General features: G+C 44.8%; 1 protein-coding gene across 2 annotated transcripts; it reads right to left on the bottom strand.

Annotated features, from left to right (window-relative positions):
* Nucleotides 1-26,430: 26,430 nt before the first annotated feature.
* LOC110502095 (zinc finger protein GLI2) lies at nt 26,431-143,058 on the bottom strand. Of its 2 annotated transcripts, XM_036959176.1 has the most exons (15): nt 142,832-143,058; nt 142,563-142,623; nt 121,561-121,702; nt 87,337-87,442; nt 73,376-73,581; nt 64,864-65,058; nt 49,413-49,614; nt 48,824-49,025; nt 45,937-46,047; nt 45,491-45,622; nt 34,559-34,708; nt 33,545-33,709; nt 33,063-33,341; nt 30,868-31,213; nt 26,431-30,653 (listed from the first exon to the last, which is right to left on the bottom strand). In XM_036959176.1, the coding sequence occupies exons 3-15, from the start codon at nt 121,673-121,675 to the stop codon at nt 28,330-28,332; spliced, it is 4,533 nt and encodes a 1,510-aa protein (XP_036815071.1). In that variant the 5' UTR covers nt 121,676-121,702; nt 142,563-142,623; nt 142,832-143,058; the 3' UTR covers nt 26,431-28,329. The 2 variants fall into 2 exon arrangements, with proteins under 2 accessions (XP_036815071.1, XP_036815070.1); XM_036959175.1 differs by having other exon boundaries at nt 142,563-143,058.
* Between the last annotated feature and the right edge of the window lie 1,121 nt (nt 143,059-144,179).

The following is a 144,179-nucleotide window of genomic DNA, read 5'->3' as shown; positions in this document are numbered from 1 at the left end:
GTGAGGTTGGATGGAGAGCATTTGTGAACAGCAGTTTTCAGTTCTTTCCACAGATTCTCGATTGGATTCAGGTCTGGACTTTGACTTGGCCATTCTAACACCTGGATATGTTTATTTTTGAACCATTCCATTGTAGATTTTGCTTTATGTTTTGGATCATTGTCTTGTTGGAAGACAAATCTCCATCCCAGTCTCAGGTCTTTTGCAGACTCCATCAGGTTTTCTTCCAGAATGGTCCTGTATTTGGCTCCATCCATCTTCCCATCAATTTTAACCATCTTCCCTGTCCCTGCTGAAGAAAAGCAGGCCCAAACCATGATGCTGCCACCACCATGTTTGACAGTGGGGATGGTGTGTTCAGCTGTGTTGCTTTTACGCCAAACATAACGTTTTGCATTGTTGCCAAAAAGTTCAATTTTGGTTTCATCTGACCAGAGCACCTTCTTCCACATGTTTGGTGTGTCTCCCAGGTGGCTTGTGGCAAACTTTAAACAACACTTTTTATGGATATCTTTAAGAAATGGCTTTCTTCTTGCCACTCTTCCATAAAGGCCAGATTTGTGCAATATACGACTGATTGTTGTCCTATGGACAGAGTCTCCCACCTCAGCTGTAGATCTCTGCAGTTCATCCAGAGTGATCATGGGCCTCTTGGCTGCATCTCTGATCAGTCTTCTCCTTGTATGAGCTGAAAGTTTAGAGGGACGGCAGGTCTTACTAGATTTGCAGTGGTCTGATACTCCTTCCATTTCAATATTATAGCTTGCACAGTGCTCCTTGGGATGTTTAAAGCTTGGGGAATCTTTTTGTATCCAAATCCGGCTTTACACTTCTTCACAACAGTATCTCGGACCTGCCTGGTGTGTTCCTTGTTCTTCATGATGCTCTCTGCGCTTTTAACGGACCTCTGAGACTATCACAGTGCAGGTGCATTTATACGGAGACTTGATTACACACAGGTGGATTGTATTTATCATCATTAGTCATTTAGGTCAACATTGGATCATTCAGAGATCCTCACTGAACTTCTGGAGAGAGTTTGCTGCACTGAAAGAAAAGGGGCTGAATAATTTTGCACGCCCAATTTTTCAGTTTTTGATTTGTTAAAAAAGTTTGAAATATCCAATAAATGTCGTTCCACTTCATGATTGTGTCCCACTTGTTGTTGATTCTTCACAAAAAAATACAGTTTTATATCTTTATGTTTGAAGCCTGAAATATGGCAAAAGGTTGCAAAGTTCAAGGGGGCCGAATACTTTCGCAAGGCACTGTATATCTCACTGGTCATCCCCAAAGCCAACACCCACCTGTAGCACGTGCTCCAGCAGTTATATCTCACTGGTCACGATGACAACACCCACCCGTAGCACGCGCTCCAGCAGGTATATCTCACTGGTCACGATAACAACACCCACCCGTAGCACGCGCTCCAGCAGGTATATCTCACTGGTCACGATGACAACACCCACCCGTAGCACGCGCTCCAGCAGGTATATCTCACTGGTCACGATGACAACACCCACCCGTAGCACGCGTTCCAGCAGGTATATCTCACTGGTCACGATGACAACACCCACCCGTAGCACGCGCTCCAGCAGGTATATCTCACTGGTCACGATGACAACACCCACCCGTAGCACGCGCTCCAGCAGGTATATCTCACTGGTCACGATGACAACACCCACCCGTAGCACGCGCTCCAGCAGGTATATCTCACTGGTCACGATGACAACACCCACCCGTAGCACGCGCTCCAGCAGGTATATCTCACTGGTCACGATGACAACACCCACCCGTAGCACGCGCTCCAGCAGGTTTATCTCACTGGTCACGATGACAATACCCACCCGTAGCACGCGCTCCAGCAGGTATATCTCACTGGTCACGATGACAACACCCACCCGTAGCACGCGCTCCAGCAGGTATATCTCACTGGTCACGATGACAACACCCACCCGTAGCACGCGCTCCAGCAGGTATATCTCACTGGTCACGATGACAACACCCACCCGTAGCACGCGCTCCAGCAGGTGTATCTCACTGGTCACGATGACAACACCCACCCGTAGCACGCGTTCCAGCAGGTATATCTCACTGGCCACGATGACAACACCCACCCGTAGCACGCGCTCCAGCAGGTATATCTCACTGGCCACGATGACAACACCCACCCGTAGCACGCGCTCCAGCAGGTATATCTCACTGGCCACGATGACAACACCCACCCGTAGCACGCGCTCCAGCAGGTGTATCTCACTGGTCACGATGACAACACCCACCCGTAGCACGCGTTCCAGCAGGTATATCTCACTGGTCACGATGACAACACCCACCCGTAGCACGCGCTCCAGCAGGTATATCTCACTGGTCACGATGACAACACCCACCCGTAGCACGCGCTCCAGCAGGTATATCTCACTGGTCACGATGACAACACCCACCCGTAGCACGCGCTCCAGCAGGTATATCTCACTGGTCACGATGACAACACCCACCCGTAGCACGCGCTCCAGCAGGTATATCTCACTGGTCACGATGACAATACCCACCCGTAGCACGCGCTCCAGCAGGTATATCTCACTGGCCACGATGACAACACCCACCCGTAGCACGCGCTCCAGCAGGTATATCTCACTGGCCACGATGACAACACCCACCCGTAGCACGCGCTCCAGCAGGTGTATCTCACTGGTCACGATGACAACACCCACCCGTAGCACGCGTTCCAGCAGGTATATCTCACTGGTCACGATGACAACACCCACCCGTAGCACGCGCTCCATCAGGTATATCTCACTGGTCACGATGACAACACCCACCCGTAGCACGCGCTCCAGCAGGTATATCTCACTGGTCACGATGACAACACCCACCCGTAGCACGCGCTCCAGCAGGTATATCTCACTGGTCATCCCCAAAGCCAACACCCCTTTTGGCCGCCTTTCCTTCCAGTTCCCTGCTGCCAATGACTGGAACGAATTGCAAAAATCGCTGAAGCTGGAGACTTATATTTTCCTCACTAACTTTAAACATCAGCTATCCGAGCAGCTAACCGATTGCTGCAGCTGTACATAGACCATCCAATCTACCCACTTTTCTGCTATTTTGCACAACAGTATTTCTACTTGCACATCATCATCTGCACATCTATCACTCCAGTGTTCATTTGCTAAATTGTAATTACTTGCTACTATGGCCTATTTATTGCCTTACCTCCTCACGCCATTTGCACACACTGTATATAGACTTTATTTTTTCTATTGTGTTATTGACGCTTGTACGCTTGTTTATTCCATGTGTAACTCTGTGTTGTTTGTGTCGCACTGCTTTGCTTTATCTTGGCCAGGTCACAGTTGTAAATGAGAATTTGTTCTCAACTAGCCTACCTGGTTAAATAAAGGTCATAAATGTGCAATGGCCTTTCTGCATTTTATAGTACATATTTAGTATTTATACAAAACATACAAAATATGACGCAGTGACTATAATCGAAGATCCAGTTTATCATGGTGATATGAGCATTTATTTTATATTTCACAGTATCCAACATTGTACAACAAGTAACATATGACAAGTAACCAACTACTTATCTACACAAATAAAAGATACCTGTCAGTGCCCTCTGTCATTACTGAACCTCGATATGTCGAGAACAGAATTCTACTAAGAGCACATCTCCCAAATATGGACAAGATATAGTTGGAGACTGAGAGGGTGGTAAGACTTTTGATGGGAGCCTGTGACTCAAAGGTGAGTTGACCTGATGATTAGCAGTGATTTATAGTCCATCCATTACAGTGGCAGATGGTGGCAAATGAAGGAGAGGCTCATGGGAGGTGGCATGTCAGTTGAGGACCACAGGGTCACTGCACAGATTTACTAACCGTAAAACAAGGCTATCGTTCACACCTACATTTTAATGTCTTATTCTTTCTCTTAATCTTTAGTTTAGTTTTTTATTCTGTCCTTAATGTTTAATTCCGTTTTGAAAAACAGGTGTACATTTTGCACGTGGTGCACACGCCCTCCTTTCAGTCCCTGACTGGATGGATGACAGACAGGCGTGTGGTTGGTCCTCCTGGAAACCCTCTCACATGAAGGTCTCCCTGGTCATGGAGGTCTGCAGACACCTGCTCAATATGGATGTGATCATGACCAATGATGTGAATATGTATGTCTATGGTCATCCTGACTGAGGTATCCATCATACTCAGGAGATTGAGAGCTGTCAGAATAATATTAGAATGATGAAAGGTATGTCTGTGAATGACATGTACTTTCTAATAGGCTTTGTGAGTCTTAATCTGAGGTAGAGCATTGATTTGAGAGTTCCTCCAGATTTAATGACAGTCTAAATAGTTTGGGATTTGTAAATCTTTATTTAATTGACTAAAAACTAAATTGTAATCTGATTTTCAAGCAGCACGATTCCTGAGATTGTGACAGATTGTTGGGTCCTGAGATTCGTTTTAGGGTCTAAAACAAATATGTCCGGCAGCTGCATCTTACAATATCTGCCACTGATAAAGTACCTATCACAGCAACTCCAAAGCATTCCAAAGATTCTCCAGCTCCTCTTGCACCAACATAACTCACAGAACATCTTCATCTGACACGGTTTAGGCTGAGCTATGCATCTTGCACCAACATAACTCACAGAACATCTTCATCTGACACGGTTTAGGCTGAGCTATGCATCTTGCACCAACATAACTCACAGAACATCTTCATCTGACACGGTTTAGGCTGAGCTATGCATCTTGCACCAACATAACTCACAGAACATCTTCATCTGACACGGTTTAGGCTGAGCTATGCATCTGGTGAGGCCTGGTAAATCTCAGTACTTAGCATGAATGGCCTAGCACTTTAGTTACCCAGAGTTCATGTTCTAGGTTTCAGAGGACCAGGGTGAGACGCCAAGCTGAATGGAATCCGCATCAGGTCATGGGCAGGGGGTCATGAGGTCAGAGGTGGGGGGGGGGGGTCAGAGGTTAAAGGTAAATCTACTGGAGTTGGGTGGAGAATGGGATGTGAGGGATAGATGGCATGGTGCCGCTCAATGTTTGGGATGGATCCATTGTTGGGTGCCAAGGTTGAAAAGAGACCCCGCAGTCCAATCAATGCATTCTATGCTCCCATGTGATTAATTTAACAACATTTCGACCACTCAGGTCTTCATCAGGTCCAACGGTCACATAACTCCATGTAGGGCCATAGAGTGGGACATTATGTCCCCTGTCCAGTACATCTTTCTGTCAGCCACTGTGGGCTTGGAGATGGGGGCCGGAGGAATGGGAGAATAGTATGTGCAGAGAGTAATTTCATATCTTATAGCTTCACATGCTTATCCTTTGTTTGATTGGATGTTCCGTATGGTATGTTTAGAGATACTTGTTGTCTATATCTGTTTTCTTTGGAACTCATGGGTTGTATCTGTAAGCTGCTTGAACAAAAACCCATTCTGCTTTGTCCTCCAGTTCCACTTAGAAAGGCACCATTCTACTCCTTCACCACTAGAGGGCATGCCAGAGCTTCTCTATGGTGAAGTACCCTGGCTGTCTAGTTGGCACACAAACGAGCACTCAAATTGGCCTAAGTTGTTGTTGAGTGAAAGAAAACCATTTTCCCCTCTTCATTCTCTTTCTCAGCCTTTGTTTGTTTTTCTGCTAAAAGTTTTTACCTGCACAATTAAAAGGTGTGTGTGTTCCCTCAAGGGCCAAGCCATGAAAATGACCTAGAATGTTGTGCACCATTTCCACCATAAACTGCAGTTGTCCGCTCAGTGTTAAGACATCTCTGTATGGCTGCCTGGCTGAAGGACTTAATATTTATGTTGTAAAGTTTGTTTGTGATATGTAGGGGAGAGTGGAGAGTATTTTAAGGCATTTTTTAAATTCAGAATCACTACGTCAAAGGAAATATAATATTCTTTCTAACAAAGACCAATATATATTTTGGGATGTTGTTTATCCCTGGAAATAATCAGAATTCATGTGAGCATTACAGTTTTGAAAACAATGCTTGTACAAGAAAAGTGGTCACTTGGCAAAACTTACCCTTGGCAGTGGAATTTTTGGCATCAAATCTTAGTAGGGACAAAACATTTAAAAGGGGAATGCATGCCAGTAAAGCAACTGCACAACACTAAACAATACATTAATTGCATAATATAACGGTGACAAATGGTGCCCACAAACTATTAGGGCCTCCATAAAGCTGTCCCAACAGCAGTCCCAACATCTTACCACTGCTACATCTGGCTATCAGCGGAGCCCTGTCTGGCAGCGAAACAGTTAATTCAGCCTCATTTACTGCCTTTTAAAAAAACATAGCTGATATTGGCACTGGACAAGCTGGCTGGGGGCGTAGAAGCCCGATGATCCCGCTGAGACGTGGGAGCCTGATGAACCGGCTGAAGCATGACGTGGGGTAGGCTCCTGCCGAGCCCACCTGGGCAAGAAAAACCTCTCGAGCCAGCTAGGACGTGGAAGCCCGTCGAGCAAGGTTAGGCACCCCTGGGTTCCATCAACAATGGCACCCGGACCCGACGTCACCAACAAAAACCCAGGCCTCCCTGATGCTTCCAATTTTGGGGTTAGCATTCTGTAAGGATCAACGCTGGAGACAGGAATCAGGTACAGGGAGAACATTTCATGAATAACGGACATAAAACAAGACAGGACAGGGGACAAATAAATGGCATCAATGCTGACACGGGGATGAAACAGAGGAAACAGACAGATAAAGGGGAGGCAATCAAATAATAATGGAGTTCAGGTGGGTCCAATGAGGCACATCGATGACGTCATCCCCACAGTGACCATACGTACGTATCCCAAACAGAAGCCATGGATTACAAGCAACATCCTCAATGAGCTAAAGGTGCCCACAAACTATTAGGGCCTCCATAAAGCTGTCCCAAAAGCTGCCGCTTTGAAGGTGCGGGACACTAATCCGGACGCTTATATGAAATTTAGCTATGCCCTCAGACGAACCATCAAACAGGCAAAGCGTCAATACAGGAATAAGATTGAATCCTACTACTACGCTCGTCGGATGTGGCAGCACTTAAAAACTATTACGGACTACAAAGGGAAACCCAGCCATGAACTGCCCAGTGACGCAAGTTTTCCAGACGAGCTAAATGTCTTTTATGCTCGCTTCGAAGCAAGCAACACTGAAGCATGCATGAGAGCACAAGCTGTTCCGGACAACTGTGTGATCACGCTCTCCGTAGCCGATGTGAGCAAGACCTTTAAACAGGTCAACAGTCACAAAGCCGCAGGGCCAGATGGATTACCAGGACGTTTACTCAAAGCATGCGCGGACCAACTGGCAAGTGGCTTCACTGACATTTTCAACCTCTCCCTGACTGTGTCTGTAATACCTACACATTTCAAACAGACCGCCAAAGTCCCTGTGCCCAAGAAAGCAAAGGTAACCTGCCTAAATGATTACCGCACTGTATCACTCACATTGGTAGCCATGAAGTGCTTTGAAAGGCTGGTCATGGCTCACATCAACACCATCATGCCAGAAACCCTAGACCCACTCCAATTCACATACCGCCCCAACAGATCCACAGATGATACAATCTCAATCACACTCCACACTTCCCTTTCCCACCTGTACAAAAGGAACACTTATGTGAGAATGCTGTTCATTGACTACAGCTCAGCGTTCAACACCATAGTACCCACAAAGCTCATCACTAAGCTATGGACCCTGGGACTAAACATCTTCCTTACAGGTGGTAAGGGTAGGCAACAACACATTTTCCACGCTGATACTCAACACGGGGCCCCTCAGGGGTACATGCTTAGTCCCCTCCTGTACTCCCTGTTCACCCACGACTGCATGGCCAAGCACGACTCTAACACCATCAATACGTTTGCTGACGACATAACAGTGGTAGACCTGATCACCGACAACGATGAGACAGCCTACAGGGAGGAGGTCAGAGACCTGGCAGTGTGGTGCCAGGATAACAACCTCTCCCTCAATGTAAGCAAGACAAAGGAGCTGATCGTGGACTATAGGAAAAGGAAGGCCAACAGGCCCCCGTTAACATCGACGGGGCTGAAGTGGAGCGGGTCAAGAGTTTCAAGTTCCTTGTTGTCCACATCACCAATGAACTATCATGGTCCAAACACACCAAGACATTTGTGAAGAGGGCACGACAACACCTTTCCCCCTCAGGAGACTGAAAAGATTTGGCATGGTTCCCCAGATCCTCAAAACGTCCTACAGCTGCACCATTGAGAGCATCCTAACTGGATGCATCACTGCCTGGTATGGCAACTGCTCGGCATCTGACCTTAAATCGCTACAGAGGGTAGTGCGTACAACTCAGGATATCACTGGGGCCAAGCTTCCTACATCCAACCTATACACCAGTCGGTTTCAGAGCCCAACATTTTTTCAAAGACTCCCGTCACCCAAGTCATAGACTGTTCTCTCTGCTACCGCACAGCAAGCAGTACCTGAGCGCCAAGGCTAGGACCAAAAGGCTCCTTAACAGCTTCTACCCCCAAGTCACAAGACTTCTGAAAAATTCATCAAATGGCCACCTGGACTATTTACATTGACACCCCCCCCCTTCCTTCACAGACTCCATAAAATGATGACCTCTTCCTAAATATTTGGTAACTTTGTGTATGGTTACCTAGAAACAAGGGGTGGCTCAACTAACCATTTGGCACGACTCCCCCGACTCCCCCATAGCATTTGTATAGTAATTACTCACATTGCATTTTCCAAATCATGCTGTTTCCACCATTACCATTACATTAAGTCCAATATTCTCTCAGTTGTAAATCCCAATAAAGTCCAAGCCAGTTTCCCACAACCCTTCAGTCAGTCAGCACCACAACGCTCCTAAAATACATTACCTCATTGACCCTTCCCCCTCACCCTCCAATCCACTGTCCCCTCTTTGAATTATAACCTCTGGGTTACACATGGTGCTAGGTTTCCTGACCCTGGCCCTGGCTGTAGCACAATGTGAGGCTGGTGATATAATTCTAATGGTAAACTAAAAGATGGCTTCTTCTGAGAGAGAGGGGAGCTGAGCTGGGTGGATTTATGGGCCTTGTCCTGGCCGCCGGCCTCACTCTGATCTGCTTTTACTCCAACAACCCCTGACCCCCAGGGTCATTAGAATGCTCTCTGAATGGTCCCATTGGCCCACAGCCCATCCCACACTCACTACTTGTTTGTCAAATTAAATTACTATATTTAACAGGGACACGAGCCGCCTGGCCGGGCCAAGTCCAACCAAACGCACATCTGTTTGAAATTGTGACTTGCAATTAATTCATGTCATGAGCAAGTTTTTTTGGTCCCCCGCTCTCTTTTGTTTGTTGTTGTTTATTTTTCAGTAAATGTCTCGCTGTCTCTGGATCGCTAATGGCTTAAACAAGTGGGGACTCTGGCTCCTGGAACTGTGCTTTCAAAAAGGCTTGTGGTGTGGCTAGACGGAGAAAAATGGAATACCACAGTGGGGTGTTTAATTCTGATACGCAAAGCAGGCTTTTTTTATATTCTATTCAGACTGAGAGAGCAGGTTTTTCAGACAGTCAGTACGTCAACAAAGCCTCTAAGAGCAGGAGTGCTGATCTAGGATCAGTTTGGCCTTTTATATCATAACGGATAAGTGTCTCGGCTGTCGTCGGAAGGAGACCAAGGTGCAGCGTGGTGAATGTACATTTGACCTTTATTAGAATGTCGCCAACAAAACAAAGAAACGACTGTGAAGCTTAACAGAGCATTAGTGCCACTAACAAAGATAACTATCCACACTGAAACGAGGGAAAAACGGCTACCTAAGTATGATTCCCAATCAGAGACAACGATAGACAGCTGTCCCTGATTGAGAACCATACCCGGCCAAAACATAAAGAAACATAGAAAACAAAACATAGAATGCCCACCCCACATCACACCCTGACCTAACCAAATAGAGAAATAAAACGGCTCTCTAAGGTCAGGGCGTGACAATAAGTTTATATGGAAAGATTCTAGATCAGCATTCTTACTCTGAGACTGTGGATACGGGCTCTTGTATGTATCGCTGCCAGATCACATAATCACTTCATCTTGTATCTCATATTTGTTGGCTGATTCAAACTATAGCATTAAGCCATAAGTGTGCATGTTTGTGCTGTGTACAGTACATGCTCTCTCTCTCTAACAGAACATTCCTCGCATTCTTTCTGCCACACAGTTGGATCACGTCTGTAGGACAATCCTCCCAGTTAAGAAGCTTGGCTTGATTCTGGGGAAGATTCAATAAATGTTTCCAAATCTATGGGTGTCAAGAATATAATATAGACTCCCAGCAAGCTGAACCACATTTCTACATTAGTGCTTGTGTCTAACATACTTGGACGCTTCATCTACCAGTCATGTGCACATATCATATGTCTTAGTCTTATTACATGTCTCCACCCACCACACTCCTCTGCCCTATCCACCATTGGCTAAAGAGATCTGCGGAAGACATCTTTATCACTGGATATCCAGAGGATCTTGGGAGAGAGTTGGGCTGGCTTGATCTGTTCCCTAAGTACACTGTTTGAACAAGGTCTCAGAGGACGCAACGGTTTCTGTTCTAGAGTCAGCTGTCAGCAGAATAAATGGGGGTAGGACTTAACCCTTTAAACAGGGACTGGCCTACTCTCCGGCCCTTGGAATCACGTTCCCTCTGCAACAACTGGCCTGACCATCAAACTGGCCTGACCATCAAACTGGCCTGACCATCAAACTGGCCTGACCATCAAACTGGCCTATGATTAGCGGCTGAAATGCGTAGTATTAACGGGGGATTTATAAAAAATAAAAAAAGATTGGTTGGTTGAAAATGTTCAGTTCATGTGTTTGATAACAAACTTATTCATATGCACAACATGATAAAAAAGAAACGTCCCTTTTTCAGGACCCTGTCTTTCAAATATAATTCGTAAAAATCCAAATAACTTCACAGATCTTCATTGTAAAGGGTTTAAACACTGTTTCCCATGCTTGTTCAATGAACCATAAACAATTAATGAAAATGCACCTGTGGAACGGCCGTTAAGTCACTAACAGCTTACAGACGGTAGGAAATTAAGGTCACAGTTATGAAAACTTAGGACACTAAAGAGGCCTTTCTACTGACTCTGAAAAACACACAAAAAAAGATGCCACGGGTCCCTGCTCATCTGCGTGAACGTGCCTTAGGCATGCTGCAAGGAGGCATGAGGACTGCAGTTGTGGCCAGGGCAATAAATTGCAATGTCCGTACTGTGAGACACCTACGACAGCGCTACAGGGAGACAGGACGGACAGCTGATCACCCTCGCAGTGGCAGACCACGTGTACGAACACCTGCACAGGATTGGCACATCAGAAACATCACACCTGCGGGACAGGTACATGATGGAAACAACAACTGCCCGAGTTACACCAGGAATGCACAATCCCTCCATCAGTGCTCACACTGTCCGCAATAGGCTGAGAGAGGCTGGACTGGGGGCTTGTAGGCCTCTTGTAGGCAGGTCCTCACCAGACATCACCGGCAACAACGTCGTCTATGGGCACAAACCCACCGTCACTGGACCAGACAGGACTGGCAAAAAGTGCTCTTCACTGCCGAGTCGTGGTTTTGTCTCACCAGGGGTGATGGTCGGATTCGCGTTTATCGTCGAAGGAATGAGCATTACACCGAGGCCTGTACTCTGGTGTGGGATCGATTTGGAGGTGGAGGGTCCGACATGGTCTGGTGCTGGTGTGTCACAGCATCATCGGACTGAGCTTGATGTCATTGCAGGCAGTCTCAACGCTGTGTGTTACAGGGAAGACATCCTCCTCCCTCATGTGGTACCCTTCCTGCAGGCTTATCCTGACAGGACCCTCCAGCATGACAATGCCACCAGCCATACAGCTCGTTCTCTGCATGATTTCCTGCAAGACAGGAATATCAGTGTTCTGCCATGGCCAGCGAAGAGTCCGTATCTCAATCCCATTGAGCACGGCTGGGACATGTTGGATCGGACGGGTCAAGGCCAGGGCCATTCCCCCAGAAATGTCCAGGAAAGTGCAGGTGCCTTGGTGGAAGAGTGCGGTAACATCTCACAGCAAGAACTGACAAATCTGGTGCAGTCCATGAGGAGGAGATGCACTGCAGTACTTAATGCAGCTCGTAGCCACACCAGATATTGACTGTTACTTTATATTTTGACCCCCCTTTGTTCAGGGACACATTATTAAATTTCTGTTAGTCACATGTCTGTGGAACTTGTTCAGTTCATGTCTCAGTTGTTGAATATTGTTATGTTCATACAAATACAGTGCCTTGCGAAAGTATTCGGCCCCCTTGAATTTTGCGACCTTTTGCCACATTTCAGGCTTCAAACATAAAGATATAAAACTGTATTTTTTTGTGAAGAATCAACAACAAGTGGGACACAATCATGAAGTGGAACGACATTTATTGGATATTTCAAACTTTTTTAACAAATCAAAAACTGAAAAATTGGGCGTGCAAAATTATTCAGCCCCCTTAAGTTAATACTTTGTAGCGCCACCTTTTGCTGCGATTACAGCTGTAAGTCGCTTGGGGTATGTCTCTATCAGTTTTGCACATCGAGAGACTGACATTTTTTCCCATTCCTCCTTGCAAAACAGCTCGAGCTCAGTGAGGTTGGATGGAGAGCATTTGTGAACAGCAGTTTTCAGTTCTTTCCACAGATTCTCGATTGGATTCAGGTCTGGACTTTGACTTGGCCATTCTAACACCTGGATATGTTTATTTTTGAACCATTCCATTGTAGATTTTGCTTTATGTTTTGGATCATTGTCTTGTTGGAAGACAAATCTCCGTCCCAGTCTCAGGTCTTTTGCAGACTCCATCAGGTTTTCTTCCAGAATGGTCCTGTATTTGGCTCCATCCATCTTCCCATCAATTTTAACCATCTTCCCTGTCCCTGCTGAAGAAAAGCAGGCCCAAACCATGATGCTGCCACCACCATGTTTGACAGTGGGGATGGTGTGTTCAGTGTGATGAGCTGTGTTGCTTTTACGCCAAACATAACGTTTTGCATTGTTGCCAAAAAGTTCAATTTTGGTTTCATCTGACCAGAGCACCTTCTTCCACATGTTTGGTGTGTCTCCCAGGTGGCTTGTGGCAAACTTTAAACAACACTTTTTATAAATATCTTTAAGAAATGGCTTTATTTATGCCACTCTTCCATAAAGGCCAGATTTGCGCAATATACGACTGATTGTTGTCCTATGGACAGAGTCTCCCACCTCAGCTGTAGATCTCTGCAGTTCATCCAGAGTGATCATGGGACTCTTGGCTGCATCTCTGATCAGTCTTCTCCTTGTGTGAGCTGAAAGTTTAGAGGGACGGCCAGGTCTTGGTAGATTTGCAGTGGTCTGATACTCCTTCCATTTCAATATTATCCTTGCTCCTTGGGATGTTTAAAGCTTGGGAAATCTTTTTGTATCCAAATCCGGCTTTAAACTTCTTCACAACAGTATCTCGGACCTGCCTGGTGTGTTCCTTGTTCTTCATGATGCTCTCTGCGCTTTTAACGGACCACTGAGACTATCACAGTGCAGGTGCATTTATACGGAGACTTGATTACACACAGGTGGATTGTATTTATCATCATTAGTCATTTAGGTCAACATTGGATCATTCAGAGATCCTCACTGAACTTCTGGAGAGAGTTTGCTGCACTGAAAGTAAAGGGGCTGAATAATTTTGCACGCCCAATTTTTCTGTTTTTGATTTGTTAAAAAAGTTAAATGTTAAATGTTGTTCCACTTCATGATTGTATCCCACTTGTTGTTGATTCTTCACAAAGAAATACAGTTTTATATCTTTATGTTTGAAGCCTGAAATGTGGCAAAAGGTCGCAAAGTTCAAGGGGGCCGAATACTTTCGCAAGGCACTGTATTTACACATGTTAAGTTTGCTGAAAATGAACACAGTTGACAGTGAGAGGACATTTCTTTTTTTGCTGAGTTTAAGTTTTTTAAGAAGAGAATCAGTGCGAATAGCTAAACTGTTAGCCGCTTTGTAATTGTATTAGTAACTTACTGTATTAATTAACAGTATAATACTGTATACAGTTGATTACCGTAGAATTCACAGTAAAATTCTGTACATTTGTTATACATAACACTGTAGAATGCAAAGTAAAACACCGTGACTGTGCATTGTGGGAAAATGGTGTGGGCAGTGAAAGAGTCTCTGGTTCATTTACATATTTTAAGGTGTGCCTTGTAAGAGGCTATATTTGTTGCACCCCTGAGTGAGAATGATGTACGCACACAAAATAAGGTAACATACTGTAATTTAAGGATTTTGTCAGTTGCTGCCAGTAATTTATTGTAATTCAGAATGCAGGACCATACTGAGTTTTTGGAGCGCCAAAAACAATTTGAGGACTACTGTAGTGTGTGGTGTTCTCACTCATTAACATATTTAGAGGCATGTTTTGCAAGAGGCTTAATTTGTAAGAACCTCTATTTGTTGCACAAGTTATATGTGGTAGTAATTCCCTAACCATTAAATGTATATAGGGAACAGATCACGGTGGTAGGGGGTCTTAAACCTTTTAATGGTTGAATATTTACCCATGTCCAATTGATCTGTTTTGCCCTGTAATCACGGCCGGTTGGGAAGCCTTTGTTTAGGCCTCTAGTAATGCAGATGACATAACATACCTAGTACTCATTATAATGCTGTAATATGGAAATGCCTACAGCCAACCAGCTTGCTCGAATCACTTGGAATTGCAGTAAAATACTGTAGAAATGATTTTCTTACAATTTAACTATTATTTTTTTAGGCCAGGATTCAATCAAATCAAGTGTTACCCAGTGATATTCGACACTGTTGGTGTTTTGGTGGTGTCAGAGGTTAATAACTGTCAAATCGGTGAGCGGCTGCTCATGTGGTTGTCACGAAGCTACACCCCTCCCACTCGTGTTAGAAGTTCAGAATGAGAAAGTGTGAGTAGGCTGAATAGTCTATTGAAATAATGACACTCAAGTTTAAAATCATTAAACTAAATCATTAGGATTTATGTCAGCCTAATTGAGGTGTAGAAACTGTATGGGATTATGACTAATGTGACTCGGTCCTTCCAATGGCAGTGTAGCCTACCGTACAGGGCTGCTTGTGCATTTGACAGTTCTAATGCAGTTCCACCTCCGATAGACATGGCCAAAACAACCGCTTTGCAGATGTGGGCTAAAGCTGATCTGATTGAATTGGGCCCATACTCTATGGTACTGTGTTTCATTGTTCTGCCATCAATTTACATTATCTCAGTATTGTATTGGCACTAGTCAGAGAGTCAGAGATACACTACACCCCAAGTTAGTGGATTCGGCTACTTAAGCCACAGTGTACCGCACTTTCAGTAACAGTTACAGAAACTTTTGACTTGCTTATGCAGTTTTTTTTAACAACCTTGGTTGAAGGTGCTGAATGCTAAGGACAAGCTAAAATTCTAAATGACCAAAAATGTCAAAATGAAAACTTGCAAAGAACACTGGGTAATTTGTCGCTGCATGGGCAATTCCAGTAATGCACTGTAAATTTGATTTCAGTAACATTTATGTTACCTTAAAATGGATAACTGTAAAATGTATTACCTTAGCTGTACTGTAAAATAAATTACAGTAACTTACTGGCCAACTTCTACCAATAAATGACTGTACATTTTACAGGAAATATTTTACATTGTACTGTATAACAGCTCACCTATCCAGGGGAATGAGCAACCCCAACCACAGGGACGGACAGAACTTCTACTAGTGATAATGCCAGTGTCAGTCCAGCTGTTTCTGCCTTGCACCCCCACCCAGGTTGATGTGATGTGTGAGAATGCTTTCCCACCTAAAATGGAGGGTTTTGACACACTGCTGGTGCTAAAAGCACAGATATTGGTAGGGGTTTAGCACTGTTCTTAAATTACTCTAAAAGGGTCTAGTAAGTGTCTCCTCTTTCCATCCCTATGGGGAGAATGACTGAGGGGATTGTACATGTTTGTAATTTTGGGTTGTGGGGGGTCATTGGTCAGACACAGTCTTTTCTAACCTTCTCTACAGCTCACTGTGCTCAAACTGATGGGTCCTCTCTGCTTTCACATGGAGCCTGCATGAACAGCAATAGACATAACCCATTAAGCAGCACAAGTCTCCATTTAGATGCAACACTTATACTGTAGAAGGAAAATACCTTTCTAATGCAGATTTAATTAATTAATGAATTAGTTATTACAGTGTTATTTCAGTGTATTGGACATATTCTATATAATGTATTAAATAGTGATCCGTTTCAGTAATGTGTATTCATCAAAGCTTGCTTTATGGCATGTCTTAATAAACTCCAAGTGGAGTAGAGTCACTTAGACAGAGGGAGGGTTATTGAACAACAGATGCTGATTTGCATAGGAGCATATTGTGAATAATTACAGGTGGATTATACTGTGACACCTATGGTCCGGGTGCCACGGGGGCAGACCTCTTTAGCTTCAGTGAAAATGTGGGTGAGTAAAGAAATGGACTAATTAAAAAATATTTATTCTTTGCATCATACAGCTGTTGAATATGTTCCTCCTTGCTCCCGAGTGGCGCAGCGGTCTAAGGCACTGCATCTCAGTGCAAGAGGCATCACTACAGTCCCTGGTTCAAATCTAGGCTGTATCACATCCGGCCGTGATTGGGAGTCCCATAGGGCGGTGCACAATCGGCCCAGTGTTGTCCGGGTTTGGCCGGTGTAGGCTGTCATTGTAAATAAAAATGTGTTCTTACTGACTTGTCTAGTTAAATAAAGGTTAAATAAAAATAATACATCTCCAGTCACATCACTTAATAACCCTCTAGAGTCAATTGATGCACCAGATTTAGTACAGACACTTCAAAACCTTTCTTATTATTTATTTTTTGACTGCACTTTTTCCCATTTATTAATGTGTTTTGCAATGCGTTTCTATGGGCTTTAGTAGTAAAGGCCAAAATCAATATTTTACCAAACCATTTTTGAAATATATTTTTGCGATACCTAAATTCTAAATAAAATAGCCCCCCCCCCCCCCCAATGTTTTAGACTAAAGAAATAAGGTACAGTATAATGAAAAGAAAAACATGAAACAGCAGTGGAATATTTTGCCTAAGCTACAGAAGGTACTAGGCATCTCATCAGACAAATAATGAAAAAGTGCCTTCCTTGAGTTCCCTGTAAAATGATTGGTTGTGAGATGTTAGCATGGCTTACTCAGGAGGTGCTAAATGGTCCTGCTGGGGCTGGTTGTTGTTGGTACAGAGGCAGGTTTCCTGTGTGAGAAGGGGCAAGCAAAGCGAGCGGGCAGGTGCTTTGTTGGGCGGTTAAGCCTGTCAGCACTGCCAGGGTGCATCACACCAGTTCTGGGTTCACGTACTATTTAAAATCATTTCAAAGACATTAGCAATGCTTGATTGAGCTTGCCTGGTGCAATGGAACCCATAGAATAGTGACAACGTCACAAAACTCTATGTAGGCTCAAGCAAATGCTCAAAGTACTATGAAAGATTTCAAATGGTATTTGAACCCAGGTCTGCACTGTACTACAGTTGGGAAACTATGATGCTCTACTCTGCTCTACAGTTTGAGTCCAATTCAGGTAAATCTGAACCCCTGGCCACAGCACAGGCTTTGATTTAGCATTCCTTGTAAAGTCACGCCGGTGGAGAAGGGCACACGGATGCGGAGACGCACGCACACACAGTCACATGCACACAGTACACACAAGATTTAAAGGCACATTGTTTTATAACTTCACAATTACGTGTGTGTGTGTGTGTGTGTGTGTGTGTGTGTGTGTGTGTGTGTGTGTGTGTGTGTGTGTGTGTGTGTGTGTGTGTGTGTGTGTGTGTGCGTGTGCGTGTGGTTTGGTTTTAAAAAACAAGGTGGGGGCCATTTCGCTGGACCCCACAAGGAACAAGGCTATTTCAGGCTTAGGGGTTAGGGTTACGGTTGCAATCAGGGTTAGGGTTAGAATTAGGCTTAGGGGTTAGGTTTAGGGTTACAATTTTGGGTTACGGTTACAATTAGGGTTTGGTTTAGAATTAAGGTTAGGAATTACGGTTAAATATAGTCTTAGGCTTTGGGGTTAGGGTTAGGTTTGGGTTTAGGGGTTAAGGAAAATAGGATTTTAATGGGACATTTTTTGGGGGTCCCCACAAGGATAGTACAACAAACTTGTGGGTGTGTGTGTGTGTTAGAGCGAGTGCATGTGGTTTGAAAGAAGGACCCTTCAAGTGGTTTGAAAGATGGACCCTCCTAACTTTCACAAAAATAATACTCATCTATAAATCTGAAGAAAAAAAACACAAGGCCATGTAAAAATGGGGTTATGTTTGAGCTGTTTTGGCTAGCAGTTCGCAAGATCCTCAGCTTTTCTTTTCTGTGGTGTCTTAGTTGTCAGCACATTTAGCTTGTTAAAGGGAATATCAATAGAAACATCTTCAAGGCACCTCCGGCTATCGCAATCTAAAATGCCCTCTGAACAAACCCCCAGGCATCAAAGCCTCAGCTAGCTCAGCTATCTCTCTGACACGAAGTACAATTTTAATTACATATAAGATTTCCACTCTGTACTACTAGGGCCTCTCCTAGAGGGGGGGTGTTCAGTTTACAGATGTAGGATCTTACTGTGATCACCCTATATTACAGCAGAACTTTAAAAATATTATTTCCACTTATCCCTTAAGAAACATTTATTAACCCCTACATAAATGTCCATGGATCATAATCATCATAATAATTCACATTTCTTGTTGTCTTGTTGTCTGTCATACTGTATATAACAAGTAACCACCTTAATTTCTCCAAGTACTTAAATGATATGATATACACTATGTGCAGACTTTTTAAAATTGTCTGAATAGTTAGACACCACAAAAGCAAACTGGTCACACCAGATCTTGAGGTAGAAATCTAAAAAGAAAAGGATTTACAATGAAAGACAAGAATATCTCCAAATATTCCCTACAGCCTTCAAGTAATGGAGCTGTTTCCAGGATATATACATTGGTTCAACAATGTCACTGTGGTTCCAGACCACTTCCCCCAGTCAGTCTCTGTGTTAAAGGAGACACGTTAATGATTTGCCAGGTGGACTATTGTGCCATTGTATAGACTATAGAGGGCTGTGTTTTGTTTAGGCTGGTTTATGCTGCATCATGACCTCTTCCTGTTTCCTGTACCATGTGACAGACAGGGAAATTCTGTGGCAATATATGATAGCTGTGAGATGCTGGGGTCCCTTACTCAAATCAAATCAAATTTTATTTATCACATGTGCCAAATACAACCTTACAGTGAAATGCTTACTTACAAGCCCTTAACCAATATTGCAGTTTTAAGAAAAAATAAGTGTTAAGAAAGTATTTACTAAATAAACTGAAGTAAACAATAAATACATTTTAAAAAATTTATAAAAAAACAACATTGAAAAATAAAAAAATAATTAAAGAGCAAAAATAAAATGACAAATGAGGCTATATACAGGGGTACCGGTATAGAGTCAATGTGTGGGGGCACAGGTTAGTTGAGGTAATATGTACATGTAGGTAGAGGTAAAGTGACTATGCATTGATAATAAACAGAGAGTAGCAGCAGTGTAAAAATGGGGGGGGGGGGGGGGGGTGGCGTGAGGATCAGCGTGGCAGATGTGTTGTAACCTACCCTTACCACCTGGGGGCGGCCCGTCAGAAAGTCCAGGATCCAGTTGCAGAGGGAGGTGTTTAGTCCCAGGGTCCTTAGCTTAGTGATGAGCTTTGAGGGCATTATGGTGTTGAACGCTGAGCTGTAGTCAATGAACAGCATTCTCACGTAAGTGTTCCTTTTGTCCAGGTGGGAAAGGGCAGTGTGGAGTGCATCCTCTGTGGATCTGTTGGGGCGGTATGCAAATTGGAGTGTGTCTAGGGTTTCTGTGATATTGGGTTTGTGTTGAACCATGACATACCTTTCAAAGCACTCCATGGCTACAGACGTGAGTGCTACGGGTAGGTAGTCATTTAGGCAGGTTACCTTAGTGTTCTTAGGCACAGGGACTATGGTGGTCTGCTTGAAACATGTTGGTATTACAGACTCGGTCAGGGGCAGGATTTTTGCCATTCGTTCCAGTCATTGGCAGCAGAGAACTGTAAGGAAAGGCGACCAAAGGAAGTATAGTAGGTTCACAATAAATGTGGCACAATTCAGTTGTTTCAGAGTTCTGCAATAAGAGCTACAATGCTAATGTTCTCTGGGTGTCACTGAGTAGTCTGATACCCCATGTCATTGATCCACAATCCATAGGTAAGGCTGTACAGTGAAAGAAGTATGCCCCCAATGCAATTCAAAAGTCTAATACAGTGTGATTTCAACAGATTTTTGTCAAAATAATAAATTATTGTCTTTTGTTGATTTTAAATAACAACATTCCAACCTCGTTCATTATGACCTATTCAATTATGGGATAATTATACTATTTGTATTCATTTGCATCACTGTCAATTACATACTTTTATTTTGAAGGCTAACCACAAAGTCCCTAATCTTCTACATCTGCACACACAGTACATAGATTGTTCTATATATCCACTGCGTGGATATTGAAAAAACAATACTGCGTGGATGTTTTGGAGTCTGATAACCCTGAGGAGGGCATTGGGAAAAGATATATTGGGTATTGAGTAGACTGATGCCCCATTTCATTGATCCCCAATCCTGAAGGCAAACCGCAAATTCCTTCAATTGTGCCTAATCCTTATTGTGGCTAGCTTCACAACACATAATCCGATCGAGCCTCATTAGCCAGATGAAGCTAGCTGCCTGCTTATAACGTTAGCTTTGGGCAACAGGGTTAAGTAGTTGGCTAGCTATTTATTTTAATGAACTGAAGTTCAATTTCAATAGGTGAACAACATGTGGCTACCTAGCTAATATTCACTCACAAGGATTCCTAAATCCTTGCTAAGAATAATGAAAATGACTGCAGTTTCTACTGGTCATTGTTTTCAGGCTGGTTGTATTGGTACTAGCTAGGTACCAAGCTAAAGCTAGGTAGCTACCCCAGAAGTAGTGGTTGAACAAATATCTTACTACCAACGCGGTATTGTTTGTGGCTGGTGTGTGCTTGTTTGCAGACTTTTTTTGTACAGCTTTGACTGTGCTACTGATAGTGGTGGAGCTTGGCAAGCACGTGCAAATTCAACACACACAACATTCTATCATTGAATTGTGTTCCTTGGCGTGTAAAATTAAAAGCTTATTTAACATGTCAAATTGTGTTCTTTGATGTGTCAAATTGTGTTCTTTGACGTGTATCTTTTTTGACACACAAAGACTCAAACGGCCTTCCTTAGGATTCAATCTTAGTCCTGTATTGACGCTTTGCCTGTTTGATGGTTTGTCGGAGGGCATAGCGGGATTTCCTATAAGCGTCCGGGTTAGAGTCCCACTCATTGAAATCGGCAGCTCTACCCTTTAGCTCAGTGCGGATGTTGCCTGTAATCCATGGCTTCTGGTTGGGGTATGTACGTACGGTCACTATGGAGTCAGCATCGATGCATTTCTTGATAAAGCCAGTGACTGATGTGGTGTACTCCTCAATGCCATCGGAAGAATCCCGGAACATATTCCAGTCTGTGATTGCAAAACAGTCCTATACCTTAGCATCTGTGTCATCTGACCACTTTCGTATTGAGCGAGTCAATGGTACTTCCTGCTTTCGTTTTTGCTTGTAAGCAGGAATCAGGAGGATAGAGTTATGGTCAGATTTAGTAAATGGAGGACGAGGGAGAGCATTGTACGCGTCTCTGTGTGTGGAGTAAAGGTGGTCTCGAGTTGTTTTTCCTCTGGATGCACATGTAACATGCTGGTAGAAATTAGGTCAAACGGATTTAAGCTCCCCTGCATTAAAGTCCCCGGGCCGCTACGAGCACCGCCTCTGGATGAGCATTTTCTGGTTTGCTTATGGCCTTATACAGCTCGTTGAGTACAGTCTTAGTGCCAGCATCGGTTTGTGGTTAATAGACAGCTTCGAAAAATAAAGATATACAGTGTGGTCTATAGATTATCATGAGATACTTACTCTACCTCAGGCGAGAAAAATCTCGAGAATTCATTAATATCAGATTTTGTGCACCAGCTGTTATCGGCAAATAGACACAGACCGTCACCACTAGTCTTACCGGAGGCAGCTGCATCACACACAACATTGCACGGAAAACCCAGCCAGCTGTATGTTATCCATGTCATCTTTCAGCCACATAAGATATTACAGTTTCTAATGTCCCGTTGGTAGGATAGTCTTGATCGGAGTTTATCCAGTTTATTATTTAATGATTGCACATCGGCTAATAGGACTGGTATTGTCACGACTTCCGCCGAGGTCGGTCCCTCTCCTTGTTCGGGCGGCGTTCGGTAGTCGACGTCACTGGTCTTCTAGCCATCACCTATCCACCTTTCATTTTCCATTTGTTTTGTCTTGTCTTCCCACACATACATACATGTTGTGTATTTAACCCTCTGTTCCCACCATGTCCTTGTCCGGTATTGTTTATTTGTAGTGCTTGTGCACGTTATGCTGGTGTGTACCGGGTTTTGTTTACCCATTGATTTATTGTTCTGTTTACGGTGGTTTTGTTTATTAAACTGCGCCATTGTAAATCCGTTTTTGCTCTCCTGCGCCTGACTTCTCTGCCGCCAGTACGCACCCCCTACAGGTATTACCCACTTGACATCTGATTCTTACAAGGCACCCCAACCTACAACCTCTATATCTCCGTTTCCTATCACGCGAATGACGGGGATTTGGGCCTTGTCCGTTGTCTGAAGTAAATCCTTTGCGTCAGACTTGTTAAAGAAATAATTTTTGTCCAGTACGAGGTGAGTAATCGCTGTTCTGATATCCAGAAGCTTTTTTAGGTCATAAGAGATGGTGGCAGAAACAATATGTACAAAATAAGTTACAAATAATGTGAGAAAATACACACAACAGCACAATTGGTTTGGAGCCCATAAAACGGCAGCCATCTCCTCCGACCCCATTCGTAAGCCTGTGTTCAGCTGTTCAAACTGTAGTTTCAGTCTGTATTTGTAGGGCATAATTACAATGATGAAGTTGTGAAAATAGGCGCACAGCACAGCAGGAGTTTCCATCCCCAAGAGAGGCCCAGTCCATAAATTGCTTTATTACGATGATCTGCCCACTTGGGTCAAATGTCAAGATGTGACACTCTGTTGTTTATTAAAATAGCATAATATTATTTCACCCATTCACTCTCTCTCACAATGATTGAACAGTATCTTTGATCTCCTGTCTTTTTCTGCGTACCATATAATTGTAATGTTAATGGGTGTGTGAAATTGCATGATTAGTGGTCTTGTGAAGATAGACAGATATATAGTCAACAGATCAGTAATTGATCATCTTTCTCTTTCAACAACATGCAGTTTTTCTTCTGGTGGATTTATTTCTATTATGTGGAGGTTATTTTCTGATGCCTTCACACAAACAATGATTCATTGTTTACAGCCGACTGGGTTTAGTTTAGCTGCTTGATTCCCCAATACCATTAGAAAGTGGAAGGATTTCGAGCGGATAAAAATGACTTACTACTAAATCAGTGGATGTTGTCATTGGATGAGGATAGGAAGAGGTGCTCATTTAGTGGCCTTTTGTCAGCAACATAAGTCACCATAAGGACACTTGGAAAGAAGAATCCTTTTGGATCAAATTTGTAAGACCTCTGAGCCTAGTGTGAGTTGTGTCTGGTGGCATTGTTTTATCATGCTACCTTCCCTTCTCTAAGCAGCTGCCCTGCCCTGCCCTGCCCACCCTCCTCTCTCTTGCTCCATCTCTCTCTCTCCAGCGGCCCAGTGTCAGCCATCTAGGCAACAGCTAAGTGGAGAGGGGGATGGATAGAGAGAGAGAGCAGGAGGGAGGACGAGTGAAACAGAGAGAGAGAGGGACAGAGAGAGTGAATGCCCTGCTCTCTCCCCTGAGACCTATTCTTATAAAACTGCATCTCAGTCTGGAACGACTGGAACCATGGGACCAAGCAGCATGGAGAACACACTGTGTAGATTCTAGAACGTGATGTCTTGAACCTCGCTCTTTCTCCTTTCATTCTCTCTTTCTCTGAGCTTTGAGATGGGGCATGCAAAGCTAAGCCCAGCCCAGACTATCTCTGTGGACTCTCTCTTTCTCTCTCTATGGTAGTGTTTTGAGTCTTACATCTCACCTCGTTTGTGTTCTTGTCTAATTAGCTAGTGCCTTGTCCGTTAGTGTTCATCTTGCCTCCCGTCCTAACCTCTTGTTCTCTTAGCTCCCTTATTACCCCAGGCTATTTTTCTTCCATCCTCTCTCTGAGAGAATAAGGAATTCAAGTGGCAAATGAAATCAGTGGCAAACACATCAAAAGGATCCTCAGCAGAGTTCCGTTGCCTGTCAGAGTAAAATCATTTGTTCCCCCTCTTTTTACACTTTCTCCACGCCGTCATCCTTTTTACAACCCCCGTTCTTCCGCTCTCCTTATCTCTGTCTTCCTCTCTGCCCCTATCGCTCTCTTCCTTTCTTTCTGTTTCTCTTCCTCTTTCTCTCTCTCCACTGGTGTGTTTAATGTCTTTCCTGAAAACCATTTCCTCAGAGCCTGCCTGCCACTGTTAATTTTGGACAAAATGCCTAACTTTAGAAACTGCTATGTATGCATTTTGTTTTTCTGGAAGAATCCTTTTTAGCCTGGGTTTTCAGGTTGAATTTTATGCCTTTACCGACACTGTTTAAAAAAACTGAAAGAGCAACCCAACTAAGAAGATTCACATTTAAAGATGTCTTCATTTGTTGAAGTAAATATGTATTGTGAAGTAATGGATGAAAGAGAAAAAGAAGGGATAAAAGAGAAAACAAAGTTTTCCCCATAGAGATCCTATAACACGTTCTAATTCCTAATTCTATACTTTTCCCTAGATTATTTACTACAGATATAGGATCTTAATTTGAGCCAGTTTGCTGCAGCAGGAAAATAATCCTGCAGCAACAGGAAATGTGAATTATTATGTAGGTTATAATTAATGGACATCTTTGTAAGGGTTGATACATTTTTCATAAGGGAAAATCAAGTATGAAATTTCAAAGTGGAAATTACAAACTTCAGAAGCCTTTTTGAACTTTAAGAAGTGGAAAGTTGTCCTGCAACAGGGTGATCAAATTAAGATCCTACATCTGTAGTAACCTGTTATGTTCTTTTCTTCTATTCCTATTTTTCTAACCACCTCAACTTAATCTATGATAAAATCACCCCCCAAAACAAAAGGCATCCTTTGCAGCTAAACATCAAATATACTGTAGGTAGATGTTATTTTGCTAGCTGCAATTATGTATTTACAGTACCAGTCAAATGTTTGGACACATCTACTCATTCAAGGGTTTTCTTTATTTGTACTATTTTCGACGTTGTAGAATAATAGTGAGGACATCAAAACGATGAAATAACACATATGGAATCATGTAGTAACCAATGAAAGTGTTAAACAAATCAAGATATATTTTAGAGCCTTCAAGGTAGCCAGCCTTTGCCTTGATGACAACTTTGCACTCTTGGCATTCTCTCAACCAGATTCACCTGGAATGTTTTTCCAACAGTTTTGAAGGAGTTCCCACATATGCTGAGCACTTGTTGGCTGCTTTTCCTTCACTCTGCGGTTGAACTCATCCCAAACCATCTCAATTGGGTTGAGGTCGGGTGATTGTGGAGGCCAGGTCATCTGATGCAGCACTCCATCATTCTCCTTGGTAAAATATCCCTTACACAGCCTGGAGGTGTGTTGGGTCATTGTCCTGTTGAAAAACAAATGATAATCCCACTAACCGCAAACCAGATGGGATGGCGTATCGCTGCAGAATGCTGTGGTAGCCATGCAGATTAAGTGTGCCTTGAATTCTGAATAAATCAGACAGTGTCACCAGCAAAGCACCCCCAAAACATCGTACCTCCTCCTCCATGGTTCACCACACATGCGGAGATCATCCTTTCACTTACAAAGTGTCGCACAAAGACACGCTAGTGTCATCAGACCAAAGAATGTATTTCCACAGGTCTAATGTCCATTGCTCGTGTTTCTTGGCTCAAGCAAGTCTCTTCTTCTTATTGGTGTTCTTTAGTAGTGGTTTCTTTGCAGCAAGTCGACCATGAAGGGGTGAGTCACGCAGTCTCCTCTGAACAGTTGATGTTGGGATGTGTCTGTTACTTGAACTATGTGAAGCATTTATTTGGGCTGCATTTTCTGAGGCTGGTAACTCTAATGAACTTATCCTCTGCAGCAGAGGTAACTATGGGTCTTCCTTTCCTGTGGCGGTCCTCATGAGAGCCAGTTTCATCATAGCCCTTGATGGTTTTTGCAACAGCACTTGAAGAAACCTTCAAAGTTCTTGAAAAAATAAAGAAAAAACATTGAATGAGTAGGTGTATCCAAACTTTTGACTGGTACAGTATATCAATCTGTATCGCTGAAGTATCACGTAAGATCTGCAATAAAATGTCACGTTAATTTCCAGTTGAGCCGACGTCTCCGCAACAGCGGGAACATTGCCTCGCTCTATAGTTATTTGACATGAGGATGGTTTTCATGGTGTGTAGAATTCATTAGGGTGGGTGCTGAAGAGTTTAGATAACGACACTTTGCTTTCATGTGTCCCAGAGGGACGAGACCATGTGATTTCAAAGGAGACACAAAACAAGACTTTGGTTAAAAAAGAAAAAACGTGGATACTGTATTTGAAATGTACAAAAGCTATATACAACACACACACACACACACTCACACTGAGCATAGCCAAATGAATGAGCAGTATACCTATACATACTATAAGGCTACTTTAAGTCCAGGAAACAAACTAAATAAAAACTTAGGAGTTGCGGTATCTCATTGTCTTTGATATGATTCGTAATCAAAGTAATACATTCCTTATTTGAATCTCCATATAGTCCATGTCTAGCTCAGAACTCAGGGAAGAGGGAGGGGTAATGAATCCACTAATTAGTGTGTGATCATGTCCACAGAGAACACATGGAGTACTTGCATATTCCTTTAGAGATCGGATTCCTCCAAGACGTTGCGAGGCATGGGGCTCCGTGTGTATCTTCACAGACTGACTGACACTGAGGCAGATCTCTGTCCTTTTCAATCATACAGTCAGACTGACAAGGAGGAGGGTCCATAGAGGGTTCGACATTTTTTAGAGGGCACTTGGAGGATATTTTATACAGTATGACTGAAAGGGGCCATCTCCTGTTGTACGCCAGGGTCTGGTTTCCCAGATACAGATTAAGCCTAGTCCTGGACTAAAAATCATTTTCAATGGATAATCTCCACTAAGCATGGGTTGTAGTCCAGCACTAGGCTTAATCTTTGTCCGGGAAACCGGCCCTAAGAGCTTGGCAAGGGAACCTGTTCCACTGCAAGTTCCTCTATACACGGATAGATGAAAACAATGTAGCATCGCAATGTTAAATAGTGGCATCATACTGTAATCGGCTTGCAATAATTACGTCCCTTCAACATAATTTAAACCACGTACCTTACAGTATATTTATAAACATGATGGAAGGTTGTAATGAGAAATGATATTCTAATATTTTCATACGCATTTTTTCTTGGCAACATTGTTACATGTATGTACGTTTTATGAGTTCACATATTACTCAAACTTGATCTTTTTATCAAGGCACTTGGTGAACTGCTTTCAGTGCACTGCTTTTTAAAAGGTAACAAACATCAACAAATACTGAGCAATGGACACATTTGCCAATGTATTTTTATACCCTTGTCTATTTTTATTCGTAGATACAAAGTATGGCTTTTTAAAACAGTGATACAAATACCCCTTATGTCTTTACTACACTTACTTTATCAACATAAACACTACTTAAAATGTACTTGAGCAAATATTACATATAACTGGATGAGCAAAGTCTCTTTACAGGCCGGTAGAGATCGACATTCTCCTGATAAGTAACTATTTCCATAAGGTGTTGTTACATATAATCAGAGCTTTTATAGTACAATTTTCCTGATGCTTTCTTGAAATGGTCTGAATATACAAGAGGGGCATCCCAATAATCTCTCCTTCCTCCTGAAGTGTGCACTACTCCCCACAAATGTAAAAGCATTGGATAGGTGTAGGCATGGGCCAGGGGGAGTTTCCATTCACCAATCATTTCCTTTGAAATTCATGAAAGGAAGTGAACACGTGAACACTTTGGGAGAAAAACTATTGCGATGCAGCCAAGGCATTAGCTCATCATGTTGAGGAACTTACTCTCCTCAGCCAGGGCGGTCAACATGGAGTTCATATCGCCGATGGCCATGTTACCGATCCCTGCTGGCACAGAGGCCAGGGTCACAGAGCTACGGGGGGTGGTGAGCCTGGAGGAGTTCTGGGACAGACTTGTGAGGAGCCCGGGGCTGAGGGTCCCCGACATCAGGCTGGAGTGGTCACCATCATCCAACATGGCATCAAAGTCAATCTGGGCGTGCTCCACACCAGAGGAGTCCACGGTGCTGGTGACCTGGTTGACCCCTGGGGATACCATGGTAACGGCAGTGCCTACCAGTGCCTGGGGTGTGCAGGGGGACATGGGGGAGTCGAAACTCAGGTTGTTGTTGGACTCGAACATGTGTATCTGGCCAGTGTATAACATTGGAGCGTTAGAGTTGGAGTTTCCCTTTTGTCCCACGTTATGTGCTGCGGTGCGGCCTGGCTTCTTTGGACTGGCCTCAGAGGTGTTGTGATTGAAGTCAGACTGAAGGAAACGGTTCTGCATCGTACTGCTGGATCTTACATGTTGTCTGGACATAGACTTGGTCTCCATGGGAAGCCTGGGCTGCATCCCATCTCTGGTTCCAGTATGGACGGCTTGCTGCTGAGGCGTACTACTGTAGTTCAGCTGCTCAACCTGATTCATGTGAAGGGGATAGCTTTCAACCTGAGTCCTTGATCTGTAGTTTTGAATATCTGGATTATGTGTTGCCATTACTCTGCCATTGGGCAGTGCCATGCCGTTGTAGTTGGGTCGTAGGCTGCCATTCCCAGATCCAGAGTTAGGGATGGGGACAATGTCTTGGCCGTATCCCTGCTGGGGACTCATCTGCTCAGTATAATTCATGCTGCATGGCTGCCTCTGTTGCTGTTGGACAGAGTTGATCCTTTGGGCGTTGCTTCTTTGAGTGTAGCCTTGTAGCTCCATGTTCTGGCTCATAGGCATCACCTGCTGGTTACTGTTACTACCCATACTACCCTGGAAAGGCCCACAGTTCTGTCTCTGCTGAACCACTGCCAGGTTGTTGTTTCTGAGGAGGTTCTGCTTGGTGAGTCTTGAGGTGCCTGTGGCGTCCACAGTCCCTGAGCTGACCTCATTCCACTGCACTGGCATGTTGTTTTTGTTGTTCATACGGGGTGAGGTTGGGTACTGCTGTTGCTGTGATCCAGAACCAGGGCTCATCTTGTAGAGCGTTAGGGGAGCCTGGCCTGACTCAGACAGGGGCATGTTGGTATCCACCATGGCCATCCTCCTTTGCCCATAGAACTGCTGCTGGGGCTGCTGGGAGGAGGTCATATTCCCTTGGACCTGGAAGCCGTGTGATTGGCTGTTGGTGTAGTCGACGGGGCCTGCTGATTGGCCGGCGCCAGTGTTCTGAGACCTGAGATACTGTACGACATCATCAGGCAGCACCATGTCCTCGTCCCCTGCATGGTCCAGCCCGTCCACAGCCATGGTCTCCATCACCACATTCTCTGAGATGCTGGGGGGCCGCGGGGTGAAAGGGTGGCGGTGCAGACTTCCGTCGGATCGTGTGTAGCCCTGCATGGCCAGGCCCCGGCGATCAGTAGAGGGAGGAGGCATCATGGAGTTGGGGTTCATACTGTTCATGCTGTTGTAGCGCTGTACCCTGGGCAGGGACAGTGGGTCCAAGGTAGGTCTGCGGACGGGATCGCTGGCTCGCCGTGGCAGGTTACCAGGGACCTCGTGGGGCATCATACTATGGTTACTGTAGCCAATGTCGCTGCAGCGTCTGGGCACTGCTCCAGCAGGGGGCTGGAACAGGTTGGAATTGGAGGAGCTCTCCCTCTCCTGGGAGTGGTCCCCGTACAGAGCCATCCTGGTCCTGAGGCTCATGCGCTCCATGTTGGGCAGAGGTGTGGGTGGAGCTCCTCCGGTTGCGGCAGCATACTTGGCCTTAAGATGGTAGTGCTGAGCCGGGGTGAGGCTGAGCAAACTAGGGCCGTTTCCACCAACCCCTCCACACTGGCTGGCCTCGCTGGATCTCCGGGACAGGTCTGTGGAGATGGGGTCGTAGGAGTCGGCTGAACTGATGTTGTTGTGGCGGTTGCTGAACTGCGAAGCTTCAGAAGAGCGGCGGCTGGAGTAGCAGGGGGAGATGCCCGAGGAGCGGCGGCTGGTGTAGGCTGAACTGGCAGTGCTGGTGTTGCTGTACCGGCGGCCCTGCTCATTCAACTGGTTTAGCATGGTCACCTCGCATGATGACAGGTCACCAAGACGCTGACCAGGGTAGGGCCCGGGTGAAGCGATCATATTGGAGTTCTCCAGAAGGGAACCTGAGGAACCAACAAGAGGAACCACATTAGAACGTATAGGGCAAAACACCTTTCCTGGTATCTAAGGCTGCTTCAACAAATTCCTCCCAACTCCATCTCTCCGATTGTGGATGAACGCAAATAATATTTTTCTGCCTTGTCATTGTTTATTAAACTTTCAGCATTATAACAGTTCTTAACAACAGTTATCAAAAACTCTATATAAAACTCTTACCAACAGCAGGAATAGGAGGCAGCTTGGTGTTGGTGTTCCGGATCTGTGGACCAGAGTTGGCCCAGGGACACGAATCCCTCACATTCTTCAGCCTCTCCTTCTTGATGTTCTCCAGCTTGATGGTGATTCCTCCCCCTTTACGGAGCCCAAGCCCCACCCCTGCTGAGTTGCCGTGGGAGAGGGTGGAGGAGTCCACCATGGGAGCGTCATCCAGTGCACTCAGCTCCCCAAAGCTTCCCCCGCTGTGCAAGGCCATCTCTACTCCACTGTCATTGTTGTGGGCACTGCCAAGTGGCGATGGCTCACTGCTACATGACGAGTGACCGCCAGGGCTGGATTGATACGTCTGGAGAGGAGGACAGGATATATGGTTTATGTTAGACACCAGATCAAGCCTATCAAGGGCTTCTCATATTACTAAGTTGAACTGAGCTGAGCCAAACCAAGCTCTACTGAGTGGTTTCGTTCAGGTTGGCTTGTTAGTGTGAAAAGGGTACCACGGTCAGACCAATTCAGGGCATGGTCATTGTAAAAATATGCTTAAAGTATGTACAAGCTGGATGTAGAAGCCTAAGTGTTGTTGTTTCTTAGTTTACTCCAATTAGGGGAGGGGTGGTAGGGTTTTCGGGAAATAATAAAGGAAAATATAATTTTAAAAGATATATATATATATATATATACACATTTATGTATATATATTTATATATATGTGGGTGTGTATGTATATATATATATTTACAAAAAAAATATGGGGGATTGGAAATGATGTAGACAATTACACTGATGGAAGCTACAATCTATCTGCAATATCTAAATATAATATAAAAATAATAATAATAATAAAAATGCTAATGAATTGTTCTGTGTTTTCTATATATTTTCACACTATGAGGTTAGAATAGTACTGTGAAATTGTGAAAAATATGTTAATGCACTTTTAGTGTAAGGCCTGACATTTCAGCCTGTTTTGGTGGGATGGAGTTTTGGCTTGCCTTGTGACATCACCAGGCAGTACATTTGTTATTAGACCAATAAGAAAGAGTTCCAAACCTCTCTGCCAATAACAGCTAGTGTTCAGTTTCCCCAGACCACACACAGACCACTCCCAGACAGTCCTAGCAAAATTCTTGCTTGAGAAATTGCTATTTGCTAAGAACCTATTTTTGTTCCTTTTTGACCATTTTAATTGAAAAGGATCACAGTAAGGTACTTAATTGTTACCCAGAAATGATTTGATATTGAGAAAAAAACATCTGTATTGGTTAAAATATAAAATACTGGAATACAGTTGCACAATTCTGATTAATCAGGTATTTAAACTCTTTGCCAAACCACAAATTAAATAAATGATGTAGCATAGCTATAGTTTCATAATCCTATTTATCATAGATGTGTTGGATTCATTTACAAAGGAAACAAGTATATTGTGGAGCGATGGAGGGATACTGTGAGTCTAATCACAGTCAAGTGTTGATAGTGATGAATTCTGACACAGACTGAACTAGAAAGAGTCTTGATCACAGCTTGATTGCTGACACTATTTGTTCCACACACATGCTGAACAGTCCCGTTCTTTGAATATTAATTTGATAATGACTTTTATCATGGCCCGACAGACATTACCGTCAGATCACGTAGGCCACAGAGGAATATAACTGAATAAACTCATGCAAAAACATCAAACTGTAGACAGTACAGTATAGACTTTTAAAACCAGAAGCGCTTGGAAAGTGCTCGGTGTAATCCTCTATTCTTTCATACATAAAGGAACAGAGTAGTGCAATTTCAAATGTACAGATGCAAAATTGACATGCAGAGTTAGAAAGCATTGAAATGAAAGAGAAAAAGTGGTGGTGCTTACCTCAGAGATGCCTGTCCGTTAGGGAAAGTGTTAAAGAAAGAGAAGCACATTCAAGTAGTGACCAGAGAGGTGAGTTGGATTAGGAGAAAGGTAGACCATCAGCAGGTCAATTGTCCATCACAGTTAGCGTGAAAGGTGATGGGATAGATGGTGAAATGCCTGCATTTGAGTCACAAGACTCAAATAACATAGAATATGTATGAATGGTACTGATAGGATTTGCATTGATAGTTTAAGTAGTTAGTAGTTGAGAGGATTTGGACAATAGTCAAAGTCAATGCTTTGTTAAATAATTAGTGGTGATGACACATTGGAATGTCACACCCAGTCTTACCATTGAGTTCTCGGTCTTGATTGACTTGACCTGCAGGCAGTCCTCCACTCCTCTAGTAATGCTGTTGGCCTCCATCTTTCCATCTATCCCTCTATCACTCTGTTTGGCATTTGCCTCGTTCTCTCCATTTCCCTTGGGAGGACCCCTGGGAGGCACATCGCCACGTTGTTTCTTGGTGACGTGGGCCTCTGGTCCGTGAACCGTCTTCACATGCTTCCTGAGAGAGCTGGGGTCTGTGTAGCGTTTAGTGCACCCAGGGATCTTACAGATGTAGGGTTTCTGGGAAAAATAATTTAAAAGTATGTCTTATTACCTTATCATGCTTATGTTGATTACTGATTTCTTTCATTGTCTTCTGAAAATGCAATATATAAAAACAAAATTAATTTAAATGCACATTAGTTGATTTAAATAATGGCAGTGGGTATATACTGATGTCGCTCAAAGTATGTCTTTGAGGTGATTGTCTATAAGAGCCTTACCTCATTGGAGTGTGTGCGGTTCTGGTGCTTGGCTCTGTCTGAGGCGTTGGAGAAGGCTTTGTTGCAGCCCTCATGTTCACAGACGTACGGCTTCTCCCCTGTGTGGGACCTCAGGTGGGTCTTCAGGTTCTCCAGGCGAGAGTAGGCCTTACAGCAACCTTCAAACTAAAGAGAGGGAGGGAGGGAGACAAAGGTAAGTTAGACTCGGAGACTCTTACACGTATCACACAAAAGTATTTGCTCTTAGAGAAAAATTACTACTACACGTATTCAAGCTAAGTAAGAGACCATGGACAGCTTTGTTGAAACAAAGCATCAAAGCTGGTCTGTGTTTAACTTTGGTATGCTACAATAGGCTATGCATTGATTTGGTATTCCTTCAGAGCGACATACTGTACTGGGCACTGTGGGTAATTGACAGTTTGTGTGAGATGGGATCAAACTATATTCGCTCAAAAGTGGACATAAAAGACCTAAGATCCTCCCTTCAAAAACACAAGACTTGCTAGAGAGGGAGATAGCCGGGGGTGAATGAGATGCATGTGGGATTTAAAACTAAACTCTTTACACTTTAATAACTAATATCCTTCCCTCCTGTCAATCAGCCTTGTGAAGTCTCTAGTCAGAAGTATTTTAATGGACTGGACTCACAAGGCCTCATCAATGAGCTTTGAAGCTGAGGAAACTACACTCTGAATGTGATCATCATAAGTGGACTGCATGCTACAGATGAAGCCCTTAGGAATTCCCGGAAAACTCATCTAGATGGAGAGGAAGGATCACTACTGGTGAGAAATAGGCTTGGAGTGAAGAAATACAGTAAAGTTACGGTCAATAGTTATTATAGGGTGCAAAGCATAACCCTATCTAAAGGTAGGACTTGTGAAGAAATGTGTTTAATACAAGGAGAGATAGTTATGTGAGTGGCTTATCCATGACCTATAATAGAAGGCTCTGGGCTTATTGAAATAATGTGTACATGCCCAGGTGCTAGTTGGGAGTTGGAGTTCTTACTGTGCATTTGTGTGGCTTCTCCCCAGTGTGTCTCCTCATGTGGACCACCAGCATGTACTGAGCTTTGAAGGGCTTCTGTTCTCTCGAGCACTCATCCCAACGGCACACAAACTCTTTCTTCTCCCCATGGATGTGGTCGTTGTTGATGTGCTGAAGAGAGAACAGGGGAACATGGGGTTACATGGGAGTAAAACACAGCCGACACATCCATGTATCTCAACTTGTTTCAGGATATGATCTTCTCAATCAACTGTCAGACTGTCTTTAAAGCGGTCTCTTTCCTGCTCATTCGAGGTGTGTGTGTGTGTGTGTGTGTGTGTGTGTGTGTGTGTGTGTGTGTGTGTGTGTGTGTGTGTGTGTGTGTGTGTGTGTGTGTGTGGAGAAGTGAGACATTTAGTCAGCAAAGAGCTTGTGAGAGCAGGCCTCCCAAACATCCCTCTCTGAGATCCCTTCCCTTCCCCAAGCCAGACCACGAGTGACAACGCCATCCATCATGGCTAACAGTTTGTCTACAACTCACATTGTAGACAAAGGGTTGTGACTGTTTTGTCAGGTCCTGTGTCTCACACACACACAATGTTTTCTCAGGCCCTATATGTGTCAGAGGGAGGGGACTTCCTTAACTAACCGGAAGAGGAATTAGTTATGGGACAGTCACACCTGACATTTACACACATCTCCTCCTCTCTCTTCCTCAGATGCACATGCTTCAACAGCTGATTATATTCTTCGAGGAACACGGTGCACCCTCCCAAAGAACACGTTGCACACCCCCACCCTCATTTTGCCCTCAGAATAACCTCAATACGTTGGGTCTTGGACTCTACAAAGTGTCGAAAGTGTTCTACAGGGACACTGGCTCATGTTGACTCCAATGCCTCCCACAGAGGTCAAGTTCGCTGGATGTCTTTTAGGTGGTGGACCATTCTTGATACACACGGAAACTGCTAAGTGTGAAAAACCCAGCAGTGTTGCAGTTCTCGACACAAACCGCTGCGTCTGGCACCTGGTACCCCCCGTTCAAAGGTACTTCAATCTTTTGTTTTGCCCATTTACTCTCTGAATGGCACACATACACAATCCATGTCTCAATTATCTCAAGGCTTAAAAATCCTTGTTTAACCTGTCTCCTCCCCTTCATCTACACCAGGCCTGGGCAAAGGCCGACCCGGGGGACCTGATTCAATATGGTCCGCGAACCTGATTCAATATGGCCCGCGAACCTGATTCAATATGGCCCGCGAACCTGATTCAATATGGCCCGCGAACCTGATTCAACATGGCCCGCAAACCTGATTCAACATGGCCCGCGAACCTGATTCAATATGGCCCGCGAACCTGATTCAACATGGCCCGCGAACCTGATTCAACATGGCCCGCGAACCTGATTCGACATGGCCCTCGAACCTGATTCGACGAGGTAAAGGATTTCACCTATTTCTCCTTGTACCTGGATGAGAGCAGTGATGCACGTGACACGGAGCAGTTGTTGATGTTCTGACGAGGCAAAATCCCAGACTTTGAAATGACAGAGGAGCTTGCTTCAGTGCAGTCAATGAAGAGCACAACCACAGGGAAATATTTATTGGAGGTGGTTACTAAGTGTGTGGCAAAGCTGGGACTGAGTTTTGAAAAGTTATCCAGTATGACTGTGCCCAAACTTGACAGGAAAAAACGTTGACCTTTTGAAAAGGACACAAGATCAAGTAGCAGAGCTTAACCCAGATCAGAAATTATTTTCCTGCATTGCATTATTCATCAGGAGGTCCTCTGTAAATGTGTTCTGAAAATGAGCCATGTTGTGGATACAGTCACTAAAGTGGTAAACTTCATAAGAGCAAAATCTAAACCACAGGCAGTTTGTCTCACTGTTGGAAGAGACAGGGTTGGGTCATGCAGATCTCCCCTACCACACAAACGTGATGGCTGAGTTTGGAGAAGGTGCTTAAAAGGATCTGGGACCTGAAGTCGGAGATTGATGAGTTTTTGCAAATGAAAGGAAAATGATGATTTCTCTCAACTGCAAGATAAAGAATGGTTGGCTGATTTTGCCTTCACCGTGGACATCATGGCCCTCATGAATGAACTGAATTACAAACTACAAGGAAGGGCCTTTTAGCACATCAGATGTACAGCCTTGTCAAAGCCTTCAAGGGAAAATTACTCCTCCTGACCCGCCAAGTAGAAGCCAACAATCTCACCCACCTTCTGACACTACTAGTCTGTTCCCTATCAGATGACCTTCTGACACTACTAGTCTGTTCCCTATCAGATGACCTTCTGACATTACTAGTCTGTTCCCTATCAGATTACCTTCTGACACTACTAGTCTGTTCCCTATCAGATGACCTTCTGACACTACTAGTCTGTTCCCTATCAGATGACCTTCTGACACTACTAGTCTGTTCCCTATCAGATGACCTTCTGACACTACTAGTCTGTTCCCTATCAGATGACCTTCTGACACTACTAGTCTGTCCCCTATCAGATGACCTTCTGACACTACTAGTCTGTTCCCTATCAGATGACCTTCTGACACTACTAGTCTGTTCCCTATCAGATTACCTTCTGACACTACAAGTCTGTTCCCTATCAGATGACCTTCTGACACTACTAGTCTGCCCCCTATCAGATGACCTTCTGACACTACTAGTCTGTTCCCTATCAGATGACCTTCCGGCACAACTAGTCTGTTCCCTATCAGATGACCTTCTGACACTACTAGTCTGTTCCCTATCAGATGACCTTCTGACACTACTAGTCTGTTCCCTATCAGATGACCTTCTGACACACCTAGTCTGTTTCCTATCAGATGACCTTCTGACACTACTAGTCAGTTTCCTATCAGATGACCTTCTGACACTACTAGTCTGTCCCCTATCAGATGACCTTCTGACACTACTAGTCTGTTCCCTGTCAGATGACCTTCTGACACTACTAGTCTGTTCCCTATCAGATGACCTTCTGACACCACCAGTCTGTTCCCTATCAGATGACCTTCTGACACTACTAGTCTGTTTCCTGTCAGATGACCTTCTGACACTACTAGTCTGTTCCCTATCAGATGACCTTCTGACACTACTAGTCTGTTCCCTATCAGATGACCTTCTGACACTACTAGTCTGTCCCCTATCAGATGACCTTCTGACACTACTAGTCTGTCCCCTATCAGATGACCTTCTGACACTACTAGTCTGTCCCCTATCAGATGACCTTCTGACACTACTAGTCTGTTCCCTATCAGATGACCTTCTGACACTACTAGTCTGCACAACTAGTCTGTTCCCTATCAGATGACCTTCTGACACTACTAGTCTGTTCCCTATCAGATGACCTTCTGACACTACTAGTCTGTTCCCTATCAGATGACCTTCTGACATTACTAGTCTGTTCCCTATCAGATTACCTTCTGACACTACTAGTCTGTTCCCTATCAGATGACCTTCTGACACTACTAGTCTGTTCCCTATCAGATGACCTTCTGACACTACTAGTCTGTTCCCTATCAGATGACCTTCTGACACTACTAGTCTGTTCCCTATCAGATGACCTTCTGACACTACTAGTCTGTCCCCTATCAGATGACCTTCTGACACTACTAGTCTGTTCCCTATCAGATGACCTTCTGACACTACTAGTCTGTTCCCTATCAGATTACCTTCTGACACTACAAGTCTGTTCCCTATCAGATGACCTTCTGACACTACTAGTCTGCCCCCTATCAGATGACCTTCTGACACTACTAGTCTGTTCCCTATCAGATGACCTTCCGGCACAACTAGTCTGTTCCCTATCAGATGACCTTCTGACACTACTAGTCTGTTCCCTATCAGATGACCTTCTGACACTACTAGTCTGTTCCCTATCAGATGACCTTCTGACACACCTAGTCTGTTTCCTATCAGATGACCTTCTGACACTACTAGTCAGTTTCCTATCAGATGACCTTCTGACACTACTAGTCTGTCCCCTATCAGATGACCTTCTGACACTACTAGTCTGTTCCCTGTCAGATGACCTTCTGACACTACTAGTCTGTTCCCTATCAGATGACCTTCTGACACCACCAGTCTGTTCCCTATCAGATGACCTTCTGACACTACTAGTCTGTTTCCTGTCAGATGACCTTCTGACACTACTAGTCTGTTCCCTATCAGATGACCTTCTGACACTACTAGTCTGTTCCCTATCAGATGACCTTCTGACACTACTAGTCTGTCCCCTATCAGATGACCTTCTGACACTACTAGTCTGTCCCCTATCAGATGACCTTCTGACACTACTAGTCTGTCCCCTATCAGATGACCTTCTGACACTACTAGTCTGTTCCCTATCAGATGACCTTCTGACACTACTAGTCTGCACAACTAGTCTGTTCCCTATCAGATGACCTTCTGACACTACTAGTCTGTTCCCTATCAGATGACCTTCTGACACTACTAGTCTGTTCCCTATCAGATGACCTTCTGACACACCTAGTCTGTTTCCTATCAGATGACCTTCTGACACTACTAGTCAGTTTCCTATCAGATGACCTTCTGACACTACTAGTCTGTCCCCTATCAGATGACCTTCTGACACTACTAGTCTGTTCCCTGTCAGATGACCTTCTGACACTACTAGTCTGTTCCCTATCAGATGACCTTCTGACACCACCAGTCTGTTCCCTATCAGATGACACTACTAGTCTGTTTCCTGTCAGATGACCTTCTGACACTACTAGTCTGTTCCCTATCAGATGACCTTCCGACACTACTAGCCTGTTCCCTATCAGATGACCTTCTGACACTACTAGTCTGTTCCCTATCAGATAACCTTCTGACACTACTAGTCTGTCCCCTATCAGATGACCTTCTGACACTACTAGTCTGTTCCCTATCAGATGACCTTCTGACACCACCAGTCTGTTCCCTATCAGATGACACTACTAGTCTGTTTCCTGTCAGATGACCTTCTGACACTACTAGTCTGTTCCCTATCAGATGACCTTCCGACACTACTAGCCTGTTCCCTATCAGATGACCTTCTGACACTACTAGTCTGTTCCCTATCAGATAACCTTCTGACACTACTAGTCTGTTCCCTATCAGATGACCTTCTGACACTACTAGTCTGTTCCCTATCAGATGACCTTCTGACACTACTAGCCTGTTCCCTATCAGATGACCTTCTGACACTACTAGTCTGTTCCCTATCAGACGACCTTCTGACACCTACTAGTCTGTTCCCTATCAGATGACCTTCTGACACTACTAGTCTGTTCTCTATCAGATGACCTTCTGACACTACTAGTCTGTTCCCTATCAGATGACCAGCGGGAGAAGTATACATCGCTGCTGCGTGCTTTGAACTGTGAGTTTTCTTGTCGTTTTGAGGATTTCAAAGTGTTGGAAAATGACATGCTGTTGGTTTCCTCTCCTTTCACCTTCAATGTGGATAACACTCCCACTGACCTGCAACTTGAGCTTATCGATCTTCAGTCTGATGCAGTGATTGGATAACTATTCAAAACAATGTCACTGACAAGGTTCTATGCATCTCTCGACGACAAAACTTTCCAAAGATAAAGAGTCATGCTCAGAAGATGTTTGCACTGTTTGGGTCAACCTATGTATGTGAACAGACATTTTCAGTGATGAAATATAACAAGTCAAGGCACAGATTATCTCTTACTGACTCTCACCTCTCAGCAATCCTGCGCATAGCGACATCAGACACTATACCTGACTTCACTGCTCTAGTCAATGCCTATCAGAGACTTCACTCCTCACACTGATTGAATAGTTAAAATGTAATATTGAGCTCTCTCTCTTTCTTGTGTTTTTTGTGCATACCCGTTAACAAGAGTTCTGTCCATGGTGCTGAATGCAGTGTACTTTTCCCTCTGTGTAGTTCATTGCATGTTTAATAATGAAAATACCTATCCTGTGGTGCCTGTTATCCCTAGCCTGACACTGCTCTTATCTCCGCTACAGTTCCGTCCGCTCTGACTCTGGTCCCTCGTCTCGTAAGTCCTGCTTCCCAGCCTTGGACCCCTGCTCTACTGCTTCCTTGGATTCCGCTCCGGACCTGCTTACCCTGCCCCTACTTCCCTTGCCTAAGCCGTAGCCTCAGTTCCTGGTTCCCTGCTACCCGCCAGAGCTCCCCCTGGCCTGCACCCCATTTCCCCCCGGTTTTCAATAAATACCTTGGTTACCTTATCCCTGTCTCCTCGTTTGAGTCTGCACTTGGGTTCACCTGCTCCACCCCACGTAACACTACCATAGTGAAACCATAATATGGGGCTACTCAGGAAGGATTCGTTTGGGTAAATAGAACCTAGAAGCGCTATGTCATAATTGAGTATTTTTTCAAGGTGTGTGATTTCACTGGTGAGAACATTGTATGAAACCTTGGATCTACAGTACAGGGGCATGTGTACAGAAATGTAGATGAAGGTATAAAGTCCTATCAAACTCTTAGCAGCAGACTCTCAGCTATTACATCTACATCTACCGAGATATATAATTAGAATTTACTGTAACAAGAGACTCATTCATAAATACATTATTTTATAACACTGTATTTATACTGTATTGACATATACTGTTAGTATTTTCCTTCCTGGCTGCCTAACCCTTGTTCCAGAGAGTTGTGGTATGTTCTTTGCTTCACATTGTCGATCCACACCCCACGCCCTACAATCTACACCCTACAATCCACACCCCATGCCCTACAATCTACACCCTACAATCCACACCCCACGCCCTACAATCTACACCCTACAATCCACACCCAACGCCCTACAATCTACACCCTACAATCCACACCCCATGCCCTACAATCTACACCCTACAATCCACACCCCACGCCCTACAATCTACACCCTACAATCCACACCCCACGCCCTACAATCTACACCCTACAATCTACGCCCTACAATCCACACCCCACGCCCTACAATCCACACCCTACAATCCACACCCCACGCCCTACAATCTACACCCTAGAATCCACACCCCACGCCCTACAATCTACACCCTATAATCCACACCCCACGTCCTACAATCAACACCCTACAATCCACACCCCACGCCCTACAATCTACACCCTACAATCCACACCCCACGCCCTACAATCTACACCCTATAATCCACACCCCACGCCCTACAATCTACACCCTACAATCCACATCCAACGCCCTACAATCTACACCCTACAATCCACACTCTACAATCTACACCCTACAATCCACACCCCACGCCCTACAATCCACACCCCACGCCCTACAATCTACACCCTACAATCCACACCCCACGCCCTACAATCTACACCCTACAATCCACACCCAACGCCCTACAATCTACACCCTACAATCCACACCCCATGCCCTACAATCTACACCCTACAATCCACACCCCACGCCCTACAATCTACACCCTACAATCCACACCCCACGCCCTACAATCTACACCCTACAATCTACACCCTACAATCCACACCCCACGCCCTACAATCTACACCCTACAATCCACACCCCACACCCTACAATCTACACCCTACAATCCACGCCCTACAATCTACACCCTACAATCCACACCCCACGCCCTACAATCTACACCCTACAATCCACACCCCATGCCCTACAATCTACACCCTACAATCCACACCCCACGCCCTACAATCTACACCCTACAATCTACACCCTACAATCCACACCCTACAATCTACACCCTACAATCCACACCCTACAATCTACACCCTACAATCTACACCCTACAATCCACACCCCATGCCCTACAATCCACACCCCACGCCCTACAATCTACACCCTACAATCCACACCCCATGCCCTACAATCTACACCCTACAATCCACACCCAACGCCCTACAATCTACACCCTACAATCCACACCCCATGCCCTACAATCTACACCCTACAATCCACACCCCACGCCCTACAATCTACACCCTACAATCCACACCCCACGCCCTACAATCTACACCCTACAATCTACGCCCTACAATCTACACCCTATAATCCACACCCCACGCCCTACAATCCACACCCCACGCCCTACAATCTACACCCTACAAACCACACCCCACGCCCTACAATCTACACCCTACAATCCACACCCCACGCCCTACAATCGACACCCTACAATCCACACCCCACGCCCTACAATCTACACCCTACAATCCACACCACACGCCCTACAATCTACACCCTACAATCTACACCCTACAATCTACACCCTACAATCCACACCCCACGCCCTACAATCCACACCCCACGCCCTACAGTCTACACCCTACAATCCACACCCTACAATCTACACCCTACAATCCACACCCAACGCCCTACAATCTACACCCTACAATCCACACCCCATGCCCTACAATCTACACCCTACAATCCACACCCCACGCCCTACAATCTACACCCTACAATCCACACCCCACGCCCTACAATCTACACCCTACAATCTACACCCTACAATCCACACCCCACGCCCTACAATCTACACCCTACAATCCACACCCTACAATCTACACCCTACAATCCACACCCCACGCCCTACAATCTACACCCTACAATCCACACCCCACACCCTACAATCTACACCCTACAATCCACACCCCACACCCTACAATCTACACCCTACAATCCACACCCCATGCCCTACAATCTACACCCTACAATCCACACCCCACACCCTACAATCTACACCCTACAATCCACACCCAACGCCCTACAATCTACACCCTACAATCCACACCCTACAATCCACACCCTACAATCTACACCCTACAATCCACACCCCATGCCCTACAATCCACACCCTACAATCCACACCCCACGCCCTACAATCTACACCCTACAATCCACACCCCACGCCCTACAATCTACACCCTACAATCCACACCCTACAATCCACACCAGCAGGTCCTATTTCTGTTTTCTGATCCCCTCAGCCCCTGACAGAGCAGCATAGTAGGGGGATGGATGCTGGAACTAACTTGGGTTGGTCTGGACTAGCCCTCTGTCAGGACAGAATGGGGCTGAGGGAGGGTTGTTGGGGAGGAGAGGTGAGTGAAAGGGGGGAAGATGGGGTAAAAGGGGTTCTTAGTTTGCTCTCCTCCTTGACTTGCCTTGTCAGGACAGTCTGGGACCGGGGTGCTGAGAGTGGAGGGAGAGGGTGGAAAGGGGGGGAGAAAGGGGCTCCAAGGTGAATCCACTCCTGATCCGTAACACTGGGAGACTCCAGACCATTGCAGGCTCAGCTCAGAGACTCCCAGTCTGGGTACTGGGCTGACACATGCCCCCTGCCACCTGTCTGTCAGGTTGGGGAAACCCAATTGTTAATCACAGCCTATGGGAGTGGAGCCGCAGAGAAGGCTGCGTCGGGAGTTTAGTGGACAAGAAAGGAATAGAACAAAGTTCAAAGGTCAGAGGTTAGAGCCAGGGGTTCGGGGTTACAGCTGCAGGGCCATTAGTGTACCTATGTCTCCTCAGTCACAATCAACAGGCTTCATTAACCCTGCGCGTGTCCACTACAGGAAAGGATCAACAGCTGTGACCCCCAACCCCTGGCTCTGACCCGGCACTGACTGGTTAAATCTTAAACTTGACGCACTGACTCTAACCCTGCACACTTCAAGGATGAGCAGAGGAGGCTGTTTTGAACTTTTTTTTTTTTTTTTAAATGTGAGGTCTTTTGGACTTTTTCCTGTATCTGTATGCCTCTCTCTGTGTGCCTCTCTCTGTGTGACTCTCTGTGTGACTCTCTCTGTGTGACTCTCTCTGTGTGACTCTCTCTGTGTGACTCTCTCTGTGCCTCTCTATGTGTGACTCTCTGTGTGACTCTCTCTGTGTGACTCTCTCTCTCTCTCTCTCTCTCTCTCTCTCTCTCTCAAAAACATGGTTTCCATGTTTGATACCATTCCCTTCACTCCATTCCAGCCATTATCCTCCTCTCACCAGCCTCATCTGACTGGCACCCCATGTCATTGTAATAGAGGAGAATAGTTAATTTGGTGAAGAGTGTTGTCATACTGTCCCTTAGGCTAGATGAAACAGTACTGAGAGTCAGGGCATTATCACTTTTATATTATCATTAAAAACATTATTTTGATGAATTTATTCATACTATTTCATCCTTGCACAAGATATGGTCCTTTCTTGCTAGCTAGCCGACTACGGCTAACTTACAGTCACTTTAAACAGTGCTGCCAGAATAATAGCAAAGTAGCTGCATTTGCGTTTGTTTCTAGTGACATTTATTTGGATATATCCATAACGATGAGCTAATGATGTGCGATTTCACTTGGCATAGAAAATGTGCTCTCCCGTTAGGACACTGTTGTTCGGCGGAGCTAGCCAACAACACAGCTAACACAATCACTTCAAACTGAGGCTGGAAAGACTGCAAACTTGCTGCACTTTGTTTCGTTTTGCCTGTTTTCTACTGACATTTATTTGTATACACTGTATATCCATAAAAATGATGTTGATTCATGATTTCGACTGACTGAGAAAAGCTGCCTGCTCGCCTGTCTGTCTCATCCCGACTCCTGACCCCTACATGTTCATTACTATGGTACAGCTGGAGATCGAATACTGAAACATTGTTTCAATACTGAAACAATGTTGCCAATGATAGAGAGACAGACAGCAAGGTTTATACAAATCTCCACTGTTGAAAACTAAATGTTAGTCTAAAAGAAATGGGAGATAATGTCTAGATGCTTTTTACATTGGAGATCAAGTTCATAAATTGTCTGGCTGGGCTGATGGATTGCCAGGGAGATGGAACAAAGTAAATAGGCATTTCAACGTCATAGCTTTAGCTGGTGGTAACTTGTGGAATAGACACCAGCTGCAATGTGGTTTTAACGAATCAGCATCCAGGATTAGACCCACCTGTTGTATAATTTATAATAACTCACGTGAACGAGCTGGTCCTGAGTGTCGTACTCCTTGGTGCAGCCGTCCCAGTGACAGTTGGTCTCGTAGACAGCCTCTGGCTCCTGCTTCCACTCATCTTTATCCCGCTCCTCACTCAGGTCCAAAACATGCTCCTGTGGACCAGAGGACTCAGTTAGAGAGGGGTTCATGACTGTGTCTGACGTGCATGCACGCACACAGTATGTGTGTGTGTGTTAATTGTGTGTAAATGACAATAGCATATCGCTACCAACTATACTGTACTATTCTGCAATTGCTTATCTGCTTCCTGATGATCTAAGATTGCTTTTGCACAACTCGCTGTAAAGATAAGAAAAAGCAACAACACAGTTCGTCTTATTGATCTAGTGTAAAAGGCCCCGGTATTTTATATTTCTGCATGCCATTTATAAAGATCAATTAAGTCAGGGGTCGTGGGGTCCCATACCTGAGAGCACGGTGATATGGACCGGGGTCCCTCTGCTTCTGTCTTGACCTTGTGCCTCTTGGTGATCATGGGATTGACTGTGCTGCTCACCGCCGGGTCACCACCAGCATTCTGCAGGAGAGAGAAGGAGTTAGGAGTTAGACAGACACAGGCTATACCAGCCTTCTGAAGGACATACTGTAGAGCGAGAGGTAGAGTTCAGATAGAGTGGTCCTTTGTGGCTCAGTTGGTAAGAGTGTCGAGTTCAATTCACACAGGGATTACATACAAAAATGTCTGCCAAGTGGCCAAATAGAAGGAGTCAGAGAGTTACGGTGCTCTGGTGCGAAGAGATGGAGGCAGCGTGAAGAGAACCCAGGGTGGCTCTGGCTGACTGGCTCTGTTCTATGGCAACATGATGATGTGAGGGTTGGTTGGTTCCAGAGACAACCTGAGCCAGCCAAGCACCAGGCTCAGGGCACATAACTCGTATAGCGACCCACCACAGAGAAACAGTTCAGACTGCTTTATGAGAGTCAGCCAGTGGAAATATGAAAAGAAAGAAATTATTACCCACACTGCAACGCTCAGAGCTTTGATCCTCCGGCCAACTCTTAACACGACAGGCAGAAACAGCCTTTTAAAGCCTCAGTCACAGGCTCTGAGAAGGAGACACTCAGTGTGTGTGTGTGTGTGTGTGTGTGTTTAAGCATCGTAAGAAAATATATGAAGGGAGGGTTCGGAGTCAGTGAGGAGGGGTCTCTCTAATCTCCAAATCTCACCCAGCCACTGCACTACACTACAGTACAGTACCGCGCTGACTGTGCTTCTGGGATCTCACTAACACTGACTTCTTTGGCTGGAAACCAGGGGAAATGTGGTTCTGTTCACTGTCAAGCTGAGGGGGAATTCAGCTCTCTCTGCCTGTGTGTGAGTGTGTCTCTGTGTGTGTGTGTGTGTGTGCGTGTGTGTGCGCACATTGGTGTACTAAAATAGACATAGTGATGGAATGTATGGGTGTCTGTGTGTGTCTGAGGGGGAGATGGTAAATGAGGGGGAAGTTTACATTCATAGAGACCATATTGTATACAATATGTTGATAAAGGAGACAGAGACAGATAAAAACAGCTGCTAGTGGGAGGGAGTCATCCTCCAGCTGAAACATCTCTCACCAAAAACACTTGACAGTTTATGAGAATCTTGGGCTGGATTAATTTAGCATGACATAATTTTACCAATAACATAACTTGTACACAATATACATATCATTCATGTTAGAGAGTTCTGGGTGTTCGTTAGGGCATCTTCACTTCATTTCAGTACATCTTGTGTTTTGTGTCATCTGAACATGACCCCAGATTCTGTGAGATGACAGATGTAGACTATTATTATATTACCCCTGTCTGTCTGTTTAGCAGGGATGCAAACATGTCTCCTTTCAGCGAAATTCGCCGTTTTGAGTGGTTGGGGTTGGATCACTATTGGCTGTAAGCGAACGAGCGATGCGCGTTTGGAGCAATACTGGCTGTATCCAAGGCTCAGCCAATCATTTACATAACAACAGAAATCAGCACAACAAGCGACTGAGAGAGAAGAGACAACCATCAGCGCTCTGGGAAGACAGCGACCCGTGTGTTTTGTTAGGCTATTAGTTGGTTGTGTTGTATTTGCCAGTACCCAGTGTTCGCGGGGTCTGACATGCCAATCAACCTGCTATCTGCCAATCACAGGAATGCCTGGAGTGTTCTGAAGCCGGGCATCCTGGTGCTTGGTGGAGTAGGAGGGCGGTTGGGCAGGGAGCGTTGGAAGTTAAGACCAGGTTCAGACATTGTTCTCTCTCTTAGTTCTGGCCTTCACAAGAGAAGGTCACGGTTGGTTCATAGGGTATCCTTTGTTTATTTGGCGTGGGCTACGGCCAAACAGTAGCCTGTGTGAAGTTGGGTTAATAAACCGTACATTCGTAAACTCAATCCTCTGTCTGGACAATTGTTCCTTTATGATCCAGTCATTATTAACTGGTAACGGATACGACTCCTTGTCATTCCTCAAGTTATAACGCGTTAGTTGCTTACTGGACCCTGACATTCTGTGTGAAATGTTAACTAGCTAACGAACTATGAGACATTGCTTGTTAAACAAGTGGATTCAGGGATCAAGTGTAGCTGGAGCTGGGCCTGGTTTAAGCTGGATGCCACTATAGAGGTGAAAGGACCACCACACACTTTCCTGCTTTCTCACTTTTGCTGGGACATTGTAGAACAGATGTCCACAGGCAGAAAGTGTACAATGTAATAATGTGCAGTGTAGCCCAAAGATATTGTTTTTGTTGTGTTGAATTTGACAGTAACATGTATGAGTGAGGGGCAGATTAAAATTTGTTTTACTCAGTGAACGTTATTTTTGCACACATGTAGCCTTGTGCACTTGGTCGATGTCTATAGTGGCCACTATAATAGAGCAAAAATATAATGCCTTTTTGTTTCATTATTTTTCTTATTTTAAGATGTGTTTTCCCCCATGGCAATATATAGATGTGTGTGGTCACAAGCGTTCTATTATAAAGGCCGTCATGGCTAACTGCAATATTACTGTATTGTTCTTTCTCAGGAGTGTCATTTGCAGTGAAGTCTAGGCAACAAAAAACATTGGATTGCTTTTTTTTCCCAGCTGTGAGTTAGGTTCACATTAACCACTTTATTTTACACACAGAGACTGATCATGTAGATCATATTCTTGGTGGTTTAGTTAGTTAAAACCTGCATTCCCCCTAGCAGGGATTTTTCTCTATTATTGCTCTATTATAGTGGCCACTATAGACATCGACCAAGTGGCGTATTTCAGTGCAACAACAAAAAAAGTCACCTTTTTGGGCCCTCAGCAGTTTGCATCCCTGGTTTAGGAGACTCACCTGGTTGGACTCAGAGCTGGAGGTGTTGTGGGTGGTGTTGAGGGCGGAGGCTGCAATGGCGTGGGCATGCTGGCGGGCAGCGAAGGAGGGCGAGGGCTGGATGAGGGGAGGGGTATGGCCGAACGCACTCAGGCCTCTCTGTTGGTTGAACAGATGTTGGTATGCCATGGGGTTGATGGAGTGGGGGAAGGTGAACGAAGGACTGGGAGAGGAAAGGGAAGGACAGTTATTAGCAGATCCACTCCATTTACAACAGCAAGAGACAGACATAACTCCGCTATAGGCCTGGACATAAGGTTGAATGCTGTGGCGATTGAGTGAGCGAGTGAATAGTGTATGTGGATAGATGTATAGATATGTGAAAGTAATAAGTACTTTAACACATAGAGATGAGGAGAGTTAGAATACCGTGTAAGTCTTTGAGTGAGTGTCTGGTGTAATGCCTTGTATTGAGCCCTGTGTGTGTGTGTGTGTGTGTGTGTGTGTGTGTGTGTGTGTGTGTGTGTGTGTGTGTGTGTGTGTGTGTGTGTGTGTGTGTGTGTGTGTGTGTGTGTGTGTGTGTGTGAATGCGTGTGTGTATGTCCTGCACCTGATGCCGCTGACTGACAGGTGTCCGTAGGAGCTGCTGGCTGCAGAGCTGGAGCGTGAGTTGTTGATGTAAGCCACGAGGGAGTTGGGCGAGGTACGGATCATGGTCTGCAGGTCGATGCTGGCGTCTGAGAGAGGGGAGATGGACAGGGCTCGCTTCCTGTTCAGCCTGGGGGTCAGTCTGGGGCTGGAGAACCTGGACACTGCAGAGAATGAACACAATCAATCAAATGTATTTGATAACTGTTTAACTGTTGTCACTAGTCATCGTCTGTTTTTAGATGAAAGCAGCGCAAATATTTTCTCCAGAGGCGTTCTAGTAGAGGTCATTGTGCTGCTAGTCTGGTCTAGACTACAGTACAGTCCCCCCTCAGTCTGTTAATGGTTGTGCTCCAAATGGCACCCTATTCCCTATATAGTGCACTACTTTTTTCCCTTCTTTTTTTATTTTTTGTTGTTGAATTGTACCCCCTTTTCTCCCCAATTTCGTGGTATCCAATTGTTAGTAGCTGTGCCACCCAGAGTCTCTGGTGGCACAGCTAGCACTGCGAAGCAGTGCCCTAGACCACTGCGCCACCCTATAGTGCACTACCTTTGACTGGGCTCTGGCATAGGGCTCTGGTCAAAAGTGGTGCACTGTATAGGGAATAAGGTGCCATTTGGGACACAACCTATCTCTCTCCAGCATCTCTCTCATACAACCCTCCTTCTCCCCTTAAAGTTCACATCCTCTTATGCATAATTAATCACTTGCAATCATTTCTGTAATTACCGTGATAAGAATCTCACCCAGTCAGTTGCATTTCAGCAAGTTAAATGGAGGCAATTTAAACAGATTTATTTGAGAATAGCATTAAAAGAATGAGGCATAGCTACAAAGGGCAGAAGTCAACCTAGAGAGTTGTGGAGGGCTTTTCCTAAGCTGTTTTTAGAGCATGAACATTACAGTAAAATAAAAAAGGTTTTTGACTTTGAACTGCCCATGAACTGTTGTTTTGGTACTTTGTGTTAACTTCAACCCTTTTAGCACTAATTCCCTCAGGTTGTGTTTGATACTAACCCTTATTATATAAGAATGCATGTAGACATACTAAAACCACCTAGTTCTGTGTACGTCAATCTGACCTGAATTGAGCACGTAGTTCACGTTCACTCTTTGGGACATGCAATGGAAAGCCCCTTCTACCCTGCTACATTAAACAGTTCCAGGTAGTCATATACATTTGGAAAGATGTCTTTCAGGGGTATCCAAAAAGTTCCTTTCATTTTTCTTTGTCGGCTTTGGTTTTGACTCCTGTGTTCCAGTGGCAATGGGTGACAGCTACTGTAGGGAGAGATGGAAAGAGACAGAGGAGGTGATAGGGGAATACAGGGTAAGGGTAGAGGGGAGTGGCTAAAGGAATACAGGGTAAGGGTAGAGGGGAGTGGCTAACGGAATACAGGGTAAGGGTAGAGGGGAGTGGCTAACGGAATACAGGGTAAGGGTAGAGGGGAGTGGCTAACGGAATACAGGGTAAGGGTAGAGGGGAGTGGCTAACGGAATACAGGCTAAGGGTAGAGGGGAGTGGCTAATGGAATACAGGGTAAGGGTAGAGGGGAGTGGCTAACGGAATACAGGGTAAGGGTGGAGGGGAGTGGCTAACGGAATACAGGGTAAGGGTAGAGGGGAGTGGCTAACGGAATACAGGGTAAGGGTAGAGGGGAGTGGCTAACGGAATACAGGGTAAGGGTAGAGGGGAGTGGCTAACGGAATACAGGGTAAGGGAGGAGGGGAGTGGCTAACGGAATACAGGGTAAGGATAGAGGGGAGTGGCTAACGGAATACAGGGTAAGGGTAGAGGGGAGTGGCTAACGGAATACAGGGTAAGGGTAGAGGGGAGTGGCTAACGAAATACAGGGTAAGGGTAGAGGGGAGTGGCTAAGGAATACAGGTTAAGGGTAGAGGGGAGTGGCTAACGGAATACAGGGTAAGGGTACGGGGGAGTGGCTAAGGAATACAGGGTAAGGGTAGAGGGGAGTGGCTAACGGAATACAGGGTAAGGGTAGAGCGGAGTGGCTAACGGAATACAGGGTAAGGGTAGAGGGGAGTGGCTAACGGAATACAGGGTAAGGGTAGAGGGGAGTGGCTAACGGAATACAGGGTAAGGGTAGAGGGGAGGGAGTGGCTAACGGAATACAGGGTAAGGGTACGGGAGAGTGGCTAAGGAATACAGGGTAAGGGTAGAGGGGAGTGGCTAACGGAATACAGGGTAAGGGTAGAGGGGAGTGTTGGCCAGCTGCTGTGGGTCAACAGGTGCTGAGCATTAGCTCTGGTGTGAGGGGACAGGACACAGACCAGGGCAGAGGACTGAGGGTAGTACTCGTCTGTAGGGTTATTAGGCCTAACAGGGAGCATCATCAGAGGTTCTGGCAACAGGAAGTTCTTAATAGCTCTCATCCCACCTCGCCAAAACACATGCCCCGTCACACACAGACACGCACACACACCAGCCGCCAACATGTCAAACACACCACTGTCAACCTGCTTTATTGGGTAAATTAGTGATCCTTCCTTCCAGGCCGTATGGCTCCAGAGACCACTATACTATTCCAAACCTACGGCCATAAAAACTGTAGTCTTATACATGGTGTGTGTGTGTGTGTGTGTGTGTGTGTGTGTGTGTGTAAAAACTTAAGTCTTACGTTTTCAAACTATTACGTTGTAAAAGGCATATGTGAATAAAGAGCTGCAGGACTCAGGACTCTGGCTGCTCTATGAAAACTGCTGTAGAGATGTAAGAGATATTTATGAAAGAGTTGGCAAAAACAACAAACGGTCCTTAGGAATGTTCCTCTATGAAGCTAATAAATAAATGTGTCATGTATCATTAGGCGTGTTGAGAAAGAGGGGGGTTTGTCTCAGGGGAGAGGGGGAAGAGAGGGAGTAGAGGGGGGGGAGTGGGGAGAGGGGGAAGAGAGGGAGTATAGGGGGAGGAGTGGGGAGAGGGTTGATACCCGAATACAGTGGTGGGTTTACAGTTCTCTAGAAAAGTTTGAGGTGGATTTACATTGAGCCTAATGGCTCTTTCTCTCTGCCTGGGACTGGGCTGGCCCATTGTGGAGCTGCTTGTGTGTGTGTGTGTGTGTGTGTGTGTGTGTGTGTGTGTGTGTGTGTGTGTGTGTGTGTGTGTGTGTGTGTGTGTGTGTGTGTGTGTGCGTATGTATGTACAGTGGGGCAAAAAACTATTTAGTCAGCCACCAATTGTGCAAGTTCTCCCACTTAAAAAGATGAGAGAGGCCTGTAATTTTCATCATAGGTACACTTCAACTATGACAGACAAAATTAGATTTTTATTTTTTTAAATCACATTGTAGGATTTTTTATGAATTTATTTGCAAATTATGGTGGAAAATAAGTATTTGGTCACCTACAAACAAGCAAGATTTCTGGCTCTCACAGACCTGTAACAACTTCTTTAAGAGGCTCCTCTGTCCTCCACTCATTACCTGTATTAATGGCACCTGTTTGAACTTGTTATCAGTATAAAAGACACCTGTCCACAACCTCAAACAGTCACACTCCAAACTCCACTATGGCCAAGACCAAAGAGCTGTCAAAGGACACCAGAAACAAAATTGTAGACCTGCACCAGGCTGGGAAGACTGAATCTGCAATAGGTAAGCAGCTTGGTTTGAAGAAATCAACTGTGGGAGCAATTATTAGGAAATGGAAGACATACAAGACCACTGATAATCTCCCTCGATCTGGGGCTCCACGCAAGATCTCACCCCGTGGGGTCAAAATGATCACAAGAACGGTGAGCAAAAATCCCAGAACCACACGGGGGGACCTAGTGAATGACCTGCAGAGAGCTGGGACCAAAGTAACAAAGCCTACCATCAGTAACACATTACGCCGCCAGGGACTCAAATCCTGCAGTGCCAGACGTGTCCCCCTGCTTAAGCCAGTACATGTCCAGGCCCGTCTGAAGTTTTCTAGAGAGCATTTGGATGATCCAGAAGAAGATTGGGAGAATGTCATATGGTCAGATGAAACCAAAATATAACTTTTTGGTAAAAACTCAACTCGTCGTGTTTGGAGGACAAAGAATGCTGAGTTGCATCCAAAGAACACCATACATACTGTGAAGCATGGGGGTGGAAACATCATGCTTTGGGGCTGTTTTTCTGCAAAGGGACCAGGACGACTGATCCGTGTAAAGGAAAGAATGAATGGGGCCATGTATCGTGAGATTTTGAGTGAAAACCTCCTTCCATCAGCAAGGGCATTGAAGATGAAACGTGGCTGGGTCTTTCAGCATGACAATGATCCCAAACACACTGCCCGGGCAATGAAGGAGTGGCTTCGCAAGAAGCATTTCAAGGTCCTGCAGTGGCCTAGCCAGTCTCCAGATCTCAACCCCATAGAAAATCTTTTGAGGGAGTTGAAAGTCCGTGTTGCCCAGCAACAGCCCCAAAACATCACTGCTCTAGAGGAGATCTGCATGGAGGAATGGGCCAATAATACCAGCAACAGTGTGTGAAAACCTTGTGAAGACTTACAGAAAACGTTTGACCTCTGTCATTGCCAACAAAGGGTATATAACAAAGTATTGAGATATACTTTTATTTTTGACCAAATACTTATTTTCCACCATAATTTGCAAATAAATTCATAAAAAATCCTACAATGTGATTTTCTGGATTTTTCCCCCTCATTTTGCCTGTCATAGTTGAAGTGTAACTATGATGAAAATGACAGGGCTCTCTTATCTTTTTAAGTGGGAGAACTTGCACAATTGGTGGCTGACTAAATACTTTTTTGCCCCACTGTATGTACAGTATGTGTGTGAATGCGTGTGTGTATGTCCTGCACCTGATGCCGCTGACACATAGAGATGAGGAAAGTTAGAATACCGTGTAAGTCTTTGAGTGAGTGTCTGGTGTAATGCCCTGTGTTGAGCCCTGTGTGTGTGTGTGTGTGTGTGTGTGTGTGTGTGTGCGTGTGTGTGTGTGTGTGTGTGTGTGCGTGCGTGCGTGTGTGTGTGCGTGTGTGTGCGGTGCAGTGGTCCTATTAATCTCTGCTTGCTTCAGAACTGAACCTCAGGGGAGATGCTTATTAATGTGCCACTTAATAAATCAGGAAACAAAACAGGGTACCACTCGCAGCCTGGCAAGGCTGGCGCCTGCCTCACCCCCTTGGCACCTATCCCAAAAGACTGCCTCATACCTCCTACCCTCCAACCCCCATTACCCAGACATGGTCTCAGCCCCTTTCCAAAAGACTGCTTCATACCTACAACCTCCCCTAAACTCCACCCCTATACCCTTGAACAAACTGTAGTCATAACCCCCCAAACCCACCACCACACACTCCTACCCTCAGACAGGATCTCAAACCCTCTCATACCTTATACCTCCAACCCCCAAATCCCCCTCCGTATCCACCCCTAGACAAACTGTAGTCTCTCCCTATGCAATTCAATACAACTTCATTTTCCCATTAAGAGTCCCTAGCTAATGTGTTAGTCAACAGTGTGTGCATGGGAACAGTGTTCACTCCTCTAGCCTGGATCTGGCACACCAAGGATACACTCCTCCCAGGCCCCCGTGTTAGAGACACAGCGTACAAGGTCATTGCTGCGTCTGCTCTGCTAGAGGTCACTCAGGCAACACTCACACGGCGATGGAGTGTTTTATAGGTGGCGGGGCTCTAATTTAGGGATACGCCAGGTTCCGGCAGGGGAGAGTGAGAAACCAGATGTTCTATGAGGTGGGATACGCCGCGCTGGCGGAGAGATATGTCCTGTTCTTTAGGTATAGGACTCTCTCTGTGGGAGCAGAGGAGAGCAGAGCACGGGGAGGGTTGGCTATAATTGGGGGATCTGGGCTCATAATTACAGGCACTTCAGTGCACATTCACCAAAAAACGAAAAGGAGGCAGAGTGATTATTTTAAGCATCTGCCTTGCTGTTTTAATTGAAATGGCTTTGTGGAAAATCGGAAAACTCTAATTGGTAGTTATCCTTTACCCCCCGTCCCTCCCCAACAACCCTAGTACAGCCCTAAACCAAAGCCCCCCAAATAAGAGTTGGCACAGGTTCCACACACAGCACAGCACACAAAGGTAGTCTCCCTTTGTTCAGTGTAACAGTTTGCATGGGACCAGGAGAGCCAGTGGAAACCTGTGGAGGGCCTGGCTTTGTTGGGTCATTAGTTAGGAGTGTTGATTCACTACATCCGCTGCTTTCTGGCTCTGACTCTCTCTCTCTGGTCTCTCTCTCTGGTCTCTCTCTGGTCTCTCTCTCTCTCTTTCTCTGGTCTCTCTCTCTGGTCTCTCTCTCTCTCTTTCTATGGTCTCTCTCTGGTCTCTCTCTCTCTCTTTCTCTGGTCTCTCTCTCTGGTCTCTCTCTGGTCTCTCTCTCTCTCTTTCTCTGGTCTCTCTCTCTGGTCTCTCACTGGTCTCTCTCTCTGATCTCTCATGGTATCTCTCTCTGGTCTCTCTCTCTCTCTTTCTCTGGTCTCTTTCTATGGTCTCTCTCTGGTCTCTCTCTCTCTTTCTCTGGTCTCTCTCTCTGGTCTCTCTCTGGTCTCTCTCTCTCTCTTTCTCTGGTCTCTCTCTCTGGTCTCTCACTGGTCTCTCTCTCTGATCTCTCATGGTCTCTCTCTCTGGTCTCTTTCTATGGTCTCTCACTGGTCTCTCTCTCTCTGGTCTCTCACTGGTCTCTCTCTATCTTGTCTCTCTCTCTCTGGTCTTTCTCTCTCTTTCTCTGGTCTATCTCTCTCTCTCTGGTCTCTCTCTTTCTCTGGTCTCTCTCTCTCTGGTCTCTCTCTCTGGTCTCTCTTTCTTTGGTCTCTCTCTCTCTGGTCTCTCTCTTTCTCTGGTCTCTCTTTCTCTGGTCTATCTGGTCTCTCTCACTGATTATATATTTTTTTGCATGATTTTGGTTTTGATGATTTTTTAAAACATTAAATGCACTATGCATTATGTGGGTTGAATGCTGTTACAACACAGAATAAAACATTTAAGTCCCATGATGGTGTGACGGACCATGTGTGAATAACCATCAGTTATTCACAGTACTTTACTTTAATCAAATATTTCAGTTGTTGTGTATATTACATTTGTGTTACTTGATTACTTGATTATTTCATTCCAAGTCATCATCTCATCGCTATAGAGCTGCTTCCTAAGCTGTTGGACAAAAATCCCAATTTTAGTAGTTCTTCAAAGTAAATAAGGCATACTTTTATGTCTGCTGAATACCAATACCTTGCGAAGCAACTGTTCTGTATCCCCTCTTGATCGCGCATTCTTCGTTCTCTTACATAGTAGGCGTGAAATAAACACAGACTGGACAAGTAGCTGCTGCGCTATGGATTGTGGTCATTGCAGTTAAAAATCATGTTTTCTGCGCTAAACTATGTATAACATTGGCCTGTTGGAAACTACAACTCCCTACTACATTGCACAGTTCGGGCATGATCTGATTTATCTCTAGAGAAACAACAACTCAAAAAACGGAACAAAATGGAATCCAATAAAATGTAACAGACATCAGTCAATTAGTTTTCTAAAAAACTAAAAATAACCAACATTTTGGTTAATCGCTCAGAACTACTCTCTGGACTCTCTTTCTCTAGTATAGTTGCTATACAGTGGTTCCACTACATCCACTGCTCTCTCTCTCTCAGGTGACCCTAGACTGAGGTGAAGCATGCAGGCCCAGGCATTGATCCTGCGATGCGAGTGAGAGGCCCAGCGCGATGCCCAATCGCCTCCCTGAACTACACCCCAGCCTGGGTACCAGCCAGCCAAGAGCCCCAGCCCAGCCACCCCAGCCTGGGTACCAGCCAGCCAAGAGCCCCAGCCCAGCCACCCCAGCTCCGCTCTGCTCTCCTCCGAGTGGTGAGGAATGTTTATTTTCCCTGGTAAATCTCTCTAATACCACCACTGCACATTTTATTAGAAGAGGCTCGCTGCGATGATTCCCCTGTGAGCCCCTAGTGTCGTGCTAAAGCCACATGTCTGCTGGGTGTTCATACAGTAAGTGTTTGTGTATGTAGTCAAACCAGGGGGACAAGACCCCCCCTCCTTCTCTGTCCCTCCCTCACATCCCCTCCCTCATCCCCAGATGTATTTTTCCTCTGACTAGATGGAAGATATTTACATTGGCAGCAGCTGTTGTCATAGGATCTTCAGTTTATTTTCCCGCCAGCAGGTTCCTCTACAGTTAGTTCTCTATGACACCCCCCCCATTATCAAGACTGTGCATCATGTACTGTAATCTGTAGGACTTTTTAAACATGTTTAAAGAACCTAGTCAGTTCTTTCAGATCAGTGCAATAAAGGAGAAGTGAGGAGACAGATTGTTTAGACAACTGAAAAAGCTTATCCTCGTCCCCTCAGTTTGGTGATGTACATGTATGTGTTCTGCTGAGTGCCGCAAGTTTGGCCCACCATCCGGCTGTGTAACAGCATAATATCCCCCCCTGGTTTGGCCCACCATCCGGCTGTGTAACAGCATAATATCCCCCCCTGGTTTGGCCCAATATCATGCTGTGTAACAGCATAATATTCCCCCTTGGTTTGGCCCACCATCAGGCTGTGTAACAGCATAATATTCCCCCTTGGTTTGGCCCACCATCCGGCTGTGTAACAGCATAATATCCCACCCTGGTTTGGCCCACCATCCGGCTGTGTAACAGCATAATATCCCCCCTGGTTTGGCCCACCATCCGGCTGTGTAACAGCATAATATTCCCCCTTGGTTTGGCCCACCATCAGGCTGTGTAACAGCATAATATTCCCCCTTGGTTTGGCCCACTATCACGCTGTGTAACAGCACATTATCCCCCCTTGGTTTGGCCCACCATCCGGCTGTGTAACAGCACATTATCCCCCCTTGGTTTGGCCCACTATGACGCTGTGTAACAGCATAATATCCCCCCTTGGTTTGGCCCACTATGACGCTGTGTAACAGCATAATATTCCCCCTTGGTTTGGCCCACTATGACGCTGTGTAACAGCATAATATTCCCCCTTGGTTTGGCCCACTATGACGCTGTGTAACAGCATAATATTCCCCCTTGGTTTGGCCCACTATGACGCTGTGTAACAGCATAATATTCCCCCTTGGTTTGGCCCACCATCCGGCTGTGTAACAGCATAATATCCCCCCCTGGTTTGGCCCACTATCATGCTGTGTAACAGCATAATATTCCCCCTTGGTTTGGCCCACCATCCGGCTGTGTAACAGCATAATATCCCTCCCCTGGTTTGGCCCACTATCATGCTGTGTAACAGCATAATATTCCCCCTTGGTTTGGCCCACTTTCACGCTGTGTAACAGAATATTATTCCCCCTTGGTTTGGCCCACTATCACGCTGTGTAACAGAATATTGATACGTGATACGCTGTGTGCTGTGTTTGCATTAGGCTGTGTCGTCGAAGCCTGCGGTTAGTTACTGACAGATGTACTGACAGATGTATTTATTTGCATGTTCATCCACCCAGGGGCCCATCTCTTCCCCTTTATCTATCAGAGATCACTCATAACATAACATGTCACGTGCAATATATTTACTTTAGGTTTACAAGGGGCTTTAGGGAACAAGGCCCAACTGGCCTCTGCCTGGTCTGCTGGAAGTGTCTGCTACTAGAGGGGGTAATTGGTCTTTGTTGGTTTAGCGGAGACTGTTCTTTCAGCCTGTGTGTCGGCCTGCCCGTCACATGAACGTGTCAGAGCACACATTGGCATGGACACGCATTTGGCACGGCAGTGAAGAAGAGAGTTTCGGCACGGCCCACACTATCCGGCCGAGCGACGGCAGGCTGGATCTGCCTGTGTTTGTTTTGTAGGCCTGTCAAAGCAGACTGCATGTAGACTACATGGCACCCATGTCTCAGTCAGTCACACAGTAGGTGGAGGAGAGGAGCAGAAAGCTACTGTCTGCGTCCCAAATGGCTCCCCAATACTGTATAGTGCACTACTTTTGACCAGGGCTCATAATGTGTTCTCAGAGAAAGCATTTCTACTTACTTAGCTACTCCCCTTCAACCTTAACAAAGGGACCCAAAAATGTTAAAGGATGCTCACACAAATTATTGTTCAGATTATTGACTGTTCTCATCAATTGTTTTACACAGTATACAATTGTCAACGTACAGAATACAGTACCATGCATGGAGACAGGGTTGCATGGTCTTTCCTGAGCAGTTAGCTCTGGTAGACTGAACTGGACAGCATCAGGGTGACATGTTTAGTGTAATTTAACCATGTTCCTGAGAAAAAGAGAGTGTCTGGTTTATAGATCTGCTTAATGGCAAGCTGTACAATTGACAGTAAATCCATACATTTAGCCCTATGGAGATACGAGGATACCAGACTGTCTTAAACCTTTACTCTCCTCACTGACACGGCCGAATTTTACATAAACACATTTCTCTCTTTTGTTAACGAATCAAAATCAAATCAAATCAAATGTATTCATATAGCCCTTCGTACATCAGCTGATATCTCAAAGTGCTGTACAGAACCCAGCCTAAAACCCCAAAGAGCAAGTAACGCAGGTGTAGAAGCAACGATCACTATTTTATAGTTCAACCTTTAACCTCTAAGCCCACTCTCTCATGTCTGCAGTACTAATAGGAATAACTGGGAGGGAAAATAACCAGCCATAATTTAACTTTGGGTTCACTGAGGACTCTGCCCTTGTGGTAGGTCCAATGAGTTTATTAGAGCATAAACTGATTTTGAAATATGCATATACATTTTATTTTATCAGAGCAAAGCTTCCAAAACAAACGTTGGGGTCTAGATGCATATGTATCGCCCTCTCTGCTGTTAAATGAGTCTCTTTATTCGCCAGGCTGTCTGCTGAGCCCCTGAGCCATTAGATGGCTGGCTGGGTCAATACAGAGGCTGTGTGTGTGGGGCAGCTAGCCTCGCTAACCGCACTAACAGAGAGCCACAGGTCCGAGAGTGCCCGGACGTTGACCACATCAAACCCAGCGTGGAGAAGGAGAAGGCCCAGTGCTGTGTTGTGTGAGTCGGTGTCTGTGGGTGTCTGAGCAAACAGCCTCCCCAAACAACTGTGGGCAGCCAGCAGCAGTGGCGGTCACAACGGGAGAGAGAAGTGGATGGAGGAATGGAGGGGGAAGGCAACAACATCTATGCCCCAAACTAGCCGCCCGTTCTCCACCCTCCCTCCCTCTTCATGTTTGATTATGTGATTTAGGGGTAATTTAAGGTTCATTTCAACGGCGGTCCTGTTTTCCTAGCGCGTGCGTGTGAGGATTGATGCGTAAGCGTCACGCAGGGTGGACCGGGAGTGTGACAGATGAGGTGGAAACACTGTTAGATGGCTCGCTCTCGCTCATTTTCCTTGGGTGGGTTGAGACAGGATGAAAGTGATATGGATACTACACCGGGAGTCTGTGCCTGGCAGGCAGCGACTGCATTTCTTTGATTGTCGAAAGGCATCGAAAGGCTTACTTTCATGGACAGTTTAGTTTAGTTTTCCACTCAGGACTATATTGCCCTTTCATACAGCTTACTGGAAGGTTCCTGGGTTCATTTAACTTAAGTTGAATCCAAAAGTCTTGGTCCAGGGACTTGCAGCAATGTTAGGCCGTACTTACTATCACTCTGCTCATACAGATATAGGATATTAATTTGAGTCAGTTTGCTACAGCAGGAAAATAAACAGGAAATGTGAATTATTATGTGAATTAATAGACATTTTTGTAGGGGTTGATACATTTTTGTGTAGGGGAAAATCAAGTCTGAAATGTCAAAGTGAAAATTACAAACTTCAGAAGCCTTTTTAAACCTCAAATACACTATACGTTTTAAATTGAAGGAAAGTTCTCCTGCAACAGGGTGATCAAATTAAGATCCTACATCTGTAGTTCTGGGTCCTATAACAATGCAATAACAGGCGAGTGAAACAGACTGGCAGCAAGGCTTTGGTCCCTCACCATATGTCTGACTTCTGTGAAAAGCAGGGTTGTTCTCTTCTGTCACACTGTCACTGAATGACCCCTGCCTGTATCTAGTCTCTGTCTTTGCCATTAGCTGTAGAGAGCAGAGCAGGAACCACAGATTTACAGTATACCTGCCATAACACTGACTGAGAAAGAGAAGAGACAGATATAGAAGCTCTGGCATCTGCTGCTGCCTGCAATATAGTACATCCACTGCCCCCCCCCCCCCCCCTCTCTCTCTCTCCATGGTTGCCCTTTTAAGGTTACTGCTATGAATTTACAGGATGTTACTGATAACAGTGTAACACACCTAAAACACCATATGACTGGCTGTGTGAATAAGAAGCCTGTGCTGGGAGAACAGTAGGGGTTTTTACGAGTCCCCAGCCTCAGGCCTTTCTGTGTTTATATAAGACCCCACGACTCTCACTTTGATGTGGGGAAGTCTTACACACAGAAAACCACAAGAAGAAAAGGCATCTATGAAAAGCACAGCACCACATCCACATACCTGGAGATCAGCACAAAGGGCGACAAGGCTGTTAGTATTTAGTAGTGTGGTATATGGATAACTAAGCTGTTAGTATTTAGTAGTGTGGTATATGGATAACTAAGCTGTTAGTATTTAGTAGTGTGGTATATGGATAACTAAGCTGTTAGTATTTAGTAGTGTGGTATATGGATAACTAAGCTGTTAGTATTTAGTAGTGTGGTATATGGATAACTAAGCTGTTAGTATTTAGTAGTGTGGTATATGGATAACTAAGCTGTTAGTATTTAGTAGTGTGGTATATGGATAACTAAGCTGTTAGTATTTAGTAGTGTGGTATATGGATAACTAAGCTGTTAGTATTTAGTAGTGTGGTATATGGATAACTAAGCTGTTAGTATTTAGTAGTGTGGTATATGGATAACTAAGCTGTTAGTATTTAGTAGTGTGGTATATGGATAACTAAGCTGTTAGTATTTAGTAGTGTGGTATATGGATAACTAAGCTGTTAGTATTTAGTAGTGTGGTATATGGATAACTAAGCTGTTAGTATTTAGTAGTGTGGTATATGGATAACTAAGCTGTTAGTATTTAGTAGTGTGGTATATGGATAACTAAGCTGTTAGTATTTAGTAGTGTGGTATATGAATAACTAAGCTGTTAGTATTTAGTAGTGTGGTATATGGATAACTAAGCTGTTAGTATTTAGTAGTGTGGTATATGGATAACTAAGCTGTTAGTATTTAGTAGTGTGGTATATGGATAACTAAGCTGTTAGTATTTAGTAGTGTGGTATATGGATAACTAAGCTGTTAGTATTTAGTAGTGTGGTATATGGATAACTAAGCTGTTAGTATTTAGTAGTGTGGTATATGGATAACTAAGCTGTTAGTATTTAGTAGTGTGGTATATGGATAACTAAGCTGTTAGTATTTAGTAGTGTGGTATATGGATAACTAAGCTGTTAGTATTTAGTAGTGTGGTATATGAATAACTAAGCTGTTAGTATTTAGTAGTGTGGTATATGGATAACTAAGCTGTTAGTATTTAGTAGTGTGGTATATGGATAACTAAGCTGTTAGTATTTAGTAGTGTGGTATATGGATAACTAAGCTGTTAGTATTTAGTAGTGTGGTATATGAATAACTAAGCTGTTAGTATTTAGTAGTGTGGTATATGGATAACTAAGCTGTTAGTATTTAGTAGTGTGGTATATGGATAACTAAGCTGTTAGTATTTAGTAGTGTGGTATATGGATAACTAAGCTGTTAGTATTTAGTAGTGTGGTATATGGATAACTAAGCTGTTAGTATTTAGTAGTGTGGTATATGGATAACTAAGCTGTTAGTATTTAGTAGTGTGGTATATGGATAACTAAGCTGTTAGTATTTAGTAGTGTGGTATATGGATAACTAAGCTGTTAGTATTTAGTAGTGTGGTATATGAATAACTAAGCTGTTAGTATTTAGTAGTGTGGTATATGGATAACTAAGCAATAAGGCATGGGGGGGGGGGGGGGGGGGGGGGGGGTGTGGTATATGGCCAATTTACCACAGCTAAGGGCTGTTTTTAAGCCCGACGCAATGTGGAGTGCCTGGACACAGCCCTTAGCCAAAAAATCAGAATTGAGCTCAGGTGCATGCTGTTTCCATTGATCATCCTTGAGATGTTTCTACAACTTGATTGGAGTCCACCTGTGGTACATTCAAGTGATTGGACATGATTTGGAAAGGCACACACCTGTCTATATAAGGTCCCACAGTTTGGAACCACCAAGACTGTTCCGGCCGTCCTGCCAAATTGAGCAATCGAGGGAGAAGGGCGTTGGTCAGGGAGGTGACCAAGAAAAAACAACGCATGAGAGGCTTCGGGACAAGTCTCTGAATGTCCTTGAGTGGCCCAGCCAGAGCCTGGACTTGAACCCGGTCTAACTTTGGAGAGACCTGAAAATAGCTGTGCAGCGACGCTCCCCATCCAATCTGACAGAGCTTGAGAGGATCTGTAGAGAAGAATAGGAGAAACTCACCAAATACAGGTGTGCCAAGCTTATAGTCATACCCAAGAAGACTCAACGCTGTAATCACTGTCAAAGGTGCTTCAACAATGTACAGAGTAAAGGGTCTGAATATTTATGTAAATGTGTTATCATATTTTTAATACATTTGCAAAAATGTCTAAAAACCTGTTTTGGTTTGTCATTATGGGGAATTGTGTGTAGACTTATGAAAAAAATGTAATCTGTTTTAGAATAAAGCTGTAACATAACAACATGTAGGAAAAGTCAAGGGGTCTGAATACGTTCCCGAATGCACTGGTAACAGTATCACAAACCCCAGAGGAGCCTTATTGCTATTATAAACTGGTTACCAATGTAATTAGAGCAGTAAAAATAAATGTTTTGTCATACCCGTAGAATACAGTCTGATATACCACGGCGTTCAGCCAATCAGCATTTAGGGCTCAAACCACCCAGTTTATAAGATGCTCCTGAGTGGCACAGTGGTCTAAGGCACTGCATCTCAGTGCTAGAGTCATCACTACAGACCCTGGTTCAATTTCAGGCTGTTTCACAACAGGCCGTGATCGGGAGTCCCATAGGGCGGCGCACAATTGGCCCAGCGTCGTCCGGGTTTGACTGGGGTAGGCCGTCATTGTAAATAAGAATTTGTTCTTAATTGACTTGCCTAGTTAAATAAAGGTAAAAAAAAAGGAATATATGATACAACTAGCAGTGAGGTGAGTAGAAACTATAACGTGTAGGAAACACTGGTCGTTTAGTGTCGCTTTAGACATGTGAGACCAGGTGAAGAATTTAGCTCATTAAGGTTGGTGAGGTGATTGGTATAGTCAGGTTTACGGTGTCTGGTTGGGAAAGAATTCTGCAGTGGTTGTTGCACTCCAGGACCAGGGTTTCTTACCCCTGTTCTAGAGAATTGGGTGTCATTTGCAATACAACCCTGGTGGGTGTGCTTTAGGATTTCAGGGTGACTCACCATCCACAGGGCCGATGTAGTCGGGCAGGTGTGCTGCTGCGGCTGCTGCTGCCGCGGCCGCCCCGGTCTGCAAGAGGAGGTCTCCGTAGGTGCTTCTGCCACTGGCCATGAGGTGGTAGTACTGTGTAGGGTTGGCCCCTGGAGGGGGAGGGGGCAGGCTGAACAGACCACGCTCCTTCAGGTGCTCATGGGTCACTGTAGGACAGAGAGAGGGAGAGAGGGGTGAGATGAGAGGCACCTGTTAACTAACCAACAATTGACACAGGGAAGACTGGCACAGGAACAGACTGACAGCGAGAGAGGTAAAGATAGACAAAGAGAGACAGAGAGAGAGAGAGAGAGCGAGAGAGAGGAAATGAGAGGACGTAGAGGGACAGACAGACAGAGACAAAAAAAGAGTGAGTAGGCAAAGAGACAGACAGACACAGAGTGTGTGCATTGCTTCACAGGTTTGAAGATCTTTGCTACAGCAGATGACTGGAGGCAAAAAGGCTTTTGGTAAGCGATGGGTGAAGTCTGAGGTTTGATGGGGTGTGTGAATGACCCTGGGGAGTAAAGGAAGAAGACAAAGAAGGAGAAAAAGAAAGAAGGGATAACACATTCCTGCTTTTCTCATGTCTCATACATAAATTAACCGTGACAGACTATCTGCACACACACACACGCACGCGCGCACGCACACACACACACACACACACACACACAAAGCCATAAATGCTATCCATAGTGAGTAGCAGGGAAACCCTTTTGCACCACAGTAATATTGATGTAAAACATGTTAACACCTGCACACAGTAAACCCACATGTAAAAGTGTCACAAGCTATAAGAGTGAGAGATGGATTTGTTTTTTCTTCCTTTCCTTTCATTCACAGCCAGCCACTGTGGGCTAAAGCCATTACTGTGGCCTCCTCCCCCTGTTTCCTGCTCTCCGTTTGTCCCTGTGGATATGTCAGGGGCTAATGTCTCAAATCATCAAATCAAATTTTATTGGTCACATATAGGCTGTGGCAGTCACGAAATTTCGTCAGCCGGTGATTGTCAAGCAAATAACTGTCAGGTAATTGACAGTTTATTAACCTAAACACATTTAGCATCTCCTGGCTTCCACACATAGCCTACAAGACACTGATGCAGACCTTTGGAACATTCACATTTTAAAAAGTTAAATAAATTCAGGTAATAAAGCCTACACCTTCACAATACATCCATTATTTATTTTAGACAGGTCTAAAGAAACATGATATGAACAAAATGTATTCCATTTCAGAAGAAAAGAAAAGCCTACTCTGAGTTGTCCTTATGTTAGGTCCTAATCTGGCTATGCCAGATGGCTGTGGGCTACACTAGTTCATTTAGCAGACAAGATTTGCTTAGAATTCCATGGCATTATTTTATAGTATAAAGAATTCAACTGAACAAAGCTGAAAAAAATATAAATGTTTTCTCCAGACGATTTGAGGGAGTGTGCACATGTGGCTATTCTGTGTTGAGCGGTTAAAACTTCTTCGGGATCGGTGTCCCTTCCACGGGACAGTTGAGCTAATGTAGGCTAATGTGATTAGCATGAGGTTGTAAGTAACAAGAACATTTCCCAGGACATAGACATATCTGATTTTGGCAGAAAGCTTAAATTATTGTTAATCTAACTGCACTGTCCAATTTACAATAGCAGTGAAAGAATACCATGCTATTGTTTGAGGAGAGTGCACAATTTTGAACATGAAAAGTTATTAATAAACAAATTAGGCACATTTGGGCCATCTTGACACAAAATCTTGAACAGAAATGCAATGGTTCATTGGATCAGTCTACAACTTTGGACATACACTGATGCCATCTAGTGGCCAAAATCTAAATTGCACCTGAGCTGGAATAATAAATTATGGCCTTTCTATTGCATTTCAAAAATGATGGTACAAAAAAAATACAAAAGGATGTTTTTTTTTCTTTATATTATCTTTTACCAGATCTATTGTGTTATATTCTACTACGTTCCTTTCACATTTCCATAAACTTCAAAGTGTTTCCTTTCAAATGGTACCAACAATATGCATATCCTTGCTTCAGCTACAGGCAGTAAGATTTGGAAATGTCATTTTAGGCGAAAATTGAAAAAAAGGGGCTAATCCTTTTAACAAAGAAATACAGTAGGTATTCCTATATGCTTAATTTAGAGTTATTAATGTAACTTTAGTTGTTCTACAAACGTTGGGCTATATGTTTGGATTTTTAATACATTGTAAGGCTGCATGATGAGACTAAAGATGATTTGAAAAATAATCGCTTGAAAGGCTCGAGCTCTGTTTTTTTTTTTCTGCAGGCTTTACACACTTCAATAGTCTCTCGTTCACAATTTGACAAGCACTTGATAATGCCTCGAATTTCACCGCAGTATCACCCTTGTGGCCGGAATGCACCCTAAAAAAACATGCCTTTTGCGGCCCAGAGACCTTCTCCCTGAGTGCTATTCTATTCTGTGCAATAAATACTGCAAATATTCCAAACATAGTCAGGGAAAGTTGTGGGGTGCGATAGATCCCAAATGAATACAACCACTAGCATCCCCCATTTGTTTACGCAATATGGCTGATACAACAGGTCAGAACGTTCAACTTAAAATGTTGGTAAACTATTAGGCTATTTCTTCACATTATAGGCGCATTATAGCACATGGTACTAGGCTATAAGCGCAAATGTTCTATTAGCAGGAAAACACCATTATCAAAAGTGACCACAAATGTGATTATGCATGTAATGCTTTTATTATAAAGGTGCATTTTTATGGTGAAAATGTTCTTCCCCAAAGTTGAAGCTCATGTGCTGTTTACGTATGCCAGTTAGGCTCTAACCCTTCATTTTAAGAAGCTATTTAGTTATGATACAAACCTTATCAAAACATATAGTCCTATGGGCTAGGCTACATGAGGTGTGCGACTATGATTAGAAAAAGTCACAAAATAAAAGCAGTTTCTTAAGTTGGGCATCATTCACAAGTGATCATATATAATATTGTGATAGGCTAATCTTTCAAAAACAAGGACATTTCTAAGTGACCCCAAACTTTTGAACGGTAGTGTATTTAGCAGAAGTTATTGCGGATACAGTGAAATGCTTGTGTTCTTTGCTCCAACAGTGCAGTAATATCTAACAATACACAACAATACACACAATACTCTACTGTTAGAAAAAGGAGGAAGAAAGGAGAGGGAGTGGAGGGATAGTTTGAGCTCCCTCAAAGGGTTTAATGTCTCTACTGTTAGTTAGTGAAACTGTGGAGAAAAGAGAGAGGGGGGAGGTTTAAGCTCCCTCAAAGGGTTTAATGTCTCTACTGTTAGTTAGTGAAACTGTGAAGAAAATGAGAGAGGGGGAGGTTTGAGCTCCCTCAAAGGGCTTAATGTCTCTACTGTTAGTTAGTGAAACTGTGGAGAAAAGAGAGAGGGGGGAGGTTTGAGCTCCCTCAAAGGGCTTAATGTCTCTACCGTTAGTTAGTGAAACTGTGGAGAAAAGAGAGAGGGGGAGGTTTGAGCTCCCTCAAAGGGTTTAATGTCTCTACTGTTAGTTAGTGAAACTGTGGAGAAAAGAGAGAGGGGGAGGTTTGAGCTCCCTCAAAGGGTTTAATGTCTCTACTGTTAGTTAGTGAAACTGTGGAGAAAAGAGAGAGGGGGGAGGTTTGAGCTCCCTCAAAGGGCTTAATGTCTCTACTGTTAGTTAGTGAAACTGTGGAGAAAAGAGAGAGGGGGGAGGTTTGAGCTCCCTCAAAGGGTTTAATGTCTCTACTGTTAGTTAGTGAAACTGTGGAGAAAAGAGAGAGGGGGAGGTTTGAGCTCCCTCAAAGGGTTTAATGTCTCTACTGTTAGTTAGTGAAACTATGGAGAAAAGAGAGAGGGGGGAGGTTTGAGCTCCCTCAAAGGGCTTAATGTCTCTACTGTTAGTTAGTGAAACTGTGGAGAAAAGAGAGAGGGGGGAGGTTTGAGCTCCCTCAAAGGGCTTAATGTCTCTACTGTTAGTTAGTGAAACTGTGGAGAAAAGAGAGAGGGGGAGGTTTGAGCTCCCTCAAAGGGCTTAATGTCTCTACTGTTAGTTAGTGAAACTGTGGAGAAAAGAGAGAGGGGGGAGGTTTGAGCTCCCTCAAAGGGCTTAATGTCTCTACTGTTAGTTAGTGAAACTGTGGAGAAAAGAGAGAGGGGGAGGTTTGAGCTCCCTCAAAGGGCTTAATGTCTCTACTGTTAGTTAGTGAAACTGTGGAGAAAAGAGAGAAGAGGAGGTTTGAGCTCCCTCAAAGGGCTTAATGTCTCTACTGTTAGTTAGTGAAACTGTGGAGAAAAGAGAGGGAGTGGAGGGATAGTTTGAGCTCCCTCAAAGGGCTTAATGTCTCTACTGTTAGTTAGTGAAACTGTGGAGAAAAGAGAGAGGGGGGAGGTTTGAGCTCCCTCAAAGGGCTTAATGTCTCTACTGTTAGTTAGTGAAACTGTGGAGAAAAGAGAGAGGGGGAGGTTTGAGCTCCCTCAAATGGCTTAATGTCTCTACTGTTAGTTAGTGAAACTGTGGAGAAAAGAGAGAGGGGGAGGTTTGAGCTCCCTCAAAGGGCTTAATGTCTCTACTGTTAGTTAGTGAAACTGTGGAGAAAAGAGAGAGGGGGAGGTTTGAGCTCCCTCAAAGGGCTTAATGTCTCTACTGTTAGTTAGTGAAACTGTGGAGAAAAGAGAGAGGGGGGAGGTTTGAGCTCCCTCAAAGGGCTTAATGTCTCTACTGTTAGTTAGTGAAACTGTGGAGAAAAGAGAGAGGGGGAGGTTTGAGCTCCCTCAAAGGGCTTAACGTCTCTACTGTTAGTTAGTGAAACTGTGGAGAAAAGAGAGAGGGGGAGGTTTGAGCTCCCTCAAAGGGCTTAACGTCTCTACTGTTAGTTAGTGAAACTGTGGAGAAAAGGGGGGAGGTTTGAGCCCCTTTCCTCTGCGTTGCCAAAGCCACGGGCCACACCAAAACGGTCCTATCAGGACCAATAACATATTGATGTATAATTTACATGATATTCAGTCGAGTAGAAATAGGAAGGAGAATATTGAGATACTTTTAAAAACAAAGTCTGATATTATTTTTTGCATAATAATTTTGTCTGAAAGAGCTTATAGACATTGACACATTTTAAAATGTAATCTTGCTATATCAGAATGTGAACAACTCGTAAAAAGACTATGGGCAAAAAAAGCAACCCCAAAAAATAAAGAAATTAGAAAGGATGCAAACAAATGATTGTATTTCATGAAAAACAAAAGAAACAGAGAAATATATATATATATATTTTTTTTAAGTAAGAGAGAACAGGAGGCGCACAGAGAAGCTTCAGTTTCTCCTCAACCTGCCAGATCACATAAATCCACTTCCAGCTTTGTGTGGACTGGACAGACACTAAAGATGGTGGAGGGTAGTGTATAGGACAGACACTAAAGATGGTGGAGTGTAGTGGATAGGACAGACACTAAAGATGGTGGAGGGTAGTGTATAGGACAGACACTAAAGATGGTGGAGTGTAGTGGATAGGACAGACACACTAAAGATGGTGGAGGGTAGTGGATAGGACAGACACTAAAGATGGTGGAGGGTAGTGGATAGGACAGACACACTAAAGATGGTGGAGGGTAGTGGATAGGACAGACACACTAAAGATGGTGGAGGGTAGTGTATAGGACAGACACTAAAGATGGTGGAGTGTAGTGGATAGGACAGACACACTAAAGATGGTGGAGGGTAGTGGATAGGACAGACACTAAAGATGGTGGAGTGTAGTGGATAGGACAGACACACTAAAGATGGTGGAGGGTAGTGGATAGGACAGACACACTAAAGATGGTGGAGGGTAGTGGATAGGACAGACACTAAAGATGGTGGAGGGTAGTGGATAGGACAGACACACTAAAGATGGTGGAGTGTAGTGGATAGGACAGACACACTAAAGATGGTGGAGGGTAGTGGATAGGACAGACACTAAAGATGGTGGAGGGTAGTGGATAGGACAGACACACTAAATATGGTGGAGGGTAGTGGATAGGACAGACACTAAAGATGGTGGAGTGTAGTGGATAGGACAGACACACTAAAGATGGTGGAGGGTAGTGTATAGGACAGACACACTAAAGATGGTGGAGGGTAGTGGATAGGACAGACACACTAAAGATGGTGGAGGGTAGTGGATAGGACAGACACTAAAGATGGTGGAGTGTAGTGGATAGGACAGACACACTAAAGATGGTGGAGGGTAGTGTATAGGACAGACACACTAAAGATGGTGGAGGGTAGTGGATAGGACAGACACACTAAAGATGGTGGAGGGTAGTGGATAGGACAGACACACTAAAGATGGTGGAGGGTAGTGGATAGGACAGACACTAAAGATGGTGGAGGGTAGTGGATAGGACAGACACACTAAATATGGTGGAGGGTAGTGGATAGGACAGACACTAAATATGGTGGAGTGTAGTGGATAGGACAGACACACTAAAGATGGTGGAGGGTAGTGGATAGGACAGACACACTAAAGATGGTGGAGGGTAGTGGATAGGACAGACACTAAAGATGGTGGAGGGTAGTGGATATGACAGACACACTAAAGATGGTGGAGGGTAGTGGATAGGACAGACACTAAAGATGGTGGAGTGTAGTGGATAGGACAGACACTAAAGATGGTGGAGGGTAGTGGATAGGACAGACACACTAAAGATGGTGGAGTGTAGTGGATAGGACAGACACACTAAAGATGGTGGAGTGTAGTGGATAGGACAGACACTAAAGATGGTGGAGGGTAGTGGATAGGACAGACACACTAAAGATGGTGGAGGGTAGTGGATAGGACAGACACACTAAAGATGGTGGAGGGTAGTGGATAGGACAGACACTAAAGATGGTGGAGGGTAGTGGATAGGACAGACACACTAAAGATGGTGGAGTGTAGTGGATAGGACAGACACACTAAAGATGGTGGAGGGTAGTGGATAGGACAGACACACTAAAGATGGTGGAGGGTAGTGGATAGGACAGACACACTAAAGATGGTGGAGTGTAGTGGATAGGACAGACACTAAAGATGGTGGAGGGTAGTGGATAGGACAGACACACTAAAGATGGTGGAGTGTAGTGGATAGGACAGACACACTAAAGATGGTGGAGGGTAGTGGATAGGACAGACACTAAAGATGGTGGAGGGTAGTGGATAGGACAGACACACTAAAGATGGTGGAGTGTAGTGTATAGGACAGACACTAAAGATGGTGGAGGGTAGTGGATAGGACAGACACACTAAAGATGGTGGAGTGTAGTGGATAGGACGGACACACTAAAGATGGTGGAGGGTAGTGGATAGGACAGACACACTAAATATGGTGGAGTGTAGTGTATAGGACAGACACTAAAGATGGTGGAGGGTAGTGGATAGGACAGACACACTAAAGATGGTGGAGTGTAGTGGATAGGACAGACACACTAAAGATGGTGGAGGGTAGTGGATAGGACAGACACACTAAATATGGTGGAGTGTAGTGGATAGGACAGACACTAAAGATGGTGGAGTGTAGTGGATAGGACAGACACACTAAAGATGGTGGAGGGTAGTGGATAGGACAGACACTAAAGATGGTGGAGTGTAGTGGATAGGACAGACACACTAAAGATGGTGGAGTGTAGTGGATAGGACAGACACACTAAAGATGGTGGAGGGTAGTGGATAGGACAGACACACTAAAGATGGTGGGGGGTCGTGGATAACCTTTTATCCTCTCAGACGGCTCTATTGCGCTGCTTTTTAGCCTCTCAGGCGGCTCTCTCTAGTCTCTTCAACCTGTTGTCATAAGAGGTTTGTGAGGACAGGCCTGTCATCATAGGAACTCCGTACAGGGGAAGCAAATGGGCTTTGTTTGTCTTTGCTAATTTCCATGGTTTCCGATACCCAAACATTCGTTCACACACTTTAACACACATTTTATTGTGTGCATGTGTACACATACACTCTCTCACACACACTCAAGCACGCACACACGTACACACATGCAAACACACACTATATACATCATACACATCCCATTACATGAGAGGATGAAAGGAGAATGTTTTAATGTATCAGAGTGTATTAGGTGTTAGACTAATTATCACTAATTATCACAGTAATGTAGTGTGTAAACAACTTAACAACATATACCCAGGTGTGTTCTGGGAGATCTTGTGTGCAAGACGTGTGTCTTATATACTATTCTTATGTGCCTCAAACGCAGTCTGCTCCTCTCATCTCACCTTCATGCTGAAACAAATATGTTTGTAAATCAACCAACTATATTTCTGCCTTATCGTTAGCATTTGTATAAATATAATTTATAATCTGACAGATATGGGCTGTGATTTGACGTAGAAAATGTAGTTTTATCTGGACTTTTTACATTTTTCATTTGTTTTAATGCTCTCTTGTAGTAAGATCCCCTATAACTGCCAGGAGATTGCATGCGTGTCTGTGTGTGTGTGTGTCTCACCTTCTGCGGGGCTGAGTCCACGGGCAGCTGAGATCATGGATAGGGTAGGGCTGCTGTGCATGGAGCGGAGGTAGTGCTCCATGTGGTGGTTGATGTAGGGGTGAGGGGGGCTGAAGGGGGACTCCCCCGTCCCTGCTGCCTGAGGGGACAGACGGATCAGAGAGATGCAGTCTGAGATCACTGGGCTGCTGGCTAGGCCTTGAGGTCTGGCGAGAGAGAAAAGAGGTGGAGAATTAGTTAATGACAGAAATAGAGAGTGAAAGAGACCATTGACCATCGACAAGCACATTGTTGTTTAAAGTGAAGACCTTGAAAGAGTAATGCAAAACTGTGAAGTAAAACAGGATTTTTGTGAATTGTGGTTTATGTGTGGGTACCAGTCAGGTCTGTCCCTGAAACCAGTTCCTCTACTACTGTTCTTTCTCCCTATTCCCGATGTGTCACAGTGATCCCCTCTTTTACCGCTACTCAGAGTAAGGCTTCAGGCAGTGAAAAAGTTGAGACTGAGGGTCTTAGACTCCTATGAAAAAGCCTACTGTTTTGGTGGGCTCAGCCAAGGTGTCTCTCATATTGGTACTTAACGCTTTCACAAGACAACATATTCTCCGGATGTTACTATAAAACGGAGGCATCTCACCAGCCACCTTCAAGCTAGCATATTAATAAAACAAGATACAATGATTGAAGTGGAGTCAGAGGTAATATAGTCCCCAGGTCACCGTCAGTGGGATATATATTTGTCATTTGTTAACTAGCAAGTCTGCTTGTAGAAACACAGCCAGGTTGCTGTAACTCTTGATAGCCGCCCCCTGAAGCCAGAACTGAACACTGAATACAGTACAGTCTGTCTGCTGACTGCTGGCACAGTTCTTTGAACTGTCTTTGGCAAAGCTAGTTCTTTGTAGCGGCATGCTACTCTTCCTATGAATCTGGTTGTTGTGCCATTACATTTTCAAATGGGTCTAATTGAAACCATAATGTGTGGTGGGCCAGACAGTAGAGCACCTGGAAACAGGGAGTGACTGCCACTTCTCCGAGGAAGAAAGACTGCCGGACACCACTCAAGAGCTCTGTAGGCTACTGTACTTACATTCAGATGAAGAACTTGTTCAACTCTATCCTCTTGCAAAAACAACAGTGAAAGGTAGAAGCCTAGAGACTAGAGTGTATTTTGCTAGAAGCCAAAAGACACACATTTTGATGCTGCAATTCATCCACACCCTTCCACGGTCTGTCTGTTGTTATTGAGACATGCAGGCTGCTCCTCCTAACTGAGGAGTCGATGTGTCAGGAGTCGTTTTTAAACAAAGCAGTACCACGTCCTCACACTTCATTAGTCTGCAGTCACTTTCCAAGCAGGAGGAAATGACCACTAATGAGGTGGGGGAGAGTGGGAGAGGGTGGGACAGTGAGGTGGGGGAGGAGAGTGGGAGAGGGTGGGACAATGAGGTGGGGGAGGATAGGAGAGAGTGGGGGAGGGTGGGACAGTGAGGTGGGGGAGAGTGGGACAGTGAGGTGGGGGAGGATAGGAGAGAGTGGGAGAGGGTGGGACAGTGAGGTGGGGGAGGGTGGGACAGTGAGGTGGGGGAGGATAGGAGAGAGTGGGAGAGGGTGGGACAGTGAGGTGGGGGAGGAGAGTGGGAGAGGGTGGGACAATGAGGTGGGGGAGGATAGGAGAGAGTGGGAGAGGGTGGGACAGTGAGGTGGGAGAGAGTGGGACAATGAGGTGGGGGAGGGTGGGACAGTGATGTGGGGGAGGATAGGAGAGAGTGGGAGAGGGTGGGACAGTGAGGTGGGGGAGGAGAGTGGGAGAGGGTGGGACAGTGAGGTGGGGGAGGATAGGAGAGAGTGGGAGAGGGTGGGACAGTGAGGTGGGGGAGGATAGGAGAGAGTGGGAGAGGGTGGGACAGTGAGGTGGGGGAGGAGAGTGGGAGAGGGTGGGACAGTGAGGTGGGGGAGGATAGGAGAGAGTGGGAGAGGGTGGGACAGTGAGGTGGGGGAGGGTGGGACAGTGAGGTGGGGGAGGATAGGAGAGAGTGGGAGAGGGTGGGGCAGTGAGGTGGGGGAGGATAGGGGAGAGTGGGAGAGGGTGGGACAGTGAGGTGGGGGAGGATAGGAGAGAGTGGGAGAGGGTGGGACAGTGAGGTGGGGGTGAGTGGGACAGTGAGGTGGGGGAGGAGAGTGGGAGAGGGTGGGACAGTGAGGTGGGGGAGGATAGGAGAGAGTGGGAGAGGGTGGGACAGTGAGGTGGGGGAGGATAGTGGGGATGGTAGGGTTGGGGGCTCAGAGTACCAGACTTGAGTCTGCTCAACTGATGAGTTGCAGGGCAGGCAGGCAACATACAAAAAACTACCAAAATCTCTGGCTTTGAAAAATCATAAATAAGCTAGTATACACAAAGATGTTTTAACATCCATTAGTTATAATGATAATAATTCATATTAGATACAACTAGGACTTTGGATTTAAAACACATAGTTCTGTATCTCAAGGATAGTAAATTCTGATATGTGCCAAGAGCACGAGGTAAAAAACGGTTAAAATACTGATAAGGTTTCTTTCTGTAAAATCTGTGGATTTGGGTATAATCTCTAAATCACTGAAATCCACAGGGATGACAGGCTGTCTGAGGCTGGTTTCAGGTCTGAAAGTTGGGTCTGAGGTGTTAGCGTTCTTGGAAAGGCCTGGATTCACCTCAGTCTCTCATTTATACCCCTCTGTATTGGAGCCAACCTGCCCCAACCCAACACAGGCCTTGTTGCTTCCTCTGTTTCCAGTAAACGCCTACAGACAACCAGCCTTGTCTGACGGCCAACTTTCTGCCGTCAACCCCTTCCAATGGACGGCCCATAAAGAGGTTTCTGTTCTGTTCTGGGGGAACTGAGAAGAAACAGACGCCGATTCCCTCCCCTTGGTGCGTCCACACACAGCACAGAGTTAGAGAGAGCCCTGCGCGAGTTCCAGAGATTAGCGTCCGGCTTTTGACGAGACCGCACGAGACCGCTCTTATCTGTTTGGGTAATTTTTTATGGACCGTACTGGTTGGTCACCGTCCTTCATGTTTAGCCCCAGTGTTCCCTGTTACCACTGTGCTGTGGGGAGAATGTCATTTGGTGGAGCGGTGGGATCTGGGATCTGTGGTGTGATGACTCCAAAGAGCATTTAGAGCTGACAGACTCTCCTGTGGTCCTGACCTCAGCCACAGAAGATCAACACACAGAGTACACAAGTGGAGGCTGTGAATGCTAATTGAAACTGTGAAATTGAAATTGTTAAGTTTGTTTAGGCTGTGAATGCTCTCCCTTATGGAAGTGCAAAAATGGTGAACCACAACTAACCTGACTGGTTCAAAATGAATTGGGGAGCCCTGGCTCCCAGACTCAAATTATTTATTTTATCAGAGCTCAAATGGAAACATGACATATAATGGACACATGTATATTTCTTAAAGTCCTTCAATTCCTTTGTTTCAATGGGAAACATTTCAGATAAAAAACATTTTGTATGGGTTTCTCTGAGCTTCAAAATACCCCAGTAACACAATGCACATCGTCTCAATCAACAACATATTATTTGTCTGTCACAGTATGATACTAGAACACGTTAACACATATAGGACATAAATAATGCAAACTCCCATGTGGGTGTTTGAGTCCGTGATAGTAAGGTGAAATGTACTACCTCGGCCTGTCAGGGGACAACAAAAAGGAGACCTCTCTGACAGCTACTAAAGTCTTGTTAAAAGACCGTCTTTCTGACAAGATGTTACCTGAACTGCTTTTCCACAGACATGGCTTAGTTACAGCAGATAAATTACATTAAAAAAAATGATTACCAGTATAATTTTTTGTATTATGTCCCTTGATGATGTGAGGCCTGAGGCAAATGCCTCTTCTGCCTAATGATAAGTTCACCACAGATGAGTAGAAGGGGGAGAGAATGATTCAAGAAAGTGAGGACACACAAACTACATTACATTTCCAATTCAGGTATTAGTTGTTTGCTTCACTAGATGATTACAAGCTTGTAGCTAGCTACACTGTTATCCCATTGTTGGATTCCTAGTGTGAGAAAAAGTGTATTTGGACAAGGGATTGCTTGTTTTAGCTTCAAAAGCCTATGAGTAAGTGCATACCTTTGTGTATGCACGTCAACTACATGGGAAAGGGGAGGGGGCACATTTCTGTGCGGTCCTTTTGGTGTGGGGCAGAGCAGTAGACGGACAGAGGCTGGTTAGGGCCACCTGTACCTATTCAATACCTCTTCTTAAGTACTCTTAGTTATTTTCTTTAACTCCAGGGATGGGGAACAGGTTGTAAAGGAAGCCTTTGTCTGGACTGACAGACAGACAGACAGACAGACAGACAGACAGACAGACAGACAGACAGACAGAAGCCTTTACCTCTCTTTCTCAACACTTGAATTCAGGCATCCTGTTTCAGTGGATCTCTCTACTCTCTCTGCCTGGCTGGCTGGAATCGCCAATAAGTTAGTATTTGCCTCTCTGGCATGTTGTTCCCTACTGGCTCAGCAGACAAATTACGACGTGAGACACTCGTCTGTACACCTGGGAAGGTGCTCCCATTGAGATAAATCACTGTATCTGCATCTCAAATGGCACCCTATTTCCTATATGCACTATTTTGACCAGGGTCCATAGGGCTTTGGTCAAAAGTATTGTACTATAAAGGGAATCGGGCGCCATTTGGGACGCAGGCCATGTTACCCCACAGGGGCTGGGGCTGCAGTGAGATCCTACTGTAGTTGTGTTTGGGACCCTTCATCAGGATGCTGAGGATTTGGCCTCAAACTTTGAAAGATATATTATTCTTTCTGTATAGCAGACAACGGGATGAGGATGACCTAGAAACATAGGACAGTAGCTAGTATGCAAAGACACACATATTTTATTCTGATTCAACTTGGTGACTTCCGCAGTCCTTCAAACCAAGTGCAAATTATTTAAAGGGCATCAGATAAATCTTGACATTTTTAAGCCGTTCAGCCTTTAATTTGACTGATGGCTGCCTCTGTCCTTTCATGAATTCATTCCTTACAATAATTCACAGGAGCTGTTAAATCCTCCCATAACCAGAGTGAAGACTTGAACCAACAAAATGCACCCAATCAGCACGCTTGGGAACAACCCCATCTTTCCACAATCAGCATGCTCAGGATCGGCCTCCCTTCTAACGCTAACCAATCAGCACACTCGGGAACAGCACGCTAACCAAACAAAGAAAAAAACAAATGGCTGATCTGTAAAATCCATTTAATCAACACATTCCAAGCCCAGACTGATTGCCTGGTAAACTGGACCACATCTGTTTGTGTAAAAGGGTGGTGCAGGCTACAGCTCCATAGCTCCACCACACAAAACCTTGGGGCAGAATCCTCCTCAGCTCAATGCTGCAATTTACTGTCTCACTCTATCAAAAATAATAAATAGCAGTCCTGCTGGTCTGGAATGAGTGGGGATCTGTTTTTATTTTCCTCTTGTTGTGTTGTCGTTGAGGTTCTGGGAACAGAAGGCTGGATTTTAGATACTAATTAGTAACCCCTTCTAACAGACTTGTCTTCCCTCTTACCAGACTTGTGGGTTCACACAGAGGATGCCCATTTCCACATTGCCATAATCCGCTGTACACTGCACATTATAAGCACTATCTCAAAACAAAATGCTGTACTTTAGCACTGTCTCAGAGCAAGCGAGTCATTAACCGAATGGGAACAGTCATATAAACTCAGCAAAAAAAGAAACATCCCTTTTTCAGGACCCTGTCTTTCAAAAATAATTTGTAAAACTCCAAATAACTTCACAGATCTTTATTGTAAAGGGTTTAAACACTGTTTCCCATGCTTGATCAATGAACATGCATTTCCCATGCAATTAATGAACATGCACCTGTGGAACGGTCGTTAAGACACTAACAGCGTACAGACGGTAGGCAATTAAGGTCACAGTTATGAAAACCTAGGACACTAAAGAGGCCTTTCTACTGACTCTGATAAACACCAAAAGAAAGATGCCCAGGGTCCCTGCTCATCTGCGTGAACGTGCCTTAGGCATGCTGCAAGGAGGCATGAGGACTGCAGATGTGGCCAGGGCAATAAATTGTAATGTACGTACTATGAGACGCCTAAGACAGCACTACAGGGAGACAGGACGGACAGCTTATCATCCTCGCAGTGGCAGACCACGTGTAACAACACCTGCATAGGATCGGTACATCCGAACATCACACCTGCGGGACAGGTAAAGGATGGCAACAACAACTGCCCGAGATACACCAGGAATGCACAATCACTCCATCAGTGCTCACACTGTCCACAATAGGCTGAGAGAAGCTGGACTGGGGGCTTGTAGGCCTGTTGTAAGGCAGGTCCTCATCAGACATCACCGGCAACAACGTCGCCTATGGGCACAAACCCACTGTCACTGGACCAGACAGCACTGGCAAAAAGTGCTCTCATAGACAACAGATGGAAATTATAGGCAATTAGCAAGACACCCCCAATAAAGGAGTGGTTCTGCAGGTGGGGACCACAGGCCACTTCTCAGTTCCTATGCTTCCTGGCTGATGTTTTGGTCACTTTTGAATGCTGGCGGTGCTTTCACTCTAGTGGTAGCATGAGACGGAGTCTACAACCCACACAAGTGGCTCAGGTAGTGCAGCTCATCCCGGATGGGACATCAATGCGAGCTGTGGCAAGAAGGTATGCTGTGTCTGTCTTGAGCATGGAGGCGCTACCAGGAGACAGGCCAGTACATCAGGAGACGTGGAGGAGGCCATAGGAGGGCAAAAACCCAGCAGCAGGACCGCTACCTCCACCTTTGTGCAAGCAGGAGCAGGAGGAGCACTGCCAGAACCATGCAAAATTACCTCCAGCAGGCCATAAATGTACATGTGTCTGCTCAAACGGTTAGAAACAGACTCCATGAGGGTGGTATGAGGGCCCGACGTCCACAGTTGGGGGTTGTGCTTACAGCCCAACACCGTGTAGGACATTATTCATTTGCCAGAGAACACCAAGATTGGCAAATTCGCCACTGGCGCCCTGTGCTCTTCACAGATGAAAGCAGGTTCACACTGAGCACATGTGACAGACGTGACAGAGTCTGGAGACGCCGTGGAGAACGTTCTGCTGCCTGCAACATCCTCCAGCATGACCGGTTTGGCGGTGGGTCAGTCATGGTGTGGGGTGGCATTTCTTTGGGGGGCCGCACAGCACTCCAGGTGCTCGCCAGAGGTCGCCAGACTGCCATTAGGTACCGAGATGAGATCCTCAGACCCCTTGTGAGACCATATGCTGGTGCGGTTGGCCCTGGGTTCCTCCTAATGCAAGACAATGCTAGACCTCATGTGGCTGGAGTGTGTCAGCAGTTCCTGCAAGAGGAAGGCATTGATGCTATGGACTGGCCCGCCCGTTCCCCAGACCTGAATCCAATTGAGCACATCTGGGACATCATGTCTGGCTCCATCCACCAACGCCACTTTGCACCACAGACTTTCCAGGAGTTGGCGGAGGCTTTAGTCCAGGTCTGGGAGGAGATCCCTCAGGAGACCATCCGCCACCTCATCAGGAGCATGCCCAGGCGTTGTAGGGAGGTCATACAGGCAAGTGGAGGCCACACACTACTGAGCCTCATTTTGACTTGTTTTAAGGACATTACATCAAAGTTGGATCAGCCTGTAGTTGTCACGTTCTGACCTCTATTTCTGTTGTTTTGTATTTATTTAGTATGGTCAGGGCGTGAGTTGGGTGGGCAGTCTATGTTTGTTTTTCTATGTTTTGGGGCATTTCTATGTTTTCGGCCTAGTATGGTTCTCAATCAGAGGCAGGTGTCATTAGTTGTCTCTGATTGAGAATCATACTTAGGTAGCCTGGGTTTCACTGTGTGTTGGTGGGTGATTGTTCCTGTCACTGTGTTTGGTGTCACAGGATAGGACTGTTTTGCGGTTTCACATTTCTTGTTTTTGTTAGTTTGTTCATGTGTAGTGATTTATTAAAACATGAATAACCACCACGCTGCGCTTTGGTCCGCTTCTCTTCCTCCTACAGACGAACGCCCTTACAGAATCACCCACCCACCAAGGACCAAGCGGCGTGGTAAACAGAGGCTGCAGCAACAGCAGCAGCAGGAGAAGCGACTGGTGCAGCAGGAGCAACAGCAGCAGCAGCAAAGGCAGCAGCAGGAGGAGCAACAGCAGCAGCAGGAGAAGCGACTGGTGCAGCAGGAGCAACAGCGGCAGCAGCAAAGGCAGCAGCAGGAGGAGCAACAGCAGCAGCAGCAGAAGCAGCAGTGGGAGAGGCTGCACTACTTGGAGAGATGGACTTGGGAGGAGATTCTAGACGGGAAAGGACCCTGGGCAGAGCCAGGAGAATATTGCCGCCCCAAGGCCGAGCTGGAGGCAGCAAAAGCAGAGAGGCGGCATTATGAGGAACTAGCACGGCAGAGCGGATGGAAGCCCGAGAGTCACCCCCAAAAATTTCTTGGGGGGGGGCACAGGGGGAGTGTGGCAGAGTCAGGAGTCAGACCTGAGCCAACTCCCCCCGTTTATTGTGAGGAGCCAAGGAGGAGCTCAGAACCAGAGCTGGTGTTGGAGGTGAGCGAAGCAGAGACTGTGAAGGAGTTAATGGGGAAATTGGAGGAGAGTGATATGAGGGACTTGCTGGTTTGGTGCATGAGGCACGACATTCGCCCGACGGAGCGTGTCAGGGATTTAATGGCACCGGGGTCAGCTCTCCATACTCATCCTGAGGTGCGTGCGAGGGGTCTGGTGAAGACTGTGCCAGCCTCACGCACCAGGCCTCCTGTGCATCTCCCTAGCCTTGCACGTCCTGTGCCATCTCAGCACTACAGTGCTCCTAGCAGTGCTAACTGTGGCGGGCGTGGTGCTGGTCAGGCACCGTGTTATGCAGTTGTGCGCACGGTGTCCCCAGTACGCGTGCTTAGCCCAGTGCGCTACATCCCAGCTCCCCACATCTGCCGGGCTAGGGTGAAGATCCAGCCAGGGCGGTTGGTGCCAGCCCTGCCCTCAAGATCTCCAGTACGCCTTCACGGTCCGGTCTATCCGTCACCACCTCCACGCACCAGCCCTCCGGTGGCAGCCCCCCGTACCAGGCTGTCTCTCCGGCCCATCCTTACAGGGGCTTCCTCCTCTCCAGCGCTGCCGGAGCCTCCCACCTGTCCGGCGCCTCTGCCGGAACCTCTCGCCTGTCCGGCGCCGCTGACAGAGCCTCCCGCCTGTCCGGCGCGACCGGAGCCTCCCGCCTGTCCGGCGCCTCTGCCGGAGCCTCCCGCCTGTCCGGCGCCTCTGCCGGAGCCTCCCGCCTGTCCGGCGCCTCTGCCGGAGCCTCCCGCCTGTCCGGCGCCGCTGCCGGAGCCTCCCGCCTGTCCGGCGCCTCTGCCGGAGCCTCCCGCCTGTCCGGCGCCTCTGCCGGAGCCTCCCGCCTGTCCGGCGCCTCTGCCGGAGCCTCCCGCCTGTCCGGCGCCGCTGCCGGAGCCTCCCGCCTGTCCGGCGCCGCTGCCGGAGCCTCCCGCCTGTCCGGCGCCTCTGCCGGAGCCTCCCGCCTGTCCGGCGCCTCTGCCGGAGCCTCCCGCCTGTCCGGCGCCGCTGCCGGAGCCTCCCGCCTGTCCGGCGCCTCTGCCGGAGCCTCCCGCCTGTCCGGCGCCTCTGCCGGAGCCTCCCGCCTGTCCGGCGCCTCTGCCGGAGCCTCCCGCCTGTCCGGCGCCGCTGCCGGAGCCTCCCGCCTGTCCGGCGCCGCTGCCGGAGCCTCCCGCCTGTCCGGCGCCGCTGCCAGAGCCTCCCGCCTGTCCGGCGCCTCTGCCGGAGCCTCCCGCCTGTCCGGCGCCGCTGCCGGAGCCTCCCGCCTGTCCGGCGCCTCTGCCGGAGCCTCCCACCTGTCCGGCGCCTCTGCCGGAACCTCTCGCCTGTCCGGCGCCGCTGACAGAGCCTCCCGCCTGTCCGGCGCGACCGGAGCCTCCCGCCTGTCCGGCGCCTCTGCCGGAGCCTCCCGCCTGTCCGGCGCCGCTGCCGGAGCCTCCCGCCTGTCCGGCGCCTCTGCCGGAGCCTCCCGCCTGTCCGGCGCCTCTGCCGGAGCCTCCCGCCTGTCCGGCGCCGCTGCCGGAGCCTCCCGCCTGTCCGGCGCCGCTGCCGGAGCCTCCCGCCTGTCCGGCGCCTCTGCCGGAGCCTCCCGCCTGTCCGGCGCCTCTGCCGGAGCCTCCCGCCTGTCCGGCGCCGCTGCCGGAGCCTCCCGCCTGTCCGGCGCCTCTGCCGGAGCCTCCCGCCTGTCCGGCGCCTCTGCCGGAGCCTCCCGCCTGTCCGGCGCCTCTGCCGGAGCCTCCCGCCTGTCCGGTGCCGCTGCCGGAGCCTCCCGCCTGTCCGGCGCCGCTGCCGGAGCCTCCCGCCTGTCCGGCGCCGCTGCCAGAGCCTCCCGCCTGTCCGGCGCCGCTGCCGGAGTCTCCCGCCTCTCCGGCGCTACCAGGGCCTTCCTTTTCTCCAGCGTTGCCGGAGCTTCCCGTCTGCCCAGCGCCAGCTGAGCTTCCCGTCTGCCCAGCGCCAGCTGAGCTTCCCGTCTGCCCAGCGCCAGCTGAGCTTCCCGTCTGCCCAGCGCCAGCTGAGCTTCCCGTCTGCCCAGCGCCGCCAACGCCGCCCGTCTGCCCAGCGCCGCCAGCGCCGCCCGTCTGCCCAGCGCCGCCAGTGCCGCCCGTCAGCCAGGGGCCGCCAGTGCCGCCAGTCAGCCAGGGGCCGCCAGTGCCGCCAGTCAGCCAGGGGCCGCCAGTGCCGCCAGTCAGCCAGGGGCCGCCAGTGCCGCCAGTCAGCCAGGGGCCGCCAGTGCCGCCAGTCAGCCAGGGGCCGCCAGTGCCGCCAGTCAGCCAGGGGCCGCCAGTGCCGCCAGTCAGCCAGGGGCCGCCAGTGCCGCCAGTAAGCCAGGGGCCGCCAGTGCCGCCAGTCAGCCAGGGGCCGCAAGTAAGCCAGGGGCCGCCAGTGCCGTCAGTCAGCCAGGGGCCGCCCGAGCAGCTGCCCCTCTGTCCAGAGCAGCTGTCGCCCCTCTGTCCCAAGCTGCTGCCGCCCCTCTGTCCCGAGCAGCTGCCGCCCCTCTGTCCCGAGCTGCTATCGCCCCTCTGTCCCGAGCTGCTATCGCCCCTCTGTCCCGAGCTGCTATCGCCCCTCTGTCCCGAGCAGTTGTCCCTCTGTCCCGAGCAGTTGTCCCTCTGTCCCGAGCAGCTGCTTCACCTCTGTCCCGAGCTGCCCCTCTGTCCCGAGCAGCCCCTCTGTCCAGTGGGGTCATTGAGAGGGGTGGTCATGGTGAGTAAGCCAGGGAGGCGGACAATAAGGCGGACTAAGACAATGGTGAAGTGGGGTCCGCGTCCCGCGCCAGAGCCGCCACCGCGGACAGACGCCCACCCAGACCCTCCCCTATAGGTCAAGGTTTTGCGGCCGGAGTCCGCACCTTTGGGGGGGGGTACTGTCACGTTCTGACCTCTATTTCTGTTGTTTTGTATTTATTTAGTATGGTCAGGGCGTGAGTTGGGTGGGCAGTCTATGTTTGTTTTTCTATGTTTTGGGGCATTTCTATGTTTTCGGCCTAGTATGGTTCTCAATCAGAGGCAGGTGTCATTAGTTGTCTCTGATTGAGAATCATACTTAGGTAGCCTGGGTTTCACTGTGTGTTGGTGGGTGATTGTTCCTGTCACTGTGTTTGGTGTCACAGGATAGGACTGTTTTGCGGTTTCACATTTCTTGTTTTTGTTAGTTTGTTCATGTGTAGTGATTTATTAAAACATGAATAACCACCACGCTGCGCTTTGGTCCGCTTCTCTTCCTCCTACAGACGAACGCCCTTACAGTAGTGTGGTTTTCCACTTTAATTTTTAGTGTGAACTCCAAATCCAGACCTCCATGGTTTGATAAATTTGATTTCCATTGATCATTTTTGTGTGATTTTGTTGTTAGCACATTAAACTATGTAAAGAAAAAAGTATTTAATAAGAATATTTCATTCATTCAGATCTAGGATGTGTTATTTTAGTGTTCCCTTTATTTTTTTGAGCAGTGTATATAGATATCATACTACATACTACATATCATGTAGTAAGCAAAAAAGTGTTCATCCCAAACCATCTCATTTGGGTTGAGGTCGGGTGATTGTGGAGGCCAGGTCATCTGATGCAGCACTCCATCACTCTCCTTCTTGGCCAAAGTAGAGACGAACAAAGCCGGATGGGTGTAGACAAAAAAGATCTCTCCAGTAGGTTTACAAAAACATTCAAGGGCCATTTTATCAAAAGTGAGGTTACAAGTTTATCAACTTTCAAAGCAGAATTACTTTACCATTGTTCCTCAACTGTAGTGTATGATATACCATTTTCTATTTTTTTTGTTCCATGCAAACAGTGATGAAGGGTCTCAGTGTGGAGGCGTCATGCTCAGGCAGACAGGAAGCAGAACCCCTGACATACTGTAGCGCGGATAACAAAGCGACACAACACCGACATATGAAACCGCCACTTAATTTGCAGAGCAATGTTACGTAATTTGGGTGATTTTAGCACAGCCGGAGGAAGATTAGGGGCTTGATGAATTAGGGGAGCACTGTCTAGATCAAATCATGTTAATCATTGCAGTCGGAGTACAGACTCGGTTTTCATCCCCACTACTCCTTCCTGGTTTGTTTAGTGATGAATAGCTTTTCTGCTGCAGGAAAAAATTATTGTATCACCATCAACATCAGATATGTGAATATAAATGGAAGGACAAGTCCCACAAACCTATTGATTTGTTTTATCCATCTGTTCGTGTTTTTTAAGATAAGCAGAGGAGGGAGAGGAAGGCTGGCAATGTTAAGCAGAGGAGGGAGAGGAAGGCTGGCAATGTTAAGCAGAGGAGGGAGAGGAAGGCTGGCAATGTTAAGCAGAGGAGGGAGAGGAAGGCTGGCAATGTTAAGCAGAGGAGGGAGAGGAAGGCTGGCAATGTTAAGCAGACTAAACTTTTTCTGGGAGGGACAACAAATAAAAAGTTGTGGACTGGAAAGAAATGTCAGTGTGGTTGGAGACTGAAGGACAAAAATAAACACAATTGAGCCAAAGTTCTGTCTGTCTCTCTATCTTCCTCGCCTGCCTCCTTGCCTGCCTCCCTGCCTGTCTCCCTATTTGTCTGTCTGACAGATCCCTTTCTGTGAATCTCCTCTAATGTGAAGAGGATGTTTCCCTGGCAGTTTGCTCCCTAGTGTTGCAGCACACCATGCCAAAAGGACCACAGAGCTTTCCAAGTCCCACACCATGAAACGTAAGGAGGGGAGATGCTGTTGATTGTAAACTGGCTGGTACTTTCTTTTCTCTCTCAGTATCATCTGTCTCTGATATGGACCTGGCTTTCTCTCTCTCCATTTGGAAAGGCTTCTCTCTCTCTCAGGCTCGGATGAAAGCAGGGAAGGATGGAGGGATCACCGAGGGTGAATCACAACAGGGTGATGACTGACCTGCTCATTCACATTATTGTAAAGACTTCCACCGCAGTTGTTCCCTCTCCTTGTTCGGGCGGCGTTCGGCGGTCGACGTCACCGACTTTCTAGCTGCCACCGATCCATGTTTCACTTTTATTTTTGTTTTGTCTGTTTACACACCTGGTTCCCATCTCATAATTATGTTCCTTATTTAACCCTCTGGTTTCCCTTTCTGTTTGTGCGTGATTGTCTTTCGTGTGTTGGAGTTCTATCTGGTTTTGTCCTTGTTTGATAACGGGATTTTTGTTACGTTCTTGGATGGAGTAAATACAGTGGTTTATTTACTCTTACCTGTGTCCTGCACCTGACTCCTTCGCTATCTTCTAGATAGACTCTGACACAAGGGCCCAACGTTCCAGATAGATGCCATTGTCATGAACACTCCCATTCTGCCCTGCTCTGCAACACAAGTGGTGTGAATCTGAACTTAATAAGTTAGTCTTAATTACCCATGCATGGTGTGGAGGGGGTGTGGCTCGTAATGGTACCTCCCCTCATGGTGACGCATGTCGATCGGGATTGGTGTGTGAAACGTGGGGAAGAGATGGTGAGGACCTGTGAGAAGAAAAAGAGGGAGGAGAGATAAGAATGATATGGGCACTTCAATAAAGACTTTCAAGTGAAATATTTAAAAGGGTAAAAACCTAAAGCTACAATGCAGCAAACATGAACCACCTCAAAGAGCTGGATGAGCAGTTTCGTGTTAAATATTGGCCCTATCACTCAGGAAGAGGTCCTGAGGAATCCTACTACATCTCAAACAAGAGAGATGAGAAAGATCACATTGGGCCTTTGACAAAGACCTGCTGCGATCCTGCCCTTTGAACTTAGTGTATGTGTGTGTGTTCATGTGTGCGTGTGTGGTTTGTGTGTGTGCGTGTGTGTGTGTGTGGAGGTGCCCATTTGAAGGAGAGATACAGTCTGGACATAAACAAGGAACAACAGTCGTGAGAGGAAAACCTCTGACTCACACTACACTTGAGATGCTCACCTCACTTCACGTTACTGGCAGCAAGCAGCAGCTATAAGCAGCAGCTAAACCATTATTATCCTAGAAACTGGTATTGGTTATTATCCTGCAAACTAGTTGTGGTTATTATCCTACAAACTAGTAGTGTTCATTATCCTACAGACTAGTATTGGTTATTATCCTACGCGCTAGTAGTGGTTATTATCCTACAAACTAGTAGTGGTTATTATCCTACGAGCTAGTAGTGGTTATTATCCTGCAAACTAGTTGTGGTTATTATCCTACAAACTAGTAGTGTTCATTATCCTACAGACTAGTATTGGTTATTATCCTACGAGCTAGTAGTGGTTATTATCCTACAAACTAGTAGTGGTTATTATCCTACGAGCTAGTAGTGGTTATTATCCTACAAACTAGTAGTGGTTATTATCCTACAAACAAGCAGTGGTTATTATCCTACCAGCTAGTAGTGGTTATTATCCTACAAACAAGCAGTGGTTATTATCCTACAAACTAGTATTGGTTATTATCCTACGAGCTAGTAGTAGTTATTATCCTACAAACAAGCAGTGGTTATTATCCTACAAACTAGTAGTGGTTATTATCCTACAAACAAACAGTGGTTATTATCCTACAAACTAGTATTGGTTATTATCCTACGAGCTAGTAGTGGTTATTATCCTACAAACTAGTAGTGGTTATTATCCTACAAACAAGCAGTGGTTATTATCCTACAAGCTAGTAGTGGTTATTATCCTACAAGCTAGTAGTGGTTATTATCCTACAAACTAGCAGTGGTTATTATCCTACAAACTAGTAGTGGTTATTATCCTACAAACTAGCAGAGGTTATTATCCTACAAACTAGCAGTGGTTATTACTCTACAAACTAGCAGTGGTTATTACTCTACAAACTAGCAGTGGTTATTATCCTACAAACTAGCAGTGGTTATTACTCTACAAACTAGCAGTGGTTATTACTCTACAAACTAGCAGTGGTTATTATCCTACAAACTAGCAGTGGTTATTATCCTACAAACTAGCAGTGGTTATTACTGTACAAACTAGCAGTGGTTATTACTCTACAAACTAGCAGTGGTTATTATCCTACAAGCTAGTAGTGGTTATTATCCTACAAACTAGCAGCGGTTATTATCCTACAAGCTAGTAGTGGTTATTATCCTACAAACCAGCAGTGGTTATTACTCTACAAACTAGCAGTGGTTATTATCCTACAAACTAGCAGTGGTTATTATCCTACAAACTAGCAGTGGTTATTACTGTACAAACTAGCAGTGGTTATTACTCTACAAACTAGCAGTGGTTATTATCCTACAAGCTAGTAGTGGTTATTATCCTACAAACTAGCAGCGGTTATTATCCTACAAGCTAGTAGTGGTTATTATCCTACAAACCAGCAGTGGTTATTACTCTACAAACTAGCAGTGGTTATTATCCTACAAACTAGCAGTGGTTATTACTCTACAAACTGGCAGTGGTTATTACTCTACAAACTAGCAGTGGTTATTATCCTACAAACTAGCAGTGGTTATTATCCTACAAACTAGCAGTGGTTAATATCTTACAAACTAGCAGTGGTTATTATCCTACAAACTAGCAGTGGTTATTATCCTACAAACTAGCAGTGCCAAGGAAGGCATATGTTGACTTTCTCTAGCCCTTTCAAACGTCAGAAAACGAAGCATATTTCTAGTGATCAGGCTGAGCTAAGGATGCTGTGCTCCTGCTCCATCCTTACCTTCTTAGCATGGGGTGTAACTGTAATATTTACAATTCCCATAATACCCCAGTAATTGAAACCTTAAGTTACAGACAGTCTGGTCTGGGTACTTTGTGTCCATTAATAGCTCTCTATCTGTAATGGGGGCGAAACAGAGCTATTTCACCATGAGTGTGTTTTTTTATGTGAAATACTCAAAATGCACAAATCAACAATTTCCTGCCATAAAAAGGTTCATAGCTCGGGGAACGTCTTGTTAAAAACAACAGACCTTCATTAATTAGTGTGATGATTACAACCTCTCCCTCTAGCTCTCTGTATGAAGTTACAGTACAGCAGAAGTGCTCTGCTCCCATTAAACACTTTCTAAGTTAAAACCAGTTCCGTTTTTTCCTCCTTTAACATCATCCCCTTTTAAATGTATGCAGAATAAAATCAAAGCGTGGATATTCAGCACAACATCCCACCCCAACAATGGCACTGGTTTACGTAAGTAAAAGCATCTGAGTCTTTTGTACTGAATCCAAGCTAGTGTGTGTGTGCATTGCAGTGAGGAGAAGGAGAAAGAGAAGAAGGAGAAGGAGGAGGCCAGGTCAGCTCACTTGGGTTGGCTGGTTGATCTCTGGGATCTCTGTATTAAGATTCTTTGGGCAGCATCATGCGCTCCAGTGAGTCAGAGATGACCTGGGGGTCAGAGGTGGCACAGATCATTATCTCCTTCTGTGAGGGGGATAGGGGGAGGAAGGAAGTAGGGGAGTAGCCGATGTGTGTGTGTGTGATTTTAAGGAGAAGTTCTACCTGCATGAGTCCGCATTCCTGGGTCATCGCTAAAGCCACTGAAGCCCAACAGAGTCCCCAGTCACTTTGATTGACAGCCGCCACACTACAAAGCTCAGCCCATGATCAGAACACAAACTGAGGCAAAAGACAGCGATTGTTGTGGCCTTATTGCTCATCGGGGAGGAAAGGGACTAAGCCCACCACAGAGCGCCTCCGAGCGGTGGTGTTTAAAGACATGACGGGAAACTTCTGATGGCTCCTTCCTTGGCACCTCTCTGTTTGAGATGTACTTAGCGTCATTACTGCACAAAGACTCCTGAAGTCATGTCTAAGAAAACATGCCACTGTAACTCAACTCTGCCTGGAGGCCAAACAGGAACGTTTCAGTGTTTTTCTTTGCAAACACAAAGCAAGACATTACTGGAACTTAAACGTGATGGAACTCATTCTTGTCATGATTGTCTTTATTGTACAGTACACTTATTGGTGGGTTATTGTGACATTAAAATGCATGGTTTGAGGTATGCACTGTCCCAACAACTGTGATTGTTGTTAGAAATGATTGACTTACATAGAATTGTTTACAAGTGTTTATCATGACATCAAGTCAGTGTAACTGAAAATCCCTCCCTCGCGCTCCACCTCTCTAGAATCCTAGAGAACCTCAGTCTCTGTAATGTTCTACACCGTTCGATGTCTGCCAACGAGCCTCTCTTCCTTTTGTGTGCAAGAGAAGACACATTCTCAAGTCAACTTGTATGTTAGAGGCAACAAAGACGCTACAAAAAGCCCCCCTGTAAAAACTTAAATGGGGGGATTAGCGTTGAGAGAAGTTCCAACTTTTATCCAAATGTGTCTCCTGGCTCACAACAATGCCTGGTGCAAGGCAGGGAGAGTGGGCTGCTAAAGAAGGTAGAGTGGGGTGGAATGGGTCTGGGTCTGGGTCAAGGGGATGTCAGTGGTGCTCAGAGCATGCTGGAGTAGGCTTACCCTAACTTGAAAACAAGAAAGCAGACAGGCACAACTTTTATCTCACTAAATAAAATAAGGACCCCCATAGAGAGACGGGCTGTCCAGATCTGAAGGGAAAGGCTGAGCAGGCCTGTTCCATCACCAAGACAGCAGCATAGTCTCCTGGGCCACAAGGACTACAAGAGGAAGGTACAGAGGGTAGCTACAGTGGGGCAAAAAAAGTATTTAGTCAGCCACCAATTGTGCAAGTTCTCCCACTTAAAAAGATGAGAGAGGCCTGTAATTTTCATCATAGGTACACTTCAACTATGACAGACAAAATGAGGGAAAACAAATCCAGAAAATCACATTGTAGGATTTTTAATGAATTTATTAGCAAATTATGGTGGAAAATAAGTATTTGGTCAATAACAAACGTTTATCTCAATACTTTGTTATATACCCTTTGTTGGCAATGACAGAGGTCAAACTTTTTCTGTAAGTCTTCACAAGGTTTTCACACACTGTTGCTGGTATTATTGGCCCATTCCTCCATGCAGATCTCCTCTAGAGCAGTGATGTTTTGGGGCTGTTACTGGGCAACACAGACTTTCAACTCCCTCCAAAGGTTTTCTATGGGGTTGAGATCTGGAGACTGGCTAGGCCACTCCAGGACCTTGAAATGCTTCTTACGAAGCCACTCCTTTGTTGCCTGGGCGGTGTGTTTGGGATAATTGTCATGCTGAAAGACCCAGCCACGTTTCATCTTCAATGCCCTTGCTGATGGAAGGAGGTTTTCACTCAAAATCTCACAATACATGGCCCCATTCATTCTTTCCTTTACACGGATCAGTCATCCTGGTCCCTTTGCAGAAAAACAGCCCCAAAGCATGATGTTTCCACCCACATGCTTCACAGTAGGTATGGTGTTCTTTGGATGCAACTCAGCATTCTTTGTCCTCCAAACACGACGAGTTGAGTTTTTACCAAAAAGTTCTGACCATATGACATTCTTCCAATCTTCTTCTGTATCATCCAAATGCTCTCTAGAAAACTTCAGACGGACCTGGACATGTACTGGCTTAAGCAGGGGGACACGTCTGGCACTGCAGGATTTGAGTCCTTGGCGGCGTAGTGTGTTACTGATGGTAGGCTTTGTTACTTTGGTCCCAGCTCTCTGCAGGTCATTCACTATGTCCCCCCGTGTGGTTCTGGGATTTTTGCTCACCGTTCTTGTGATCATTTTGACCCCACGGGGTGAGATCTTGCGTGGAGCCCCAGATCGAGGGAGATTATCAGTGGCCTTGTATGTCTTCCATTTCCTAATAATTGCTCTCGCAGTTGATTTCTTCAAACCAAGCTGCTTACCTATTGCAGATTCAGTCTTCCCAGCCTGGTGCAGGTCTACAATTTTGTTTCTGGTGTCCTTTGACAGCTCTTTGGTCTTGGCCATAGTGGAGTTTGGAGTGTGACTGTTTGAGGTTGTGGACCGGTGTCTTTTATACTGATAACAAGTTCAAACAGGTGCCATTAATACAGGTAACGAGTGGAGGACAGAGGAGCCTCTTAAAGAAGTAGGTAGGATTTCAGGTCTGTGAGAGCCAGAAATCTGGCTTGTTCGTAGGTGACCAAATACTTATTTTCCACCATAATTTGCAAATAAATGCATTAAAAATCCTACAATTTGATTTTCTGAAATTTTTCCCCCTCATTTTGTCTGTCATAGTTGAAGTGTACCTATGATGAAAATTACAGGCCTCTCTCATCTTTTTAAGTGGGAGAACTTGCACAATTGGTGGCTGACTAAATACTTTTTTGCCCCACTGTATATGTTACAGGGGAGGGTCCACAGGCACTGGACTGTCAGCTGTCCTCTGGGTGTGCAGCAATGTAGGGACACATTGCCCCAGCCTCTGGCACCCTGACACTCTCACTCTCATCTGGCAGGACACGGCTGAAAGTGTCACTTCAAAACCTCCTTGCTTTTATCTCTGTATGGATCTCGGATTGGAGTTGATCCACCCACCTCATGGGAACGTGCTTCTTGAGCTGCGTTAACTTTGTTTGTGTTCAGGTACATATATACATGTCTGTCTGCTCTCTATCCTTTTAGATGTTCCATCATCATAACATGTTTGCTTAAATGTCTTTAATAATATTGCTTCCCAACCCCCATAATAATGTTCTCAGAAGTGCCAAACATCCTGTCAGAGAGCGGGTGAGAAACAACCCCATTCTCTTTTCTTTTTGTTTTGGTCTTAAGCCGGGTTTGATCTCACCCTAAAGACAAAGACAGGTGTTCCACATTAACAAAGGGCACTGGTGTGTGTGTGTATTTGAGTGTACAAGGTTTCCGAGCGAAGGGAAAACATTCGCTTTTCATGTCCCAACGCAGCAGCCAAGATCAGATCAGAAGGGGTTGAGGGGTTCATCCTAAATAGCATCCAATTCCCTATATAGTGCACTGCTTTTGACCAGGACCCTTAGAGCTGTGGTCAAAAGTAGTGCACTGAATAGGGAATAGGGTTCAATTTGGGACAGACCCAGGGGCTCATCCTTTAAGGAAGTACTCAGTGATAATAACATCCTGAGAGAGAGAGAGAGGGATAGACAGAGAGAGAGAGAGGGCCCTGGACAGGGTAATTAAAACAGCTTTTCTTTCTGTCTCTCTCTCCAAAAGAGAATGAGGGAGTGAGCTAGGGGAGAGGGGTTGAGAGAGGGAGGGAGCAAGGGAAGAAGGAGAGGAGGAGGAGGGGGCGCCATTCAGACAGGAAATTCCAGCAGGATATGTTGGCTGTGGTCCTAACGACACAGCACCATGCCAACGGCTACACACAACGAACGAATGGCCTTGTCCCTTCTCGCCCTGTACTATGGGTAGTAAAGCAACAGTTTGACCGGCCTGAGGCTTCAACATGCTGGGGAAAGGCTTTGGGTAGCTAGCGTGCAATTTGTTACCGCCAAGCGAGGAGAAATACAGAGAGGGAGGCCTTTTCTTAGACTTCTATAGTATTGTACATCCATCCAACCACAACAGTTTAGCCCCTATTTGATTGGTCATTAAGAGTATTGTGTATGTAGAATGATCTAGGACCATTATGACACAGTATGAACCAGCCAGGCTAATAAGCCAGTGAGGTAAGTCGAATTCAACACACACACACACACACACACACACACACACACACACACACACACACACACACACACACACACACACACACACACACACACACACACACACACACAGCAGGTTAATAGGCCAATGTATTAAAATCAATTTTAACCAGTTTAACGTTCACAGCCTCAGGTTTAGTCTGCGGTGCTGACTCCTACTGAGGCGTGGGCTCGCCATGGCGACAGAAGGATTAGGGGCTTACAGGAGAACACGGAACAACCACACCCCCTCTGTGTGTGTGTGTGTGTGGTGTGTGGTGTGTGTGTGTGTGTGTGTGAAAGAGAGAGCATGTGCTTCTCTTCATACCCCTCACTCCGGGACAAGTTAAAATGCTACATGTTTTATTGATAGGGAGATTTGGGACTGAAGGTACGTAGATTAAGTCAGGGCCTGGCTCCATGGCAACACGTGACAGGTAGAATTGATGTTCATCATAGAGCCTGTTTTTACTTTCTTTGACTGGTTTGAAGTCTGACTAAGAAGCAGAGGAAGTCCACTTCCATATTCAAATAAACATACAGTATAGAAAAGGAACATTGTTGGCTCAGGGAAGTGATGGGGTTATATTACATATTGGAAGTCCGGTTCCTTTTATAGTACATTAGGAAATAAGATGTTTACATCGCAAGCAGTACATTGTCCATTAGGTGACAGTTACAGCTTGGCTAGGACATCCATATGCCATCTTAAACAGTAAGACTGAGGTGGCTGAAGAGGGACCATGCTGGGGAGAATGGGAGAAGGTTATTGGACAATGTTTTTTTATAGAGAAGACTCCTCAGGTTTTTGGAAGGTGTTCATTAAATCATATCAGGCAGGGAAGCTGTGTTTGAGAAGCACTGTATATAAATGGAGTTGAATTATATGTGTGTGTGTGTGTGTGTGTGAGAGAGAGAGAGTTGTGTAAACATGAACAGGAAAGGCACTCAGGACACCGCTACTGATGAAGATCGGACACATCTGTGGGTGCCCATGGCAACCAGCCCTAAACACAGCCTGCATGACGGGTCTTAGCGGCCAACATGCTCACATCACTCCCCCCCTCCTCCCCACTCTCTCTCTCCCTCCCTTCTCTCTCCCTCTCCCAAACCGTCTTTTCTCTACCATCATCCATCTCCATCAAACAATAGGCCTAATCCACCCAATCACTCCCAACTAACTATACACTCACAGTCTCACTGAACCCCAAATCTACAAACCCCAACCTGCTCTTTGACTGCAGTCAGCATGACGCAGTACCTATAGCTGAGGTAAGGTGGGGTACTGGTTCTCTTAATTGTCTTTAGGGTACTGTGGTACTAGGACCTCACCTCTCTAACATCACAGTGAGGGTCCTATTCTAGTGTGGGGGCCAGGGGACATGGTCGTAAGGAGAATACAGCTATCTGTGTTGGGTAGATGTGTCTTGGGGGCTAATGACCGCCATGCTTCACCCAGCTGGGAGCAGGCTGGGAGCAGGGTGGGAGAAGGGTGGGAGCAGGGTGGGAGCAGGGTGGGAGAAGGGTGGGAGCAGGGTGAGAGCAGGCTGGGAGCAGGGTGGGAGCAGGTTGGGAGCAGGGTGGGAGCAGGTTGGGTGCAGGGTGGGAGCAGGCTGGGAGAAGGGTGGGAGCAGGGTGGGAGCAGGCTGGGAGCAGGGTGGGAGCAGGCTGGGAGCAGGCTGGGAGCAGGGTGGTAGCAGGCTGGGAGCAGGGTGGGAGCAGGCTGGGAGCAGGCTGGGAGCAGGCTGGGAGCAGGGCTGCACTGTGGTGGGCCACGCATTCACATTACATTTAAAGAGAGGGAGCTGGAGGGGGGCAGCCACCGTTTGCCCTCACTGGCCTAGGCTTAGCCTGTTAGCATTAGCATGCTGTCAGTGTAGCTTTGGGGACCAGCGAGCCGAGCGAAGAGCTCTGTAAGACTGATGAGGTGTCTGGGTAATCAGCTACCTGACCAGACTCTGATGGATCACCAGATCAGCTGACCTAACCCTGGTTAACACACCCAGGTGTGGGCTTGGTCCACAAATTTCCTCAGAGCAGAAAAAGTATATTATCTCTATTAGAACAGATCAGGATAAAAAAGGGTTCTGTTGTCTGGTGAATGAAGATAATGTGAATGAAACTTGTCGTCAAGGTGATTAAATTTGCGCACTTTTTGGTTTTCCTTTTGGTTCTAAGTAACACAGATGGATTTTTTTTCTATTTTTGTGACTTGATCACATGACATTTATCTTGTTTTAACACTTTTTAGGCTGTTCCTAACACACTGATACTCTCACTTCAAACCCAGAGCGGGAACTCAGGCCATAACAGCTAGTGTTGTGTTGTGCATCTGACCCCTAGCATCACAGCTAATAGAAAAGCTGCCAGCTCACACACAGAGCGTCCTCACATCCTCACGACCCTAACAGCCCGATGACGGCATGGTTCTACACTGGCTTAGCACATCCCCCTCCCCCTTCGTAAAAGGGATTTTTTAACAGGAACAGGGAGCGAGAGGGGAAGAAACAGGAAGTACACTTCATAACCAGACAATGCGTGGGAGCAGGAGGCAGGAACATCAATCTAGGGCAGGGATGGGCAGCTCTAGGACCTGACTGGTGTCACACTTTTGCCCCAGCCCCAGCTAACCCACTTGACACCAATAATCCACTAATCATGATCTTCGGTTTAGACTCTCTGGCCCCCAAGGACTGGAGTTGCACATCCCTGATCTAGGGGGTGGGGGTGCCGTGGCTGGGGGTCACCCCGGGGTGAGGGCCTCCTGGGGTACCTGGGTTCTGGGCCTTTTCAGGTCGAAGGGAACTAGAGGGTCTGGGGAGTGTCTCAAAGAGAGAGACATATTCTGGACTCTATCAAACTGCCACTGAGGGTCTATAAAAACAACACTGTGATTTTATTTATTTATTTTACCTTTATTTAACCAGGCAAGTCAGTTAAGAACAAATTCTTATTTTCAATGACGGCCTGGGAACAGTGGGTTAACTGCCTGTTCAGGGGCAGAAAGACAGATTTGTACCTTGTCAGCTCGGAGGTTTGAACTCGTAACCTTCCGGTTACTAGTCCAACGCTCTAACCACTAGGCTACCCTGCCGCCCCGTGATGATGTACAACATGTTTATTTCATACAATGACTGCAGCGCCAATGTTTTGGCTCAACGGCAGCTGATTTGTTCTCAGAGTAGAAGACTCAGGAGACAGTTATTGAGGATTGATTTTCTATATTTTGTGTTCATATGAAAAGTATAGACACCTTAGGGGAAATCTGGTGGATATTTGGGATCATCATCCATTTTGGCTCACCAGCATTTCTAATTCTTTAAACGCCATCCTCTGAGAGATATGCTCTCTGGGCCTCAAACATCCAGTATATCTGCCCTGGCTAAAACAGAGCTCAACTAACTGTCAGTGGAGTTCTGACACCGGGCAGAGCATCTTCAGTTTAAGTGCAGGCCCCAGGTCATCTAGTTGGATAAGATAAGAATACAGAACAACAACCTGACTCACCTCCTCACAGACACAGTCTGGTCTGGTGATCACTGTCCTGGGACTTCTGGTCTTGGGGAAACTATCTCACTCAGATAATTGGTTTTAAAAACACCAATGGCAAACAGCTGTGGAGGGTCTGAGACGGTAGTGTGATTGGTTTAAGGGTCAGAGATCCTAGTTCTCAGGTGCTTTGTTAGAGGTCTGGTAATCCAGAGAGGCTGACCGGTCAGGCTCCGACCTTGTCTCTTCATAAGTTGGAGACTTTTATCTCCCTCACCAACTTCAAACATCTGCTATCTGAGCAGCTAACCGATCGCTGCAGCTGTACATAGTCTATCGGTAAATAGCCCACCCATTTTTACCTACCTCATCCCCATACTGTATTTATTTATTTACTTACTTATTTATCTACTTACTTCTGCTCTTTTGCACACCAATATTTCTACCTGTACATGATCATCTGATCATTTATCACTCCAGTGTTAATCTGCAAAATTTTAATTATTCACCTACCTCCTCATGCCTTTTGCACGCAATGTATATAGACTCTCTTTTTTTTCTACTGTGTTATTGACTTGTTAATTGTTTACTCCATGTGTAACTCTGTGTTGTCTGTTCACACTGCTATGCTTTATCTTGGCCAGGTCGCAGTTGCAAATGAGAACTTGTTCTCAACTAGCCTACCTGGTTAAATAAAGGTGAAATAAAAATAAAATAAAAAATAAAAACATTTTTGGGGGGAAGTGCTATCCTGCGTACTGTCACCACGAGAAACGCTTGCAATAATGATGAATACCCATCATTGGAGAGACAACTCATTCATATTCCTACACTAATGCAAGTCTAGTGGCTTTATGGGATGTAACTCAGAGCCTATCAACTTTTCCTTGGTTCTTGCGTCAGCTAGCCAGGCTACGTCAACTAAATGAATCAAACTCACATTTACATTAAAAACAACAAGCAGGGTCTGTCTTAAACTAGCAGTGTTGGCTACAGTTCCATCCCACACAGAGAAAGTGACATGATTTATCACCAGCCTTCATCTTATAGCATTATTATTACAGCACAGACCCGAGCAGCCAGTGTGAAAGCCCCTTAGCCATAAAGATAATGAACTGTGGGGAGACATTTCACTTCCTTCCACCCCCCCTCTCTCACTCTCTCTCTACCTTTACCCTCCACCTACCCCCCTACCCCTCTCCTTCTCTCCCCCTCTCTCCCCCTTCTCTCTCTATCCCCCTTCCTCTGTCTGAGGACCCAGTTAGAGATTAAGAGTCTTAATTGGAGCATCCGGGTTGGTTTATAGTGAGGCAGTCAGGGGTGGGGGAGAAACCAAGGGAATGTCCAATAGCACAGCATGGAAGGGCCTGGTCTCAGGGGGGGTGGGGACAGGGGGGTGGGGAGGAGGAGGGGAGCACCTTTCTCCCTGGACAATAGTGGTGTTTGTGTGGCTGGGTTAGGCTAGTTAGAGGGAGGAATAGTTAGGTACAGAAATGTTAGAGGTTTCGCGGGTTAGGGTGAGAGGGAGGGGCGATGCGGCCGGGCAATCACTGATTCAAATGGTAGCTCGCCGTCCTCTCGCAATGTTCTTGGTCCAGTAAGATAATAATAAACAGATGGACTGGATGGAGAGATAGAGGGGGGCACAGTCAACAATGGCATGAATTAAAAGGCTAACCTTAGGATCGGCCACGTAAACATGGTCTTTTTCTTTTTGTCGTCTGTCATGGAGTGCTTGTGTAACTAGACCAACCCTTCAGGCAGAAGAGCTCTCCTTACTCAAACACTACAGAGAGAGAGCTGAGCTGACAGCTCAATGCATCAACACACTGTCTACACTTTTCAAAACATATGGTATATGGCACCCATATCAATTGTGACTAAATGTTTTGGAAACTATAGTGTTTACCAGATGTGGAGAGGTATGTGTACAGCCCATAATACAACTTTTAGTGGATTTATGGTAAATGTAACCATTAGCATTTTACTCAGTTAGAATCAGATGACATTGTGTTGATTACATGAATGTTTTTAATCCTGTCAAAGGTAATACATCGTGATTCCCTTGAGTAAACTTTATCATTGAGAGGGTCATGGGGAATGCAATAAGCCATGTCGCCCTAGTTCAGAAGCCGCCATCTTTTTGGTGGCTTCGTGTACCGAGCGCAGTTGAAATGTTTACTTGGCTGTAATGCAAGTATGAAAGTAAAATAAACAGGGATCTATGAGTAACACATGTTGCTTTCTTCAGCCCCTTCCTGCATGGCTGGCAGAGAGGTCGACACGTTCAACGGTGGATTTACTTGGTAGAAGAGAGGGAGAGGTTGATCTGTGTTAATCTACATGTCCATCTTAATTACTCTTCGTATAGTTAGTGTGGGCAGGCCAATCAAACACTGGAGAATTCATACAACACTGTGAGTGACTTGAGTAAAGCAAAATAACAATATGGTTGTTACAGACACCGTAGGCACACACACAGCCACTACTATTACTGGGGATATGGGCTGATGTGTAGGATGGTACAAGGTCCAGGGTGAGGCCTTGTAGAACTGGGGGAGTCCATTTACAACTCAAGGAACGATTTTGTTTAGATGTTTGCTTACTTGATAAGCACCATCCATGTTTGTTGCAATGCAGCTTCTCACAAAAAGGCAGGTGAAAGAAAGAGCCAAACCTCATGAGACAAGAGACAAAGAAAGAAACGGATAGAGAGTCTGGGACATTACTCAGCTACAACAACAACCCTCATGATAACTAATCATCCGTCACCATGAGTCGAGTGACAATAGCTAGATGCTACATTGTGTGATAAAATTAGCTGCTACGTCCTTAGAGTGTGTGACCCAGATGGGAGACGAGCTTGTTCACCTCAGAACGTGTCTGAACGGTATCTTCTTTATCTTCCCAAAGTTTGTTTCAAGTTTTAATGTAACGTGCACAAGTACAGTAAAATGCCTTTCTTGCAATCTACAAACCCAACAACGCAGTAATCAATAAAATAGTGTACAAAGTCCCCTCATAAAGGCCATGTGTTGGAGTGCGTTTGGAGTCAAGCCCAGGAGTCAATTGTGAGTCCACTAAGTTCTGTTCACACACTCCTTTATCCTTCTTCAACACCATGGTAAATATTGTCAGACAAGGGCATGGCATGCGTGTCTCTCTTTTCTCTCTCTTCTCGCAGTCCTTCTCAGAGTGCAGTCCTAGCTCTGCAAATAAGTGTCATATTGATCTTAGAGTGGACTGGGGCTGGGGAAGGAGGCTGTCGTGTGTGTGTGTGTGTGGTTTGATGAGGGGGGAGGAACAGACGGGCCTGGGTAAACACCCTAAATGTGTCCTAGACACATACACACGCACACACACACACGTATTGCATGCACACAGCTCAGAGTGGGCTATCGTCTGTTTACCCCCTTCCATTCAGAGACTAAGTGCGAACAGCGGCAAAGACAACACCAGCAAAAGAAAAGGGAGGCTGCGGGTGGAGGACGGCTCATAATAATGGCTGGAATGGAGTGAATGGAATGGTTTGATAAAATGGTTTGTCTCAGCCTCCAGTATGTATGCTGCAGTAGTTTATGTGTAGGGGGGCTAGGGTCAGTTTGTTATGTCTGGAGTACTTCTCCTGTCTTATCCGGTGTCCTGTGTGAATTTAAGCATGCTCTCTCTAATTCTCTCTCTGTCTTTCTTTCTCTCTCTCGGAGGACCTGAGCCCTAGGACCATGCCTCAGGACTACCTGGCATGATGACTCCTTGCTGTCCCCAGTCCACCGGGCCGTGCTGCTGCTCCAGTTTCAACTGTTCTGCCTGCGGCTTTGGAATCCTGACCTGTTCACCGGACGTGCTACCTGTCCCAGACCTATTATTTGACCATGCTGGTCATTTATGAACATTTGAACATCTTGGCCATGTTCTGTTATAATCTCTACCCGGCACAGCCAGAAGAGGACTGGCCACCCCTCATAGCCTGGTTCCTCTCTAGGTTTCTTCCTTGGTTTTGGCCTTTCTAGGGAGTTTTTCCTAGCCAATGTGCTTCAATACCTGCATTGCTTACTGTTTGAGGTTTTAGGCTGGGTTTTTGTACAGCACTTTGAGATATCAGCTGATGTACGAAGGGCTATATAAATACATTTGATTTGAGTTTGATACACATCCATGTGTTTGATACCATTCCATTCACTCTATTCCAGCCATTATTATGAGCCCGTCCTCCCAATTAAGGGGCCACCGGCCTCCTGTGATATTTACTATACACTGTGAAGATATACCATTACACCTTATGATTAGAATATGTCTCTAAACATATGAATGTAAAAATAATAATAATACCCAAGAGTAATGTAAATGACAGGAATGGTACATGGTTGCCTTGAGAAAAAGTGATTAATGCACTTTGTAATACCCCCCCCCCCCCCCCACCAATGATAGAGCAGCAGTGTGACTGAGGACTATGTCATTAAGGTTTTAGACCACATCTAAATCACTAGCAGATGGTGACTCTCTACTCTACCACTGTTGTAATGAGACGTTTAGGGAACATATCAAAGAGCACCAAGAGGTTTTATGTTTCCTATCAAGACTTAAAAGGACTGTCATTAGTGTTAATGTTGAGACGAGGAGGAAAGGAATACAGCAGTGGATCTTAGTCAAGACTGTTTGTGTGTATATGGTTTGACAACATGGATGACACGATGTTGGTATCAATGGTTCGAGGTTCAGTCACTAAAGTAAAGGACACACAGGACTAACGATTGGTCAGAGGCCAACCATCACCTGACTGTCGCCCCATCTTTTTGGTGTGTCCTTACCTTAGAGCAATCCCAATGTAGAAGTACTATACTGTACATTGACATACTGTACTTGAGATCTAAAATCATGCATAGATAAAGTAAGGCAAACCTCTGGCCTCCTGACATTGGCTTGTCGGTAAGGATGGTTCTGACGGGGTTAAAACAGCACAGTGCTTGTTTTTCCAAGACTCTGATTACAAAGCATTTTTCCTTCCCATCAAAGCAAAGAAAGCCCCCAATCTAAGAGCAGCACATTGAAGTTTAACAATCACCCCTTCCGCCTTGATGATGAGATGATCCACATGTGCCACAGATGTCCCCTAACTAATCCAAGTATCCATCCCAAATGTATTCCCTATGAAGTGCCCTACTTTGGACCAAAGTCCAATGGGCCCTGGTCCAAAGTAGTGCATGATATACAGTAGGTGGAATAGGGTGCAATTTGGGACGCAGGCCAAGTCTTGTTCTTCTTGTGGGCTGTTCTGTGGGTTGTACTGTGGGTCATACTGGGTGCCACACGTTGCCCCCCTGTGTTATTTTTAATTCTCCTAATTTTAAATAGGCCGACCATATTCTGCTCTCTTGATAGACAGAGAGGAGCTCTCTTGTGACCGTGAAGTCATCATAGCTGCTGGATGTGGGAAATGAATGACGACGACGCAGAAATCAACTGGTTGCTTTGATAGAGTCATATATCACATTTTCCTTCAAGGCGTAATCTATTGCCAGAGCTCCACACAGCTTAGCTCCACCACCACCGCACTCAAGAGCTGCTCTGTTTGTCTGACCTCTGCCTCTTTTTCCCTTACACTTAGGCCTGTTAGGCCTGGGCTTTTGCCATAGCTGGGGTGAAGTAGGGTGGGACGTACAGGGGAGCAAGTGTGGAGTGAGTAGGGAGCTAGTGGAGCCTTAACCTGTTGAAATAGTTTGTATGATCCAGATCGAAACTTTGTGCATTTACCAGCCCAATAAAATGTGTGTGGTGGAGCAGTGGTGTGTGTAGGACCTACTTCACTCCTTATCCAGTTGCAAAGCGTCTCTTTTAGAGTGTCAGTTGCTCTAAAACTGGGCCTGAACAGGACCATGTCTGAAACCATGTCTGCAGCCAGCAGAAATATGATCTGCCCTGTCAGACCTGCAGACCGCCACTTGTCAGCTCCTATTAGGACCACTACTTGGCACAGCTTACATGTGGTATCTATCACCTAACCATGGGTTACTGAGCCACTACACCAGCCACACGTCTCTACCCCCGCCCTCCCATAACAGCCCCCCCCCCCCCCCCCCCCCCACCTCAGGAGACTTTACATGAACTGAAGCCTGGGATCACCTGAGGTTGTATTATGACAAGCTAATTGATCTATTAACTGGGTGGAGGCAGAGAGAGCGAGACCAGCAGAAACGATAGTGTTTTTGCCAACCGAAAATAAATTCAGCACGTTTGAGTGGATGGGCATAAGTAAGACGTTACACATAATTACTGATCTATAAAATACCTACACAATTATAGCATCCCCAAAAACTTGATGTGATTAAGATTCAGATTGTTTAATAGATGCTCCCCAACGCTCCGCCTCACAACAGGGAAAATGGCTGTCAGGCTGCATGCTACTGTACATTTAAAATCCTGGTGCTGACACTAATCCTGAATAACACAGTCCTTAACAAACAAAGGGCCTTGTTCCAGTTCAAAGTGTGACCTGTCCACACCTGTGCTGCAAACCGTGACAAACAAGCACCTGGTAAATTGGGACTTGGCTCTTTCCATTAGTCCTGTAGGAGAGAAACTAGAACTGGCCCATTCAGATTCCATACCCTTTTACAGTGTTAATGAGGGAAAATATTCCATGAAACGGTTTATGTAGAACTTGAGAATACAGAACCACCCGTTATTGCCTAACAGTCTGTCCTATTTTCTTATATGAGCAGTATGGTAACTGGTGAAGGACAACAAGACGCCAGTTTCTGAAAGCGTAAGCGATTTTTTTTAAATACCAACACAATTTCGTCTCTTTCACAGGTATTTTACTTTAATGGAACAGCTTGTGAAATTTCGTAGCAAGGCTCGATTTGTAGCTGCACTGTTGTGGTTTTCAGGCCTCATTGGAGCTGAGTTGTGTCAATTGAAAACGTTTCGTATTGAGTCAAAAGTGGCTTTCTTAGGGAGTTGAGGGCTATTACAGTGTCTCTACAGGTCTGACAAGCTGCCGTGTCGAGTTGCCCTGAACATGAGCTAACTAAACAGACAGACAGGCACACAAGGCCCTATTTAGAGAATCATACAAAGCCTCGTCTAGTGTTAGTCTGTGCATGCACACCTGCAAAAACACTATTCACAGTTTCTTTTGACTTGCTAAAAGTTATATTTTCTGACAAAACCATTAGAGGCTATATGAAATAAATCTGTGTAAAACCTTTAAAGTGAACAAAAATGATACTTTCTGCCTTCTGGCAGGCAGACAAGAACGAAAGTCTTTGATACTTCAGAGGGACCTTGCTAAATGTCAGATATCATGTGTAGTAAGTCATTTGCAGCTGCTGTAATGTACAAAGAAAGAATGACAAATTGGGATACTGCAAGTCACAACCCTGTGGCGGGGTCTGTTCCTACAATTTTCCACAGATGTTCTTCACACATTTATTCAATATCACTCATAAGAAATTTGTCAAAATAAAATATATTTATTTATCCAGTGGATATTTAAATTCATACCCACTCCTCTGAAACACTATTCCCATAACAGTTAGAGCTTGAATTAGCTAACCCCAGAATGAAAGTTGTACCACTTTAAACCAATAGGAGAATGCAGAATGGGAGGATAAAATACTTTTGTAAGTTGTTAGGGTGACACTGGTCTTCATATGGACAGTGAACACACTAGATCAGAGTTGGGGTCAATTCAGTCAGAACGAATAAGACTGAAATTCCACCTCCAATTCGAATTGTCCTTGAGGCTTGAACTGAAATAGAACCCTGCACTGGACAGTCCAGTATGTGGTAATGGCGTGAACAGCCATGGAGTAGTATTGGGATAGCTCTGGCTCTATGTTCCTACAGGCTGCATGCATGTTGTTTGCTCGGCTGTTGGCAGCCCCTGACTGGCTCCCTCACGGGCCTCCAGGCCGAGACGCCTCCCTGTCTCCACCAGCAGAGAGAGACTGGCCTGACTGGCCTAGAGGAAATATTACCTGGAGCATAGAGAGATGAGATACAGTGCCTTGCAAAAGTATTCATCCCCTTGGCGTTTTTCCTATTTTGTTGCATTACAACCTTTAATTTAAATAGATTTTTATTTGGATTTCATGTAATGGACATACACAAAATAGTCCAAATTGGTGAAGTGAAATGAAAAAAATTAATGTTTCCAAAAAATAAAAATAAATAAAAATAAAATGAATAGTGGTGCCTGTATATGTATTCAGCCCCTTTGCTATGAAGCCCCTAAATAAGATCTGGTGCAACCAATGACCTTCAGAAGTCACATAATTAGTTAAATAAAGTCCACCTGTGTGCAATCTAAGTGTCACATGATCTGTCACATGATCTCAGTATAAATACACCGGATCTGAAAGTCCTCAGAGTCTGCAACACCACAAAGCAAGTGGCACCATGAAGACCAAGGCGCTCTCCAAACAGGTTAGGGACAAAGATGTGGAGAAGTACAGATCAGGGTTGGGTTATAAAAAAATATCTGAAACTTTGAACATACCACGGAGCACTGTTAAATCCATTATTAAAAAGTGGAAAGAATATGTCACCGCAACAAACCTGCCAAGAAGGAGGAGCTGCAAAGCTCCACAGCGGAGATTGGAGTATCTGTCCATAGGACCACTTTAAGCTGTACACTCCACAGAGCTGGGCTTTGATGAAGAGTGGCCAGAAAAAAGCCATTGCTTAAAGAAAAAATAAGCAAACGCGTTTGGTGTTTGCCAAAAGATGAGACAAAAATGTTGCTTTTTGGCCATCAAGGAAAATGCTATGTCTGGCGCAAACCCAGCACCTCTCATCACAACGAGAACACCATCCCCACAGTGAAGCATGGTGATGGCAGCATCATGCTGTGGGGATGTTTTATATCGGCAGAAACTGGGAAATTGGTCAGAATTTAAGGAATGATGGATGGCCCTAAATACAGGGAAATTCTTGAGGGAAACCTGTTTCAGTCTTCCAGAGATTTGAGACAGGGACAGAGGTTCACTTTCCAGCAGGACAATGACCCTAAGCATACTGCTAAGGCAACACTCAAGTGGTTTAAGGGGAAACATTTAAATGTCTTGGAAAGGCCCAGACCTCATTCCAATTGAGAATCTGTGGTATGACTTAAAGATTGCTGTACACTTGCAGAACCCATCCTATTTGAAATGGCTGGAGCAGTTTTGCCTTGAAGAATGGGCAGAAATCCCAGTGGCTAGATGTACCGAGCTTATAGAAACATACCTCAAGAGACTTGCAGCTGTAATTGCTGGAAAAGGTGGCTCTATGAAATATTGACTTTTGGGGGGTGAATAGTTATGCATGCTCAGGTTTTCAGTTTTCTTGTCTTATTTCTTGTTTGTTTCACAATAAAAAATATTTTGCATCTCCAAAATGGTAGGCATGTTGTGTAAATAAAATGATACAACCCCCCCCCCCCCAAACTATTTTAATTCCAGGTTGTAAGTCAATAAAATGGGAAAACTGCCAAGGGAGGTGAATACTTTCACAAGCCACTGTAGATGAGAGAGAGAGTGAGAGCGATGAGAGAGAGAGAGAGAGAGAGAGAGAGAGAGAGAGAGAGAGAGAGAGAGAGAGCGATGAGAGAGAGAGAGAGAGAGGAGAGAGAGAGAGAGAGCGATGAGAGAGAAAAGGGTAAACTAAACTGTGGCCTCAGGAAGTAAAGTCCCTGACACCTCTCAGCCTCTGAGCTCAGCTTCCTTCTGTCTGGATTAAGCAACTTCCTCAGTCACAATTAAAGGTTTATCCCCTCACAATGAAGAAATTAAACTGTAAAAACTCACCAGCTAAATTATTGTTATTCAGGGAAGTTTAAAGAAGCGGACGCTTGAATTGTAAACTCTTCTGTTAAGTACACTGTGTGGCGAGTACAGCCATGGGAATTTCAGAGCGAGTAGGAACCTTCTTAGTCCACTACAACTGTGTTGAATAAGAAGGACTTACTGAGCTCTTTGACTCTTAAATACACCAACCCTCTCAGAGTCAAAGCTAACACTTGGAGAATGTACACATGGAGAATTTACACTTGGAGAATGTCCACATCTATAGGACATATCATGTATATACAATACACACACATACATTCCTGCAAATGTACTTTACATTTCTACTACTGTAAAGGGATTCTACTCTGTTATAGATTGAGTCAGTAGGCCCTCATTGTTTAGGATTCAACATGTGTTTTGCGTCTGTATTTAGGATATAATGAAATGAAATGCAACATGTTTACCATGGCAGTTTGATGGCCATCCTCACTATCATTGATACGGAGGTAAGGAACTGTTCCGTGTCTTATGATCAAGCAGAGGGACCAGGTGGATGTGTGTATGTGTGTGTGGGAGAGGTGAAGGTGAGGGGCATCTTGGGGTGAAAGACAGAGAGAGACAAGTCTGTATCTGCTGCAGCAGTGGGATGACCCTGATGATCCTCTGAAGCCTGGGCTAAGAATGCACACGCATACTTCCTATTGAGGGAATCTACCTAAAATCCTAGACTACACTGAGTATACCAAACATTAGGAATATCATCCTAATCTTCAGTTGCACCCCTCCCCCCATTTTGCCCTTAGCTCAGCCTCAATTCGTTGGGTCATGGACTCTACAAGGTGTCGAAAGCATTCCACAGGGATGCTGGCCCATGTTGACTCCAATGCTTCCCACCGTTGTGTCAAGTTGGCTGGATGTCCTTTGGGTGGTGGACTATTCTTGATGCAAACGGGAAACTGTTGTGTGAAAAACCCAGCGGAGTTGCAGTTCTTGACACAAACTGGTGACCTTGACACCTACTACCATACCCTGTTCAAAAGCACTTCAATATTTTGTCTTGCCCATTCATCCTCTGAATGGCAGACCTTCACAATCCATGTCTCAAGGCTTAAAAATATTTAATCTGTCTCCTCCCTTTCATCTACACTGATTGAAGTGGATTTAACAAGTGACATCAATAAGGGAGCATAGCTTTCACCTGGATTCACCTGGTCAGAGCAAGTGTTCTTAATGTTTTGTATACTGAGTGTATACTGTTATTACAGATGTTTTACATGAGTCACAACACGCAGGAAGGAACTGGACATTTGGGTTAGGGTTAAGTTTGGCTGAGGTTAAACTGGGTTAGGGTTAAGTTTGGCTGTGGTTAAACTGGGTTAGGGTTAAGTTTGGCTGAGGTTAAACTGTGTTAGGGTTAAGTTTGGCTGTGGTTAAACTGAGTTAGGGTTACGTTTGGCTGAGGTTAAACTGTGTTAGGGTTAAGTTTGGCTGAGGTTAAACTGGGTTAGGGTTAAGTTTGGCTGAGGTTAAACTGGGTTAGGGTTAAGTTTGGCTGAGGTTAAACTGGGTTAGGGTTAAGTTTGGCTGAGGTTAAACTGGGTTAGGGTTAAGTTTGGCTGAGGTTAAACTGTGTTAGGGTTAAGTTTGGCTGAGGTTAAACTGTGTTAGGGTTAAGTTTGGCTGAGGTTAAACTGGGTTAGGGTTAAGTTTGGCTGAGGTTAAACTGGGTTAGGGTTAAGTTTGGCTGAGGTTAAACTGGGTTAGGGTTAAGTTTGGCTGAGGTTAAACTGGGTTAGGGTTAAGTTTGGCTGAGGTTAAACTGTGTTAGGGTTAAGTTTGGCTGAGGTTAAACTGGGTTAGGGTTAAGTTTGGCTGAGGTTAAACTGTGTTAGGGTTAAATTTGGCTGAGGTTAAACTGTGTTAGGGTTAAGTTTGGCTGAGGGTTAAAACTGGTTATGGTTAAGTTTGGCTGCTAACTATCCCCTTATTCAGCGGAACTGATCTCAGCAACATAGTGGGTGTGGGGACGGCCAAGCTTTCAGAAAAGCACAAAGAGGACATGGAGCATGACTATGATTCAAGGTCACAGCCACCATGTCTTTCTCATGACTATGAGATGTAAACAAGAAAATGATTCATTTAAATCCTACACTTTCAAAAAGAAGGAATCCTCTCTAAAGGAAAATCTTTCTAACCAAAGAGCTCACATGAAGGGATTTCACTTACTCATCACTCACTCCATTTCTACCCAGTTGTTATGAAAATTACTATTTATTTTCCCCACATCTCTTCTTCTCCCAGAGCTGTCTGGCGTATGACATCACAAACTAGTTTTCCATGAGGCTGGTAGCGGGCCTGTTTACATGTTTCTGGGGACCATGACAACCATACATTGAAGTAACATCGGTCTCAGAGCCTGTACTGTAATCACAGGGTGTACTGTAGGCCTATCTACTGAAATCCTTTAAAGTGATGATCCAGAACTTTTGTATAATTTCAATCAGTAGTTTTGAAAGTGGAGCTCAAAATGAGTCCCCTTTTTTGGTGTACCACTTCATCCAATTGTGTACTACGTTATCCATTTCATATGATATGTTACATCCTGCAGATGTTGTTATTGTGCAATTTGTGTAAAATGTTCTGAAGATACCGGACTGCATCTTTAAGTAGTGCTAGAAAGTACTTTCTCAGTGAGGAAAATACACTCCACCATTCTGAAGAGCCTGTATTTAACCATGGCCTAAAGTGAAACACCAAAATGACATGCCTGTCTAGCTATGGCATGGTACAGAACATAACTATTTATGGAAAAAGAAACATGCAAGGGACTTCAATGTTACAGTCCAGAAAACATAAAGGCTTGGTTGGATTGGTTTTGGATTGGTTGTTCCCAGCCCACAACCCGCCGGCCAGGACAGAGTTGTGGTCTGGGATGCCTCTGTTTGTTATCCCTGGGTCTGCTGCATTTACTCAGGATAACCTGTCTGCTTATTTTGCTGGTCTCACAGTTTACTGTAGCCCTGCCGTCTGCCTGCCTGCATTTTATCCTGAGAGAGAGGCCAGTAGCCAGCACTGGTGTCAGGGTTGTGGGCTGCACTGGGTACATCCCAAATTGCATCCTATTCCCTGTTGGCCCTGGTGAAAAGTAGTGCACTATATAGGGAAAACAGTGCCATTTGGAACATACCTACTGTCTTATTTCAGACAGGATTTTCCCTGCTGCACTGACCACACAAATACTGGAAAAGTTGAATGTCACTAAATGTTTATGGAATTTCTCCTCCTACTCTTCCTCCTTTTTAAGCTTAGCTGCTGACCTGACTCTTATAATGGACGAAGCTGACCAAAAACGAACATAAAATAAGAAAAACTTTAAACACTTTTTTCTTTGTTTTTTAACCAAACAAAAAATGATTTCTTATAAATGTTTATTTGACTAGGTTTACTTAGATTAAATGTCTGACTAACTTACATGTGCGGGTGATTGAACATGTGGTATGTGACTCTCTGTCTCTATTATAAGCCCTCCATAATGAGGCTAATTGCTAATGGCTAATGCTGTGGTATTACCAGCCTGTTTCAGCAGTGTAACCTTAGATCTGTAATTACTAGCAAACCAACTCCCTCAGCCTAAGGAGGAATTCTAGTGTCGCTACAAATCAATATCCTGTGAGCCTAACAGAGCTGCAACAGCAGTCACAAAGGCCTCTAATACCAGGGATGGGGAAGGCTATGGGCCAACAGTGCTTCTTTTCAGGTAGAGTGTCAAAGTAGCTAAGAGCAGTACGGAACTGTGACTTTGTCAATTGAGGCATTCATGGAATTACTTTTCCCTACAACATTCTCTAGAAAAACTTTGAGTATGTGAATACAATATTGTAGATACAATATTGTCCTATTCTATTCTGGACAGACACCTAGATGACTGGTGGCTGACTCATTGGCTGACTGATTTGCTGGCTGAATGGCTGGCTGACTGTCTGGCTGACACTGTTTTCACCAGCTGTGTGTGCAGGCCCTGAGGGAGGGGGGAGACACATGGGCCGGATGGACTCCCCTGGCCTCAGCCTAGACTATAGGAATAGGCTGTAGCCTGTCTACCCCAGCTATAGGAACAGACCAGTGGAAGTGGAACTGGCTTCAAGTTGAGTTTGAGGGCCCTAAAGGATCCATATATAGAGAGAGAGAGAGAGAGAGAGAGAGAGAGAGAGAGAGAGAGAGAGAGAGAGAGAGAGAGAGAGAGAGAGAGAGAGAGAGAGAGAGAGAGAGAGAGAGAGAGAGAGAGAGAGAGAGAACACCAGACCAGAGTTCCAACAAACCAGATCATTGTGGCAGCTGGGGTGTAATAGTGTAATGGAATGACTTAATATACGCTTATGAATATCTGATCTAGATGTAGAGTCAAGTGTATGTATAAGTCTATAAGCTCTATAATGATATCTGTCTCTGTCTTATTCAGTTATAAAAAACAACAGTCAGTTCCTGCTAGTGTGTGGAGGATCGGATCGCCCCGAGAGGAAAGCAGAATTGGGCCGAGCCAGTCAATAGCTTCACCTTCCTGCAAGACATGAGGTCTTCTCATGTATATGGTCAGTTAAGGCATTACTGATACGATGTTGTGATTGTGAAATACTGTACATGGCACTGGATACAGCTGGTAATTTCTTTCCCAACATGACAATCTACTGGGGATATGAAATAAATCAATATATTCAGGGCTTCTCAGCTGTGTGTGTCATGCTGCTTTCTAAGTAGTAGGTCCAGGCGAGGTGGTGTCTTGTGCAACACAGATACCAGAACTATTTATCTCTTGCACTGCCTTGTCTACTCTTCTTTAAGACATGGGGAATGAATACTGAGGCGCTCATCCACATGTTGTGGAGTTAGAGCAATGTTCTAGATATCTTAAAAAGTACTTCTGCCTACACAGAATATTCCACTCATGAGGATATTTATTCTTTAAACATATGAGGGAGTCACTCTGAGTCACAAATCCCCTATTCTCACCCTGCCATTCACGGGCTTACAGAACCACAACAGTGCAAGGGCCTTATTTAGAGGGAGAGAAAGAAAGAAAGAGCAGAAATCCCTGTCTCTTTTCTCAGGAAGATTAGTGGATGTCCCTTTGGCGTGTTCCTGCCTATGAACAACTTTTCCTTTCTTTTTCTGGTCACATTTTTCTCTGCCAGCAGCATGAACTCCAAAGCACCTTCCCCAGAGCAGAGCAGGGACGAGGAGAGAGGCGTGGTGGAAAGAGACACTTCACACACCCTTCTAATCCCCGATCACCTCTCGGAACCCCTCTTACCTTGACCATTACTCACTTACCCTCGCTACGGAGACCACGGCTGCTGTGGTTAACACGCTGCTCTGTCCATATCACCAACTCGCCACTCTCTTAAAACAATTAATTACACTGCACGCGCCTGCTCCATCCATCTAGTGTAGTCACCAGTCACACAGAGTTTAGGCTCAATAGCGGTATACTGGATTTAGATTTGTGAATGTCGCCATTTGAACAAAACTACAATCTGAGGTGTTAGATAAAGACAGGGTGTGTAGGCTGTCTACAACTGTTTCACAAACAGTTTTGGACCATGAATTTTACGTGATCACGTGATCTTATGTGAACACGTGATAACATGTGACAAAATTTAAAGCAACCTGTGATAGCATGAAACTACACCTGTGAAAACATGTGATCACATGTGAAGTGTTCCACATCTTTCACATGTGAAACGTCATGAAATCATGCGATTTTCTGTAAGGGAAAGATCACAAACATTACGATTCAGCTTAGAGATCTGCTTTGAAATACTGAGATGTTTACTGTCCTATACTAGGAACCTGATCTGGCTATTTACAACCAGAGAGACAGACCAATAAACCCTACAGACTGAGGTTTGTGTTGCTGTGTGTTACAGCCTATACCAGAACACACACACACACACACACACACACACACACACAAACACACAAAAACACACACACACACACACACACACACACACACACACACACACACACACACACACACACACACACACACACACACACACACACACACACACACACACACACACACACACACACACACACACACACACACACACACACACCAGCCTGCAAGAGTCTGCCCTGCCAAACAGATGCGGGCTGTCACTGAGACTGCGGGTGCCCATTTAAAATCATTAACAAGGCCCAGCTAGAGAAACAGCCTGATGCATATCAAGGAACAGGTGGAGTCATGCCAAGCCAACATCATCCTTCCCCGTCTAGCCACGGCCCCTTCCCCGTCTAGCCACGGCCCCGTCCCCGTCTAGCCACGGCCCTGTGCCCGTCTGGCCCTGTCCCCGTCTAGCCCCGTCCCCGTCTAGCCACGGCCCCGTCCCCTTCTAGCCACGGCCCCGTCCCCGTCTAGCCACGGCCCCGTCCCCGTCTAGCCACGGCCCTGTCTAGCCACGGCCCCGTCTAGCCACGGCCCCGTCCCCGTCTAGCCACGGCCCCGTCCCCGTCTAGCCACGGCCCCGTCTAGCCACGGCCCGTCCCCGTCTAGCCACGGCCCCGTCCCCTTCTAGCCACGGCCCCGTCTAGCCACGGCCCCGTCCCCGTCCAGCCACGGCCCCGTCCCCGTCCAGCCACGGCCCCGTCTAGCCACGGCCCCGTCCCCTTCTAGCCACGGCCCCGTCTAGCCACGGCCCCGTCCCCTTCTAGCCACGGCCCCGTCCAGCCACGTCCCCATCTAGCCACGGCCCCGTCCTCGTCTAGCCACGGCCCCGTCCCCGTCTAGCCACGGCCCCGTCCCCGTCTAGCCACGGCCCCGTCTAGCCACGGCCCGTCCCCGTCTAGCCACGGCCCCGTCCCCTTCTAGCCACGGCCCCGTCACCGTCTAGCCACGGCCCCGTCCCCGTCTAGTCACGGCCCCGTCTAGCCACGGCCCCGTCCGCGTCTAGCCACGGCCCCGTCCCCATCTAGCCACGGCCCCGTCCCCGTCTAGCCACGGCCCCGTGCCCGTCTGGCCCCGTCCCCGTCTAGCCACGGCCCCGTGCCCGTCTGGCCCCGTCCCCGTCTAGCCACGGCCCCGTCCCCGTCTAGCCACGGCCCCGTCCCCGTCTAGCCACGGCCCCGTCCCCGTCTAGCCACGGCCCCGTCCCCATCTAGCCACGGCCTCTTGCACTACGAGCTATAAAGGCCAGACATACTTCCATTATGGATTAAGAATCATGGACTCAAATGTAACTGGTCAAGTCTCCATGTCTCCATGAAACCCAACTGAAATTGAGTTTTGTTCGTAAGACGCTGATGTTCTAACTGCCAATGAGTCTAGACCAGGCCGGCGAAGAGAAAAAACATAGCTGGTAGAACTTTATTCATTTGTAATGACTTGGATGTTTTACCAGTATATCTTATACAAACATTTGAGTGTTTTTCTTAGCACTTTCACTGAGAATGGTCTGACGATGCTTCAGTTAGTTAGCCTTTGACTTTACAGTAGTTTTCAATAGAGTTGAGGGAATGAGGCCATTCGTTTTGGTTACTTTGAGAAATGTACTAAGAATAATACACTGTCATATTGATTTATTCACGCTATGCCCTATATTCATATTCCTGTTATGATCTGCATGTTAATTGCAGAATCAGTGAAAAGGTGTCGATAAGAAGATAAAAACTAGGGCTATAACTATGTAACCAAGTCAGTATGGCTATAAATGTTCTACTTTCACTGTTGCCAATGAGTGAATAGAGAATGTAGGGTGATTATAGTTGGTTGAGGGAAGGCCACCAAGCCCTTCATTAAACAGTAAAAATATCCCACTGATAAGTTCTATTAAGGTTTCAGTGGTGGGCCCTTGCTAGATGTCTTTGTGCATCTCAGAAGGAAGGACCGCAGAACCGCTCCACTATGCAGTTCTAACTTATTTATAACGTTGAACCTCTGGAGCCAAGAACAAGGTCCTCAGACCTCGTTATGAGGAGTTGTCATCACACATATAATCACTGATGAAAACAGGAGGTCTCATTTTTTATATATGAGAGGGTCTGCCTCTCTCTCTCTCTCTCTCTCTCTCTCTCTCTCTCTCTCTCAATTCTATTTCAATTTAAATTTAAGGGGATTTATTGGCATGGGAAACATATGTTTACATTGCCAAAGCAAGTGAAGTAGATAATAAACTAAAGTGAAATAAACAATGAAAAATGTACAGCAAAAATTACACTCACAAAAGTTCCAAAAGAATAAAGACATGTAAAATGTAATATTATGTCTATATACCGTGTTGTAATGATGTGCAACTAGTTAAAGTACAAAAGGGGAGAAAAAATCAACATAAATGTAAGTTGTATTTACAATGGTGTTTGTTCTTCACTTCATCAGTTCCTTCTGGCAACAGGTCACACATCTTGCTGCTGTGGAATTTCACCCAAAAGATATGTGAATTTATCAAAATTGGATTTGTTTTTGAATTCTTTGTGGATCTGTGTAATCTGAGGGAAATATGTGTCTCTAATATGGTCATACATTTGGCAGGAGGTTAGGAAGAGCAGTTCAGTTTCCACCTCATTTTGTGGGCAGTGTGCACATAGCCTGTCTTCTCTTGAGAGCCAGGTCTGCCTACGGCGGCCTTTCTCAATAGCAGGGCTATGCTCACTCTATACATAGTTGAAAATGTAATTAATTAAAAAATAAATAAAAAATGTAATTAAAATTAATGGGACAAATGCTAATTAATTACTTAAAAATCATACAATGTGATTTTCTGGATTTTTTTAGATTCCGTCTCTCACAGTTGAAGTGTACCTATGATAAGAATTACAGACCTCTACATGCTTTGTAAGTGGGAAAACCTGCAAAATCGGCAGTGTATCAAATACTTATTCTCCCCACTGTATACAGTGCCTTGCGAAAGTATTCGGCCCCCTTGAACTTTGCGACCTTTTGCCACATTTCAGGCTTCAAACATAAAGATATAAAACTGTATTTTTTTGTGAAGAATCAACAACAAGTGGGACACAATCATGAAGTGGAACGACATTTATTGGATATTTCAAACTTTTTTAACAAATCAAAAACTGAAAAATTGGGCGTGCAAAATTATTCAGCCCCCTTAAGTTAATACTTTGTAGCGCCACCTTTTGCTGCGATTACAGCTGTAAGTCGCTTGGGGTATGTCTCTATCAGTTTTGCACATCGAGAGACTGACATTTTTTCCCATTCCTCCTTGCAAAACAGCTCGAGCTCAGTGAGGTTGGATGGAGAGCATTTGTGAACAGCAGTTTTCAGTTATTTCCACAGATTCTCGATTGGATTCAGGTCTGGACTTTGACTTGGCCATTCTAACACCTGGATATGTTTATTTTTGAACCATTCCATTGTAGATTTTGATTTATGTTTTGGATCATTGTCTTGTTGGAAGACAAATCTCCGTCCCAGTCTCAGGTCTTTTGCAGACTCCATCAGGTTTTCTTCCAGAATGGTCCTGTATTTGGCTCCATCCATCTTCCCATCAATTTTAACCATCTTCCCTGTCCCTGCTGAAGAAAAGCAGGCCCAAACCATGATGCTGCCACCACCATGTTTGACAGTGGGGATGGTGTGTTCAGCTGTGTTGCTTTTACGCCAAACATAACGTTTTGCATTGTTGCCAAAAAGTTCAATTTTGGTTTCATCTGACCAGAGCACCTTCTTCCACATGTTTGGTGTGTCTCCCAGGTGGCTTGTGGCAAACTTTAAACGACACTTTTTATGGATATCTTTAAGAAATGGCTTTCTTCTTGCCACTCTTCCATAAAGGCCAGATTTGTGCAATATACGACTGATTGTTGTCCTATGGACAGAGTCTCCCACCTCAGCTGTAGATCTCTGCAGTTCATCCAGAGTGATCATGGGCCTCTTGGCTGCATCTCTGATCAGTCTTCTCCTTGTATGAGCTGAAAGTTTAGAGGGACGGCCAGGTCTTGGTAGATTTGCAGTGGTCTGATACTCCTTCCATTTCAATATTATCGCTTGCACAGTGCTCCTTGGGATGTTTAAAGCTTGGGAAATCTTTTTTGTATCCAAATCCGGCTTTAAACTTCTTCACAACAGTATCTCGGACCTGCCTGGTGTGTTCCTTGTTCTTCATGATACTCTCTGCGCTTTTGACGGACCTCTGAGACTATCACAGTGCAGGTGCATTTATACGGAGACTTGATTACACACAGGTGGATTGTATTTATCATCATTAGTCATTTAGGTCAACATTGGATCATTCAGAGATCCTCACTGAACTTCTGGAGAGAGTTTGCTGCACTGAAAGTAAAGGGGCTGAATAATTTTGCACGCCCAATTTTTCAGTTTTTGATTTGTTAAAAAAGTTTGAAATATCCAATAAATGTCGTTCCACTTCATGATTGTGTCCCACTTGTTGTTGATTCTTCACAAAAAAATACAGTTTTATATCTTTATGTTTGAAGCCTGAAATGTGGCAAAAGGTCGCAAAGTTCAAGGGGGCCGAATACTTTCGCAAGGCACTGTATATGTTGAAGAGGGTGGAGCTTAAGCTCTCTGTTTCACCCCACGGTCCCGTGGAAAGAAATATGTGTGTTTTTTTGCCAATTTTAACCACACACTTGTTGTTTGTGCACATAGATTGTATAATGTTGTATGTTTTTCCCCCAACACCACTTTCCATCAATTTGTATAGCAGACCCTCATGCCAAATTGAGACAAAAGCCTTTTTTTAAAAAATCAACAACGCATGGAAGACTTTGCCTTTGTTTTGTTTTGTTTGTTTGTAAATTAGAGTGTGCATGGTAAATACGTGGACTGTCGTTACAGTAATTTGGTAAAAAGTACATTTGACAATTGCTCAGTACAATGTTTTCATTGAGGAAATGTATGAGTCAGCTGTTAATGATAATGCAGAGGATTTTCCTAAGGCTGCTGTTGACGCATATCCCCCGGTAGTTATTGGGGTCAAATTTGTCTCCACATTTGTGGATTGGGGTGATCAGTCCTTGGTTCCAAATATTGGGGAAGATGCCAGAGCTGAGGATGATGTTAAAGAGTTTTAAGTACAGCACATTGTTATTTGTGGTCTGTATATTTGATCATTTCATTGAGGATACCATAAGCCCCACAGGCCTTTTTAGATTGGAGGGTTTCTATTTTGTCCTGTAGTTCATTCACTGTAATTGGAGAATCCAGTGCGTTCTGGTAGTCTTTAAATCGAATCAAATCAAAGTTTATTTGTCACATGCGCTGAATACAACAGGTGTAGTAGACCTTACAGTGAAATGCTTACTTACAGGCTCTAACCAATAGTGCAAAAAAGGTGTTAGGTGAACAACAGGTAGGTGAAGAAATAAAACAACAGTAAAAAGACAGGCTACATACAGTAGCGAGGCTATAAAAGTAGTGAGGCTACATACAGACAACGATTAGTCGGGCTGATTGATGTAGTATGTACATGTAGATATGGTTAAAGTGACTATGCGTATATGATGGAACAGAGAGTAGCAGTAGTGTAAAAGAGGGGTTGGTGGGTGGTGGGACACAATGCAGATTGCCCGGTTAGCCAATGTGCGGAAGCACTGGTTGGTCGGCCCAATTGAGGTAGTATGTACATGAATGTATAGTATTTAGTAGTTTAGTAGTTGATTCTGCAATTTATATTTGATCATGTATGTGTTTGCTGTTTGTTCATTGTTATAGAGCGAAAAAGACTAGAGAAGTGGTTTATCCATACCTCGCCGTTTTGGATAGATAACTCTTTGTTGTTTGTTTAGATTCTATGGATTCTTCAATTACATTGAGCTGATTTCTGATGTGCTGCTCCTTCTTTTTCCGTAATGTATTTCTGTATTGTTTTAGTGGTTCACCATAGTGAAGGCGTAGGCTCAGGTTTTCTGGGTCTCTGTTTTTGGTTGGATACATTTCTCAATTTCCTTCTTAGCTTTTTGCATTCTTCATCAAACCATTTGTCATTGCTGTTAATTGTCTTAGGTTGTTTGCTTGAACTGTTTAGGTTTTATAGGGAAGCTGAGAGGTAAAATATACTGTTTAGGTTTTATAGGGAAGCTGAGAGGTAAAATATACTGTTTAGGTTTTATAGGGAAGCTGAGAGGTAAAATATACTGTTTAGGTTTTATAGGGAAGCTGAGAGGTAAACTATACTGTTTAGGTTTTATAGGGAAGCTGAGAGGTAAAATATACTGTTTAGGTTTTCTACTGCCAAGTTTACACATTCACTATTACAGTGGCACCTTTTGTCCAGGAAATTGTCTAGAAGGGATTGAATTTGTTGTTGCCTAATTGTTTTCTTGTAGGATGACAATGTCTGTATTTCCAATTTCTTTGATGAAGTCTGGGTTCCTGCTCTTTAGGCCAAAGGCAGATGACCTCAGACCTTGTATATTCCAGGATGAGATAGTAAAAGCTTTGTGTTCCATATTGTCTAGTGTTGTTTTTGTGTGGTTTAGGCCTGGACCATCACAGTAGGTGTGAGCAGAGCATGTTGAGCATCTGATACATACCTCTTAGGTCGCAGGATGGGGCTTGGTCGGGTATAATAGTGGGGGCTGGGCCTGTTGCTCTACTCACGGCCTGGGCATATGTCCTGCTGTCATGTTGAGGTCCTTGCTTCAGGGGCAAGGAGCATGGGGTGGGCAGAAGGGGCATTGGTCTGATATGGGGGGGGGGGGGGGGGGGGGGGGTATATAGGGTGTGGCCGGGTTTTTCTTGGGGCGGTCTTAGCTGGTTGGAGTGATGCTGTGGTCTGGGTGTAGGTCCTCTTGGCATGGGTTCTCTCTCTCTCTCTCTGTCTCTCTCTCTCTCTCTCTCATTCTCTCTCTCTCTGACTCTTTCTCCCTCTCAGTTTCTTTCTTTCTTTCTTTCTTTCTCTCTCTCTCTCTTTTTTTCTCCTCAGACCAGACTGACCCACTAAGGGTATCATCACTTTCCATTTCAGTCATATGCTATGCAATTTTACTTACAACATAATTTACAACCATCATACTTTGTTTGTCTATGTGGGTTTGAAGAATTGCAAGTGTCCGATATAGGCCACAGTAGATTCCAAGACAATAAATATAATTAATATTTTTGGAAACAATCTTTGACCATTTCTTTGTAGAGGCGCCAGTGAGGACAGAGAGAAACGTCCTATTTTTCATGTATTTCTCTAAACAATTAATACTCATATAGCTTTGCTTATGGCAGGCCACCAAGCTTATCAATAAACATAACTAACCAATGCCACACTATCAGATAAAAGCTCATTAGCATATCAAAGGTACTTCCCGGTCCTCGCCGGTGTCAGACGACTCTGATGCACTGTCGTCCACTGTTACCACAGACAGCTTTAGTAATTCATAACATTTATACTCAGGAGGTAAGAACAAGGTCTTTCAACCTCATTGTAGTGTTTTTTCATCTCCCAGTCTCTGACATCTTTGAATCATGCAGTCCCTCGCCATCTATCTCTTTCATGTGCCACTGAGCGGGGGAATAAGCCAATATGAAAGCATACACCAACACAGACCACCGAAACAAAAACACGACTTAAAGTCAATATCTGAGTCATTTTTCAATTAATGCATTTTACCTTCTGCACGATCAATTAAGTCAAGAAGTATTTTATATTGAAAATATTTTCAGTATGAGAGATACCGTATGACAGGGGGACTCCTATAATGTATTTGATGTGGGTATTAAAGACACTACTTTATGACTGGGAGCATTGCTATAAGGTACAGACAGAGAGTGGAGAGAGGGAAACATTGGGAGGTTTGGACTGGAGAGATGTAGTTGAAGGTAGCAGCTCTTAGACTAGTCATACCTCTGGTAACTGTAGTAGGAGACGGTTTCTTTGGCAGGTCTGAGAAGCTGCCTCCATCCAGACCTGATCCTGTGTGCTCCTTCTTCTCAGTGGCTGTAAGGGCAGAGGTCTCCATGGTGGACAGCAGGGAGTCCGAGTCAACCTAGTGACACAGAGAGGGAAAAGGAAAGATTAAAGCAAAACATGTGTAAAGGCAATACAAATGTTGTTGACAAAGGATATTTTGGAATGAGGAGGTAGATTTTGTCACAACACACACACATACTCACTGGCTGCAGCAGTGCCCGAGTTGCCAACAGAGGGAGTTCTACAGATCATACACTCAGTATTACATTCCAGCACTGTGTATAAAATATGAAATGAATAAGAAAGAACCTAAGAACTATTCAGTGTCCTGACATGAAGCAGACTTCTCTGAGATAATGCAGAGTGTTGCTGGTTGCCAGGCACCGTCTGGGGCACAGAGAAAGACACAAAAGGACACATTATTTTACCATATTATATCATGTAGCGTGTCTGGTCACAGCCTCCTCTCTTACACAGTCAAACTAAATTTAGATATTTTACTTTTTGTCAGAGAATAAAAACAGTATCCCTCAGAATATAGTCCACAAATAATACATGAATGTACTGTAACTACCATGTATATTGGCTACATAGTTTTAAGGCGTCACTCAATATGAAAATGTACACTTAAATAGATACAGGTTTTTCAGTTGTTCAGTGTAATACGTTCCTAATGTCCTTCATAGTAAAAATGTGACACACTCAGCAGTCTGTCTTTTAGCCACTGTGACATCATCATTACGCCACATTCACATGCTTGTTTGAATGGCAGTAGACTTGGCAGCAAATGACTTGTTTGAGTTTGTGGAACCTAGATGATTATCTTCGGCTAAGTGCAAACAAGTAGCAGTCTAAAGCTAAGAGGGGAGGTCACTCCACACTCTCAAATAATTTAAAATCACATTTTAAGAAGAGAAATTGTAGAAATAAGGAGGGTTTATGGCTGTGGAAGCTAGTGATGACCCGCTGTCACTAGGCACTAGCTTGCTGTAATGGTTATCAATACTGGTTTTACCCCTTTTAATGTGTCAATATGAGGGTTTCGTTGTTGACATTGTCTAATCTGACCTGTATGCACGGATTTGATTCATTGTGATTTATTGGTTGATTCATTGGTTGAATATATGTTTATTCATTATGATTTTATTAATCGTTATTTGCCACATAAGTACAAACTCGGACAGATAACTTGACTATTTTGCTGGTTAGGACGGTTCTACTCTACACTCTTCAATGTAGTGAAACACTAAAAACAGCTCTACTGGAGTGTCATACAGTTTCCACACACTTGTTGACAGACGTGGGCACTTGGCAGTCAGAACTTGAAATGAATGCACCATAGACTATGTTTTACACTGTTTATATTGCTGAACTCATATACAAACATTTTTTCAATGACTTGACAAACAGCACTTGCAAATAATTCTCTGTCACTATTAACATTTTAACACCACAGGCATTTAGGTATGGCATACACAGTATTTGCAGCATGTTGGTGTTCTAGAGACCAAGTAGGACATTAGCTCAACTGATTATAAAATGTCTTTCCAATAATTAGTTTATATGCTACTGTAATACATTGATTAAATATGTTCTGTTTCTCTAGCCTTTTACACTAGCCACTATGAACAGTACTCACAGATCACTATCAAGTCATTCAATGTGTGCTCATGTGTGAAGCATCCTTTTAGGTTTCCTGTGGTCCTCCAACATCTTGTGTTCTATTGGAGGTATGGCGGACCAGTGGCCATTGGTATGACCCTTCAGAGGTACTAGTCGCCTGTCCCGCTGCCCGTCCCTGTGCCAAGGTAAGCCGATTAAGAAGTGGGCAGCTAACCGGTTTAAAAGGCATCTGTTTATTTATTGTCTTGCCAAAAGCAAATAAAAGTTGTTCTCCCTCTAGCCATCTTGTCACTGAGGCTGACAACTCATTCATAAGACATTTCCTTTTACGATCACAATCCAAAGCAGTAAGAAGTCTTTTATTATCTGTTTCAGCTGATTCCAACGGTTGTGTGACATTGGCAACAAATTATATATATATTTTTTACAATCAAAGGCTCTTGGATCAACGAAGGTATGCCCAACCCTAGAGCACATAGTAAACCCTAAACATCAGTCTATCTGTCTTCCTAGTGACTTGACCCCTGAAGAAGAGAGAATGTCTTCTTAATAACATCATGTTCAATATGAACATCTGGCTTGCAACACATTAATAGCTGTTGTTTCCTGCTATAATTCAAGCAAAGTATTGTTTTTTTTACTACTAAAAACAAAAAGCTATGTTTAAAGTGATAAGGAAGCATTGGTCTGATGCCGAAAAAGAAAATAAATTCACATGAGCACCACAATGTCTACTCTACCCATACTCTACCAAGGTTTTCCAGAACACAGCTTGACCTACCACAGTAGAGATATTTGTCTATTGTACTTCAAACAATGTGTATGGAGGTTGCTTAGGATTCAAACCTTCTCAAACAGCCTAATTCGTACTCTTAGAGGTGCTCCCACAATAATGTGATTTGCACCACATAGAAGTTAAAGTATTGGATTCTTCACACACCACACTAATCCCATTCCACTACCATTTCAAGATTTTTTTAAAATTATATGAAAGCAAGCTTCTTCTAGTAATATGGTGCCTGCTTGCATTTCCTTAAACCTTTATTTTAAAGATGGTGATGCTACAATAATACACATTTACAATAGGCCTATATCAAAAAATACATACAACCTAATGATATAAACAGTGTCTTCGGAAACTATTCTGATCGTTTTTTCCCCTCATCAATCTACACACAATCTACATACCCCAGACCCACCCCTCTAGCTATGCTTTATGGAAGAATGTAACTTAGTTGGCTAGGATATATTGTCAACATTGAGTTGTGGTTCATATGGTACAGTCTTGTTGGCTTGTAGCTACTGGCTAGTTTGCTAGCTAACTGGCTGTAATAGCAGCCAGGGATGTTTGCTAGCTTATTTGTGCTCGGATTTAGTTTACACAGATGACTTCAGCCATATGAAAATCTTCCCATAGCTAAATATACCTAGCTAGCTTCTTTTCCTTGTAGCTTGCTTCTCATCCGACTGGTGTTAGCTGACTAGCTACAGCTGCTAGCCTGCTACAAGCCAGCTGCTGCTGTTGTTGTGCAGCAATTGAGTTTCTGCTCCTGGTTTTAGAACTCTGAGATTCGGCTGGAAAGATGTTAGTGTTGTCAGAAATGCAACAAAAATATAGCACATTGTTGGTTCTTAATGGACAGAAATTAGCATGCGAGAGCAATAAATTAGAGACGTAATAAAAACTGTTTCACCTACAAATATAGTCAATCCGACATTTTGTAAGTCCAATGGTCACTTTATGGACGCTATAGTCTCATTTTAATCTGAATTTGAGCTAGGTAGGCACAGAAAATACTCTGAAAACTCAATTGCCAACACCCTGTTAAACAATCCGGGATGTGTACGTCCAATCAAGTTGATTTGCCAAATGTCCTTGAAATTGGTGTCATATAGGCTTAGATATGATGGTAGGGAGATTTACATTTTACACTAAATTTAACATCGCCCCCACAATAATCACAAATATACATTAAGCCCTAAGTTGTATATTAAACAGACACAAGCTTGTTCTGTTAAGTCCATTATTAAAAATGTGGGGCTTGGATCTCAGGGTACTGTAGGCTCAGGTAAAGGACTAAAGAGCTAGAAAGTGTGTTGCTTGGATAGAAGTGGCCCCAACTTCACCCGCATCCCCCCACAGCTCCACCATGCAGGTCTTTGGAGCCTCTCTCTGCCCCATTCCTCCCTCCCCTCCACTCACCGTCCCTGAAGACAGGGGTGTCAGGCTCTGACGGGACAGTACAGGTGTCAGGAACTGAACAGACAGATGGTGGATGAGGAGAACAAACAACAAGAGGCCATTTCTTCTTCTTCATTTCTCCTTCTTCCCTTCTTCTGGTTGGCTGGTCAGCCTAGTGCAGTGAGCGAACAGGATCGTGGCTCCCCCAGCCCCCTCCACTGACCCCCAGTCCACGTGACCACAGGCAGGGGACTCTATGGTGCTGGGTGTTGGTGGGATAATCCCCTATACAGGACTCCCAGACTCCTTTCTTGGATTTGTCCCTCTGCTGCCCCATACCCAATACCCCACCTCTCAGTGAGCGAGCCACAGTCTGGGTCCTGGGATAGTAAAAAAGCTTTTTGTGTTGTCATTCTCCGTCTCTTCTTAAGGTCTTCTAGTCCTGTTTTTATCATACTGCGTTACACAACTTTTTATTTTTACACTGATTAAAGCCATAAACAAGTTGTATGTCTGAGTGAGACAATCAACAGGAAATAAATGGCATGTGTAAGCCTGTGTACGAGCCCATTAGAGAGTAGAGAGAAGCGTGAGGACGGAGGGATAGGAGGGTAGCAATGACTATACACAAGTGAGAGGAGACCCAGATGTTGAAGCAGTTAAGTTATACCCCATTATAAACCCTTCTTTCCCCTGGTTGGTGGTTATCTGACATTGTGCCAAATGGCACCCTATTCCCTATATAGTGCACTACTTTTGACCACAGCCTGGACTCGGTCAAAAGTGGTGCGCTACATAGGAAATTCCATATTTCTGCATGGGAAACATATGTAAACATTGGGGCGGCAGGTAGCCTAGTGGTTACGAGTGTTGGGCAAGTAACCGCAAGGTTGATTTTTCGATTCCTTGAGCCGACAAGGATGAAAAATGTGTCGTTCTGCCCTTAAGCAAGGAAATTAACCCCCAACAACAACTGCTTCCTGGGTCTCTCAATAACAAGTCTATGCTCACTGAGTCTGTACATAGTCAAGGATTTTCTTACTTTCGGGTCAGTCACAGTGCTCAGGTAATCTGCCACTGTGTACTCTCTGTCTAGTGCAAGGTAGCATTCTAATTTGCTGTTTTTTGGTTGATTCTTTCCAATGTGGCATGTAGTTCTCGCTCTCTCTGTCTCACTAACGTTCAACATATCCCCTTTCACTAACACTGAAAGGAATGAAAACAGATATCAAAGACAGTCATCATCTATGAAGATTTGCAGGCTCCTCTTCTGCACTCCTCTTCCGCCCCTTTCTTCCTATCTCAGGATGATGATACTGATGCTGGTAAGATCTCTCTCTCTCTCTCATTCCCCGTCTCTCTCTCTTTCTCTCCTGCCTGCCCTCATGCAACCCAACCCTCTCTCTACCCTGGTGTAGTGTGATATATAGGGGTTTGACGCCCCTATTCCACCCTCAGATGTCTGGGCCGCTGTTGAACCCGCTTAGGTTTCAGATGTATGGTGGTCCTCAGGTGAGTTATCACCACCAGCAAAATGGGGTCTACTTCATAGGGTTTTTGTGTCTTGCAAGTCAATATAAACACGGAGCTATATTGTATGCTCCAAAAAATAGAGCATACATTTTATACTAATACAATTGTTTAGAGAAAGACAGACATTATTATCTAAAAATGATGGATAATCCTGAATAAATCATGAATAATGATGAGCGGTAAAAGCTACAGAGGGTCAAAGATCATACCCCCAAGACATGCTTACCTCCCCTGGTAATGGTGAGAGGTTAGCAGGTCTTGGTGGTATGATCTTTGATGCTCTGTAACTTTCTCACTCATCATCATTCACCATTAATTCAGAAGTATCCGTAATCATGGTAGCATCAACATTAACATAGAAGTGTTTAGAAACATATTATATTCTTGTAAATATTTGTATGAACATAACAAGATTCAACAACTGGGACATAAACTGAACAAGTTCCACAGACATGTGACTAACAGAAATTGAATATTGTGTCCCTGAACAAAGGGGTCAAAATCAAAAGTAACAGTCCTCCTCATGGACTGCACCAGATTGGCCAGTTCTTGCTGTGAGATGTTACCACTCTCTTCCCCAGATGCACCTGCAAGTTCCCGGATATTTCTGGTAAGGGAATGTTCCTAGCCCTCACCCTCCGATGCAACAGGTCCCAGACGTGCTCAATGGGATTGAGATCCGGGCTCTTCGCTGGCCATGGCAGAACACTGACATTCCTGTCTTGCAGGAAATCACGCACAGAACGAGCAGTATGGCTGGTGGCATTGGCATGCTGGAGGGTCATGTCAGGATGAGCCTGCAGGATGAGTACCACATGATGGAGGAAGATGTCTTCCCTGCAATGCACAATGTTGAGATTGCCTGCAATGACAACAAGCTCAGTCCGATGATGCTGTGACACACCGCCCCAGACCATGACGGACCCTCCACCTCCATATCGATCCCGCTCCAGAGTACAGGCCTCCAGAGTACAGGCTCATTCCTTCGACGATAAACGCGAATCTGACCATCACCCCTGGTGAAACAAAACCGCGACTAGTCAGTGAAGAACACTTTTTGCCAGTCCTGTCTGTTCCAGCAACGGTGGGTTTGTGTCCATAGGCAACGTTGTTGCCGGTGATGTCTGGTGAGGACCTGCCTTACAACAGGCCTATAAGTCCTCAGTCCAGCCTCTCTCAGCCTATTGCGGACAGTCTGAGCACTGATGAGGGATTGTGCGTACCTGGTGTATCTCGGGCAGTTGTTGTTGCCATCCATTACCTGTCCCACAGGTGTGATGTTCGGATGTACCGAACCTGTGCAGGTGTTGTTACACGTGGTCTGCCACTGCGAGGATGATAAGCTGTCCGTCCTGTCTCCCTGTAGTGCTGTCTTAGGCGTCTCACAGTACGGACATTGCAATTTATTGCCCTGGCCACATCTGCAGTCCTTGCAGCATGCCTAAGGCACGTTCACGCAGATGAGCAGGTGTTTTTCAGAGTCAGTAGAAAGGCCTCTTTAGTGTCCTAAGTTTTCATAACTGCAAGCTGTTAGTGTCTTAACGACCATTCCACAGGTGCATGTTCATTATTAGTTTATGGTTCATTGAACAATCATGGGAAACAGTGTTTAAACCCTTTACAATGAAGATCTGTGAAGTTATTTGGATTTTTACGAATTGTCTTTGAAAGACAGGGTCCTGAAAAAGGCACTTTCTTTTTTTGGTGAGTTTATATATTTTTTATTTAACCTTTATTTAACTAGGCAAGTTATTACCACAACATAATCTGAAACACAATCAAAACAAACTGCAAACGCATCCAACAAGTTTGTAGTCACAAGCTTGATGTAGTCATTGCGTGCTATGAATATAAGATCAAATGTATAATTTTTTAAAATTTTAATCGATAAGAATCTTTAGGGGTGCCAATAATTTCATACCCCACTGTATATCTGTAATGAGTTTTTGTTATTTTTCCTGTGAATACTTTACTGTATATGGCCTAACTGCAGAGTGCAGACTACGGTCTCTCTGCATGTACAGAGATCCTCCATGCACTGTTCTGATGTACTTCTTATAGTTAAGATGTTCACCTCCCCTCTACAGTCTGGCTTTCAGGAAATACATGCCCGTTTCTGTTAACTTCCAGCATTGATGTCGGAGCACTGAAATCCCTTCACCAATCACTATCCTAACTGCTGTCTGTTGGTGGCTTACAGGATCTCAAATATACAGCCTGGGTTAGGGCTATCCCGACCCCAAAAAGAGTATTGGTAGAAATGTTTAAACGTGTATTCTTCCATATATACATTAAAGAAAAACATAAAAGCAACATGCAACAAATTAAAAGATTTTACTGAGTTACAGTTCATATAAGGAAAGCAGTCAATTGAAATAAATTCATTAGGCCCTAATCTATGGATTTCACATGACTGGGAATACAGATATGCATCTGTTGGTCACAGATACATTAAAAAAAAGGTAGGGGCGTCGATCAGAACACCAGTCAGTATCTGGTGTGACCACCATTTTCCTCATGCAGTGCGACACATCTCCTTCACATAAAGTTGATCAGGGCGTTGATTGTGGCCTGTGGAATGTTGTCCCACTCTTCTTCAATGGCTGTGAGTAGTTGCTGAATATTGTCGGAAACTGGAACTAGAGCTCCGGCAGTCATGCGTCATGACCGCAGAAATATTCTACATGACCGTTGAGTCACGGTAATCTCCTCTTATGCACTCTGGACATGTGTTAGTAGTACCCAACTCGCTAATGATCATCAGGTCACTAATGGCCTGGTAACCAGGGCTCTATTGTCCCTCCATCAGGTCCTAATGGCCTGGTACCCAGGGCTCTATTGTCCCTCCATCAGGTCCTAATGGCCTCGTAGTCAAGGCTGTATGGTCCCTCTAACCACTCTGACATCAATGCAAACACAATCAAAAATCACATCAAACACTTATCATCAAAACAGTATGTGCTTTAAAACTCACTGTGATTGAACAATTTGAAGAAAGAAGTTCAAAAACCAGTTTAATCTGAGTGTAAAACATGATGGTTGTGGGTGTTGTTTCAAAGCCTAACACAACAAAATGGACAGTGCTTTCTACTGTGATGATTTATTCAAAACACCCATATGCATATTAGAGCTTATGGATACACACAGGCCCAATTATGACCTCAAGCCCGAAAAAAATTAATATGAGTGTCCCTTTATAATACATTGCCTACCGCATATTACACATGTCTAGTGATGTTCGGTAAGCTCTTTTGCTTTGTTGTTCCATTTTTTTGAGCGCGTTTGTTTTGTTGTTCTCCCGGTTTGGAACTATAATAAAGTGCACTTTATTTAATCATACTCTGCTCTCCTGCACCTGACTTCGCCTTCATACACATCTTGACATATTCAGAGCATTGTTGACTGCAACTGTGCTGCTGGCAACAATTTAATTACAATTTTTTTGACAACGTTTACTGACACCGGCCATATTCAACGGGTGTTGAGCGTCGTAAATTTGTCAGTTATTCTGAGCTCTGGCACACTCAGATGAATGCTATGAATTCAGAGTAGATAGCCAGAGAGAATTTACCAGCTACGTCTATCGACAGTTGTCGCAGTGACATCATAAAGATTCTATTGAAATGGTTACTTGCATAGTGGAGTCTTTTGTTTAGACATGTAGCTAGTTAGCTAAACAGTTAACCATAATCTCAACTCATAACTTTACTACCCTGCAGGTAGCTAACCAACCAGGTTCAATGTTAGCTAGCTAGCTAACATTAGGCTATAACTTGCAATGCAAATGGCTCTGAGATACGAATAATATTACTACACAGATCATACACTTAATGTTATCTAGCGAGAGAGCCAGCTAACATTAGCTAGCTAGCTAACAGTACACTTAACATAAAATGAAAACAACTTTTTGACTGAATTAGATATGTGTAATATCTGAAAATTTAGCTAGCTAGACTATCTTACATGGATGTAAACTTCTCCCTCTCTGTCACAAATGCCATGGTTGCCTTAGTTTGAAGATGTAATCTGGAGACAGGTGTTTTATACAACAGCCTTCTGTTTGTTCTCTTTTCGACTCCATCTGTATATTTGCAATAAAACGCCAGAATTTTCTCCATCTCCTTAGCTATCATATTCTAATTCCACTGTGCATTCCACTGATTTCAAAACTCGGTCCTCCAGAAAGTGGAGAACAACACCTTTGCAGTATCTTTCAAAAAAGACGTGTTAGAAAGGATTACCTACACATACTGACCAGCTCATGTTATAGACAGAAGTGTGCTACATGGCAGACCAATCCAAACTCATCTCTCGGCATGTCCAGCCTACCCATTATCTCAGCCAATCATGGCTAGCGGAAGGCTACTGGCTTTTTCTGTGGATAAATCAACTAGGCTCGTAATTGAACAATTTTATTCATATTTACAGATGGCATACAAGTTTGTTATGAAAGTTCACATGTTCCAGAAGGCATTTCTGACAAAAAACTTTGATTAAAAAAACGTACGTTCAAATGGCTCTCCTGTGAAGTAGTCATGTGCGACATATGCCTAGTTTCCTGAAATTAGTCAAATATGCGCACTCGTTCTGGAATGGGAAATCATCTAATATAAAATAATGGCAAGGGACTTATAAGCATATCTTGTCTGCTAAATGAACAAGCCTACAGACTCTGGAATGGCACTTAGCCAGATAACATACAGTAGGCTAACTCACATTCTGTTATCTGAAATAAATGTTTCTTCATAACATATTGTTTCTTTAGACCTTATTAAAATAAATAATGGATTTATTGTGATGGTGTATATTCAATTGATTTATTATACTTTTTTGTATGTAGATGTTCCAAAAGCAGCGCATCAGTGGCTTGTATGGCTTGTATGCGTGGAGGCCTGGAGATGCTAAATTTGCATGACAATAACAGGCTGACAAAATGTCATGATCGCCACAGCCCTAACTGGAACACTCTGTCGTACACGTCGATCCAGAGCATCCCAAACATGCTCAATGGGTGACATGTCTGGTGAGTATGCAGGCCAAGGAAGAACTGGAAAATGTTCAGCTTCCAGGAATTGTGTACAGATCCTTGCAACATTGGACCGTGCATTATCATGCTGAAACATGAGGTTATGGTGGCGGATGAACAATGGGTCTCAGGATCTCATCATAGTCTCTCCGTGCATTCAAATTGCCATTGATAAAATGCCAATGTATTTGTTGTCCGTAGCTTATGCTACGGACCATAAAATGTTGTGTGCCCGAACAAAATGTTGTCATAATATATGCACAAACTATTTCCAAACTGTTTTGTCTGGGAAGCATGTGGATGCTTTAAGACAAGGGCACATTCTAGATGGGGGAATCACTGTCTCAGAACAACATCCATCCCTGAAAACCTTTGATGCCCTGGTTTAAAAAGGGCACAGGTTAAAATATATGGTGGAACAAGAACTGGCAGCATTCATTAGTCATTTGCGTGACTCAGACGCAGGAAGGAATATCTGTTGTATGACTTGTCATATAGATAGGTGTCCTCCTGGTCAGTGAACCGAGAAAGGAAACTATTGCCCTAACATGTTCACAAAGGAAGCTTCAGTCAACTGACAGTAGACTATCTGAAATTTGAGCACTCATATTAGAGGAAGATCAGACTCTAACAGTGAAGAGGAATAGTGAAAGGTGCTACGGTATACACTGTATGCCCATTGCCCAGGCTAGGAGGGTACTACTATTACTGCCTTAACATGGATTCAAAAGCAAGGAAAGTACTACTATTACTGTCTTAACAAGTTCACAAAGGAAGCCTGAGAAGTAAGTGCACTACTTTTATCCATAGCCAGGTCAAAAGTAGTACACTAAATAAGGAATAGGATGCCATTTTCGGATTTTGACTATGAAAAAAATACTTTTGAGTACACACTGTACATTCACTGAGTAAGGTACACTAGATCCCGTGTCCTGTTCTTAGTAGCTGGGAGGCAATCAGTCAGTCACTCAGAGGCCATGTTCTTCCAATGATCCCCAGAATGAACAGATGTACACAGACGAGTCTTGTGGATGAGCTGTTCCTTTTAACCCACCCTCCCCCACCACCACTCGCTGCTAGTACATGCAATATCCTGTGGTCGATCTCTTTATATAAAACAGATGTAAAGACTCAAACACAATCGCCTGAGAAATGTCATAACTGTTTTTAGGGGGTAGATCAGCTTTAATATTGCAGATAGATTGTAGCTTCCATCAATGTAATTGTCTGCATCATTTTCATTTGATACGTTACAGCCTTATTCTAAAATGTATTAAATGAAAAGAATCCTCAGCAATCTACACACAATACCCCATAATGGCAAAGTGAGAGAAATAACAGAAATACCTAATTTACATAAGTATTCAGACCCTTTGCTATGAGACTCGAAATTGAGTCCACCTGTGGTAAATTAAATTTGGACATGATTTGGAGAGGCACACACCTGTCTATATAAGGTCCCACAGTTGACAGTGCATGTCAGAGCAAAAACCAAGCCATGGGGTCGAAGGAATTGTCCGTAGAGCTCAGAGACAGGATTGTGTCGAGGCACAGATCTGTGGAAGGGTACCAAAAAAAGTTTGCAGCATTGAAGGTCACCAAGAACACAGTGGCCTCCATCATTCTTTAAATGGAAGAAGTTTGGAACCACCAAGACTCTTCCTAGAGCTGGCCACCCAGCCAAACTGAACAATCAGGGGAGAAGTTCCTAGAATTCCTCTGTGGTGATGGGAGAACCTTCCAGAAGGACAACCATCTCTGCAGCACTCCACCATTCGTGTCTTTATGGTAGAGTGGCCAGACGAAAGCCACTCCTCAGTAAAAGGCACATGACAGACTGCTTGGAGTTTGCCAAAAGGCACATAAAGGACAGACCATGAGAAACAAGATTCTCTGGTCTGACGAAACAAAGATTGAACTCTTTGGCCTGAATACCAAGCGTCATGTCTGGAGGAAACATGGCACCATCCCTACGGTGAAGCATGGTGGTGGCAGCATCATACTGTGGGGGTGTTATTCAGCAGCAGGGACTGGGAGACTAGTCAGGATCGAGGGAAAGATGAACGGAGAAAAGTACAGAGAGACCCTTGATGAAAACCTGCCCCAGAGTGCTCAGGAACAGCAGACTGGACAACGACCCTAACAGGACAACGACCCTAAGCACACAGCAAGAAAACGCAGGAATGGCTCCGGGACAAGTCTCTGAATGTCCTTGAGTGGCCCAATTGAACATCTCTGGAGAGACCTGAAAATAGCTGTGCAGCAACGCTCCCCATACAACCTGACAGAGCTTGAGGGGCTCTGCAGAGAAGAATGGGAGAAACTCCCCAAATACAGGTGTGCCAAGCTTGTAGTGTCATACCCAAGAAGACTCAAGGCTGTAATTGCTGCCAAAGGTGGTTCAACAAAGTACTGAGTAAAGGGTCTGAATACTTATGTAAATGTAATATTTCTGTTTTTATTTGTAATAAATTAGCAAACAATTCTAAAAACCTGTTTCTGCTTTGTCATTATGGGGTATTATGTGTAGATTGATGAGGAAAAAAACTATTTAATCAATTTTAGAATAAGGCTGTAACCAACAAAATGTGGAAAAAGTCATACATACACATCCACATACAGTGCCTTGCGAAAGTATTCGGCCCCCTTGAACTTTGCGACCTTTTGCCACATTTCAGGCTTCAAACATAAAGATATAAAACTGTATTTTTTTGTGAAGAATCAACTACAAGTGGGACACAATCATGAAGTGGAACGACATTTATTGGATATTTCAAACTTTTTTAACAAATCAAAAACTGAAAAATTGGGTGTGCAAAATTATTCAGCCCCCTTAAGTTAATACTTTGTAGCACCAACTTTTGCTGCGATTACAGCTGTAAGTCGCTTGGGGTATGTCTCTATCAGTTTTGCACATCGAGAGACTGACATTTTTTCCCATTCCTCCTTGCAAAACAGCTCGAGCTCAGTGAGGTTGGATGGAGAGCATTTGTGAACAGCAGTTTTCAGTTCTTTCCACAGATTCTCGATTGGATTCAGGTCTGGACTTTGACTTGGCCATTCTAACACCTGGATATGTTTATTTTTGAACCATTCCATTGTAGATTTTGCTTTATGTTTTGGATCATTGTCTTGTTGGAAGACAAATCTCCATCCCAGTCTCAGGTCTTTTGCAGACTCCATCAGGTTTTCTTCCAGAATGGTCCTGTATTTGGCTCCATCCATCTTCCCATCAATTTTAACCATCTTCCCTGTCCCTGCTGAAGAAAAGCAGGCCCAAACCATGATGCAGCCACCACCATGTTTGACAGTGGGGATGGTGTGTTCAGCTGTGTTGCTTTTACGCCAAACATAACGTTTTGCATTGTTGCCAAAAAGTTCAATTTTGGTTTCATCTGACCAGAGCACCTTCTTCCACATGTTTGGTGTGTCTCCCAGGTGGCTTGTGACAAACTTTAAACAACACTTTTTATGGATATCTCCTTGTATGAGCTGAAAGACGGCCAGGTCTTGGTAGATTTGCAATGGTCTGATACTCCTTCCATTTCAATATTATCGCTTGCACAGTGCTCCTTGGGATGTTTAAAGCTTGGGAAATCTTTTTCTATCCAAATCTGGCTTTAAACTTCATCACAACAGTATCTCGGACCTGCCTGGTGTGTTCCTTGTTCTACATGATGCTCTCTGCGCTTTTAACGGACCTCTGAGACTATCACAGTGCAGGTGCGTTCATACGGAGACTTGATTACACACAGGTGGATTGTATTTATCATCATTAGTCATTTAGGTCAACATTGGATCATTCAGAGATCCTCACTGAACTTCTGGAGAGAGTTTGCTGCACTGAAAGTAAAGGGGCTGAATAATTTTGCACGCCCAATTTTTCAGTTTTTGATTTGTTAAAAAAGTTTGAAATATCCAATAAATGTCGTTCCACTTCATGATTGTGTCCCACTTGTTGTTGATTCTTCACAAAAAAATACAGTTTTATATCTTTCTGTTTGAAGCCTGAAATGTGGCAAAAGGTCGCAAAGTTCAAGGGGGCCGAATACTTTCGCAAAGCACTGTATATAAATGTTCTAACTGATCATTTCAATTTCTTACTATGTAATTACATAGGGGTTTGTGTGTTGGGGAGTTTTGTTATGTTATGGCCGTGCAGTAACAAGCAAATCATTGTGCTGAAAAAACGATAATCATACAAGCACTTGATCAAGTTATGTCATGTATGGTCAAAGAAGTTGCAATCTGCTCAGGAGAGGAGAACCTTCTATGGGAGAAACCCTCAGCTCAGATCAGCTGTCATTTGTGCCACATTGCAGAGTCGGCTTCATTCTTTCAGTAGCATTAGGGGCCATTTATCCTAAATGTGTTGTTACAACTCATTCTCAACAGTAACAGCTGTCAATATCCTCACCAGGCCCCTTAGGCAACAGCGGGTGGTGTGGGTGGTATGGTGTGCACATATGTGGGCATCCCTTTGAATCAAAGGCAATAATCTACAGTTGTCATTTGTTCTTCCAAGTTTATCTATTTAATGATGACACATCCACATTGATATTACAAGAGATTATCATTCTAATATAAGTGCTTTTGAAAGCAGACTTTATCTCTGATGTGTGTGTGTGTGTGTGTGTGTGTGTGTGTGTGTGTGTGTGTATGCCGGCAGTCTGTCAGCTGTTCCTCAGCTTGGACGCCTTGGTGACAAGGGGACAGCCCTAGCTGTTGTCTGAGGCCCTTGTGTGTGGGGGGTCAATGTCCTACCAGCTGCCACAAGCACACCAAGAGGTGCGATGACAACCTGGAAGCCACACTGAGCCAAATATACCTGGTTAAGCAATCAGCCTAGCCTGTACTTCAATTGTCAGAACATGTCCGTCTTTTACAAGCGATGATTCAGAAGCATTGACACCTAGCGACTCTTTGAGAATGATAACAAAAGGTGTAAAGACCGGCCACCCACACATGAGATGTTAGTAATAGGTACGTTAAAACCACAAGAGTTCTTAATGGTCTTTTCCAATCTGTCTCTTTTAAGGAAGTTCCATACTTTTCTCAACACTGAGGATAAGGAGCTCGGGGATACTGTTGCAGTTCGGCCATGACCGCATTCATGACGATTCTACTCTGAACAACATATTTGTTGCATTATATTTGAAAAGTCTTACATGGTTCAAGTTACTGAGAGAAGACAAATGCAGCATGCATCCACATACGATCCTCGTCCCATCAGGTTCTCCCATTTAATGAGAGGATTCCAAAACAAACTTCCTCAAAATGGACTGAATCCAGAACCAGAGTTCTGTTCTGAGCCGGAGAGAGGCCGACGCAATGGCGACAGGCAAGCAGCGAGCTAGTGGACATGTGGGAGTTGGTGTAGAACAGGGCTCTCCAACCCTGTTCCTGGAGAGCTACCATCCTGTAGGTTTTTAGCTCCAACCCTAATCTAGCAGCACACCTGATTCTAATAATTAGCTGGTTGATAAGCTGAATCAAGTTAGTTACAACTGGGGTTGAAAGAAAAACCTACAGGAGGGTAGCTCTCCAGGAACAGGGTTGGACAGCCCTGGTGTAGAAGAACCAAATGTTTTCTTTGCAAGCAGCTAAATGCTTTCAATGCGCTCCCCTCGTCTCCTAGTCTAACACAGAGGAGTCTGTGGCCTGGCACAAAGTAAGGCACTTAATATTTCTCATCATATGGAATGTAATACGATTACATTCAGCCCCTATGGGCAAGTCAGCAAGTCAACTTTGCTTTGTAGCTACGGGAGGCCTTTGGATAAATCATAACTTACATCTGAGGCCTCTCCCCTCTCTCAAAACCCCAGTGTTGGAAGCACAAACAGAGCATGCACACACGCCACACACACTCACACACACACTGTTGAATATGCTGCGTGTTCTGCAAGCGGCCTCTCTATAGACCTGACGCTCTGCATCAGATTAAAGCCCACGGCAAACACTGGAGACAATACACCATTGTCTGGGAGTCCATGTCAGTCTTAGGAACAACCAACACAGTGAATCTGGTCATTCATTGACAATGGCGAGTAAGATAGGAGAAGACACAGTGGTGTTAATAATGATACTCTGTCTGGGCTGCTGCCAGCTGCTGTGAAAGGAAAGTTTCCGTGATGGAACCGCAGATCATCTTGTTACCCTGGCTAACCCACTATGGGAGGTGATTAGCAGTAGGATCAAGGCAACCCTCTCAGATTAACCACATGCTGATCTCAGATCTTTCCAGTGTCCGCCAGGCTTGGTGTTGGTTCAGAGCGTTAGGACGAACAAGAAGTAAGGAGAACCAGGCACATGGTTCGGCTACATTTGGCTATATATTATTACGATTTGATACTGGCACCAAGATATATATATATATATATATATATATATATATATATATATATATATATATATCTTGGTGCCAGTGGACTGGAAAAGCTTGACTGGTAGTGTACTGGCAACCAAACACAACCCATGTTTTTTTCTCAAGGCATTTAGCTGGTTGAGCAAAGTGGGCCGGTCCAGTTGTGGTTATCTCTGTGTCAGCGCAGAGCTCTGCAGCTTAAACCCAATGGTTTATTTTAGGGTGAAGTAATGAAATAAATGTTGTGTCCCCCACTCCAACTGGCTAACTTGCTTTGACCTATAGAATCACTGCTAAAAGCCTGTGTTTGGAGAACTCTGGCCGTGGGGCTGGGTATCGTTTCAAGATGTCATGGTGTTGACACATCATATATAACACAATGTAAATTGTATACATGATTTAATCTGTTGAAGTTTCATTCCTTCCTCCCTCAGAGAACAGTGTGAAGGCAGGCTGGGACTACAGAGTTATGAAGTCCAGAGGCCCCAAAGTCGTACCCTACTCCCTATGTAGTGCACTTCTTTTGACTCGGACCATTGTTAAAACTAATGCACTATAAAGAGAATAAGGTGTCATTCCGGATACACCCCTGGAGTCCAAAGGCCCCCAAAATATCCCCACTTTGGTGCCTGTGATTGTGACTAACTGGGAGAATTTTGTTAAATAAATGGGTAGGTCTAGAGGAAATAGATCATTAGGCTTTGTTGCGTGACTTACAGAAACCTGGAAATAGTGTTTCCTCGAGAGAAACCATGTCCTCCGTAATTGTAGCCTAGCTTCTTGCTTTTTGATGAGGGCGACTCACTGTGCCTCCCGCCTCCAAAGATTGATGACATCAATCATGATGTGATGAGGTTGTCAGTGATTTTACCATACAGCGCTTAAATGGCTAGTTAAAACCACATTGGACTCTCTCCTTTACTTTTACAATTACGTGTTTTTTTTACAGAGGAGGCCATACATGGTTTCCCATTTTCTTTCGATAACAACAGATGTAAATTCTCTCAACCTCACATTCCATGGCACTGTGTGTCTTAGTAAGGACTCGTTCTCGTGGCTGGCCCTGTGAGAGATGGAGAGGGGGGTGAGGTGGGGTCTAAGTACTCACTCCTAGACCTAGCTGGCCCTGTGAGAGATGGAGTGGGGAATGAGAGGGGACAAGGCCAGGCAGGGCAGGTTGCTACTCTCCTTCTTCCAGACCGGATATGATGTGATCCTATTTAACCCCAGACACTTGAAAGAGAATGAGCCAGATGCCTCGAGGGTATGGTATAACAGACACTAAAAAGCCTTGATTGTGTCCACTTGCCATCCCAAGCCAATGCAGAGAGGAACTCAAAGAGGGACCCTGAAAACAAATGAATGTAGCTTCTCTGCCGACTGCCGTCACTTCACTGGTCCCTGTGTTTTCCCCTTCCCTCCACCTTACCCCTCATCTCAAGTACAGCCTCGCTGTAAGAAGAGTGCGCCGTGGCAGACTAGAATAGTTCAACACATAGATGTCTTTTTACAGCTCCCTAAATGGCCATTAAATGCCCATCAATTGAGCTCCAGACATGAGTGTACTTCAGCCACCCTCCACCCCCACACAGCTCCCCCCGGCCTGGGCTGAAGGAAGGCTGCAAGGTCCTGCTAGACACCCAGTATTGTCCAACACTCTCAAAGTGGTGTCTCCGACGGGTCTAGAATGATAATGCTCTTTTCACTCGATGGCAACCACTCGTTGTATACAACGTCAGAGGTGTACGTCATCTCGTAGGGAAACAGTGTTGGGCTCAACAACGTGTTGCAAAACATACAGCAGGCTTAACAACACTGGTGGGAAGGTGTTCATTTTCTTTTACAGCAATGGAAATATGAAAATATAGTTTAAATGCACTGTAGGGCATTTTGGATATGATTCAACCATCAACGATTTGCCTATATTAAAACGGTGTGGTTTGTAATCATAATGGCCTAATATAACCACGTAATACGGCCATCAGAACAGAAACATAATTGTGGGAAAGCAGCCATTCTGGGAAACATGTAAACTATAGAGATACAGCAGCTGTAGTTCTTTCTTTTACATCAAGTAGATTTCTAAACACAACAACTTTCTCAACTGTATACCCGCAACATTGACCTTTCTCCTGGTAGAATCTCTGAGCAGTTTAAGGGGACAGAGCTTAAAGGGACTGCAATCTAGGAATGCCATGCTGTAGTAAATGGCTTTATCAGAACAGTATATTATCTTAGCTCACTGAGGTGTGAGAGGAGAGAGAGAAAGAGAGAGAGACAAGAAAACCCTGTTCTTTTCAAAAAAATGTTGTCCTCTCTATAGGGGGAGGTCTGTCCTCTTCCTGTCCTTCTCAGAGTCATTCAAACGGACCCTCCTGCATACTAGACCTCATCAGAATATGTGTTTTTAAGTCCCCCCACCTCTCCTCTTTTCCCTTTTCCAGTATTCGGTTCATTACATTTCTGCAGACTTCCAGAGAAGAAAAACGGCAGATCAATAAAGTAGGGAGAGCTGTGGAGGGACATGTGAAAGAGAGAAACAGAGGGTAAGGGGAACATAGAAAAGAGAGTGAGGCTGGCTCTGGCTTGGGAGATGAAAGTGACATCGCCACCATGGGTTTCAGAGCCTAGAGAAAAGAACCCCAAGCAGAGCTTGAATAGGCTGAATAGCCCCATCATTTCTTTACATTCTTTCACTCTCCCCAGGCCTGACTGCTGGAACTCTTCATTGAGCACAATGGCAAATGCACTAAAACTTTTTTCTTATGCTAATGTTCCCGCAACTGCATGGGCATCAACGCATTAAATTAAAATCACACTCATGGTGGACACACAGACATGTATCCACCATGCGCAACACAGAAATGCATACCACCACGGATGCTTTTTTTGCAAGAGTCAGAGCTTTTTCCTTGAGCATTTGTCTATTCTTACTTTTCATTTTCTTTCTTTTCACTGTTTTCTTTTCACTTTATTCTCTAGAGAAAATACTATTGTTCCTTTGTAAAATCCTGCAGTTTTAACATTCTTCAGTAAGCCCATGACATCAAATAACTTGAACCAGTCCTTTCATCAGTTTTACATTTGAGTTGATGAATATCACCGATTTAAGGAATTCATTTGACATTAAACTATATCCTTTTCAATTGATATACAATCCTAAAACCATGTCTATTCTTTTTTATTTGTGGTTCTATAACTGATCTGAGACCAAAACGAGGATGAAAATGGTGTCGATATTATTAGTTCAGGCGTGAGCCTAGGGATTATTAACACACACTCTAGATGGGTGAAAGCCAACAGTAAATACAGCTGTTTTTACCTGCACAAAAGCGTCAAGTGTTTGTTGATTACTCAGGCTACAGTGCAAACAGGCGAACAACTGAGAATTTTTCAACAATAAGTAAACAACTCCTACTGACATAGGAGATTCAAGGAGGTGTCCTTAATTCCACAGCATGTGAAGCACTTCAAACATTTATTGCAAGTTTTTAAATGAGAGGGATCTTGAAATAATCAGTACATGGAGTGAAGTGAGTGCACACTTGAGCACCAATCACTTTCTTTTACGTCAACTTGTAGCCACTGTGTATAGGCCTACAGCCAGTCTGCCACAAACGTTAGTGTGAAAAGCACAATTAAATTGGAATGTAGCCTATGAAATGTGTCAATCTGAAACCACTCAAAATGATGATAGACAAGACAACAACATTTGGGAACACATGTCCCTAAACCTTCTATAGAAGTTAAAACTTCCAGAAATATGCACAAAATGTATTGCAAAATAAAAGTTACTGTTTACATCGAACACATTTTTAGGATCATATTTAAAGATGCAGTGTATCACGATAGGTCTAGGCTACTACTCTGCTGGGCATTTGGAAGTCAGTAGAAGGGTTGACGCCGCGGCTTTCAGATCACATCTCTTCGCATATGGATCAAGTTGCAAGACAGAATGTTTTGGATTCCAATGTCAGTTAAGTTCAAAGTGCAAATGTGATGTGGAGTTACCCAAACCCCATCTGTCCTTGACACGCAATATTATTAAATGTGACTGCAGGATAGTGGTTTACATTTAAACAGATATAGCTTGTCTATTGCATTCAGCATCAAGAGGTTTCAAATAAGAAATTAATTATTTGTTTTAAAATGTCTCCAAGCTTGTCATCTAGGCTAGTCTACACCACAACAAAAACTTTCCTTACCTTGAATAGTTTCTCTTTAGACCCCGATGCTGTTTTTTTTCTCTCACTTTGTCCGACGACTCTGCAAGTATTTCGAGAATTAGGCTTAAGTGTACTTTTTCAATGAAAAGAGCCGAGGCCGGCTATGTACTTAAAGAAAAGTTTTAAAGTCTATTCAAAGTTCGGAACACGGCATCCCTCGGATAACTCATTTAACACGGAGGAGCGCAATTACTCGCATCTAACTTTTACAATCCATCATCTTCAAGCGGTAACGTTTTCTCACTCACCTTTGAGTTTTTACATAAGAAAGCGCATGACATGTTTTCGCCAGAATACGTGGCTGAAAATGTAAACTAAAACTAGATTTTAATCGACAGTTGTTCTAGACATGCGGTGGTGAGATCTTCAAGCTGATCTGTTTTCAATCCGATCCCCTCTTTCTCTCCCCCTCTCTACCCTCCACCTCCTCCGTGCTCCCTGTTGAGTTGAGCCATTTGCTGCTCCAGATGGGCCGGACTAACTCAATCCAGCAGTTGGACTCAGGTACAAGTTAGATGAAGTTGAATTATTGTTCGATTTCACAAACTTCAGGCAGGAACGTTACTGGGAGATAATTTTGTCAGATACACATGGGCTATTCAATTGAGAATAGGAGCATCATTGCAACTGACTAGGAAATCACCCAACTGACCCCCCCCCCCCCCCTCATATAAACGTATTTTTTGGCCATCACATATTTTGGGGTAATTGATATCTTCTTCCCCGTCTCCATTTGTCTTGGCATATCCTTACAGCAGCAACACTGATGAAATCAATTTGGAGACAAGCCATCCACATTGCCTACACAAAGCACATCATCAGGCATACTTTCCGCCATTATCAACAGTGCCTGGTACTAGCAAGTTACAGGATATGTCAGACTTTAACACTTGGAATGCGGATGTGGGTATATGTATATATATATATATCAGGCCTTTCTGATTAATGTGTCATGTCTGAGCAACATTATGTCTGTGAGTTGAATAATGGTTTGTGTGGATAATAGGGTAGTCTGTGAGTTGAATAACGGTTTGTGTGGATAATAGGGTAGTCTGTGAGTTGAATAACGGTTTGTGTGGATAATAGGGTAGTCTGTGAGTTGAATAACGGTTTGTGTGGATAATAGGGTAGTCTGTGAGTTGAATAACGGTTTGTGTGGATAATAGGGTAGTCTGTGAGTTGAATAACGGTTTGTGTGGATAATAGGGTTGTCTGTGAGTTGAATAACGGTTTGTGTGGATAATAGGGTAGTCTGTGAGTTGAATAATGGTTGGTGTGGATAACAGGGTAGTCTGTGAGTTGAATAACGGTTGGTGTGGATAATAGGGTTGTCTGTGAGTTGAATAATGGTTTGTGTGGATAATAGGGTAGTCTGTGAGTTGAATAATGGTTGGTGTGAATAATAGGGTAGTCTGTGAGTTGAATACTGGTTGGTGTGGATAATAGGGTAGTCTGTGAGTTGAATAATGGTTGGTGTGGATAATAGGGTAGTCTGTGAGTTGAATAATGGTTGGTGTGGATAACAGGGTAGTCTGTGAGTTGAATAATGGTTGGTGTGGATAACAGGGTAGTCTGTGAGTTGAATAATGGTTTGTG

The sequence above is a fragment of the Oncorhynchus mykiss genome, chromosome 22 (genome assembly GCF_013265735.2).
Source record: "Oncorhynchus mykiss isolate Arlee chromosome 22, USDA_OmykA_1.1, whole genome shotgun sequence".
Lineage (NCBI taxonomy): Eukaryota > Metazoa > Chordata > Actinopteri > Salmoniformes > Salmonidae > Oncorhynchus > Oncorhynchus mykiss.
The sequence above is the reverse complement of the archived record's forward strand: the minus strand, read 5'-3'. Positions and strand labels throughout refer to the sequence as shown.

Bases quoted from the DNA above. Each gene is read 5' to 3' on its own strand.
- LOC110502095 (XM_036959175.1), bottom strand. From the start codon at position 121,675: ATGGAGACCTCTGCCCTTACAGCCACTGAGAAGAAGGAGCACACAGGA. The intron at 45,623-45,936 runs GTATGGGACCCC...TCTGGTCCACAG, and splicing joins CCATATCACCGTGCTCTCAG to GAGCATGTTTTGGACCTGAG. The intron at 33,342-33,544 runs GTAAGGCTCTTA...TATTTTTCCCAG, and splicing joins ACCGCACACACTCCAATGAG to AAACCCTACATCTGTAAGAT.